Below are 144,179 nucleotides of genomic sequence, written 5' to 3'. Positions count from 1 at the left end.
GCCCCGGTTGGGGAGATAGGGAGGAGGGTACAGGTGCCCATGTGGGGAGGCAGCGTGGGCGCGGGTGCAACGTTGCGGTGCAGCGCGATGCCGGATGGCACTGTTGTACTCACCTGTGTCTGAACACAGAAGGACAGAGTCTCTGGTAAACCAAACGGCTGGATGGACGGGGCCCATAGCCGGCTGCGGTGTTCTCACTCTCCCCGGACGGGTTGATGGTGGCTGTCATTTTCCTGCACCTGTTTATGTGTTTGACTCCTATGGCTTCCCACGGGTAGTCCGCTCCCCGGCGTGTACGTGTCGGGAGAGCCCGCTTTGCCCGCAGGCGCTGGCCCTTGGATCTCTGGCCCTTGGCGGTGGCACTTATCCAGACGGGTTGGGCTGTTGCCTTCTGACGGGACTTGGGTGGGAATGAACCCCTGAGGTCCAGACCGCAATCAGAGAATTTGACCTTTTCGGCGGCTCCTAGCCTAGTCGGGGTCTGAGTACCCTGCCTTGGTGCCTGGCTTTAATCTGCTCCCCGGTTCGGTACCGGCAGGCCACCGCCCGACCCCGGTCCTACAGTTCCGCTGACCTCCACCAACTCCTGCACACGGCCACCACCGTCACCTTGCTGATCGTGCCTGGGCTCCAACCCAGACACACACAGTTCTTACTCCTCACACTTTCACTCTCAACTCCTGAACTCAACAAACTGCTTTTTCCCGCCTCCAGGCCTGTGAACTCCTCGGTGGGTGGGGTCAACCACCTGGCTCCGCCCCACCTGGTGTGGACATCAAGCCTGGAGGGCGGCAACAAGGATTTTGTTTGACTGGTGTTCCTACCCAGGGGAAGGGGGTGTGTGTGTGGTGTTACTGTACTGTGACCCCTGGGGGTCCAGGGCGTCACATTTACATACACTAAAGGCCCCGTCACATGCACAGATAAATCTTTGGCAGATCTGTGGTTGCAGTGAAATCATGGACATATTGTTCCATTTGTACACAGCCACAAACCTGTCACTGATTGTCCACAATTTCACTGCAACCACAGATCTGCCGCAGATTTATCTCTGTGTGTGACAAGGCCTTAAGAGTACTATGCCTTTAAAAATATGGGACAGCCCATATGATAATGTAATGTCTTTGGAAGCTTCTGATAGGTTTATTGGCACATTTGAGTTAATTAGAGACACCTGTAGATGTATTTTAATGCACACCTGAAACACACTGCTTCTTTGTGTAGCATCATAGGAAAGTCAAAGAAAATCAGCCAAGATCTCAGGACGAGAATGTGGACTTGCTCAAGTCTGGATCATCCTTGGGTGCAAGTTCCAGATACCTGAAGGTGCTTCGTTCATCTATACAAACAATTATACGCAAGTACAAACAAGATGGGCATGTCCAGCCATCATACAGCTCAGGAAAGAGACTGGTTCTTTGTACCAGAGATGAATGTGCTTTGGTCAGACATGTGCATATACAGTTGAAACCAGACGTTTTCATACACTATCTAAAAAGATATGTGCATGTTTTTCTCACTATCTGACATGAAATCAGAATAAACCTTTCCCATTTTACGTCAATTAGGATTGCAAAAATATTTATATTTGCCAAATGCCAGAATATTGAGAGAGAGAATATTTTAAAGCATTTTCATTACTTTCTGCAAAGTCAAAAGTTTACATACACTTAAGAGTACTATGCCTTTAAAGGGAATCTGTCACCATTTTGACCTTTTTACACTGTTAATATGCTCATTTACATAAACTGTTAAAAGATATTTCCACAACAAGGCGTCTGATATGAGACATAAAGTTAAGGCTTTTTTTCAGCATTCTATAACCTGTATGCCCATATTAACAGTTTAAAAAGGTCAAAGTGTTGAAAGATTCCCTTTACACATTATGGGACAGCCCATATGATGATGTCATGTCTTTGGAAGCTTTAGGTTTGTTGGCAACATCAGAGTTAATTAAAGACACAGCTGTGGATGTATTTTAATGCACACCTGAAACACATTGCTTCTTTGTGTAGCATCATGGGAAAGTCTAAAGAAACCAGCCAAGATCTCAGGAAGAGAATTGTGGATTTGCAAAAGTCTGGTTCATTCTTTGGTGTAATTTCCACATAACTGAAGGTGCTTCGTTCATTTGTACAAACAATTATATGCAACTACAAACGAGAGGAATGTCCAGATATCATACCACTCAGGAACTAGACGAGTTGTGTGTAGCAGAGATGAACGTGCTTTGGTCAGACGTGCACATTAACCCAATAACAAAAGCAAAAGACATTGTGACGATGCTGGCGTAAGCTGGTACGATTTTGTCATTATGAACATGCGCGGAAATGCCACTCTGCCAGGAAGACGCCATTACTCTAAAACAAACATAAGGCAGATGTCACGATTCCTCTTTGTATTAGACTGCTACACTCATAAAGGCTGTGTTCACAAGCGCAAGGGCTGAACAAAATTAGATGGAAAAATACCCCCTGGAAGTCTTGTAGAGGAGGGCCTCTGACAACATTTTTGACCATTTTTAAGGAGTGGGACTCCTAGACTGGTAAAGTCGATGCACTAAAGGCCACTTTACACACAGAGGTAAATCTGCGGCAGATCTGTGGTTGCAGTGAAATTGTGGACAATAAGTGCTAGGTTTGCAGCTGTGTACAAATAGAACAATATGTCCATGATTTCACTGCAACCACAGATCTGTCAAAGATTTATCTCTGTGTGTAAAGTGGCCTTTAGTGTAAGGGCTGCCAAAAATTAGAGGGAGGAACTGGAATATAACCAGCAAGAGATGTAGAGGAGAGACTCAGATTAAATTTTGGTATAATATTACAAAGATTCTGACTCCAAACAGGCATAGGCTATGCACTTAGTGCAAGGCCTAGCTAGAATTCCAAAGACAGATTGTAATATACGCAGGGCCTGTGACTAGAGATGAGCTGACCCCTGGATGTTCATTTCAGCTGGACTTTAGATTAAGTTCAGTTTGGGATCCAGACTTGGCCTTATCAATAATGGAAGTCACTAATTGGGCAATTCGGGTCTCTGCACATATGCAGCCAACCCTAAACAGAACATTTTCGGGAGAGGCTGGATAGGGTTTTTCCTTTTTATTTTGTGTGTGCACACTACATCCAATAACTCTGTTATGTCGATGCTCGCTCAAGTGGTCAGCATAAGATAAGCACCCAAACTCCAATCCAAAACAATGTTTTTTTTTGTAAAGTCTGTTTCGGTATGAACACCAAACTTCAAGTTCGCTCATCTCTACCTGTGACTACCTTTTGTGTTAATTCTAAAAAGATTTAGACTCCTAACTAGAGTCGAGCGATGTTTGAGTCGAACGGTTCGCCAATTTCATGTTCGAGTGATTTTGGGCGGTGTTCGAGTCGTTCGACAAACTCGAACGATTTGCTTAAAGTTCGGCAGTTCGAGTTACGTTCGAGAACGGTTCGATCACCAAAAGCGTAGCTATTTACTAGCTGGCTTTTCACTGTAATAGTGTGAGTCACTGTGAATCATGATATTATCAAAATTCAGTGTATAATGTGCGGGGGGGACGGGGTTTAGATCAGTGCTGCTGCTGAGTGCAAAAAGAATGTTGATCGTCATTTTTTTTTTTTCCTAACCGCGCATACAGTGGGGCGGGCCAGGGTGTCAGCCAATAACAGACACACACACAGCAAACTGGATTTTTGACAGACAAGAGAGGGCATGTGTCATAGGCTGTGAATGTCACATGTCCTTGCCTTATAAGACCCGGCCATTTTCCCCGTCACCGCATTTATCTGTCTGCTGCGGGTGGGTGACAGTCACCGCTCCCGCTGCTGCTGCTGTGTGCACTATAAACATACAGTGCAATCTACAGATCGCTTTAGGGATTAGGAACTACTTGTAATTTCAGCCCTTTTCAGGGCTGCATTACAGCCGTTCATAGCCATTGTTGCTAGGCAGGTCTGTGCCAACACTGTGCAGAGGTTTATATAACAGCGTCTGGCTACATCAGCTCAGGCAATTCCCTGGGGCATTGTTTCAATGGCAGGGATATACTTACTGGGTGGAATCTGTCGGTACCTCTCTCAGATGGGGATGGTGTCCCCCATTAGGGGCTCATGTTGAATGTCGGTGGTGCACCCAAAGTCATCATCAGGTTGTGCGAACACGGGTTGGTACTGTCTCAACATTTCCTTCACTTGCCTGACTTGTTTGGGGGAAACCTCAGTCAGATCCATCTCCATCTGTTCTAGGAGGGTGCGTTCACTTCCCGCATTACCCCTTATCTCTCTCTGAGCAAGGGCCATGGACAGGGTCCATGGGTCTCCCCTGACGGGAACTGGCTCCACGGCTCCCACTGGTGTGAGAGTCTCAGGCATTGCAGAGATCCGAGCGTCGTCTCTCTTCGAGACGAGCTGCACGCTTTCTCCACTCAAGTTAAGGCACCTCACCAGCACCCGTCCCTGCAGGACCTTCATTAGGGTCCATGCGAACAGCAGCCCTGGGATCTCCTCTGCCTCTTCTGGAGGTTCCACTTGCACCTCGACTCCTTCCACGGACAATCGCGCCCAAACAGATATGGTGAGCACCATCTGCCCTACCAGCAAAGTCAGTGAAGTACGTGGGGGAACCTCAACCTTCCCCAAATAGTGGGAGGCCGCAGGGAGCTTCTGAATCTGGCAAACCTGAATGAGCTGTTGGAGAGTCCTGCTAGTTGGGCATTGCCGGGTCCCCCAAGTCCAACATCTTCCCTGCGGATCTTCAGCTAGGAACTGACCTACTTCCCTCAAGACATTCATTCCCAAGATCACGGTTGGTCCGTCCTGGACAGGACCTTTCACCAACACAATTCTTTGTTGTGTTAGCTCTGTAATGTCAGCTGGCATCAAGCCTAATAATTAAATAATGGAGAGGCATCTATCAGACACCCCCATTAGTAATCCAGTAATCCAATATTCACAGTGGCTGGAGCTGCATTCATGGAACTTGGACTATAATGGATCTTCAAGGGAACAGTTTTGATAAAATGGTGAATGAGGGATAGTCTATATTAAAATAAACTATTTTTTCTGGTTTTTTTATTGGATTACTGGGATGATAATGGGAGTGTTTGATAGACACCTCGCCATTACAAACACCAGGGATTGTTGCCAGCTGACATTACACAGCTAATATGAACCCTCCAAAATATTACCGTTTGCCCCTGCATCAGGGCAATCAGGAAGAGCCGGGTAAAGCGCTAGATTTGTTGCATCTAATGTAATGCACAAATTCTGGGGCAGCTGAGGGCTGATATTCTTAGATTTGGAATGGCTAAATAACCATGGGCCTTCCAAGCATGATAATACCAGCCCCTAGCTGTGTTCTTTACCTTAGGCCTGAAACACACTTCCGTTAAAAACACACACGTGCCGCGAGACACGTATTTACCCTGCGTGATGCGTGTGGTAGGTACGTGTCTCGGGTACGTGCGGTCCACGTATGTTCTACGTGTGCTATCCGCGATAGCACACGTAGAACCGGTAATTTGCATACTCACGTAGTCCGCGTTGCTGTCTGTGGTGCTGATCTTCGGTCTCCAGCCCTGCCATCTCCCCGCTGCTGCTGCCGGCCGCAGTTAAGTGAATATTAAATGAGCATAATGAGCGGCGGTCGGCAGCAAGTGGCAGCAGCGGCAGAGACAGGAGGGCTGGAGAAGGTGAGTTAATGTTTTGTTTTTATTCCCTGACACATGTGTTATCTCCGGCGCGTGTCACACGGGACCGCATCCACACTACATCCGTGTGGTACGGGTGCGGGCCGTGTGACACCCGTGCTGCCGGAGAAAATGTGGACATGTCAGCGTGTAGAAAAAAGCACACACGTACAAACGCACACGGACACATGTTCCATGTGGTTTTACGTGTGTGAGCCTGCTACAATAGGGTAGCATTGCTGAACGTGTCTCCGTGCCGCCGGTACGTGCAAAAAATGGCAAACACGTACCGGCGGCACGGATGTGTGTCGGAGGCCTTTGGTAGTCATAAGTGATGGGCATGCTCGTTACTCGAGTCGAGCAGTTGCTAATGCCGGGTATGCATTAACTTAAGCATATTTCTGGCAGACCCCAATGGGAGATCTGTGCGGGGCCTGAAAAATACCTTAAATGGATGCAAACATCTCTGAAATGGACTGGGAACAGCATGGGGAAGATGCCTGGACACATCTATGACTCCTAGGATGCTGCTGAAAGCGGTGTTGTGGGAGTATTATGACACTTTTACGGACTGACAATAAAACATACAAAGCCATTGATAAAATTGATGTTAATGGACAAAAGTTTAGGAAAAATGTTTTCATATACTGTATAATGACATGTTTCTAGGAAAAATGTAACTAGAGATAATAACCGCCTCATCTACTCCTTTGGTTATATTCACACTTAGCGTTCTTTCAGAAATTCAGCAGTTTTCCATTTCATACAAACAAAAAATGCTCATATAATATACAGTGTGTCCACCCATATTCTGTCCACCGCCATAAACTTGAGAATGGCGGCAGCTATAGGCTTATAAGTGGTGTCTAGGTATAGTAAAAAGTAGCCATGTGCTACGCAATGAAACCACCTATAGCACCACCTGGTGGAAAACAACGGAGTTAGCATTTTTATCTCGAAAACGGAATGAGATAGAGAAAAAAAGTGAATCACAAAGATGTAGGGCATCATCAATTCAATACTAATCGACACCTTGCATACAGAAATGCTATGATATGAAACCCATGACCCCCCAGAACATTGAATGTTCTTCACGCATATGGCGCTCATTTAACTTTGATGCTCAAAGTGGCCACCGTCAGCTGAAATGCGCACTTAGACTCTAGACAGCATACTGTATCTTGCTGCACGTTGTGCAATATGGTAGGTGACACGTTTGCACAAGCATCTGTAATACGTCGTCGTAGATCCTGCAATGTTGGTGGAGGGGTCGCATACACCTGCTGTTTGATGTGACCTCACAGAAAAAAGTCCAATGGGGTCAGGTCAGGTGAGCGTGGAGGCCACTCCATGCAGCCACCATACTCAATGACTTGTAGGAAGGTCTCAATGAGGTATCGCTTCACGTCCGCAGCCTTATGAGTTTTCCATATTCTAATCATAGCATTTCTGTAAGCAAGGTATTGATTCGTATGGAATTGATGATGCCCTACAACTTAGTAATTCACTTTTTTTCTCTACCTCATTCTGTTTTCGAGATAAAAATGCTAACTCTGTTATTTTCCACCAGGTGGCGCTATAGGTGGTTTCATTGCGTAGTGCATAGCTACTTTACTATACCTAGACACCACTTCTATGCCTATAGTTGCCGCTGTTCTCACGTAAATGGCGGTGGACAGGCTATGGGTGGACATACTGTATATAGGGGAAAAGAAATTCCTCCCTATACCTCAAAGCTCCCCAAGCTCAACACTAACACCAATGCTAGATTAGAATAGATCCACACATATATAGGAGCAAAAACAAGGATAAAATTAAAATTGATTTTATTGAAAAATATTAAACTCATTAAAAAAGAGAGAATGTGCAGAAACCACGTATGGGAAACCGTGCATCATACAGGGCAAACATAGATCAAACTACATAAATAGGATAATTATAATTATAACCTAATGCAAAAAAGTCAGTTAGGTGTAAAATATTACATATATCAGTGTAATAAATACATAAATACACTGTTTAAATAGTAAAATAACCAGTTCAAAAATAAAAGGATGGAAAAAGCACCAGAGACTGTATACCATCCAAAAAAATAATATTATATTATGTGAATACAAGTGTATGAAGGATGTAAGTACACCAAAGTGACTAGTGCTTTTGGAAAAAATACCGTGTAAATATCAATAACAATACTATGTAAATAATTATTTGAACCTGTATTCTATATAATGTTCACCAGATGGCACCAAAGTACAATAAGGCATTGTTCCATTGTTGCTTGATTTGTTATACTTTGGTGCCATCTTGTGGACATAATATAGAATACACGTTCCAATAATTATTTACAGTCACTATTGGTATTGATATTTACACAGCGTATTTTTTACAAAAGCAGTAGTCACTTTGGTCTATATACATCCTTTATACACTTGTATTCACTTAATATATTATTATTTATTTATTTGGATGGTATATAGTCTCTGGTGCTTTTTCTATCATATCCTTTTATTTTTTAACTGGTTATTTTTCTATTTAAACAGTGTATTTATGTAATTATTACACTGGTATATGTAATATATTTTACACCAAACTGACTTTTTTGTATCAAGTTATAATTATCCTATGTATGTAGTTTGATTTATGTTTGCCCTGTATGATGCACGGTCCCCCATACGCGCTTTCTGCAATTCTCTCTTTTTTAATGATTTTAATAATTTTCAATAAAATTCATTTTAATGTTATCCTTGTTTTTGCTCCTATATATGTGGCTCTATTCTAGTTTTCCTTTTCAGTCAGGAAATATAAACAATTGTGTGCGATAGCTTTATGAATTGTCATGGCTTTTGCTGGGATTGTAAAATCAGTTTTTAATTTGCATGTGTCACGGCCGGGCGGTCGGGCAGACCCAGGAGGTGGATCCACTGGACCGAACTCTCTGAGATGGTGGTAGGGAGTCCGGCAGCTGAAGCACTGATGGGCAGTAGAACAGTCCGTGCAAGAGAAGGCAGCGGAGGAGTCCCAGGGACCACGGAGTCACAGAAGGTGGTCTTGGTGACGTAGCTCAGGTTCGGAGGCCGAGGTGATATCAGGCGGGGTCCGGAACCTCTGGAGCAAGATGACGGGTCACCGCAGGGATCCGGGATGGTACGGACTGTCAGATGGCAGACGGACAGCGTGCGGGGATCAGGACACGGCAGACTGGATGGCGAGGCAGGTACGGCTCTACAAAGACAGATAGGTGAGTACAGGCACATAAACACCAAGAGACCTGACTCCTAGCTCAGGGAACACGAAGATCAGGCCCCGCCCCCTTGGACAATGACCCCCTATATACCCAGTACCTGTGCAACCTCATTTCCTGTTAATGGACGCTGGCCCTTTAAGAAAGGGTCAGTGACCGCGCGCGCGCCCTAATGCGCATGCGCGCCGCCCGGGTGCCAGAAGCCAGGGAAGGAGGCTGCGAGGAGGACGCAGGGGAGCCGGCCAGGTCCAGGGAAGCTGTCGGGCGCCGGGATCGGGGGCCCGGAGCCCTGGGACGGACGGAATCCGGTGACTGGGGAGCGGAGAGCGTGGCAGGTGAGCCGGGGAACGGGGGTGAGGACCCGGGGAGCGTGACAGTACCCCCCCCCCCCACGCCCCCCTCCCCGCAACCGGGACATGAAGGCACGGATAAGAGGAGTGCCCACGTTCTCCCTGGGCTCCCAAGACCTATCCTCAGGACCATACCCTTCCCAGTCCACCAGGAAGAACTGTCGACCTCGTACGGTCTTCATGGCCACGATATCCCTTACCGCATAGATGTCATCATCGGCAATAGGAGGAGGGGCCGGACTGGCAGCAGCGGAGAAGGGACCAAGGACAACCGGCTTGAGCAGAGAGACGTGGAAGGAGTTGGGTATCCTCATCGTGGCCGGGAGCTGTAGCTTGTAGGATACCTCATTGATCTTGCTGAGGACCTTAAACGGCCCGATGTAGCGAGGACCCAGCTTGTAGGAAGGTATCTTCAATCGGATGTACTGGGAAGCAAGCCAGACCAGGTCACCAGGAGAGAAACACGGAGGATCCAGACGTCTCTTGTCAGCGTGTTTCTTCATCCGCTGGGAAGCGCGCCCAAGGGACGCTTTGACAGAGTCCCAAATGGTAGCAAAGTCACGAACTGCAGTATCAGCAGCCGGGACATCCGATGAAGGGGATATAGGCAATGGGACGGCGGGCTGGAGTCCATAAACAACATGGAAGGGAGATTCGGAGGATGACTCACTGACGTGGTGGTTATGGGAGAATTCAGCCCAAGGCAGAAGCGAGGACCAGTCGTCGTGATGGGCGTTGACATAGTGACGTAGGTATGAGGTCACGATTTGATTGACCCTCTCCACTTGGCCGTTAGACTGAGGATGGTAAGAAGAAGAAAAGTCCAGAGTCACTCCCAGATGTTTGCATAGAGCCCTCCAGAAGCGGGAGGTGAACTGAGTTCCTCTGTCGGACACTATGTGGGATGGAAAGCCATGCAAGCGGAAGATGTGATGTATATAGGCTTCCGCGAGTTCCTGAGCAGAGGGCAGTCCGGCCATAGGAACGAAGTGGGCCATTTTGGAGAATCGATCAACCACGACCCATATGACTGTGTGCCCGGAGGATAATGGCGAGTCCGTAATAAAGTCCATTGCTATGTGTTGCCACGGGACTGAGGGTATCGGTAAAGGCAGAAGACGGCCATGGGGCAAGTGTTTGGGCGTCTTGTTCCTGGCACAGGAGGAGCAGGCAGAGACAAAAGCAGCGACGTCCGTGCGAAGGGATGGCCACCAGTAATGGCGTACAATCGCACCCCATGTTCTCTTCTGACCAGCATGCCCGGCTGTTTTTGAGGCATGACCCCAGTGTAACACTTTTTGCCTGTCGGTATCGGAGACATAGGTCTTCCCGGGCGGTATCTGGGCTAGGGTAACAGGGGCCACCGGAATGATGTTGCTAGGACAGATGATGGGTTGGGTAGTCTCTTCCTCCTGCTCCATGGGCATGAAAGACCTGGACAAGGCATCAGCGCGTACATTCTTGTCCGCGGGTCGGAAGTGAAGCTGAAAGTCGAACCTGGCAAAGAATAAGGACCACCTGGCTTGCCGTGGGTTCAGTCGCTGAGCGGACCGCAGGTATTCTAGGTTCTTGTGGTCCGTGTAGATGATCACGGGATACACTGCACCTTCCAGGAGGTAGCGCCATTCCTCCAGTGCCAGTTTGACTGCCAAGAGCTCTCGGTCCCCGATGGTATAGTTGCGTTCAGGCGCTGAGAAGCCCTTGGAGAAGAATCCGCAAGTCACCATCTTCCCGGAGGAGGACTTCTGCATGAGCACTGCTCCGGCTCCTGAGGAGGAGGCATCCACCTCCAAGGTGAACTGGCGGTTCAACTCCGGACGGTGAAGTACAGGCGAGGAAGCAAAAGCCCGCTTCAAAGAGCCAAACGCGGCGTCGGCCGCAGGCGACCAGTCCTTTGGATTTGCCTCTTTCTTAGTCAAAGCGGAAAGTGGAGCAGTCAGAGCAGAGAAGTGAGGGACGAATTGGCGGTAGTAGTTGGCGAATCCCAGGAAGCGTTGGATTGCCTTCAGTCCAGAAGGGGGAGGCCAGTTGAGAATGGCGGAGACCTTCTTGGGATCCATCTGCAGTCCAGTCTCAGAGATGATGTACCCCAGAAAGGGGAGAGAAGACTGCTCAAAGACACACTTCTCATACTTTGCGTACAGACGGTTCTCTCTTAGTCGTCGTAGAACCAGCTGTACGTGCTCTCTGTGGGTTGGGAGGTCCGGAGAGAAGACAAGGATGTCATCTAGATATACTACCACACAGGTGTAGAGGAGGTCTCGGAACACGTCGTTCACCAGTTCTTGGAAGACGGCAGGGGCGTTACACAGGCCGAAGGGCATCACGCAGTACTCATAATGTCCATCGCGCGTATTAAACGCGGTCTTCCATTCGTCACCAGAGCGGATGCGCACCAGATTGTAAGCACCCCGAAGATCCAGCTTGGTGAACAGACGAGCTCCTCTAAGCCGGTCAAACAATTCGGGGATGAGCGGCAGAGGGTACTTGTTCTTAACAGTGATCTGATTCAGACCCCGGTAGTCGATGCAGGGACGTAAATCGCCCTCTTTTTTCTTGACAAAGAAGAAACCTGCTCCAGCAGGAGAGGAGGATCTCCGAATGAATCCCCTAGCCAGGCTCTCTGAGATGTAAGTCGACATAGCCCTTGTTTCGGCTGGAGATAAAGGATATATCCGTCCTCGTGGTGGCGTTGTTCCAGGGAGCAGGTCGATGGCACAATCGTAGGGGCGATGTGGCGGCAGTACCTCGGATTCTTTTTTATCAAAGACATCAGCAAAGGACCAATAAGCCGAGGGCAGCCCCGGTAGGTTCTCAGGAACCGGAGGTCGTCGGATGGGTTGTGTGGATTTTAGGCATCTCTCATGACACGAAGCACCCCAGCGGGTGATTTCGCCAGTGCCCCAGCTGACTGATGGTTCGTGAGTCCGTAACCATGGAAGGCCCAGCAGGATCTGATGGGACATGTGCGGAAGGACGTAGAAGGCGATGTTCTCGGTGTGAAGAGCACCGATGCGCAGTTCAACCGGCCTGGTGGTCCAGGAGATGGTGTCAGAAAGGGGTCTCCCATCCACAGAGGCAATCACCAGGGGCTTGTTGAGTGGGATAACAGGCACCTGGTATTTGTCCACGGTGGCTTGCTGGATGAAATTGCCTGCTGCCCCGGAATCAAGATAGGCCTCAGCCGTGAACCGCGTCTCTCCCGTTGTCACTTGCACGGTCCATGTGACCGGATCAGAGAGAGTCCCAGCACCTAGGGTGGCCTCTCCTACCAACCCTAGGCTTTGGAGTTTCCCGGCCTTTCCGGACAGGAACGGAGGAGGTGTGTGCCCTCACCGCAGTAAAAGCAGAGACCCTGGGCAAGCCGCTCTGCTCTACGTTGTGCAGACTGACGCACTCGGTCAATCTGCATGGGCTCGTGGACGGGACTCCCAGCTGTTGATGACTGAGGTACGGAGGGCTTCTGAGGAGGAGATGAATGCCGTAACGGGCGTCTCTCACGAGATAGCTCTTTGGAGCGCTCCTGAAAACGTATGTCCACACGAGTTGCTAGGGCAATCAGGGCATCTAGGGTGGAGGGCACGTCCCGACCCGCCACCTCATCCTTGATGCGACTCGAGAGTCCCTCCCAGAAGGCGGCTGTTAGGGCCTCATTATTCCACCCGAGTTCTGAAGCCAAAGTGCGAAAACGGATGGCGTATTGGCCCACCGTCAGTGTTCCTTGACGTAGGCGGAGGAGTGATGAAGCAGAGGCAGAAGCGCGTCCCGGCTCGTCAAAGGTGCTGCGGAATGCCTGCAGGAACTGTTGAAGATCCTTGGTCATGGGGTCCTCCTTCTCCCACAAGGGGTTCATCCACGCCAGCGCCTCGCCCTCTAGGTGGGACATTATAAAGGCGACCTTGGCTTGGTCGGAGGCGAACAGATGTGGCAGCTGCGTGAAATGAAGGGAACATTGATTTATGAAGCCCCTGCAGGTCTTGGGATCTCCAGCATAACGAGGAGGTGACGCCAAACGGAGTCGGGAAGCATCTGACGAGGTTGCCACTGGTGCGGGGGCCGTGGCTTGCCTGGCGGGGGACCTGGGTGCCGCAGGCGTCATTGATGCTTGTAATGTGTACAGGCGGGTGTCCACGGCATGAATTGCAGCATGCGGGTCTGGACTTCACGCTGGCGTTGGAGTTCCTCTTGCAGAGCCATTAGTGCTGCAGCGGGATCCATGGCCTGATCTTACTGTCACGGCCGGGCGGTCGGGCAGACCCAGGAGGTGGATCCACTGGACCGAACTCTCTGAGATGGTGGTAGGGAGTCCGGCAGCTGAAGCACTGATGGGCAGTAGAACAGTCCGTGCAAGAGAAGGCAGCGGAGGAGTCCCAGGGACCACGGAGTCACAGAAGGTGGTCTTGGTGACGTAGCTCAGGTTCGGAGGCCGAGGTGATATCAGGCGGGGTCCGGAACCTCTGGAGCAAGATGACGGGTCACCGCAGGGATCCGGGATGGTACGGACTGTCAGATGGCAGACGGACAGCGTGCGGGGATCAGGACACGGCAGACTGGATGGCGAGGCAGGTACGGCTCTACAAAGACAGATAGGTGAGTACAGGCACATAAACACCAAGAGACCTGACTCCTAGCTCAGGGAACACGAAGATCAGGCCCCGCCCCCTTGGACAATGACCCCCTATATACCCAGTACCTGTGCAACCTCATTTCCTGTTAATGGACGCTGGCCCTTTAAGAAAGGGTCAGTGACCGCGCGCGCGCCCTAATGCGCATGCGCGCCGCCCGGGTGCCAGAAGCCAGGGAAGGAGGCTGCGAGGAGGACGCAGGGGAGCCGGCCAGGTCCAGGGAAGCTGTCGGGCGCCGGGATCGGGGGCCCGGAGCCCTGGGACGGACGGAATCCGGTGACTGGGGAGCGGAGAGCGTGGCAGGTGAGCCGGGGAACGGGGGTGAGGACCCGGGGAGCGTGACAGCATGAAACTCATTATTGTTAAAATGCTGCCAAAATCGCAGCAAAAATGCAACGTGTGAAGCCATCGTTCATCGTATTTCCCATCGCCTATGACTGCAGTAGATGACAGTATAGAGAAGAATAAAACTGCACCCGCCGGTAGTCACCGGAAAAGTGTAATTTTAACATTTTACTACTTTGTCTTGACATGTGGTGTGTAATATAGTCAGGCACATCCTGTTTATTTTATCAAGGAGGGACTCTGAAACTCGCAAAGCCTATGCAGACAATGAAAGAACTGCAAAATTAGAAGGAAGAGGGACTTTAATACACCCTGTATTAGACAAAAGGAGGGTTTTATACACATTCTGAAAAACTGTTAGGTAGTAGGACTGCTACACTCATAAAGGCTGTGTTCACAAGCGCAAGGGCTGAACAAAATTAGATGGAAAAACTGCAATACCTATTATATCAGATTTAACCTGCTTTTTCAATTTATATTAAAATATACCTTTTTATTTATATCTCTTTAAAAATCTTCACACAAAGACAAACAAAAATACATACACAGTGAAACCTTAAAAAGGTTGTCTGAATCACTATACTATAGACTCTTGAGGGATGGAAGGTATAGGAAATATATACACCTCCTTTTGAAATATCAACCAAGACTTGAGGGGAATCAATCAATTAAAGATGTCCTTATTAATACCCTCACAAGGACTATCCCTACCTGTCAATGGAGTACATCCTTATTTATACGATGCCCCCATTCCTCGGCGGCTTACCCTTGTATGTCCCTTCTCTCTCCCTCTCAATTAATACAAAGAATAAGTCTCTATAGTGATACGGACCACCTAAATCTCCGACACCTCAATGCATCTAGTACATGTACAATGACATTAGTACTTATTATGGACTATCCCTTCATCTCATTCCTGCCTGGCCAATGGAGCACACCCTTATTTTTTGAGTGCCCCCACTCCTCGGCGGCTCACCCTAAATTTTGCCCTTCCTATCCTAGTTGAGGAAATAGTATATGGTCATGGAAAAGCTCAAAAAACTTATTTACTTATGCTCATGTTCTTTCAAAGGTCTTAAAGGTGCCTAATGAATATTCAATGTCTTGTATCATTATTTTTAGAGGTCTGGTCTCTACAAATGAAAAAAGACCACCTCACTTATCTGGCACCCAATACACAAAAGTACGTACAATTAGTACCCAATCTAAGCTTTCCCTCCGTCTTTCTCCTTCCTGGCCAATGGAGTACACCCTTAATTTTTCGGTGCCCCCACTCCTCGGCGGCTTGCCCTGAGTTTGGCCCTAATGTCAAATGGTCATATAAATATATTTCATAGTATTCAGCAATGAGATGAATCACTTATCTGAGGATCTCCACGGTGCCTAGAGACTATTCAATTTCTCATGCCATAGTTCTTTTTATGGTCTGATCTCTACGCGTTTCACTCCATACACATCACTGACGGAGCTCATCAGGAGATTTTTCTTTTTCAAAAAAGGCCTAATAGCCTAAAAGCCTTAGATGTTGCAGCCTCCAGACATCAAATGGTATGACCTAGGTCATACCATTTGAAAAATCTCCTGATGAGCTCCGTCAGTGATGTGTATGGAGTGAAACGCGTAGAGATCAGACCATAAAAAGAACTATGACATGAGAAATTGAATAGTATTTATATGACCATTTGACATTAGGGCCAAACTCAGGGCAAGCCGCCGAGGAGTGGGGGCACCGAAAAATTAAGGGTGTACTCCATTGGCCAGGAAGGAGAAAGACGGAGGGAAAGCTTAGATTGGGTACTAATTGTACGTACTTTTGTGTATTGGGTGCTAGATAAGTGAGGTGATCTTTTTTCATTTGTAGAGACCAGACCTCTAAAAATAATGATACAAGACATTGAATATTCATTAGGCACCTTTAAGACCTTTGAAAGAACATGAGCAGAAGTAAATAAGTTTTTTGAGCTTTTCCATGACCATATACTATTTCCTCAACTAGGATAGGAAGGGCAAAATTTAGGGTGAGCCGCCGAGGAGTGGGGGCACTCAAAAAATAAGGGTGTGCTCCATTGGCCAGGCAGGAATGAGATGAAGGGATAGTCCATGATAAGTACTAATGTCATTGTACATGTACCAGATGCATTGAGGTGTCGGAGATTTAGGTGGTCCGTATCACTATAGAGACTTATTCTTTGTATTAATTGAGAGGGAGAGAGAAGGGACATACAAGGGTAAGCCGCCGAGGAATGGGGGCATCGTATAAATAAGGATGTACTCCATTGACAGGTAGGGATAGTCCTTGTGAGGGTATTAATAAGGACATCTTTAATTGATTGATTCCCCTCAAGTCTTGGTTGATATTTCAGAAGGAGGTGTATATATTTCCTATACCTCTCCATCCCTCAAGAGTCTATAGTATAGTGATTCAGACAACCTTTTTAAGGTTTCACTGTGTATGTATTTTTGTTTGTCTTTGTGTGAAGATTTTTAAAGAGATATAAATAAAAGGTATATTTTAATATAAATTGAAAAAGCAGGTTAAATCTGATATAATAAGTGAGTTTGGTACCCGCTAAAGATATTCTTTTCTGAGAATTTGTTTAAAAACTGCAATACCCCCTGGAAGACTTGTAGAGGAGGGCCTCTGACAACATTTTTGACCATTTTTAAGGAATGGGACTCCTAGACTGGTAAAGTCGATGCACTAACGGCCACTTTACACACAGAGGTAAATCTGCGGCAGATCTGTGGTTGCAGTGAAATTGTGGACAATAAGTGCTAGGTTTGCGGCTGTGTACAAATAGAACAATATGTCCATGATTTCACTGCAACCACAGATCTGTCAAAGATTTATCTCTGTGTGTAAAGTGGCCTTTAGTGTAAGGGCTGCCAAAAATTAGAGGGAGGAACTGGAATATAACCAGCAAGAGATGTAGAGGAGAGACTCAGATTAAATTATGGTATAAAATTACAAAGATTCTGACTCCAAACAGGCATAGGCTATGTACTTAGTGCAAGGCCTAGCTAGAATTCCAAAGACAGATTGTAATATACACAGGGCCTGTGACTAGAGATGAGCTGACCCCTGGATGTTCATTTCAGCTGGACTTTAGATTAAGTTCAGTTTGGGATCCAGACTTGGCCTTATCCATAATGGAAGTCACTAATTGTGCAATTCGGGTCTCTGCACATATGCAGCCAACCCTATACAGAACATTTTCGGGAGAGGCTGGATAGGGTTTTTCCTTTTTATTTTGTGTGTGCACACTACATCCAATAACTCTGTTATGTCGATGCTCGCTCAAGTGGTCAGCATAAGATAAGCACCCAAACTCCAATCCAAAACGATGTTTTTTTTGTAAAGTCTGTTTCGGTATGAACACCAAACTTCAAGTTCGCTCATCTCTACTTGTGACTACCTTTTGTGTTAATTCTAAATAGATTTAGACTCCTAACTAGAGTCGAGCGATGTTTGAGTTGAACAGTTCGCCAATTTCATGTTCGAGTGATTTTGGGCGGTGTTCGAGTCGTTCGACGAACTCGAATGATTTGCTTAAAGTTCGGCAGTTCGAGTTACGTTCGAGAACGGTTCGATCACCAAAAGTGTAGCTATTTACTAGCTGGCTTTTCACTGTAATAGTGTGAGTCACTGGGAAGCATGATATTATCAAAATTCAGCGTATAATGTGCGGGGGGGACGGGGTTTAGATCAGTGCTGAAAGAATGTCGATCGTCATTTTTTTTTTTTCCTAAACGCGCGTACAATGGGGCAGGCCAGGCTGTCAGCCAATCACAGACACACACACAGCAAAGTGGATTTTTGCCAGACAAGAGAGGGCATGTGTCATAGGCTGTGAATGTCACATGTCCTTGCCTTATAAGACCCGGCCATTTTCCCCGTCACCGCATTTATCTGTCTGCTGCGGGTGGGTGACAGTCACCGCTCCCGCTGCTGCTGCTGTGTGCACTATAAACATACAGTGCAATCTACAGATCGCTTTAGGGATTAGGAACTACTTGTAATTTCAGCCCTTTTCAGGGCTGCATTACAGCCGTTCATAGCCATTGTTGCTAGGCAGGTCTGTGCCAACACTGTGCAGAGGTTTATATAACAGCGTCTGGCTACATCAGCTCAGGCAATTCCCTGGGGCATTGTTCCAATGGCAGGGATATACTTACTGGGTGGAATCTGTCGGTACCTCTCTCAGATGGGGATGGTGTCCCCCATTAGGGGCTCATGTTGAATGTCGGTGGTGCACCCAAAGTCATCATCAGGTTGTGCGAACACGGATTGGTACTGTCTCAACATTTCCTTAACTTGCCTGACTTGTTTGGGGGAAACCTCAGTCAGATCCATCGCCATCTGTTCTAGGAGGGTGCGTTCACTTCCCGCATTACCCCTTATCTCTCTCTGAGCAAGGGCCATGGACAGGGTCCATGGGTCTCCCCTGACGGGAACCGGCTCCACGGCTCCCACTGGTGTGAGCGTCTCAGGCATTGCAGAGATCCGAGCGTCGTCTCTCTTCGAGACGAGCTGCATGCTTTCTCCACTCAAGTTAAGGCACCTCACCAGCACCCGTCCCTGCAGGACCTTCATTAGGGTCCCTGCGAACAGCAGCCCTGGGATCTCCTCTGCCTCTTCTGGAGGTTCCACTTGCACCTCGACTCCTTCCACGGACAATCGCGCCCAAAGAGATATGGTGAGCACCATCTGCCCTACCGGCAAAGTCAGTAAAGTACGTGGGGGCACCTCAACCTTCCCCAAATAGTGGGAGTCCGCAGGGATCTTCTGAATCTGGCAAACCTGAATGAGCTGTTGGAGAGTCCTACTAGTTGAGCATTGCCGGGTCCCCCAAGTCCAACATCTTCCCTGCGGATCTTCAGCTAGGAACTGACCAACTTCCCTCAAGACATTCATTCCCAAGATCACGGTTGGTCCGTCCCGGACAGGGCCTTTCACCAACACAATTCTTTGTTGTGTTAGCTGTGTAATGTCAGCTGGCATCAAGCCCAATAATTAAATAATGGAGAGGCATCTATCAGACACCCCCATTAGTAATCCAGTAATCCAATATTCACAGTGGCTGGAGCTGCATTCATGGAACTTGGACTATAATGGATCTTCAAGGGAACAGTTTTGATAAATTGGTGAATGAGGGATAGTCTATATTAAAATAAACTATTTTTTCTGTTTTTTTTATTGGATTACTGGGATGATAATGGGAGTGTTTGATAGACACCTCGCCATTACAAACACCAGGAATTGTTGCCAGCTGACATTACACAGCTAATATGAACCCTCCAAAATATTACCGTTTGCCCCTGCATCAGGGCAATCAGGAAGAGCCAGGTAAAGCGCTAGATTTGTTGCATCTAATGTAATGCACAAATTCTGGGGCAGCTGAGGGCTGATATTCTTAGATTTGGAATGGCTAAATAACCATGGGCCTTCCAAGCATGATAATACCAGCCCCTACCTGTGTTCTTTACCTTAGGCCTGAAACACACTTCCGTTAAAAACACGCACGTGCCGCGAGACACGTATTTACCCTGCGTGATGCGTGTGGTAGGTACGTGTCTCGGGTACGTGCGGTCCACGTATGTTCTACGTGTGCTATCCGCGATAGCACACGTAGAACCGGTAATTTGCATACTCACGTAGTCCGCGCTGCTGTCTGTGGTGCTGATCTTTGGTCTCCAGCCCTGCCATCTCCCCGCTGCTGCAGTCGGCCGCAGTTAAGTGAATATTAAATGAGCATAATGAGTGGCGGTCGGCAGCAAGTGGCAGCAGCGGCAGAGACAGGAGGGCTGGAGAAGGTGAGTAAATGTTTTGTTTTTATTCCCTGACACATGTGTTTTCTCCGGCGCGTGTCACACGGGACCGCATCCACACTACATCCGTGTGGTACGGGTCGTGTGACACCCGTGCTGCCGGAGAAAACGTGGATATGTCAGCGTGTAGAAAAAAGCACACACGTACAAACGCACACGGACACATGTTCCGTGTGGTTTTACGTGTGTGAGCCTGCTACAATAGGGTAGCATTGCTGAACGGGTCTCCTTGCCGCCAGTACTTGCAAAAAAGGGCAAACACGTTCCGGCGGCACGGATGTGTGTCGGGGGCCTTTGGTAGTCATAAGTGATGGGCATGCTCGTTACTCGAGTCGAGCAGTTGCTAATGCCGGGTATGCATTAACTTAAGCATATTTCTGGCAGACCCCAATGGGAGATCTGTGGGGGGCCTGAAAAATACCTTAAATGGATGCAAACATCTCTGAAATGGACTGGGAACAGCATGGGGAAGATGCCTGGACACATCTATGACTCCTAGGATGCTGCTGAAAGCGATGTTGTGGGAGTATTATGACACTTTAACGGACTGACAATAAAACATACAAAGCCATTGATAAAATTGATGTTAATGGACAAAAGTTTAGGAAAAATGTTTTCATATACTGTATAATGACATGTTTTTAGGAAAAATGTAACTAGAAATAATAACCGCCTGATCTACTCCTTTGGTTATATTCACACTTAGCGTTCTTTCAGAAATTCAGCAGTTTTCCATTTCATACAAACAAAAAATGCTCATATAATATACAGTGTGTCCACCCATATTCTGTCCACCGCCATGAACTTGAGAATGGCGGAAGCTATAGGCTTATAAGTGGTGTCTAGGTATAGTAAAAAGTAGCCATGTGCTATGCAATGAAACCACCTATAGCACCACCTGGTGGAAAACAACGGAGTTAGCATTTTTATCTCGAAAACGGAATCAGATAGAGAAAAAAAGTGAATCACAAAGATGTAGGGCATCATCAATTCAATATGATTCAACACCTTGCATACAGAAATGCTATGATATGAAACCCATGACCCCCCAGAACATTGAATGCTCTTCACGCATATGGCGCTCATTTAACTTTGATGCTCAAAGTGGCCACCGTCAGCTGAAATGCGCACTTAGACTCTGGACAGCATACTGTATCTTGCTGCACGTTGTGCAATATGGTAGGTGACACGTTTGCACAAGCTTCTGTAATACGTCGTCGTAGATCCTGCAATGTTGGTGGATGGGTCGCATACACCTGCTGTTTGATGTGACCTCACAGAAAGAAGTCCAATGGGGTCAGGTCAGGTGAGCGTGGAGGCCACTCCACGCAGCCACCATACCGAATGACTTGCATGAAGGTCTCCATGAGGTATCGCTTCACGTCCTCAGCCTTGTGAGTTTTACCCATTCTAATCATAGCATTTCTGCATGCAAGCTGTCAATTTGTATTGAATTGATGATGCCCTACAACTTTGTAATTCACTTTTTCTCTATCTCGTTCCGTTTTCGAGATAAAAATGCTAACTCCGTTGTTTTCCACCAGGTGGCGCTATAGGTGGTTTCATTGCATAGCGCATGGATACTTTACTATACCTAGACACCACTTCTATGCCTATAGCTTCCGCCGTTCTCAAGTTAATGGCAGTGGACATGATATGGGTGGACACACTCTCTCTCTATATATATATATATTATTATTATATATATAATATGTATAATATGTATATGTATATTATATTATTATATTATATACATTTCAGGCTTCAAACATAAAGATTAAAAATTAACATTTTATGGTGAAGAATCAACAACAGGTGGGACTCAATTGTGAAGTTGAGCAAAATTTATTGCTTATTTTAAACTTTTGTACAAAAGAATAAACTGAAAATTGGGGTGTGCAATGTTATTCGGCCCCTTTACTTTCAGTGCAGCAAACTCACTCCAGAAGTTCATTGACGATCTCTGAATGATCCAATGTTGTCCTAAATGACTGCTGATGATAAATATAAGCTACCTGTGTGTTTCAAGTCTCCGTATAAATGTACCTGCTCTGTGATAGTCTCAGTGTTCTGTTTCAAGTTCTGTATCAAGTCCTGCGTAGCCACATGCCGCTCTACCAGGGACACTAATTGGTCCAGGGTACTCGGGTCGCCCTGTCCTACCCACCGTTGAATGGTGACGGGTAAAGTGCGCACAAAACGATCAACTACTACCCTTTCCACCATTTGCGCCGGGCTCAGAGTGTCAGGCTGCAACCACTTTTTTACGAGATGCAACAAGTCATAGGCCTGGGAGCGTACGGGTTTGGTTTCCTCATAGAACCACTGATTTACCCGCTGAGCCCGTACATAGGTATTCACCCCCAACCGAGCAAGTATTTAGGCTTTCAAAGTCGCATATTCTATGGCGTCCTCGGTACAGAGGTCCAGGTATGCTTTTTGGGGCTCCCCCGTCAGATAGGGCGACAATACCTCAGCCCACTGGGGGGTCGGCAGCTTTTCCCGCTCGGCCACCCGCTCAAACACCGCCAGGAACGCTTCCACATCATCCCCCGGGGTCATCTTTTGCAACGCTTGTCTCACCGCTTTCCGGACGCTGCCGTCGTCACCCGGTCCCGGGGTTGTTGCTGCCGGTCCGGCACGGATCGACTTGGCCAAGAGAACCATCTGTTCTTGGTGCCTTTGTTCCTGCAATTTCAAAGATTGCTGCTGATGATCCAACGACCGGAGCAGGTGTGCATTGATCTGTTGCTGCTGCTTTAGTATTTCCTCCATGGTGTCGCCGGGTTTGGGCTGTAGTATAGCCGCTTGAATCCAGGACATGTGCTACCGGGTCACCAGAAATGGAAGCTACACCTCACCAGGCTGGCATGCCCGCATTCTCCACCATATGTGAGGTAGCGTGGTCGGCTGCGCAGCAGAAGACACGGGATCCAGGCACCAAGGGTCACAGCACACGGTTTAATATCCAAACAAAAGTCCACAACAGTACACATGTGCCTCTCCGGCAGAGAACTCAGGGAGTTGTGTTCACTCCCTCACACCCGGCACCCCCGCCCTTGTTCCTGTTTCCTTTTAACCCTTCTTTCAGCCTGTAGGGAAACAGCATTAACCCTGGAGTGGAGTTACTTTCTATCATGGAGTGAGCACAACCGGGGCGAGACATACCGGCCGTCATAGATAACCCCGGTCACAGTCTCACACCACATAGAAATATATCCAGCAAAGAAAGCTGATGAAAAGAAGGTATAAATAGCCCCACCCAGGATGTGATAGGACAGAGGCAAAATAAAAGAAAAGCTAAAGGAAAATTACCACGGAGCAAGAAGTTATGGGATTGAGGACCGGGGCATGACAAAATTGTTCGACATATTACAAAAAAACTAAGTTATAATAATAGTTTTAAGTAAACAGCGTTAACATATTCTGCAACACTTTACAATTCAGAAGGGACATGTACAGACAATATGAAACACTAGAAGGTGGCCCAATTCTACGCATCGGGTATTCTAGAATTTACGTATTGTGTAATTAATGTATGATTTTTGTTATATATATATATAGATGTTGTTGTGTGTAGTTACCAAGTGTTTGTGTAGGGCGCTGTACATGTTCTGGGTGTTGTCTGGGTGTGGCGGGGGGTGAGAGCGGTGTTGTTTGTGTGTTGCGTGTGTTGCGTTATTTGTGGAGCGCTGTGTGTCTGTAGCGTTGTCTGTGTGTGTTGCGCGGTTTGTGTGGGTGTGGGGTGTGTGTGTGTTTTAGGGGAGGTATGTTTTGTGAAATGTGTGTGTTGTGCGGTATGTGCGTATATTTGTGTGTGACGCGGTGTTTGAGTGTTGAGTGTTGTGTGTGTGCGGCGTTGTCTGTGTGTGTGGGTGTCTGTGTAGGGAAGTGTTTGTGGTTCCCAGTGTGTGTGTGGTGTGTTGTGCAGTGCGTGTGTGGCGGTGTGTGTGTGTTTTGGGGAGAGGTGTGCACCCCCCATCGTGCTCCATCCCCCATGCTGCGCACCCCCCATCGTGCTCCATTCCCCATGCTGCGCATCCCCCATCGTGCTCCATCCCCCATGCTGCGCACCCCCCATCGTGCTCCATCTCCTATGCTGCGCACCCTCCATCGTGCTCCATCCCCCATGCTGCGCACCCCCCATCGTGCTCCATCCCCCGTGCTGCGCACTCCCCATTGTGCTCCATCCCCCATGCTGCGCACTCCCCATCGTGCTCCATCCCCCATGCTGCGCATTCCCCATCGTGCTCCATCCCCCATGCTGCGCACTCCCAAACGTGCTCCATCCCCCATGCTGCGCACTCCCCATCGTGCTCCATCCCCCATGCTGCGCACCCCCCATCGTGCTCCATCCCCCATGCTGCGCACCCCCCATCATGCTCCATCCCCCATGCTGCGCACTCCCCATTGTGCTCCATCCCCCATGCTGCGCACTCCCCATTGTGCTCCATCCCCCATGCTGCGCACTCCCCATCGTGCTCCATCCCCCATGCTGTGCACTCCCAAACGTGCTCCATCCCCCATGCTGCGCACTCCCCATCGTGCTCCATCCCCCATGCTGCGCACCCCCCATCGTGCTCCATCCCCCATGCTGCGCACTCCCCATCGTGCTCCATTCCCCATGCTGCGCACCCCCCATCGTGCTCCATCCCCCATGCTGCGCACTCCCCATCGTGCTCCATCCCCCATGCTGCGCACTCCCCATCGTGCTCCATCCCCCATGCTGTGCACCCCCCATCGTGCTCCACAGTCACACATCAGACAGTATACATGCACACATCTGATCGCATACACTTACACACACACCCCACTTCTCCCTGTGCCCACCGGTGGGCGGTCCCAGCAGCTGTGCTGCACGCCGTGCTCCTCTGCCAACACTCACAGATCCGATCGCATAGACTCACACACACACTCACACATCAGAACACACTCACACACATCCGATCGCATACACGCACACACATACTGACGATATCGCACATACGCGCTCACACAATCACAACATCCGGAGATACCACATGCTTCCGGCCATGTGATCCTCCGGCAGGTCCTGGAAGGTCACTGCACGCACAGTATTGCCGCCGAGAAGCAAGCGATATCACGGGATGTTGTGAGTGTGTGGATGCGATCTGATGTGTGTGTGAGGTGTGTGTGAGATTGAGTGTGATCTGATGTGTGTGTGTGTGTCTGTTCTTATGTGTGTGCATGTGTGTGTGTTCCGCCGCTGCAGGACCTTGATGCACTCACCTGGGAGCCGGTGTACGCTGGTAACCATGCTACAATATTACTCGATGTGTTCCATGGTTACCAGCGTACCCCGCTCGCACGGGAGCCCACACCAGCGTACGCCGGCAACCCCAGCGTACGCTGATGTGGGCTCCCGGGGGTACAGCACTCACCTGGGAGTCGGTTAGGGGAATGCGTGCGGGGGGCGGGGCCAGAGCGAGCGTGCAATGCGTGAGGGGGGGCGGGGCGTGGCCGAGTTGCCAATGCGTGCAGGGGGCCAGGGCGAGAGGCCAATCCGTGCGAGGGGGCGGAGCCGAGGCAAGGCGAGCGGCCAATCCGTGCGGGGGGCGGGGCCATGGTGAGCCCAGCGGCCAATCCGCTGTTTGTCACCGTAAGGACACAATTTTGGAGCAAGACAGACAGACAGACAGACAGACAGACAGAATAAGGCAATTATATATATAGATTACAGAGTAACACAAGTCAACAGATACTAAGATAAGTGAGGGCCCTGCTCGCAAGCTTACACTCTATGAGGCTATTTATGACAATAATAATAATAATGATAATAAAATAATAATAATAATAATAATCTATATATATAATTGCCTTATTCTGTCTCTCTGTCTGTCTTGCTCCAAAATGACGTCATTACAGTGACAACCGTCGCATTGGCCGCTCGGCTCGGCCCCGCCCCGCCCCCCGCACCCATTGGCCGCTCGGCTCGGCCCCGCCCCTGGCACACGTTGCCCACTCGGCCCCACCCCCTGCACACATTGGGCACCTATACACCTCCCCCAGGGACTACTCCACCTATTAGACACCTCCCCCAAGGACTACTCCACCTATTAGACACCTCCCCACCAGGACTACTCCACCTATTAGACACCTCACCCCCAGGACTACTCCTCCTATTATCCTCCTCTCCCCCCAGGACTACTCCTCCTATTAGACTCCTCTCCCCCCAGGACTACTCCTCCTATTAGATTCCTCTCCCCCCAGGACTACTCCACCTATTAGACTCCTCTCCCCCCAGGACGACTCCTCCGATTAGACTCCTCTCCCCCCAGGACTACTCCTCCTATTATCTTCTTTTCCCCCCAGGACTACTCCACCTATTAGATTCCTCTCCCTCCAGGACTACTCCTATTACATGCCTCTCCCCCCCAGGACTACTCCTATTATACTCCTCTCCCCCCAGGACTACTCCTTCTTTTATACTCCTCTGAGGGGTGCGCAGCATGGGGGGATGAAGCACGATGGGGGGTGCGCAGCATGGGGGGATGAAGCACTATGGGGGGTACGCAGCATAGGGGGATGAAGCACAATCAAAAATGAGGGAGCCAGCACGATTTCTAAACTGTACTATTAATAAATGGAGATTTTTGGCAAAACATTGCAATATTTTGAGCTACCCCGCCACTCCACGGCAAATCTTAAGGGGCAGTCCTACACTAATATTTTATTTTATCTGAAGGGTGCCATGCGGCCTCACACATTTAAAAGCAGAACTATTTAAAACAGCACTTGCCTGATGCTTTTCATTCCCGTACCTGTGACTAAATCACAGATGTGGGCGGGACAGGCCCAGGCAAGTGCTGCTTATATTAAATAGCCTGTGGACAGGGCTGATGCCTGAGTGTGAACAGTCACCAATTGCCAAAATCAGACAGCTAGAACAACCAAAATATCGGTGCACGGCTTGGTGGAGGCTAACCACCTGCCAACAGAAAAATCAAAAATGAGGGAGCCAGCATGATTTCTAAACTGTACTATTAATAAATGGAGATTTTTGGCAAAACATTGCAATATTTTGAGCTACCCCGCCACTCCACGGCAAATCCTCCTATTATACTCCTCTCTCCCCAGAATTACTCCTCCTATTATCCTCCTCTCTCCCCAGGACTACTCCTCCTATTATACTCCTCTTTCCCCAGGACTACTCCTCCTATTATCCTCCTCCCCCCCCAGGACTACTCCTCCTATTATACTCCTCTTTCCCCAGGACTACTCCTCCTATTATACTCCTCTCCCACCCAGGACTACTCCTCCTATTATACTCCTCTTTCCCCAGGACTACTCCTCCTATTATCCTCCTCTCCCCCAGGACTACTCTTCCTATTATACTCCTCTCCCCCCCAGGACTACTCCTCCTATTATACTCCTCTTTCCCCAGGACTACTCCTCCTATTATACTCCTCTCCCCCCCAGGACTACTCCTCCTATTATACTCCTCTTTCCCCAGGACTACTCCTCCTATTATCCTCCTCTCTCCCCAGGACTACTGCTCCTATTATACTCCTCTCCCCCCCAGGACTACTGCCCCTATTATACTCCTCTCCCTCCAGGACTACTCCTCCTATTATACTCCTCTTTCCCCAGGACTACTCCTCCTATTATACTCCTCACCTCCAGGACTACTCCTCCTATTATACTCCTCACCTCCAGGACTACTCCTCCTATTATACTCCTCTTTCCCCAGGACTACTCCTCCTATTATACTCCTCACCTCCAGGACTACTCCTCCTATTATACTCCTCACCTCCAGGACTACTCCTCCTATTATACTCCTCACCTCCAGGACTACTCCTCCTATTATACTCCTCTTTCCCCAGGACTACTCCTCCTATTATACTCCTCACCTCCAGGACTACTCCTCCTATTATACTCCTCACCTCCAGGACTATTCCTCCTATTATACTCCTCACCTCCAGGACTACTCCTCCTATTATACTCCTCACCTCCAGGACAACTTCTCCTATTATACTTCTCTCTCCCCAGGACTACTCCTCCTATTATACTCCTCCTATTATAGTCCTCCTATTATACTCCTCTCTGAGGGGTGCGCTACATGGGGGGATGAAGCACGATGGGGGGTGCGCAGCATAGGGGGATGAAGCACGATGGGGGGTGCGCAACATGGGGGGATGAAGCACGATGGGGAGTGCGCAGCATGGGGGGGATGAAGCACGATGGGGGGTGCGCAACATGGGGGGATGAAGAACGATGGGGGGTGCGCAGCATAGGGGGATGAAGCACAATGGGGGGTGCGCAGCATAGGGGGATGAAGCACAATGGGGGGTGTGCAGCATGAGGGGATGAAGCACGATGGAGGGTGCAGCATGGGGGATGGAGCATGATGGGGGTGCGCAGCATGGAGGATGGAGCACGATGGGGGTGCGCAGCATGGGGTATGGAGCATGACGCGGGTGCGCAACATGGGGGATGGAGCACGATGGGGATGCACACCTCCCCCCAAATCACACACACCGCCACACATGCACCGCACAACACACCACACACACACTGGGAACCACAAACACCGCCCTACACAGACACACACACACACACAGACAACGCCGCACACACTCAACACACAAACAGCGCGGCACACACAAATATACGCACACACCGCGCAACAAACACACACACTGCACAAAACATACCTGCCCCAAAACACTCACACAAACCATGCAATACACACAGCACCACACACAACACTGCAGACACACAGCGCTCCACAAACAACGCAACACACAAACAACATCGCTCTCACACCCTCCCACACCCAGACAACATCCAGAACATTTACAGCGCCCTACACAAACACTTGGCAACTACACACAACAACATCTATATATCTATATATATAATTGCCTTATTCTGTCTGTCTGTCTGTCTGTCTGTCTATCTGTCTGTCTGTCTGTCTGTCATGCTCCGAAATTGTGTCCTTACGGTGACACAAAGCTGATTGGCCGCTGGGCTCGCCATGGCCCCGCCCCCCCACACGGATTGGCCTCTCGCCCCGGCTCTCTGCAGGCCCCGTCCCCCTCACGCAATGCACGCTCGCTCTGGCCCAACTGACACGGAGCCGCGACTCCCAGGTGAGTACACACACACACATCAGATCACACTCACTCTCACACTCACTCTCACACACACCTCACACATCACAACATGCTGGGATATCGCTTGCTTCTACACCGGCTGCATCAGGATCCCGGCAGCGCCAGACATAACCTTGCGATGCTGGGATCTTGACGGAGGCCGTGAAAGCTGGTAACCATTATACACATCGGGTAACTAAGGTCCCTTAGTTACCCGATGTGTATCATAGTTACCAGTGTACACTGGCTCACACTCACTCTCACACACACCTCACACACACATCACATCGCATCCACACATCAAGGTCCTGCAGCGGCGGAAAATACAGACACATAACAGCACACACACATAACAGCACACACATACACACACACAAATCAGATCACACTCACTCACACACACACATCACATCGCATCCACATACTCACAACATCCTGGGATATCGCTTGCTTCTCGGCGGCGGTACTGTGCTGTTAGCTTCCAGGACCTGCGGGAGGATCACATGGCCAGAAGCATGTGATACCTCCGGATGTTGTGAGTATAAGCGCGTATGTGCGATATCGTCAGTGTCTGTGTGTGTGAGTGGATGCGATCGGGTGTGTGTGAGTGGATGCGATCGGGTGTGTGTGAGTGGATGCGATCGGGTGTGTGTGAGTGGATGCGATCGGGTGTGTGTGAGTGGATGCGATCGGGTGTGTGTGAGTGGATGCGATCGGGTGTGTGAGTGTCGGCAGAGGAGCACGGCGTGCTGGAGGAGGCTGGGAGCAGAGAGGCTGATCATGGGGAAGGCTGGGAGGAGAGAGGCTGATGCTGAGGGAGGCTGGGAGGGGGAGGCTGGGACGAGGGAGGCTGATGCTCGTGGAGGCTGATGCTTGGGGAGGATGATGCTGGGGGAGGCTGGAAGGAGAGAGGCTAATGCTGGTGGAGGCTAATGCTGGTGGAGGCTGATGCTTGGGGAGGCTGATGCTGGGGGAGACTGGGAGGGGAAGGCTAATGCTGAGGGAGGCTGGGAGGAAGGAGGCTGGGAGGAGAGAGGCTGATCCTGGGGAAGGCTGGGAACGGGAGGCTGATGCTGAGGGAGGCTGGAAGGAGAGAGGCTGATGCTGGGGGAGGCTGGAAGGAGAGAGGCTGATGCTGGTGGAGGCTGATGCTTGGGGAGGCTGATGCTGGGGGAGACTGGGAGCAGAAGGCTGATGCTGAGGGAGGCTGGGAGGGGGAGGCTGGGAGGAAGGAGGCTGGGAGGAGAGAGGCTGATCCTGGGGAAGGCTGGGAAGGGGAGGCTGATGCTGGAAGGAGAGAGGCTGATGCTGGTGGAGGCTGATGCATGGGGAGGCTGATGCTGGGGGAGACTGGGAGCGGAAGGCTGATGCTGAGGGAGGCTGGGAGGGGGAGGCTGGGAGGAAGGAGGCTGGGAGGAGAGAGGCTGATCCTGGGGAAGGCTGGGAAGGGGAGGCTGATGCTGAGGGAAGCTGGAAGGAGAGAGGCTGATGCTGGGGGAGGCTGGAAGGAGAGAGGCTGAGGCTGGGAGGAGAGAGGCTGATGCTGGGGAAGGCTGATGCTGAGGGAGGCTGGGAGGGGAAAGCTGATGCTGGAGAAGGCTGGGAGGACGGAGGCTGGGAGGAGAGAGGCTGATCCTGGGGAAGGCTGGGAGAGGGAGGCTGATGCTGGAGGAGGCTGGAAGGAGAGAGGCTGATGCTGGGGGAGGCTGGAAGGAGAGAGGCTGATGCTGGTGGAGGCTGATGCTTGGGGAGGCTGGGAGAGGGAGGCTGATGCTGAGGGAGGCTGGGAGGAGGGAGGCTGGGAGAGGTAGGCTGAGAGAAGAGAGGCTGATGCACACACACACACACACACACACACACGCGCGCACTGCACAACACACCACACACACACACACACACACACACTGGGAACCACAAACAACTGCCCTACACAGACACCCACACACACAGACAACGCTGCACACACACAACACCCAACACACAAACACCGCGGCACACACAAATATACGCACATACCGCACAACACACACATTGCACAAAACATACCTCCCCCCAAAACACACCACACACACACAAACCGCGCAACACACACACACAACGCTACAGACACACAGCGCTCCACAAACAACGCAACACACGCAACACACATACAACACCGCTCTCACCCCCCGCCACACCCAGACAACACCCAGAACATGTACAGCGCCTACACAAACACTTGGTAACTACACACAACAACATCTCTCTCTCTCTCTATATATATATATATATATATATATTATATATATAACAAAAATCATACATGAACTACACAATACGTAAATTCTAGAATACCCGATGCGTAGAATCGGGCCACCTTCTAGTATATATATATATATATAACCAAAATCATACATTAACTACACAATAAATTCTAGAATACCCGATGCGTTAGAATCGGGCCACCTTCTGGTAATAATAATATGCAAGAATCAGAGGTGTAGCTAGGGGTTCAGCTCGGGTGGCAAATATCTCAGTGGACCCCTACTCAGGTAACCCTGATTACAGCTATGGTGGCGTAGCCTAACCATAGATATAGGGGAACTTTTGAAGATCACTGGGCTGTTACTGAAAATCACTATACAATGATTAATGCTGATATTAACACCATACGGTGACCATATAATGGTAGATAACAGTCCTGCAGAACATATAATATATTACAGTACAATTATAGATGGTGACTTACAAGTGAAATTCTTTCTGATGGAGTTGTTCACTCTTCCCATCTTTTCCATAGAGCCCAGACTAATATAACATCTCCTTTCTGTTACGACTCATCACAGAGGTTACAACAAAGACACATTTGACTTCTCTCCTTTCCAGCACCGACCCCCATCTATTCCCAATCTACAAAAACTCTTGATTTTGCTGATACCCCAATACGAAGCCGCTTCTGCCATATGTGTCCCTATTACTGATCCTCTTAGTACCCAACATAATATCCATCACTCTGCCTCTTACAAAGTAAAATACCTTGTTTGCGCCCTCTAGATAGTAAAATATCCACATTAATAAAAATTGTAATGTCCTGTGCAGATGTTCCGCCCTGAGAGGGGCCCGGCCGCTTCCTCCGCTTGCTCGGGCCGAGCCGCTCGAGGTCCGGGCTCGGGTTGTCGGTGGCACAAGCGCCTCCGGACCGGGGGCCACGTTGCTCTGTTAGAGGGGAGAGGTAGCGGGGTGGTGGTGTAAGACGAGGCGCGCAGACTGGGAGGGCCGCACGGTCGTCCAACAGGTCGTGACGCCACCCACTGGTCGTGGTGACTGGATGCACCACTGCTGCGGCTGGGGTGAAGGCAGGCTCGTCCGGGATCGGTGTTGCGACCGCAGCCTAGATGTTAGCCCCTCCGTGGGTAGGGGCGGTGTGTCCCGGGGCCCCGGTTGGTGGGGACTGTGAAGCGATGGCCGAGAGGACCACCGCAGTGCAGAGTAGGTTACAGTACACAAGACGAGGTGCGAACAACAAGGGTGTATTTATTAACAGGCGGGGAAAGATGTGGAGAAGGAAGATTCAGGCACGGGGTATACAGTGGCAAAACGTGATTTAACAACGCTTTTGTATTCTCTAGCTGGTCCGCTCAATAGCACGCTGCTCCAGCTATTACAGGTTCAAGAAACAAAAACAGTCAGGTACAATGCTACTCTACACGTAACCTCTCTGGCCTCTGCTAAACGGGCCACACGGATGCCGTGCTCTACCTACTGAAGCCTACTTTAGCCCCTAGTATGTGCACAATATTGAACTCACGGTGATGCTGGGGACGTGGATCCAGTCCCGGGAGCCCCCCAACAACAGTCTCATCCGGAGGTGCGCACTTCTCCTGGGCCGGGTTAAGGAGATCAAAATCTTCTTCTTGCTTCAGATTCCTCGCTTGTTCCCTGTTATCTGCAAGTCTCGCTCTCTCTTCAGAAGACGACTCCAATCCTCCGAGACACACCGGCTGTGTGTTCCTTCACATGCATAAATCAGGAAAACAGAAACTCACTACTCTTCTTACACTCGGGCTGTCCTTTAGCACACTTTTCTGCAGGGGGATCAGAACATTCCATTACCCCTCAACACGGGGAGATTTCTGTCTCTTAAAGTGGCAGCGTGTTTCTTATTGTCCATAGCAGTAGCACCCCCCAATATGCCTCCCCACTTAATGATGGTCGTCCTCGGCCATCACAGCTTCCAGCCCACTGTGTTTTGAAGGAAGGTTCAAACCTGTAGAGGAGACAACAATGGCAGTACAACAGACCTAGTACATTGTTCAACATATCGGATTGGTGGAACCCCTGCAGTAGACCTCTGAGATCTTCTAAGATCTTGACTATCAGGCCCGGCTTGACTAGCTTCCGGAGGAACACTTGCTGCGGGAGCTGCAGTGGAATCTTGGCTGGTCTCTTCTTCCCGTGGCGGTAGAGGCTCATCCATGGGATCTCCGTTTCCGGAAGGCTGAGGATCCCCCCCTGCATCGGGGACTGTCCACCAGTCATCATCGACTTCACACACAGATGACGTAAGTTCAGGGAGTGGGGCAGAGACTGCAGGAGATCTTGGCGTAGAAAGAGCTTCAGACCGGCATGGTCGCAACATATTTCTGTGTAGTACTCTAGGGCCGGACGCTCCATTCTCAATTTGCACCTTGTAGACCGGGCCGTCAGCATACACCTGTTCGATTACTTTGTAGGGTTGAACTTCCCATCTTTCACTCAGTTTACCCTTGGGGCGTTTCTCTCTGACTAACACTCGATCTCCAGGTTGAAGCGGTATCTCTTGAATCGGTTTAGGGCTCATATGTTCTTTCTTCTGTAGCTGTTGACAAGCCAAACGACGTATCGTCTGTAATCGTTGTCGATGTTCTTTCACCCACGAAGTGACAGTTCGTTCCATGAAATCCTCTGGCTGCTCCAAATTCAGCTCGATGATTTCTCGCCCAACTCTTCCAAACAGCAGTAGATATGGGGTGTAACCTGTAGTCGAGTGAACTCGGTTATTGTAGGCCCACACCAGTTCTGCCAGGTAATCCGGCCAACATGCCTTCTTATCTTCCTCTAATGTTCTCAGCATTTGAAGTAGAGTTCGGTTGAAGCGTTCACATGCTCCATTGCCTTGGGGATGGTAAGGTGTAGTCCGAGATCGCTCAATGTCATACATACGACATAATTCCTCCATCACCTTGCCTTGAAAACATGCACCTTGATCGGAGTGGATCCGCTTCGGGCATCCATACACCCGGATGAAGTCTTGGCAGATGGCCCGTGCCGCCGACTCAGCAGTCTGATCTCTAGTCAGGGTGACTACAGCGAACTTGGAGAAATGGTCGGTCATAACCAAACAGTATTGTAGTCCCCGAGTGGAGTGTCCCACGAGGAGATAATCAATCATCAACAGTTCTAGCGGTTCTTTGGTCTGTATGGTCTGAACGGGTGCCCTTTGTTCGGTGCTTTTAACGAGGTCGCATACTCGACATTGCCGGCAAACCTCTTCCACCACAGACTCCAACCTGGGGCAGTACACATACTGCTGTAACCATTGGTAGGTCTTTGCAGGTCCAAAGTGAGCGCCAAACTCGTGAGCTTCCTTAGCTACCTCTTGAGCCATTTTTCCGGGGATGACCACCTGCCATCTTGCTTCTATATCTTTTGGCTGTTGTCTCTTACGATATAACACTGATCCTCGAACTTGCAGTCTATCCCACTGGTGTAAGACACTCTTCATCTCGGCGTCCAGGTTAACCCTTTCTCGTTTGTCTGGCTTCTGCTTCTCAGTTACCCAGTGTTTCATCTGTTGCAGCCCTTCGTCTGCATCTTGAGCATGTCCCCATTCTTCAGTGTGTGCAAGCCTGCCTACTCAACTGGGACGCAACCACCGAGGGCCCAAACTTGCTAAAGTCTGGCGTTTCTTCCTCCTCTAATCGTTCATCGAGATCCCCCACTGGGGTCTCCACCGTCACTCTTGACAGCCCATCCGCATTTGCGTTTTCGGTAGCAGGGCGATAACAGATAGGAAAGTCAAACTTTGCAAGGCGAGACACCCACCGTTGTTCCAAGGCTCCCAATTTGGTATTCTCAAGGTGGGCCAGAGGATTATTGTCTGTCCAGACCTGGATCTTGGTTCCTGTCAGGAAGCCAGCAAATTTCTCTGTCATGACCCACACTAGGGCCAGGAGCTCTAGTCGAAAGGAGCTGTAATTGTGGGGGTTTCTTTCGCTGTCCCGCAGGGACCTACTGGCGTAGCCAATGACTCTCTCATGTCCATTTTGCATCTGAGACAATACGGCACCGAGTCCATGAAGGCTACAATCTGTGTACAGCAGGAATGGTCGGTCGAAGTCCGCATAGGCCAGGATCGGGGCTGAAGTAAGGGCATTCTTCAAAGCCTGAAAAGCCTCATCTTGTCTCTGAGCCCAAGAGATGCCCTGGTTCTTCGACACTCCAGCGGTCCCCCTCAGCAGCTCGTTCAAAGGACCCGCCACCTTTGCGAAGTCTTTGACGAACCGGCGGTAATACCCGGCGAGTCCAAGAAATGCCTTGAGTTCCCTCACCGTTCGAGGGACTGGCCACTTCTGAATGGCCGCCACCTTTTCTGCGGAGGGTAGGACTCCATCTTGTGACACTGTGTGGCCCAGGTACTCGATCTCTCTCTTGAAGAGGTGGCATTTTTTGGGCTTCACCTTCAGGTTATGAGCCTGCAGTCTCCCGAGTACCTGTCCAAGCCGGTCAAGGTGTTCTTTGAACGTGGCCGAGAACACGATGATGTCATCCAGATAGATCAGGGTCGCTTCAAAATTTAGGTCTCCCAAGCACTTTTCCCATCAGCCGTTGAAACGTGCCCGGAGCATTGGAGAGTCCGAAGGGCATCCGGTTAAACTCAAACAATCCCATCGGGTGGATGAACGCGGTCTTGGCTTTGTCTTTTTCCGCCACAGGTACTTGCCAGTACCCGCTTGCTAGATCCAAGGTGGAGAAGTACTTGGCCTTCCCCAAGGCCGTCAAGGATTCTTCGATTCGTGGTAATGGGTACGAGTCGTGAACGGTACAAGCGTTGAGTTTTCTGTAGTCTACACAGAACCGGATGGTTCCATCCTTTTTCTTGACGAGTACCACCGGGGCCGCCCAAGGGCTCTGGCTGCCCTGCACTATTCCTGAATCCAGCATCTGCTTCAGTAACGTCTTTACCTCTTGGTAAATCTTGGGAGGGATCTGTCGGTACCGTTCTCGAATCGGACGAGCTTCCCCGGTCGGTATCTCATGCATGATGGCTTCAGTGCAGCCGAAATCTTCAGCGTGGCGAGCGAATGCGGCCTGGTTCTCCCACAGCATAGCTTCTACTGCTTGCACACGCTCAGGGCCCAGCAAATTCACATCCACTTCCATCTGATCGAGGATGGCCTTTCCACTCCACTCTGGGGATGGCATCTCTTTGGCCCTCGCAGAGACTGCTAGGGTCCACCCCACACCTTCTATCGGCGATAAGGATATCTCTTTATGACTCATTACCTCGCCTTTATGTACGTACACCAGGGCCAGATACGTCCCTCGAGGCAAGGTGGCCTCACCGGGACCCACATTCAAGGCTCTGATAGGGACGCGTCCTTGTTGGACCACAGCTACCGTACGAGCTATCATAACTCCTTGGTCCACTCTTCCGGTTTCTACAGGCTGAACAATCACTTCTATCCCATCGAGATTGCGATAGGTTCCCACTGGGAGGTGTAATATACTTTCTCGGCCGGGAGGCAGGATTATAGGTTCCTTCCCAGGAGCCCTGATGACCCCTACCGTCTGATGAGATGGCACACTCTTCTGCGTCCCACAGACGCGGATCAGCCGTTGAAGTGCTTCCTGTGTAGGCTTATGTGTAGTAGCTTGCTTCCAGTATCCGGGTCCCCGTTTGGTGAACATAATCTGAGCTAATTCACATAGGACATTCATCCCCAATATTACAGGTACATCTTCGTTGATGGGCTCGGGGACTAGTAGGATCCCTTTTTTCCCCACTTCTTGCCCACAGATTCGAACATTCATCCACACAACTCCTGTGACCGGGATCGGTTGTTGATTAGCAGCAATCACCCGGATCAGGGTCTCTTTCTCTGACCTGGCCAGTGTCTGGAAATGTTGATTGAAATATGCTTCTGGCATCGTCGACACTTGTGACCCAGTATCTATCAAGCAATTCACTGGGACACTCTCGAATTCAGCACGTAGGATGGGACAACCAGCGATCAAATGTTCGTTATAATACGGAGCGGCCTCCCTTCTCGCCTCCCCCGCAGAGTGCCGCACTACTGCAGGGGTTGGTAGTTTAACGATGGCTTCCGTTGGCTTTGAGTGTTATTCCGGCACCCCCTGGCAATATGCCCCCGACCTCCACATCCCCAGCAGTGGATGTCTTCTCCTCGCTGTGGAATACCTCGTGCCTCTGGTGGCTGACGAGAGGAAGCCTGCAGCCTCCAGTCCCCCATTGGTAGAGCCGAAGAATTATTGAGTGAGTATGATGGGCCAGGTTGGAAGGAAGAGGATGCAGCTGGGTAGGGATGTTCACCAGACAAGTCCCTCATTCTTTGCTCCATCTGGGTCAGCTTCTCCTGTACATTGAGAACGGATTTCTGTAAATCTTGCACCACCTGGACCAGTCCCACCTGGCAGTTTGGGTCCACTCTGGAGGTGGCGATTTGGACGCGCACCACCCCAGATTCGTAACTTTCTTCTTTACTTCGGGCTACTGCTTCTGCTAGGATTTGACGAAAAGTAAGAGCTGGATTCGCTCGGACCCGTTCTGCCAGGGCTCGCCGCAAGGATACGCTATGCAATCCCAGAATAAACTGTTCCCGGAGTATCCGGTCGGTAGAGCCTATGCCGCCGAGTCCATCTGACTCCTTTCTCTGGACCTCCGCTAACACTTCTTGTAGTGCTGTTGCATACTGAGAGATCCCTTCTTCTTCCCGCTGCAGCCTCGAAAAAAATTTGGCGCGAAGATGTCCCGCGCTAGCAGTCTCGCCATAGATCTCTTCCAAGAATCCAACTAACTCTTTCAGGGTACTACGGGTGGGTTCTGGTTGTAGACAGACATTTCTACGTGCTTCTCCCTCTAGGGCAGTCAAAGCGATGTCCACCTCAAGTTCTGGGCCGATGTTATACACTTTCAGGGTGCTCTGTAGCCGGGACACCCAGTCGCACAGTGCCATGTTATTGCCATCGAATTTTGGTAGCACACTAAATATGGTGCCCATTGGAAGTGTCCTTGCAGGGGTTCCACCATTGCCCACAGCACCCCCATTAATATTAGCGTTCCCGCCGTTGCTGTCTGCTGCCTCCATCTTGGTGACCGTACCCTGCTCGCAGCGCCACTTGAAGCGATGGCCGAGAGGACCACCGCAGTGCAGAGTAGGTTACAGTACACAAGACGAGGTGCGAACAACAAGGGTGTATTTATTAACAGGTGGGGAAAGATGTGGAGAAGGAAGATTCAGGCACGGGGTATACAGTGGCAAAACGTGATTTAACAACACTTTTGTATTCTCTAGCTGGTCCGCTCAATAGCACGGTGCTCCAGCTATTACAGGTTCAAGAAACACAAAAACAGTCAGGTACAATGCTACTCTACACGTAACCTCTCTGGCCTCTGCTAAACGGGCCACATGGATGCCGTGCTCTACCTACTGAAGCCTACTTTAGCCCCTAGTATGTGCACAATATTCAACTCACGGTGATGCTGGGGACGTGGATCCAGTCCTGGGGGCCCCCCAACAACAGTCTCATCCGGAGGTGCGCACTTCTCCTGGGCCGGGTTAAGGAGATCAAAATCTTCTTCTTGCTTCAGATTCCTCGCTTGTTCCCTGTTATCTGCAAGTCTCTCTCTCTCTTCAGAAGACAACTCCAATCCTCCGAGAGACACCGGCTGTGTGTTCCTTCACATGCATAAATCAGGAAAACAGAAACTCACTACTCTTCTTACACTCGGGCTGTCCTTTAGCACACTTTTCTGCAGGGGGATCAGAACATTCCATTACCCCTCAACACGGGGAGGTTTCTGTCTCTTAAAGTGGCAGCGTGTTTCTTATTGTCCATAGCAGTAGCACCCCCCAATAACTGATGTTGTTGTCGGGGTGCAGGGAGCCGGGCCGCAGTGTAGTGTTGTGCCCGGATGGCACTGGTGTACTCACGATTGATTCACACTCAGAGTCACTGGTAAACCAAAGTTCGGATGTGGTCGGTTCCCGCAGCCGGCTGCTGATGTCCCCTGTGGGGTTGATGGTGGCCCCTTTTCCCGTGCACCTCTGGATGTTGTGTTTCGGCTCCCCTGCCTGAGCAGTGGTAGCCCGCTCCCCGGCGTTGAGCTGCCGGAGGAGCCCTCGGTTGCCCGCAGGCGCTGGCCCGTCAGGTGTTTGGCCCTTGGTGGTGGCGCTCACCCGGTCTCGGTGGGCTTTTGCCTTCTTTCGGGACTTTGGGTGTGGATGAACCCGTGAGGTCCGGCCAGCAATCAGTCAATTTGCCTATACTCAGTGGCTTCTAAGCTAGGACGGGGTCTGAGTACCTGGTTTCTGGTGCTCCGGTACACGGTTGACTCCCCGGTTCAGGACCGGCGGGCTCCAACCCAGGCCCGGTCCGTACGGTTCCGCCAGTTGCTGTACCGGTACTCCTGCAGATGGCCACCACCGTCTGCCTGCCTGACGTTTCCAAAGGGGCCCAGGCTCCTACTCGGGTCCCTGACAGCTGCTCCACTACCACACACTGTCAACTCCAAAACTACTCTGTTTGAACTTCCTGCCCCAGGACAGTAGTCTCCTCGGTGGGCGTGCCTTTCCACCTGACTCCGCCCACCTGGTGTGCTCTACTAGCCCTGAGGGAGGCATCAGGTCTCCCTTTCGGGTGACATGTGTGTGACCTCACAGGGGATGGGGGTGTGTTTGTATGTGGTTGATGTAATTACCTGTGACCCCTGGGGTCCAGGGCATCACACAGATGCTCTAGAAAACAGCCCCCACATTTTGCCACCTAGAAAGTAAAAAGTCCCCCAGTGTGCTAATTTCACAATCACAATAAATTGAGTGCACATATAACAATAATGCGTCTTATCTGTCAACTTAACATTTAATAAAATGTCCTGAGTCCCCCATATATAGTTCCCCTCTACATAGCATGACGTTCCCCACAGCTCCAACATACACAATATGATAGATGCACAGCTCCCTTTACATAGCATGATGGGCCCCATAGCATCCCTTTCCCACTGTATCATGGCCCCCAACAGACATCCCTATATGGTGGCAAGCAGTAGCCCGCCCAATGTATGACAGCTCACAGTAATCCACCTCCTCTATGATGGACCTCATTAGCTCTACTTATACTCTGTGATGTCCACAAGTATTTCACAGTGTATTACAGCCTCTAGTATACCCCCCCAAAAAAAACATCTTCTACTCACCAACCCATGGATCCAGAGGTGTCTGCCAGCAGACACGATCAACACAGTGATGTCATCACACTGGGAACGCAGAGCCACAGTGTGATGACATAATTATGCTGTTTCCTGTCCTCACGTCATCAGTGAGTTTCCCTGCTGTTCTGTACACAGCAGGCTTAAATCAACCTGCGGTCTCGAGAATGGAGAGTGGTAATTCGGGGAGATCATGTCTCCTTGCTCTACCACAGAGCTTAACTGTTTTGGTGCAATGCATATGCTGATAGAGTTTACAGTACCGATAGCACTGGGGGCCCCTGTGATCATGGGCCTGGTATGCAGGCATCAAGTTTCTCTGGCAATGGTATGCAGGCTTCAGGTTCCTATGGGCTCATTGCACTTTCAGTTGATTCCCCTGCAGACAACATGGGTCTGCTCTGCTGTGCACACACTCTTGGCTCCAACTCCACCTTCCCGCAGTTGGTCCAGCCTTTTATATTTGGTAACTTTGCTACAGCTTTCACTTGACTTGTGGGCCCCTTCTAACTCACACCTCTAGGAAATACACTCCTTACAGATTTGTTCCTGGTGACACTAACCCTCAGGCAGATCGGGATGTTGGTGCACAAATGCCGTGAATCACTGAATATGAGTATCTTCTTCTGGCCACCTTCCTACATTCTTCCCATCTTTTAATTCACCAATCCTAAGCCAAATAGACACCTTATGCACTAAAATATTCTTCAGGAGGGCTTCTAATGCAGACAACATTAATTCTCACTCCTGCATCTCCTGCACGACCCTTTGCCAGATGAACTCATCCTGTGTGTATCTTGAGGGTGGGATACCAGCAATAGAGGGCTTTGTTCTATGAAGGTCTTCTTGAGGTGGTTCTACAGGGACATTTGAGGCTTCGTGTGGGGACTCAGATCCGGACCCATCTTCCAATTCAGAGGAAGGTGCGGGTTCTTCTCCTCGAGGCTCAATAGGTACTGCAAACCACTCATCCTCCTCTCCGGGAGACCTTCTACATACGGTAGGCCATTGTTCCTTTGGGAGCTCAACTGCGGGAATCTCACCTTCTGATATGCAGGGAGCAGTATGTTGAGATGCAGTACCTGACCTAGTGCCTCCTCCTGCCCCTCAGGTCGGACTCAATAGACTGGGTGGTCGGGGTGAACTCTCCCTGTAAGGAGTCATCTCTCACCAATAGTCCAAATTATTCTTGGGACACTTATCCTGGATCAACACCCGATCTCCTGGTTGAAGAGACTTGGATTGTATCTGGATGGTCCATTTCCCGAAACTTTTGCTCCTCCAACGTTCTTAGTGTTAGTGTTTGGAGTTCTTCAGAGTCGAGTTCTAAGTCAGTGATTTTCTGGCCATTCCGACCAAAAAACAGCATGTAGGGGGTGTATCCAGTGGTGGTGTGGACTCGATTTTTGTATACCCACACTAGCTCTAGAACAAATTCAGGACATCTCATCTTCCAGTCTTCTTCCAGGGTTCTTAACATTTGCATTAGCGTCCTGTTAAAATGCTCACAAGCTCCATTACCCGGGGGTGGTAAGGCATTATTTGGGACTTATCGATGTCATAGAGTTGATGTATTTCCCCAATGACCTTCCTGTGGAAGCAGGTCCTTGGTCAGAGTGGATCCTCTTCTGGCATCTATACATGCGGATAAAGTTCTGGTAGATAAAGCAAGCTGCTGTCTCAACCAACTGTTCTCTGGTCGTAGTCACAACTGCAAACTTAGTGAAGTGGTTGGTCATCACCAAGCCATACTCATAGTTATTATCGGATGATACAATCATTATGTATTCAAAAATCAACACTTCGAGTGGCTCAGACATTCTAATTACTTGAGTGGGGGCCCTTTCTTCAAGCATCAAGCAGATTAGTTAATTTGCTGTCAACATTTTCAGCAGGCCCCTTCCACGCCTTGATATAATTGAGGCAAAGTGTGCACCTCTCTCATGCGCTTGTTATTCCGAATTCTTTGCGCAGCTGTATCCTCTTGTACAATAAGCCATTTTTCAGAAAGAGCCACTCCCACTGGCCAAGTGTAATGCCTTTTATTTGATCCAGCAGCCTCCTGTGCTGTTCCTTTCCCTCTCCATGGAGCCATAGTCAGGTTCAGTAGCTGTCATGGTTCTGAACACTTGGTCACTGTTTGGACAGTTTGTGTGTTTGTTGCCTTTCAGCCAATGAGTGTCCTATGATGTAATTTAGTCTGCCCTATCATCCGGTGGGTGTAACTGTTTAAAACATCCCCGGGCTTCCATTTCCTGCTGGTGACATTTCTGAAGTAGACTTGGTTGGAACTATAGTCTGCTTTTATTGTGTTTCTCCTAGCAGATTACAATTTTTGGTTTACCTTATTTTACTCTGCACTTTCCCTCAGATTCTTTAGGAGGTACGTGGAACCGTTGATGGCTGCAAAGGAAGCAAAGGTCCACGTGGTCATCTGAATAATCCAGTTAGGCTTGTTTCAGTCTGCACAGGGGCTCTTAGAGACTGTACAGCTGAAAGTTCTAGTCTGTACAAAAACTGAGTGAGTCAAGTGTAGTAGTTTTAAGTAAGACCTGTTGTGAATGTCAGTTATGCTTTGGCCGCTGGGAGGCTCCCTCTTGTGGCCAGGAATGGTTTGGACATAGACCAGGTGTGTTTAGCAATGGGCGTTTCCATTGCTAACTCTCTGCTTATTTAAATCTTGGTCTGATAGCAGGCTATGCAGGATGTCAGTTGTTCTTTGTTCACCAGCCTGCTTCATTCTGCTCCACACCACATCTACCCCAGATAAGTGCTTTGCTCTTTATTTGTTGTTTGTTTTTTTTACTCTTATCTGAGTTTGTCATTTGCTGTGGTTGTTTTCAGTTTATTTGCATGCAGGGATTTTCCTATCAGTTGCTTAGCTGGGAAACTCCCTGCAGTTATGTTTGGAGTATTGCTCCTATAAGTCCATGTGTTTGTGGCTTTTTGAATTTGTAATGATTCTTGTTTTCTGTTCATTGGTATGACAAGAGTGCCTGGTATAGGGCGAAGTGCAGATCGTGCGATCTGAGGGCCTTTTTGTACTATCAGGAATTTGGAATTTTGCAGGGTTTTTCTCTGGTCACCATCAGCCCCTTTCCTGTCCTTTCCTATTTTAGTCAGTGGGGGCCTCGCCTTTTGCTAATCCTATCATCTATCTGTGTATTGTGTTTTCCTATATCACCGCAGTCTTTGAATGTGGGGGGGCTTGCTATTCTTTGTCTATTTTCTGAGGCAGAGAGTTATTCATCTTTCCTTCCTTTAGGATAGCTAGTTCTCCGGCTGGGTTCGCGGTGCATAGGATGTTAGTTCACCCCTCGGCTACTTCTAGTGTTGATGGTTAGTAAGAGGATGGCGGCCAGATTAGTTGCCAATGCTCTTGTCACCTTTTACCAATGATTTGTGGTGGTCTTCCATGGTTCCGGATCATAACAGTACATCCGGCCAACAAATTTAAAGGGTACTCTTAAGAAGGAAAGAAAAAAAAAAGAGGTCTGCTGAATTATTTTTTTTTTTTTGGTGTTTTTCCTCTTCTTCTTTGGGTTACGTGGAAGATTTCTTTTTTCTAGCATGGATGAATTGGGTGAGCGTGTTGCTCATGTTGATGCTAAGGTTTGTCATATTGAGTCTTATCTTGCACAGACTCCCCTTGCAGAACCTAAGATTCCCAATCCTGAATTTTTTTCGGGAGATAGGTCGAGATTTTTGAGCTTCAAAAATAATTGTAAATTATTTTTTGACCTGCGCCCTAAGTCCTCAGGGAATCCCGTACAGCAGGTTAAGATTGTCCTCTCCTTACTGCGTGGTGACCCTCAGGACTGGGCCTTCTCTTTAGCGTCTGATGATCCGATTCTCAGTGATGTGGACTCCTTTTTTCAGGCCTTGGGTTTATTATATGACGAACCCAATATTGTGGCCCAAGCAGAAAAGGTCTTGTTGTCCTTAACTCAGGGTTTGGATTCTGCAGAAACGTTTTGTCAGAAATTTCGAAAGTAGGCGGTCCTTACCAAATGGAATGATGATGCGCCTGCGGCTCTTTTTCGGAAGGGTGTTGCTGATACTGTGAAGAATGTAATGGTAGGATTTCCCGTCCCTTCTGGTCTTGATGACTCTATGACCTTGGCCATTCAGATTGATAGGCGGTTACGTGAGCGCAGGAAGATACCTGCTGGTTTTGTGCCTGTGGAACAGCCTTTGGAGCCTATGGAGTGTGATAGGGTCCTTTCTAATGCTAGTCGGCAGGGGTTTAGATGGAAGAATAGACTGTGCTTCTATTGTGGAGACGCTCCTCATAACATCTCTGTCTGCCCTAAACGTGAAAGGAGATTGGCTACTTCTGTTACTGTGGGTTCTTTGCAACCAAAGTTTCTTTTGTCTGTCACATTGATTTGCTCATTATCTTCCTTTTCTGCATTTGCCTTTGTGGACTCAGGGGCAGCGCTCAATTTGATGGATTTTGGGTTTGCTAGGGATTGTGGTTTCCCCATGGTTCCTTTGCAAACTCCTATTCCTTTAAGGGGCATTGATGCTACCCCTTTGGCAGAAAATAAACCCCAATTTTGGACCCAGGTGCCTATGAGAGTTGCACCAGCGCATCAGGAAACTTGTACATTTTTAGTATTGCATAACCTACAGGATACCTTGGTACTGGGATTTCCGTGGTTGCAGACCCATAATCCAGTTCTGGACTGGAGATCCTTGTCGGTAGCTAGTTGGGGTTGTCAAGGTTTGCATCAGGACCTTTCCGTGTCGTCCACGTCTGCTCAGGCAGTTGCCTTCTTGTCTGATTTCTGCGATGTATTTAATGACCAGTAATCTGATTCTCTGCCCCCACACCGGGACTGTGACTGTGCCATTGAGCTGGTGCCAGGTTCTAAATTTACCAAGGGGCAGATTTTCAACTTGTCTGTGCCTGAACATGATGCCATGCAGTCATACATCAGGGAATCATTGGAGAAGGGGCACATTCGGCCCTCATCTTCTCCTTTGGGTGCTGGATTTTTCTTTGTTGCTAAGAAAGATGGGTCGTTGAGGCCTTGTATTGATTACCATCTTCTTAATAAAATTACGGTAAAATATCAGTACCCTTTGCCTCTGATGTCTGATCTTTTCTCTAGAGTGAAAAGCGCCAAATGGTTTACGAAACTCGATCTCAAGGGTGCGTATAATCTCATCCGTATTAAGGAGGGTGATGAATGGAAGATGGCTTTTAATACTCCTGAGGGGCATTTTGAGTACCTAGTGATGCCTTCTGGGCTCACTAATGCACCCTCCATCTTCCAGGCCTTCATGAATGATATTTTTCGGGACCTTATTGGTAAATTTTTGATTGTGTATTTGAATGACATCTTGATATTTTCTGATGATTGGGACTCTCATGTTGGACAAGTACGGGCTGTTTTTCAGATACTTAAGGATCATGCACTGTACGTTAAGGGGTCAAAGTGCCTCTTTGGGGTGCAAAGGATTTCCTTTTTGGGTTTCATCTTGTCTCCCTCCGCTATTGAAATGGACCCGGTTAAGGTTCAGGCTATTTACGACTGGGTGCAACCGACTTCTCTAAAATCCCTGCAGCGGTTTTTGGGGTTTGCTAATTTTTACCGTACATTTATAGGCAATTTTTCTGCCATTGTCAAACCTCTGACAGATTTGACAAAGAAGGGAGCTGATGCAGAGCATTGGACCCCAGAGCCGATTGTGGCCTTTCAGGAGCTTAAAAGACGATTCACTTCTGCCCCAGTCCTGCAGCAACCTGATGTTTCTCTCCCATTTCAAGTTGAGATCGATGCCTCAGAGATCGGAGCTGGAGCTGTTCTGTCTCAACGAGATGCTACTTCGGGTAAACTTAAGCCCTGTGCCTGTGCCTCTCGGAAGTTTGCTCCCTCTGAACGGAATTATGATGTGGGGAACCGGGAATTATTGGCTATGAAGTGGGCATTTGAAGAGTGGAGGCATTGGTTGGAGGGGGCTAGACATCAAGTTGTGGTGCTTACGGACCACAAGAATCTTACCTATCTGGAATCGGCCAAGAGGTTGAATCCTCGGCAGGCCAGGTGGGCTTTGTTTTTTACCCGGTTTAATTTTGTGGTCTCTTTTTTGCAGGGCACCAAGAATGTTAAGGCCGATGTCCTTTCCAGGAGTTTCTGCACTGACTCTTTGGAGGTTGTCGAGCCGTCTACTATCCTGAATGATGGTGTCGTTTTCTCGGCCATTTCGCCTGATCTGCGGTTGGCACTGGTGGAATTTCAGGGGGATAAACCTGAGAGATGTTCTACAGGGAAACAGTTTGTCCCAGACCAATGGAGAGACCGAGTTGTCTCTGAGGTTCGTTGCTCTGTTTTGGCGGGTCATCCTGGCATTTTTGGTACTCGGGATCTTGTGAGACGCTCTTTTTGGTGGCCTTCCCTGTCCCGGGATGTCCGTCATTTTGTGCAGTCATGTGGAGTTTGTTCTCGGTCCAAGCCCTGTTGTTCACGTTCTAGTGGGCTATTATTGCCTTTGCGGTACCTAAGAAACCTTGGACGCACATCTCTATGGATTTTATTTCAGAGCTTCCCGTCTCTCAGAAAATGACTGTGATTTGGGGGATCTGTGATAGATTCTCCAAGATGGTCCACTTGGTTCCCCTATCTAAGTTGCCGTCTTCATCAGAGTTGGTGCCTTGTTTTTCCAACATGTGGTTCATTTGCATGGTATTCCCGAAAACATTGTTTCTAACAGAGGGGTGCAGTTTGTATCCAGGTTTTGGAGGATTTTTTGCTCCAAATTGGGTGTTCAGCTGTCTTTCTCCTCGGCGTTTCATCCTTAGACCAACGGTCAGACTGAAAGGGCTAACCAGACCCTCGAGACCTATTTACGGTGTTTTGTTTCTGCGGATCAGGATGACTGGGTTTCGTTTTTGCCTTTGGCTGAATTTGCCCTTAACAATAGAGCTAGCTCTACCACATTGGTATCCCCCTTTTTCTGCAATGTTGGGTATCACCCCAGGTTCCTCTCGGGGCAGCTTGAGGAGTCGGACTGTCCAGGGGTGGATTCGGTGGTCAACAGAATGCAGCAGATTTGGGGGCAGGTAGTGGATAAATTAGTTCAGTCCCAAGAAACTGCCCAAAAGTTTGCCAACCGGCGTCGGACTGTTGGTCCCCGGTTTAAAGTGGGGGACATGGTGTGGTTGTCTTCTAAAAATATTCCTATGAGAGTTCCATCTCCTAAATTTAAGCCCAGATTTATTGGACCTTATAAGATTTCGGAGATTATCAACCCTGTATCTTTTCGTTTGACTCTGCCTGTGTCATTTAAGATTCACAATGTCTTCCGTAAGTCCTTGTTGAAGAAACATGTGGAGCCAACAGTTCCTGCAGCAGCGCCTCCTGACCCTGTTTTGGTACAAGGCGATCTGGAGTATGAGGTTGAAAAAATTCTGGATTCCCGTCGCAGTAGGCGTCAGCTTCAGTACCTTGTGAAATGGAAGGGTTATGGGCAGGAGGATAACTCTTGGGTTGTGGCTTCTGACATTCATGCGGACAGGTTGGTTCGCGCCTCTCATCATGCTTATCCTGAGCGACCCGGTGATGTTGGTGAGGGTTCGGTGACCCTTCCTCAAGGGGGGGGTACTGTTGTGAATGTCAGTTATGCTTTGGCCGCTGGGAGGCTCCCTCTTGTGGCCAGGAATGGTTTGGACATAGACTAGGTTTGTTTAGCAATGGGCGTTTCCATTGCTAACTCTCTGCTTATTTAAATCCTGGTCTGACAGCAGGCTATGCAGGATGTCAGCTGTTCTTTGTTCACCAGCCTGCTTCATTCTGCTCCACACCACATCTACCCCAGATAAGTGCTTTGCTCTTTATTTGCTGTTTTTTTTTTTTACTCTTATCTGAGTTTGTCATTTGCTGTGGTTGTTTTCAGTTTATTTGCATGCAGGGATTTTCCTATCAATTGCTTAGCTAGGAAACTCCCTGCAGTTATGTTTGGAATATTGCTCCTATAAGTCCATGTGTTTGTGGCTTTTTGAATTTGTAATGATTCTTGTTTTCTGTTCATTGGTATGACAAGAGCGCCTGGTATAGGACGGAGTCCAGATCGTGCGATCTGAGGGCCTTTTTGTACTATCATGAATTTTGCAGGGTTTTTCTCTGGCCACCATCAACCTCATACTCCAGATCGCCTTGTACCAAAACAGGGTCAGGAGGCGCTGCTGCAGGAACTGTTGGCTCCACATGTTTCTTCAACAAGGACTTACGGAAGACATTGTGAATCTTAAATGACACAGGCAGAGTCAAACAAAAAGATACAGGGTTGATAATCTCCGAAATCTTATAAGGTCCAATAAATCTGGGCTTTCCTATTTTAGTCAGTGGGGGCCTCCCCTTTTGCTAATCCTATCTATCTGTGTATTGTGTTTTCCTATATCACAGCAGTCTTTGAATGTGGGGGGGCTTGCTATTCTTTGTCTATTTTCTGAGGCAGAGAGTTATTCATCTTTCCTTCCTTTAGGATAGCTAGTTCTCCGCTGGGTTGGCGGTGATGTTAGTTCACCCCTCGGCTACTTCTAGTGTTGATGGTTAGTAAGGGGATTGCGGCCAGTTTAGTTGCCAATGCTCTTGTCACCTTTTACCAATGATTTGTGGTGGTCATCCATGGTTCCAGATCATAACAAAGACCTTATATTGTTACTTACCACATGTGCATTTTAGTGAGCATAACACCATGTATCTAACGTGCACAGTCTGAGAGGGTATCTTTCTCCTCTTTGGTAGGTCTCTGACCAAGGGTCATCCACTTCAGTTCAGATTCGGGCTGTTGCAACTGTTCCCAGTAGTCTCTGAGATCCTCAAGTACTTTTGAGGGTTACGGTTCCTTTTCTGACTCTTGGGCAGCTACCAGGGCTGTGGCGAAACATCTGAAGTCTATGATCTCATCACTCTACAGCTCTTCGTCCACTTTACTAGTTGGTCGCTATTGAATAACTCTATACAGGGTGTGTACAGGGTGTCTGCATGGGTATTTTCAGCCCTTGACCTGTAGGATATTTTGAAATTTGGACATTTGTGCAACCCACCGCTGCTTAAGGGCCCCCAGCTTTGCATTTTCCAGGTATGCGAGGGGATTATCAGTCCACACATCGACTTCCAACCCCGAGAAGTACTCTGCAAACTTCTTTCATGGCCCACACCAAGGCCAACAGCTCTAGCTTGAAGGAGCTATAACTATCAGGATTCTTATTAGATTTTCTCAATACCCAGCTAACTCAGGTGATCACTCACTCCTGTCCCTCCTCAACCTAGGCCAATACTACCCCCAGACCATAAAGATTTCTTTTTGTACTGCAGACACTTTCTCCTTTGTGGGATACACTTCTTCACTAAAGACGTTATGCCCCAGCTGTTTGATGTCTTTCTGAAAAAGATTACATTTTTGGGGCTTAATCTTTATCCCATACTTCTGAAGCCACTGTAGCATCTCTCCATGTCTGCTGAAGTGCTTCTCGTAGGTGGGCGTAAATGATGATGATATCATCGATGTATATCAAGATTGCCTTTAAATTCAAATCTCCCAGACATCTTTCCATGAGGCTTTGGACCAGAGTCAAAAGGCCACCTAAGTCCAACAGAGCATTAACAGAATGTCTCTCTACAATCAGATTGCAAATTTGTCTTTATTATGAAACGGCAAGGCAAAATAGGTAGGACTAGCAAATAGTGATTTTCTCTGACAACTATCACACTCCATGGGCTCACCAACCTGTGGACATTTGCCAGCCATTAAAGCTAACAGGCCTTAATGATCTGGCTAACAAATCTATATCATTTCCCACTTTATGTTCTGTATCATTTCCCACTTTACGCCCCTTTTAAATTCTGGTTATTTAGTTTGGCTGATAATAGATTAGTCCTGTAGATAGTCATCAGTATTCCAATAAAGTTCCATGGCGTGTCAATTTTTCTTGTGGGTACGCTGAGTTTTCTGTGGTGAAAACGCATGTAATCCACACATAAGAATGTCAATAAAGTTTTGCCAACGCTAACTACCAGGAGGTTTAAAAGACAAATCAGCTTTATTTAGAGCATCACCCAAACAGAGACATGAAAACAGTGTCAAAAACAGGATAAAAATGAGAGCAAAAAATCACACAAGAACGCAATGAAAAAAAAGCAAGTAATCTAATTAACATAATACTATAGGTGCAGAAATGGTGAAGAAATTCTGCAAAATCAAAATGGCACTGAAACCTCATCTTGGGAATGTAGCCTTATATTGTTTAAATGTATCAACCATCGAGTTTGATTGCAAGGGATTTTACTGCTCCAATCAGTCACTAGTGGATTTGAAAACGCACCGCAGGTGAATTTAAGCAGTATGAAAAAGAAGCACTGAGTGAGGGAGATTTTTATAACTCTCATCCACTTTGCTGGAATTGTAAGGCACGAAAACATTCTCCAAAGCTCATCATGGAAAGTAGCATATGACAGGAACCTAGGAGAAATGTACACACCAGCAAAATGTTTTCCTCTTCTCCCATCACACTACATATTACTAACATATACAGTAAAGTAGTGGCTAAATAATATCATCATACTGCTAACTGAGAAAAAAATAACCATATATTCCTATACATGTATGCCTCTTTAAATAAAAAAAAAAATCTCGATAAATTATCTGTCTCTTCTATTAATTAGTACTCATTACAATAGAAAAATGAAGCTATAGGTCAATTACAAGATGAAGTTAAGTTGTGAAATGATGGAACAAAATGCTTCTGCTATGACATGATATTGCAAGAACTGTAGTATTTTTCAGTCATCTTTCAGTAGTGGGTGTAAAAGGATGTCATTTTATTGCACCATCTAAACATACCCAAAGTTATACAGGCGCATCTCAATAAATTAGAAAATCATCAAAAAATGAATTTTTCAGTAATTCAATACAAAAAGAGAAACACATTTATTATATAGAGTCATTACAGAGTGATCTATTTCAAGTATTTATTTCTGTTAATGTTGTTGATTATGGCTTAAAGCCAATGAAAACCCAAAAGTCATTATCTCAGAAAATTAGGATTTAAAATAGTCCCTTAGTTTGGTTTAGTAGGCTACACAATCATGGGGAAGACTGCTGATCTGACAGACGTCCAGAAGGCAGTCATTGACACACTCCACACAGAGGGTAAGCCACAAAAGGTCATTGCTAATGAAGCTGACTGTTCACAGGGTACTGTATTTAAGCATATTAATGGAAAGTTGAGTGGAGGGAAAAAGTGTGGTAGCAAAAGGTGCACAAGCAGCGGAAAACCGCTGCCTTGATAAAATTGCTAAGAAAAGACCATTCAAAAATTTGGGGGAGATTCACAAGGAGTGGACTGCTGCTGGAGTCAGTGCTTCAAGAGCCACCACACACCGACGTATCCAGGACATGGGCTACAACTGTCACACTCCTTGTGTCAAGCCACTTACGACCAATATACAATGCCAGAAGTGTCTTACCTGGGCCAAGGAGAAAAAGAACTGGACTGTTGCTCAGCGGTTCAAGGTGTTGTTTTCAGATGAAAGTAAATTTTGCATTTAATTTTGAAATCAAGGTCCCAGAGTCTGGAGGAAGAGTGGAGAGGCCACAATCCAAGCTGCTTCAGGTCTAGTGTGAAGTTTCCACAATCAGTGATGGTTTGGGGAGCCATGTCATCTCCTGGTGTAGGTCCACTGTGTTTTATCAAGACTAAAGTAAATGCAGCTGTCTACCAGGAAATTTTAGAGCACTTCATGCTTCCCTCTGCCGACAATCTTTTTCGAGATGGAAATTTCACTTTCAGGCAGGACTTGGCACCTATTCACAATGCCAAAACTAGCAATACCTGGTTTAATATCTACAGTATCACTATGCTTGATTGGCCAGCAAACTCTCCTGACCTAAACCCCATAGGGAATGTATGAGGTATTGTCAAAAAAAAGATGAGAGACACCAGACCCAACAATGCAGACAAGCTGTAAGCCATAATCATCAACATTAACAGAAATAAACACTTGAGTAGATCACTCTGTGTGTAATGACTCTATATAATATATGCGTTTTCCTTTTTGTATTAAATTACTGAAATAAAATTAATTTTTTGATGTTATTCTAATTTATTGAAATGCACCTGTATCTATACAATACAATAATTTCATATTATAGGAAAAGTATTGGCCGAACCACACTTGGTGCAAGTCTACTAAAAGTAAATAAAAGTCCAGTACAGCCGGACCAGGATAATGCAAACTTCCTTGTGAATTTTAAATCTCCACAGAGTCATTATGTCATCATGTCACAGTTGATTAGTGGATACCATGATGCTGGCATTCGAGTGCTAGCTGAGGACGCTCACTTTGCCCTGGTTCGGCTGCATCGTAGTACCTACATTTACAATGGACTAAGACATCTGCAGAAATCAATAAAACATCATTTTTATTTTCTCAACTCCGTTGCAGTGATATTAAATTGTATAGTTTAGGTTATAATTTATTATTAGTCCAAGGGGGTGTTACCAGACATTTGTCTCTGGAGACATGTACTTTGTCCCATGCATGACATTGATCAATCATATGCAGGAGCTGTCAGCAGGTAAAGAAAATAATCTTCCCAGAGATGGTCAGACCTTGCTTTCTCCTGTTAGGTGTAATGATAGACAGTTCTGCTCTCAGCCCTAAACTCTGCAGCTACTGTGGAGGGCAGTGTTTTCCATCTCCAATCTTCCAGACCCAACAAGAGATCATGTTTTCAGTATAGTCTCCTTAGTCTTGCACAAGTGATAATTCCATCCCCTGTGCAATAATAAAAAATAATATGAAATTATAATCTGTTAGTAGACTTTTAAGGCTGAAGTTAGGGAACACTAATGTAGAGTGCAGCTCTCCTCTCACAGCACTGTCGACTCTGTCCCTCCACCCCCAGACTGCCTGCTTTGAGATGAAAGCTAGAGGTGGTTGTATTCACACTTGGGTCAGCTGTACTTTGCAGAAAAAGTGCAATGATCAGGGCTGTCTAGGATTACATCTCATAGGAAAAATCATGTTCTTGTGATATTTTGGCAGTGTGTACATTTTACCCTTACATGACGCCCACTGCTTATGATTGGTTAACGCCATGCAGGAAAAAAAGTACTCAGTCCCAGAGACAAATCTCTGGTAATGCCCCCTGGACTAATAAATTGTAACCTAAACTTTACAAGATAATATCTCAGAAACTCATGAGAAGTTAAAAAATAAAAATTATGTTTTACCCAGCTCTGCAGCCACTATTCCATAATGTTACAAGTTAAACTGGTGAAAGATTCTTTTTAAATTCTGCTTTTATTTTAATGTAATTTTTGTTTATTTCAACACTTAAATTTACATTTTTCAGTACTTCCAGATTCCAGCCAACAAGCAACCCAAATGCTTCTAAATTTGCTCAGAAAGCGACACAATCTGATGTTTGCCCACGTTGTTCAAAGACTGTGTATGCTGCTGAGAAAGTTATCGGAGGAGGAAATGTGAGTAAAACTAAAAGTCAGTTGTTGCGTACTAAAACCTTGAAATAAATATCATAGGTAAAAAGCAATACTCTCTCTCTTCTCTCTCTCTCTCTGTATATATGTGTATATATATATATATATATATACAGCTCTGCCAAAAATCAAGAGACCACTGCAAAATTGTCAGTTTTTCTGATTTTTCTCTTTATAGATATATTTTTTAGTAAAATATAAATTGTTCTTTTATTCTATAAACTACTGACAACATGTCTCCGAATTTCCAAGCATTAAATTTTGTATTTATTTTCTGAAAATGAGAAATGGTCAAAATAACAAAAAAATGCATTGCTTTCAGACCTCAAATAATGCAAAGAAAACAAGTTCATAGTCATTTAGAAACAACAATACTAAGAATGTTTTAACTCAGGAAGAGTTCAGAAATCAATATTTTGTGGAATAAGCATGATTTTTAATCACAGCTTTCATGCGTCTTGCAATGCTTTCCATGAGTCTTTCACACAGCTTTTGGGTGACCTTACGCCACTCCTGGTTAAAAAATGTAAGCAGTTCTTCTTTGTTTGATGGCTTGTGATTATCCATCTTCCTCCTGATTACATTCCAGAGGTTTTCAATGGGGTTCAGGTCTGGAGATTGGACTGTCCATGACAGGGTTTTGATGTGGTGGTCCTTCATCCACACATTGATTGACCTAAATGTGTGGCATGGCGCATTGTCCTGCTGGAAAAATCAACCTCAGAGTTTGGGAACATTGTCTGAGCAGAAGGAAGCAACTGTTTTTCAAGGATAACCTTGTATGCAGCTTGATTCATATGTTCTTCGCAAATTTTAATCTGCCCAATTTCTAGAGTAAGTAAATCTTCTCTGATGAGTCTAATTTTCAGCTTTGCCCAACACCTGGTCGTCTAATGGTTAGATGGAGACCTGGAGAGGCGTACAAGTGTCTGGCACTCACTGAAATTTGGTGGAGGATCAGTGATGATCTGGGGATGCTTCAGCAAGGCTGGAATAAGGCAGATAATAGTTACCTGCACAAACAGATATCCTCCTAAGATCTAAAATCTAAAAGCCAAATCTAAAAAAAAACCACTCCAACTTCCAAAAATATTGAGCTTTGATATTTATGAGTCTTGGAATACTACCCTGTGGCCCGATTTTCAAAGGGAGGTGATCATGTTCTGCATCAGTATGTCACAATATATACTGGTATTTATGGCTCCCTCAGAGAAATATAATTCCCCACAACTGGCAGCACCATGCTTGAATGTAGGAAGACACACTTGTCTTTGTACTCCTCTCCTGGTTGCAGCCACACACATTTGACATCATCTGAACCAAAAAAAAATGTATCTTAGTCTCATCAAACCACGGGACATAGTTCCAGTAATTCATATCCTTAGTTTGCTTGTCTTCAGCAAACTGTTTACAAGCTTTCTTGTACATCATCTTTAAAAGAGGTTTCCTTCTGGGATGACAGCCATGCAGAACAATTTTGTTTGCAGTAGGTGGCTGATAGTCTGAGCATTGAGAGGCTCATTCTCCATTCCTTTAACCTCTTCAGCAATGCTGGCAGCACTCATATGTCTAGTTTGAAAAGAAAACTTCTGGATATGATGTTGACCATATGCATTCATATTGAATTGATGATGCCCTAAAACTTTGTAATTCACTTTTTTTCTCTATCTCGTTCCGTTTTCGAGATAAAAATGCTAACTTCGTTGTTTTCCACCAGGTGGTGCTATAGGTGGTTTCATTGCATAGCGCATGGCTACTTTACTATACCTAGACACCACTTCTATGCCTATAGCTGCTGTCGTTCTCAAGTTAATGGCGGTGGACAGGATATGGGTGGACACACTGTATATAAGGTATACAGGTATAACTTTTTTCAGCATTCTATAACCTGTATGCCCATAACAGTTTAGATAGGTCAAATGTGGTGACCGATTCCCTTTAAAAGCTTCTAAGACACACACCTGTGCCTTGGTTTTGAGACTGAGACTTAGGGCGGATTTCCACGTTGCGACATCGCACGTGCGAGGTCGGTGGGGTCAAATCGAAAGTGACGCACATCCGGCGTCACTTTCTACATCGTAGTGTATAAATGCTAGATGATACGATGAACGAGCGCAAAAGCGTCGTTATCGTATCATCGGTGAATTCTCCGACATTTCCATAATGCCGGTGCCGCGACAGGTACGATGCAGTTCCTCATTCCTGCGGCAGCACACATCGCTGTGTATGAAGCCGCAGGAGCGAGGAACATCACCTTACCTGCCGCCGGTGGCTATACGGAAGGAAGGAGGTGGGCGGGATGTTTACATCCTTCTCATCTCCGCCCCTATTGGCCGCCTGCCGTGTGACGTCGCTATGACGCCGCACGACCCGCCCCCCTAGGAAGGAGGCGGTTCGCCGGCCAGAGCGACGGTCGCAGGGCAAGTGAGTGCATGTGAAGCTGCCGTAGCGATAATTTTCGCTACGCCAGCTATCACAAGATATCGCACCTGCGACGGGGGCGGGGACTATTGCGTGCGACATCGCAGCATCGGCTTGCGATGTCGCAACGTGCAAAGCCCGCCTAAGACTTTCAGTAGTTTGTGCTCTGCAACCTGGCTGTGGGCTGCAAGATGTCTCCTGTAGATCAGTGGCTTCTAGTGCTTTTTCTGCAGCTGCTAGTTACTCTGGCGTTCTGTCAGCGATCTGTCCTCACTCTTCTAGTACCTCTTCCCTATCCACCTGTGGTTTTCAGAATTTCTTCCTGGCTGTGTGCGGTTTCTTGGTATTTATTCTTACCTGTTACTCCAGAGTTTTACCTGCTATATGCCTGCGGATTCCAGTTTGCAGTACCTGCCTTTAGTTTCCTGGATGTCTCCTGTCTATCTGCCTGCGGCCTCTAGTAACTGTGCTACCAGTCTGCAGTCTTCAGTAACTGTCCTACCTGTCTGTTTTCTCTTCTGGCCTGCTGCGCATAGTGACTATCCTACCTGTCTGCCAGCGGCCTCCAGTTACTCTGCTACTAATGTGTGGTCTTCAATGACTCTGCTACATCTCTGCAGTCTCCAGGACATCTCCTGTCTGTGTCCTGAGTGCCTCGCCTGTCTGCTGCCCAGACGCACATGGTCTGTGTGACAATTTGGACCTTGGGCTTGGAGGATCTACATCACCTAGCGAGCCTAACAAAAAGGAGCTGTGTTCGGGATCTGTACACTGTTACCAGCTTCCACAGGAACTATGCAAACAATAATTTAATAGATGAAATAATTAAAAAGGATCTATCACTAACTCTTACAATGTAATCTGTATACATCATGAAACGGATCACCTGACTGATGAGAATGATGTACTTACTATGCAAAACTATTCCAAAATGACTGTATAATCCTTTCTGAACACTCAGCATTTTATGAGCCCAGCTATTTACACTGCAGGATTTTATGAGTCAACTATATTCATGCTGTACACTATATCTCCCCCCCACTTAGCTTGATTGACAAGATCTTATCTGTTTATGCTCAGGAGAAGCTGTAATTTCTCTAGCATTGTAGTAAGACATAACATATCTTCCTGCAGCACTTCCAGTGTGCAACAAGTTTCGAAGACCAACTGATGCAGGAAGCACAATTCTGCATATATGTACTGCAGCAAGCCTTTGAGTACTGGGCTAATTTCTAGTACTGCAGGTCTTGATTACATGCATGTGGCTAGCTTTGTCTGAAATCCAGGTCATGTGTCTCTTCCTCTGTTACGGAGATTGAGCAGAATGTAGTGTGTGGAAACTGCTTTTGAGACAAGGCTTTTTAGTGTGAGCTGTGCACAAAGGGAAACAAAATTTGTTTACTGCTGTAAACACAGGACCTCAAGTTGAAGGGGACATCAAGACTGGTGGGACAATACTCCTTGTTTATAAAAAGTTTGTTTCAAGAAAATAGACTGAAAACTGTTCGGGTGAGCCCGCACTAACAATTACACTACTCAGAAAAAGTTAAGGATATTTGGCTTTCGAGTGAAATTTCAGGATGATCCTAAAATGCCCTCTAACTTTTTCAGCTGAACTTAATGTGATCTTCTCTAAACATTTGAAGGCACATGTCCAACTGTTCAGGGTTTCCATACTTTTTCATAACTTGCTATTCTCTAACATGGAGCTTAATGGCAAAATTCACAACAGGTGTTTGATCCTTGACTTGCCCAATAAATTTCGGAGTTCAGTTAGATTTGGTATTTAAACAGTCCTCCTCACCATGCTGTTCACATTTTGACATCATGAGACTAAAGGCCCCTTTACACACTGAGACTTTCTAGCGATCCCACCAGCGATCCCAACCTGGCCGGGATCGCTACAAAGTCTCTGGTGAGCTGTCAAACAGGCAGACCTGGCCAACGACGCAACAGCGATCCGGACCTGCAGAACGACCTAGCTAGTCATTGGGGACGTTGTAAAGCAGCTTTTTGAAAGGGAAGTCGCTGTAAAGTCCCCTTTACACACTGAGACTTTCTAGCGATCATGCTGCACAGCGGGAAACAAAGGACCAAAGAATGGTCCTGAACGATTTGTAGCGATCAGCAACTTCACAGCAGGGGCCAGGTCGCTGATGTGTTTCACACACTGCAATGTCGCTGGGGAGGTCGCTATAACGTCACAAAACCGGTTGCGTTACAGCGATGTCGTTTGCGATGTTGCAGTGTGTAAAGCCACCTTAAGACAACACCTAAAAATTGTTCAACATTGCCTCGCCATTGTGAGACTTCAAGCAGGATATTCTCAGAGGGAAGTGGCCAGTGAGCTTAGTGTCACCGTCTGTCAACAGAGATACAGAGAGACTGGAAGAGGCACTAAAAGGCATATAGGTTGACGAATTTTGGCCACATCCTACACGGATACCACTTCATTTTGAACAATGCCTTTCAGAGCCAGATGATGAATGCCACACAACTCCAGGCAGATTTAAGAGAGGTGAGAGGCACCCAAGTGTCACATCAGACCATTTGAAACCGTTAACATCCGTGTGGTCTACTTGTGGCCTGCAAGGGCACCTGATCGCACCACTAGTCACATACGTCACCATCTTACTGGATGACGGACTAGTGTGCATCAGTGCTGTTCACTGATGAAAGTCGATTCATGCTGAGGAGAAATAAAGGCCACCAATGATGTTGGAGACATCAAGGAGAGCGCTATGCATCCGCCACTCTTGTCACCAGACAACTTTTTGGTGGTGGTGTTACAGTGTAGACCATCTAGTCAATACAGAACTGCCTTACACTTTGTGAATGATACAGTGATAAGCCCCTACTACTTGAATAACATCATTAATCCAGTCACTGTGCCTCTGCATGAGCAACACAGATCAACAGATGCAACAGCTCATTGAGGTTGCATCATTAGGGAATGGCTGCTGGAAACTGGCGTACCTCAAATGGAGTGGCCTGCACTCGCTCCAGATTTGAATCCCATTGAAAACATATGGGATCAGCTGAGTCGCTGTGCAGAGGGCCGTACCTCTGTACCCCAGAACCTCAAAGACCTGAGGGCCACCCTTCAAGAAGAGTTGGATGCCATGCCCCAGCAGACAATACCTCGACTTGTGAACAACATGAGAAGTTAATGTCAATCTGTAATTGATGCTCAAGGCTACATGACAAGTTATTGAGCCTGACATTTTTGAGGGGGGTATTTCCACCACTGTTATTGGCTTTTGTTTCAATAACTTGCTTGAGATGAGGAAATCACCACTGCATGATTCTACTTAGATGCTCTACTTTCATGATAAAATATCACTACAGTGTGAACGTTTTACGTTTTACATATATTTCACCCAATAGTCAACTATCTCTACTTTTTTGTGAGTAGTTGGATGTAACCCCAGCATTTTGTGCACAATGGGTGCATTTCTGGTACTACCAAAAGGACAAGCCTCTTCAGTCCCAGATTTTCTACCTGTTACACCTGATGCAAAAATGGCTGCAGCCTGAGACCTGCTTGCTTGGACAGATGGTGGAGAGAGTGGTTGTGGACCGATTTATCCATGCACTACCGAAAACCATGTAAAACTGGGTTGCCCTGGGAGATCCCTAGGATGCAGATGACTGTGAGTCTCGTGGAAATATATTTAGCTGTGGAGACCTCTTTGAGCAATCAAGGGAGCCTTAAGTCACTTTTTTGAGATACACAAAAAAAGGTCTAAGTCTCAGGAGGGGTTAGAGCCGGGTTCAAAGGGTACATCTCATACCATTGTCTGTTGGCGGTGTTTCTCCCCAAATCAGTTATCAGCCATTTGTCCTTTAACTTCTGAGCCAATGCACTGCTCCATAGGCTGGCACTACTCTTACTTTGCCTGCCCTGACTGACAGTGCTGTTCCTCATCCTGGCAAGGGACATCAGCTGTGACAGGTGACAGTGAATGGTGTAACTGTCATTGGACTCAGGTTTGGTGACCCTGGTAAGGACCACACTCCTGCATTTGCTAGTCCCTAGAGAGGGGGTAGGGGTAAGCTGTATCCATGCTGACACCAAGAACTATTGCATGTCTCAGGTCAACTTACGCAAAAGACTGCGGTTCCGTGATCACTTCCCAGTAGTCTGGTATGCTGCCAGGAGGTGGCTATAGTAATAAGGTCATGTGATGTGAACAGTGAATTTCATTTCACTTTACTAGCTTGAAAGTAAGATTTGTAGGCATCACTTAGAGCCAATATCCATAACCTGGAAGAGTCCCAGGACAACTATGAGACTGCCAAGTTCAGAGACTTATCAGTTAGTGGTACCCTGGAAAATTTAAATATGTTAACTGATGTTCTCTAGGAGCCAGGAGCCTAAAGTCATTGGCCACAAATGGCCAGGCATAATAATGATCTGTTGTGTTGAGGGACCAAAGTGAGAGGCTAGATAAAAGAAGATATCCTCAAGGCACAAGAAGCACAGTCCAGGTCCAGGGAGTATAATTGGTTGGTTCAAGTGAGACAATTTTAACCATGGGATCGAGTACTTGTGTTAGTACCCACAGGGGAGACCAGGTTCCTTACCCAGTGGCTAGGACCCTATACGGTGGTGGAAAAGGTTAGAGGTCAACTATAAAATACATCAACTAGAGAATAGGAAGCCCTTTCCTATATATTATGGCAACCTGCTAAAATCCTGGAAGGATAGGAAACCACTAGAAACCCCTTTGTCACCTTTCCAAAGACAACACAGCTGGAAAATGGTACCCAAAAATCAGGGCAGGTTCTTGGGATTAGTGGATCACCCGCGAGTCATCAAGCATGAGTCTCCTGCTTGGGTCAATTTAAAGAGCCCTATGTCATGATTCGCCTCCCTATCCACATGGCTAGGGGGCGGAGCCTTCTCTCAGGCCTCACTTCCGGCCCCTGGATGCCTTTAAAATCTGACACTTCCAGTGAACCAGCGCCGGCTATAAGCTTAGTGCTGCTTTGCCTGTGATTGCTGGTCCTGTGAGTGATATCCTGATCTGTCTGTTCCTGTGCCCCCGTGCCCTTGTCTGTATTCTGTCCCCTGGTCGTCCCTCCTGTCCTGTGTCCCCCCTCCTATTCCCCACTCTGTTGCTTCCTCCGGTACTGACCTTGGCCTGACTTTGACTCCGCTTTTGCTCGTCCCTCCGGTCCTGCTTCTGCCCGTATGGTGTTTGACCCAGCCTGTCTGACTATTCCTTGCATGCTCTGCTTCTCAGCTGTGCTGATTAGGCAGTGCATGAGAACGCTGTGTATTTCCTTCCTGGTTCTCATTGCTCTGTGTAGTGTCGTCTGCTGCAGAGCCATGGCTCCCCCTGGTGGCAGCATTACAGTATAGCCGGCCTCAATAGGCTTTATCTCCCATAGGAAGGTAAAAAAAAAGCCATTTAATTCTTGGTAGTGGGATCCAACTTTGCAGGATAACAGACTGTAATGGATCCACTCAGTACTTTGTGCGAGCAAGTAGCCAACCTTACGCAGCTGGTGCAGGATTTGGCTGCAGAGCATCGCACCCTAGTAGCTTCACACAACATTCTGCAGAGTGAGGTTTCTGCTTCTGCGAGGGCCACCTCGGTGGCAGTTACCTCACAAACCGTAGGACAGCATAGTCCCACTGATGTCCAACTGACCTCCCCCGAACCCACGGTGATGCTCCCCGATAAATTCTCGGGGGAGAAAAACCTATTTCGGACATTTAGGGAGAGTTGCAGGCTTCTCTTCACTCTCCGGCCTCGGTCCTCGGGGAATGAGACCCAGCGGGTGGGGATCATCATGTCGTTACTTAGAGGGGGTCCCCAGACCTGGGCGTTTTCCCTACCCCTTCGGCCCCGGAACGGCATTCGGTTGACCTCTTCTTTGACTCTCTCGGGGTGATATATGACGAACCAGACCGTGTACGGGTGGCTGAGGACAGGATCATGTGTCTCACTCAGGGAAACCACACTGCTGAGCTATATTGTTCTGAGTTTCGGCAGTGGTCCACTGAGGTACGATGGAATGATTCTGCACTCAGGTGCCAATTCCGGAGAGGTCTTTCAGACTCCCTGAAAGACGCTTTGGCTCTGCACCCTCCTCCCAGCACCTTGGATGATGCGATGACGGAGGCAGTTCGTATGGACCGCAGATTACGGGAAAGAAGGGGAACCATGTGTGAGATTCTGCCCCCTCTACCTAGGGCACCTTCTTTGCCGGCTATGGAACAGATGGAAGTTGGAGCCATCAGTCCAGATGAGAAGGAGAGGAGAAGACGCCGGGATCTCAAGCTGTGCTTCTATTGTGGACACCATGGACACTGGAGGAAAGACTGCCCGGCTTGCCCCTCCGCTAAACAGTCGTTGGGAAACTTCTAAGTCTGGGTAACGGTCGACGAGGTTGCCCAAACTATCAGGTACCTTTCCTCTCCTCCAATAAGATACTTCTGAATGTCAACCTCCGGGTCAAGGAGTCGGTCTGGTCTGCTACTGCCTTTGTTGACTGTGGGTCCGCTATGAACTTCATTGACTCTGAGTTGGTCCAAAGATTAGAGTTAGGGACAGTGAGGTTAGAAGGACCCATTCAACTCCTGGCAATTGATAAAACACCGCTGCCTCAAAACCTCATTCGGTTTGCTACAGAAAAATTTACTCTGGTGATCGGGTCTCTGCATTCTGAAACTATTTCTTGTTTTGTAATGGCCAATCTCCCTGCTGGATTAGTGTTGGGGTATCCATGGCTAAGGTTACATAATCCCGTTATTGATTGGGAGTGTCATACCATAGTCAAATGGAGTCCTGCTTGTCATAAAAGGTGTTCTCCGTAAGTCCTGAGGGTCTTCCGGAATACCTGAGGGACTACGGAGACGTATTCTCGGAAACAGAGGCCGAGGTTTTGCCGCCTCATCGCCCATATGACTGTGCCATTGATTTACTTCCCAATACCAAATTGCCCAAGGCCCGTTTATATCACCTCTCGGGTCCAGAAAGGGCTGCTATGAAATCATACATATCTGATAGTATACGTAAAGGGCATATCCGTCCTTCTTCTTCCCCTGTGGCTGCTGGGTTCTTTTTTGTAAAGAAGAAGGACGGAGGTTTAAGGCTATGTCTCGATTTCCGAGAATTAAACAAAATTACTGTGAAAAACACGTATCCGCTTCCACTCATCCCTGATCTCTACAACCAACTCTCTGAAGCCCGGTAGTTTACCAAACTAGATCTCAGGGGGGCCTATAATCTTATCCGTATTAGAGAAGGGGATGAGTGGAAAACGGCCTTTCTGACGTCAGAGGGGTTATTCGAGAATTTGGTGATGCCTTTTGGTCTAACAAATGCCCCTGCGGTGTTTCAAAATTTCATCAACGATATCTTCTCTGATTTTCTTGGTCATTTTGTGGTCATCTATCTCGATGACATTTTGATTTATTCTGCTGATAGAGATACGCATATTATGCATGTTCGCTCAGTATTACAGAGATTACGTGATAACCATCTCTTTGCCAAGCTTGAAAAATGTGTTTTCTCTGTTCAGGAAATAGCCTTTCTTGGGTTACTCCTTTCTCGTGATGGGTTTAAAATGGACCCAGGAAAGGTGCAGGCTATCGTGGATTGGGTGCAACCCAGGGATATCAAGGCGCTACAACACTTTTTGGGTTTCGCTAATTATTATCGAAGGTTCATTAAGGGGTTTTCTCAAATTGCCAAGCCATTGACTGACCTTACACGGAAAGGGGCGGATCTGCAGAACTGGTCGCAAACGGCTGTCCAGGCCTTTCTTGAGTTAAAAAACCGGTTCATGTCCGCCCCAGTCCTGGTACAGCCTGACCTCGAGGCGCCGTTTGTTGCTGAGGTGGATGCCTCAGAGGTGTGAGCTGTTCTCTCTCAGGGCCCTGCTGCTCTGACTAATCTGCGACCATGTGCGTTCTTCTCCAAGAAATTCACTCCAGCTGAGAAGAACTATGATGTGGGTAACCGTGAATTATTGGCGGTAAAGTTGGCATTCAAAGAATGGAGGCATTTTTTGGAGGGTGCTGTTCACCGTATTACTGTCATCACTGATCATAAAAACCTCGCGTATATCGAGTCCGCCAAGAGATTGACGCCTCGACAAGCGAGGTGGGCTCTTTTCTTTTCTAGATTTCATTTTTGTATTACTTTTCAGCCGGGGTCTAAAAACGTGAGGGCAGATGCACTGTCTTGTAGTTTGGACCCGGTGTCACCTCCGGAGCCTCCTTCCTCCATTCTTCCACGAGGGGTGGTGGTCGCTGCCTTGTCGTCCGAGTTAGAGGCTGAGGTCAGGGAGGCTCAGTCCTCAGCGCCATCTTCCGCTCCAGACACTAAACTGTTTGTCCCTTTGCACCTCCGGTTACGAGTACTTCAAGAGTTCCATGAGTCCGTACTTAGTGGCCATCCTGGAGTTACAGCCACTCGCAGGGCTGTTGCTCGACTGTTTTGGTGGCCGTCTCTTCACTCAGATGTTGCTCGGTTTGTGTCTGACTGTGCTACATGTGCCCGTGCTAAGGTATGTCGTAACCGGCCGGCCGGGGAACTGGTTCCATTACCTGTTCCTGAAAGACCATGGACCCACGTGTCCATGGATTTTATTACGGACCTCCCTGTCTCAAATGGTATGACTGTGATCTGGGTGGTGGTGGATCGTTTTAGTAAACAGGCACATTTTGTTCCCCTCTCCGGTCTACCTTCTGCTGCGACCCTTGCCAACCACTTTATTGACCAGGTGGTTCGGTTACATGGGTTGCCCCTGAATATTGTGTCTGACAGGGGGGTACAATTCATTTCTCGGTTTTGGAGGGTCTTGTGCAGGAGGTTGGGAATTGAGTTGTCCTTCTCGTCCGCCTATCATCCCGAATCTAATGGGCAGACGGAAAGGACGAATCAGACCCTTGAGCAAATCCTGCGGTGCTTGGTTTCTGCTCAGCAGGAGGATTGGTGTACGTTTTTGCCCCTTGCGGAGTTTGCATTCAATAGCAGAGTCCATCAGTCTACGGGAACTTCTCCCTTCTTCTGTAATTATGGGTTTCACCCTCACTTCGGGACCTTCTCTAGAGTGGATTCGGGGTGTCCAGGGGCCGACTCCATCGTTCAGCATCTGGGGGAGGTGTGGAAGGAGGTACGGCGGTGCATCGTGACGGCTCAACAGTCCCAGAAACGCCAACGGACAAATGCCGTTCTCTGGGACCCCCCTTTCAGGTGGGGGACAAAGTGTAGCTGTCCACTCGGAATATCAGGCTCAGAGTTCCGTCTGCTAAGTTGGGTCCTAAGTTTATAGGGCCCTATGAGATCCTCGAAGTGATCAACCCGGTGGCCTTTCGGTTGCAACTGCCCCAGACCTTGCGTATTCCCAATGTATTTCATACCTCCTTGCTTAAGCCATTTGTCCCTTCGGTGGTGGATTCTCAGACCCCTCCGGCTCCGATACTGGTGGACGGTGAGGAGGAGTACGAAGTTCAGCGTATTATCGACTCTCGTTGGGTTCGTAGTTCTCTCCAGTATCTGATTCATTGGAAGGGTTACGGTCCGGAGGACCGGTCCTGGGTGCCGGCTCGCTCCGTGCGGGCCGATCGGTTAATTGCGGCTTTCCACCGGAAGTATCCTGGGAAGCCTGGGGTTCCAGTGGCCCCCCCTTGAGGAGGGGGTACTGTCATGATTCGCCTCCCTATACACATGGCTAGGGGGCGGAGCCTTCTCTTAGGCCTCACTTCCGGCCCCTGGATGCCTTTAAAAGCTGACACTTCCAGTGAACCATCGCCGGCTATAAGCTTAGCGCTGCTTTGCCTGTGATTGCTGGTCCTGTGAGTGATATCCTGATCTGTCTGTTCCTGTGCCCCCGTGCCCTTGTCTGTGTTCTGTCCCCTGGTCGTCCCTCCTGTCCTGTGTCCCCCCTCCTATTCCCCACTCTGTTGCTTCCTCCGGTACTGACCTTGGCCTGACTTTGACTCCGCTTTTGCTCGTCCCTCCGGTCCTGCTTCTGCCCGTACGGTGTTTGACCCAGCCTGTCTGACTATTCCTTGCATGCTCTGCAGCTCTGCTTCTAAGCTGTGCTGATTAGGCAGTGCATGAGAATGCTGTGCATTTCCTTCCTGGTTCTCATTGCTCTGTGTAGTGTCGTCTGCTGCAGAGCCCTGGCTCCCGCTGGTGGCAGCATTACACCTATAGGTCTTGTGTGTTTGCAGTTCATGCCCAGCCCTTGGTTTTAGGCAGAGGGAGGTGGGGGGGGGGGGTTGTAGAAAATTCTAGCACTGCAGGTCTTGATTACATGAACGTGGCTAGCTTTGACTAAGTTCCAGGTCATGTGTTCCTTTGAGACTCTCACTCTGCTAGGGAGATTGAGCAGAGTGCAGTGTATGGAAACTGCAGAGACACAAGGCTGTTTAATGTTAGCTTTGCAGTGGCATAAATCTGTTTGGTGTTGGAAGCTACAGGACCACAGGCTGAAGGGAACACTGAGACTGGTAGGACCGTACCCCTTGTTTATGGAAAGTTTGCTCCAGGAAAATGGACTGTAAATTGTTCAACTGTGGGAGGCACGGGGCAGGCAGTAGTAGTTGTGCTTGCAGGAATCAGCACGACGCAGCGCAGCCGCTCGCTAACCCCATGCCTCCCCATCGCCACACACAGGATCACTCCCAACTCGTCCGCTCCACACTTCAGTTATTTTCAGAGAACATAAATGAGATGCCATAGCATTTGATTTCAACAACTTGTCTTTACTTTCTTTCTTTAGTTACAATTCCTTTCCGCTTTCCTCCACTTCTTTCCTTCACAACATCTGTTAACGTCTTGGTTACACGGTCACCGTATTCAGACCCACAGGAGTTCCTTCCAGACTCCATTTCGTAAATAAATTTAGTGGCCGACCGTCTTCCTGGCACCTGGGTTCTGCAAGATACCGCTAGGCCCCTCATTTCCCCGTTTAATGTCACTCTGGCGTTGACCGGATCATACAGTCTCCTAAGCTTTCCGTTCCCACCCACAGGGATGCTTGCGCTAGGAATAGCTTATAGCATTTTAACTCCTCGATTGCTGGCTAGGTCAATAAAAAGCGTGTCCTTCTCCTTGAGGGCGCCACCGACCTTCGGTCTCACTGGGGAATTCGTAGGGAAATACGCTTCCAGGAACACAGCCGCTGCCCCGACTACCAGACTATACCCCAAGCACAGGGGACGTGAATAGTCCGTCCTCCAACTTGCCAGACTCACATATCCGTGATCAAGGGATGACTCTTAGAGTTGGAAATCAGTCTCGATCTGGGCTTTGCCTATTTTACTTCTCCTCTGGGACTCTCCTCCCTTTCTCTCTCTAACTGCCCTATTTATAGTGTCCTGTCCTCCTCCTCTATTAACCCCCTCTCTCTCTCTCTCTCAACACAGGTGCAAATAACATGATATTTGGGCCAGACTGCCACCTGGTGGCGACCCACACACAATACTATGCATTAGAACACAATATACTCAACCCTTCAGTGTGCTGCAGTTGTGCAGGGGTGGGCTATCCCCAACCCTCCCTACACAACACTGACGTGTGTGCCAGCTGAATGAACTGGTAATTTACTGTTATAACTTTGTGATCAGAAGAGGCTGTTTCTGATTGTTGAATCCCTGAGAGTTGTATAAAATCAATAGATCTGCAGGTTTGAACCAAACCATTTTGCCTTCATGAACGCTGCCTAATACCCATCCGACTGCATGAATCCGTACAGTATATATCTACTTTACAACATATTTACCCAGACTTCATGAAGGTCTTGGCTGTCAATCAACTTTGCTGGGGGAAAGAGGAGGTAAACTGAAACTGAATATTGCTGAAGTATAATATGACATTCATATTTACTGGGAAAACAGGATTAAACAAAGTACAGATGGCATCGAGAAACTTTCCAATAAGCACTGTAAGGAGTGTTTAAAAAGGAATATGTCACCAGGTTTTTGCTATGTGATTTGAAAGAAGCATGATGTAGGGACAAAGACCCTGATTCCAGAAATGTATCACTTACTAGGGCTTCTTGCTGTCATTTTGCTAAAATTACTGTTTCTCTCTGCTGCAGATCTACCAGTCCTCTGAATGCTGAACTCTGTATAACCCAGCCAACATCACTGATTGGTAGATTGTCAATGTACACAGAAAGTTGCCAATCAGTGGTGGGGGCATGGTTAAAATGAAGGATGATATAGCACGAGACAACTAGTCATCTAGTGATAATATCTTGCTGATAAAATATTAATTTTATTGAAAAACAGCCTAGTAAGTGATGCATAACTGAAATCAGGGTTTCTGTGCCTACATCATGCTTTTTTCAGATCGCATAGCAAAAACCTTCTAAAAGATTCCCTTCAAAGACCCTGACACTGTAATGGCCATGTGAAAAGATACCTGGTGCAGTTAGCAACTAAACCAACAGGTGTCGCTTAAGTAAAACCAAACAGAATATACTAGCAGAAACCCTTCGAGGAACAGAACCCAGGGGAGAGTAATCAAAACAGGCTGAGGTCAATGCACAGAGAGGTAGCGTCAGGACAAAATGGGTAACCTAGACAGTCAGACTAAGCCGAGGTCAGTAAACCAAGGGAGTCAGTCACAGGATAGGGAAGAGAATGGACAACAGAGATGGGAAAGAAAGGAGAAAGAGGCTAATATAGCAGGTGGTCTATGGAGGAAGTTGGGCAATACACCGGGACGGGTAGAGACAAGGAGGGGAGATGGAGGGGGTCACAGGGAGGTCAGAGAAAGCAGACACGGGCAGAGGAAGGCAGTCAGGAGGACTGGAGGAGGGGAGCGATAGTGGGACAAGATCAGGGAAGACACAAGCAGGCAGATCACTAGCCGAGCACTAACCGAAGCCGGTAATATCACTGACAGCGAGGCAGCAGGGTCGGGTCTGCTATAAAGTGGAAGAAGGTCCAAATCGAGGTTAGAAGGACCCCTCCCACATGGTCAGGGAGAGGCTAAAAACCCAGAGGGGATGGCACGGGGTAAGCCAGCTCTGCATGGGGCCGGCCAGCAGAGCAATGAGAGAAACTGACTCCGCAGGACGACAGGCCTGCAGAGCATGGTCATGACAGGTCATGGCTGTTTTAGTGACAGATCTTCTTTAAAAGTTCACTTGAGTTATCTATATTATTTCTCTTTCAGTCATGGCATAAGGCCTGTTTCCGTTGTGCTAAGTGTGGGAAAGGATTGGAGTCTACAACATTGGCAGATAAAGATGGGGAGATCTACTGCAAAGGTAAGTAGCTACTACATTTTGCTACATTTATTATAGAACTCAGTAAGAGCACAAGATACGCAGCACAGGCTACAATTGTCCTGCTTTTGCATGTTAGTGGGAAGGAAGTGTACCATACTATCAATATACGACATGTCACTCATCTCAGTGACAGCAGCATGCTGTTACCTTTGACAGTGACACAGTCAGTTTGAATGACTGTTCTGCACATTTCTCTTCTGCCATTGTAACAGTTAATATCTTTTCAACTGTGGACTTTAAATTCCATCAGTGTCGACTTTTTTTTTCTTTGCTGCCTAATTTCCTAAGTCGCAGTGTACCGCCCCAGGGCTCGGCCGCAGCCGAGCCACTCGGATCCAGGCTCATCGGTGGGTGGCTCGAGCACCTCCGGGGGTCACGTCGCTCTCAAGGGAAGCTGGCGCTACTTGAGGGGTTTCGGTGGGGAGGTTCACGGCCGGAGCCGCAGTTTTGGGTTTAAGTTCGTGACGCCACCCACGGGTCGTGGTGAGTGTTGACACCACCGCTGCCGTTGACTAGGCTCCCGGGGACGGTGTTGCGCAGCCAGGTGTTAACCCCTCCGTGGGTAGGGGGTTGATGGTCCCGTGGCCCGGTTGTTGGGGTTAGGGTGCGGGCGTGTTGGCGTGATGCGGGGCGGTGCGCAGCCCGAGGGCACTGTTGTACTCACTATGACACATACACTGGAGTCTCTGGTAAACCAAAAAGATGGGGGTCGGTTCCCGCAGCCGGCTACGTCTGGTCCCCCACCCGGTTTGGTGGCTCCCGCCTTTCTCCTGCACCTCGTTTTGTAGACTTTGACTGCCTGCGCTTCCCCGGCTTTGTGTGTGTGTTGGGAGAGCCCATTTGCCCGCAGACGCTGGCCCGTGGGATCTCTCTACCTGAGCGGTGGCTTTCTATCCCCCTCGTTGGGCTGTTGTCTTCAGTCGGGACTTGGGTGGGAAAGAACCTAAGGTCCAGACACCAATCAGTGAATTTGACTCGGTCCAGTGGTTTCTGGGCCTCGTTCTGGGTCTGAGTACCCCTCCTGGTGCTCCGGTTTCCAGTTGGTTCCCCGATTCGGTACCGGCGGGCCACTACCCTGTCCCGGTCCCTTACGGATCCACCAGCCGTTTTCCCGGCTCCTGCAGGCGGCAACCACCGTCTGCCACCTGGCTACGACCCAGATCCCCGACAGACGTTTTCTTCTTTTCTACTACTCTCCTCTCCTCCCTAACTTCATCTGCATGCTTTTCCCACCTCAGGCTATCCGAACTCCTCGGTGGGCGTGGTCAACAGCCTGGCTCCGCCCCCAGGTGTGAACGTCAAAGCCTGAGAGGGGAGACTCAGGGTTTTTAGGTTGGCTGCTGTTACCTTTTTCGGGGACTGGTGTTTGTGCAAGGGCCTGTCTGTGACTACCTGGCTAGTTCAGGGCGTCACAGCAGCACTTTGTGGGTTAAGAAAGACATTTTACCACAAACGACTCCCTGGGCCCCCCATATACCGTATTTTTCGGACTATAAGACGCACCCTGGTTTTAGAGGAGGAAAATGGGAAAATAAAACTTTAAGCAAAAAATGTGGTCATGACACATTGTTATGGGGCGAGGATCTGCTGCTGACACTGTTATGGGGGTAATGTCCCCAAATTCTCTACTAAGGTACCCCATCCTGGTAATGATCCTCCTGCCTTGTATATGATCCTGCTATAAACCCCCATCCTGCTCCTATACCAGCATCCTGCTCATATTCCCCCATCCTGCTCATATACTCCCATCCTGTTCATATACCCCATCCTGTTCATATACCCCGATCCTATTGATATACCCCCATCCTATTGGTATACCCCCATCCATCCTGCTCATATTCCCCCATCCATCCTGTTCATATACTCCCATCCTGTTCATATACCCCATCCTGCCTGCTCATATACTCCCATCCTGTTCATATACTCCCATCCTGTTTATATACTCCCATCCTGTTCATATGCTCCCATCCTGTTCATATACCCCCATCCTGTTCATATACCCCCCCATCCTGTTCATATACCCCCCATCCTGTTCATATACCCCCATCCTGCCTGCTCATATACCCCCCCATCCTGTTCATATACCCCCCATCCTGTTCATATACCCCCATCCTGCCTGCTCATATACCCCCCCATCCTGTTCATATACCCCCCCATCCTGTTCATATACCCCCCATCCTGTTCATATACCCCCCCATCCTGTTCATATACCCCCCCATCCTGTTCATATACCCCCCCATCCTGTTCATATACCCCCCCATCCTGTTCACATACCCCCCCATCCTGTTCACATACCCCCCCATCCTGTTCACATACCCCCCCATCCTGTTCACATACCCCCCCATCCTGCCTGCTCATATACTCCCATCCTGCTATATGCCCCCATCGTGCTCATATACCATCCTGGTATATGGCCTGTATCCTATAGCACAGAGAAAAAAATAAACGTTTATACTCACCTGTTCCTCACTCCCTGCAGCACCGATCATATCTTCCTCTCTGCACCACTGACCTGCGTGTGTGGAGCCGTTCCCCTGCTGCATCGCGATGTCTTCCTGTCTGTGCCGATCAGCTGACCAGCTCAGCACAGATCAGCTGACCGGCACAGACAGGAAGACATCGCGTGCTGCCCACTGCTCCACTCACGGGGACGGGTGAGTGTACTGATTCACTGCACCACGCGCTGGTAATGACACGCGGGGAGCAGTGAATACAGCCGCACATGATCACTCCAGGCTGTAATTGCCAGGGGTGATCATGTGGACCGGCTCTTTGCTATGCGTGCGTCCCCGCTCGTCCTCCCGCCCACCTGTCAGTGCCGGCTTCAGCGCTGAGAGATGGGCGGGAGGATGGGCGTGCATATGTAATGAGCGGGCCCACGTGGTCACGGCAGGCGCTGCTGCTGCCTGCTCGTGCCCCCGATGACCCGCAGCACCCTCATTCCCAGCCGCAGCCCTATAGTCAGACCATAAGACGCACCCCCAACTTTCCCCCAACATTTGGGGGGAAAAAAGTGCGTCTTATGGTCCGAAAAATACGGTAATAGATGATTTGTTACCTGTGCCTTAGGCTAAGGACACATGGCGAATAAAACGGAGCTAGTGGAAAGCGATAAAAAAAATCACATTGCACTCGAACCAATGTTACTCTATGGGGCAGCTCCCATGAGCAATTTTTTTTCTCAACCCTAATCAAACTGAAAAAACAATTGCAGCATGCTGCAGGTGGAATTCGATTAGTTTTCTCTCACACCCATGCAAGTCTATGTTGCTGTGAATATTGCATTAGACTCCGCCATTTTGTTTTCCCACGTGCGTAAAACACTGTTGCCATAAGCAACAAACACAAAATTTTGAAAACATATATTAGACATAAATGGCTTTCATGTGGTGTAACAATCATTACCATAGAAACAAAAAAAGATCACAAAGCCAAAGACTTATTAGCAGGCCCTCGTACTATTGAGCAATGTCGGCTAGTGTTTTTTTTCTCATGCCGATTAAGCATGAGAACAAAAATGTAGCTTTGTGCGTTTGGCAGCATACCCTAGCTGACTGGCACCCATACAACTCTATGGGTGCATTTGAAACATTGGACTACACTCGCATGACATCTGAGTGCAGTCTGAAATATGCAGACGAGAATGGAGAAAATGGAAAATATTAATCTCTCCATCTTCTCCACACCTGTCACATGAAAGAGAATCAGATATCAGTGAATGACACTTGGCTCATGTTCGCAGCAGAGATTGAGCCAAGCGTTGTTAGCGTATCGTATGCGATTCTCTTGTATTGGAAGTCGTACTCTAATGTGACCACGGCCTAATGCTGTTCCTTTTTCACTGGTTGTTGGAAGACGCTATGAAACCCCATTAGTTTGTTTTTGGATACACGAAAAACTAATAGAACAATGATTGAAAAAACTGACACACGGATCAAACTGTGGAAATTCGCATTCAAAACAGTGATGAAAATCAGTCAATTTTTATGACTTTGAGAGAGAAACAAATCTGAATGGGGTGTTAATGGCTTATAGCAAAAAAGAATCTAATTGTTTGAGGGGGGGGGTAGGTTTTTTTTTTTTGTTTTCTTCTTTTTTTTTTGCTGACTTGAAGGTCCAACCACTGGAAACGCCAACGGTTCTGAAAACAGCTTTGTGAATGGATTGGAGATGCACATGCTCTGCGTTGGCTCCATTCATTTTTTATGACAGTGTTGCCCAACTCCCATCATCAAGGCCCACCAACAGTGCATGTTTTCAGGATTTCCTTAGCATGTGTTGGAATCACCACCTGTACAGTTGATTAAATTATCACCAGTGCAATACTATGGAAATCCTGAAAACATGCACTGTTAAGGATTGGAGTAAAGCGAGCTTTACACACAGCGACATCGCTAGTGATGTCGCCTGTGAAAGCACCTGCCCCCGTCGGTTGTGCGTTACGGGCAAATCGCTGCCCGTGGCGCACAACATCGCTAGGAACGGTCACACGTACTTACCTGCCTAGCGACGTCGCTGTGGCCGGCGAACCGCCTCCTTTCTAAGGGGTCAGTTTGTGCGGCGTCACAGCGACGTCACTAAGCGTCCGCCCAATAGAAGCGGAGGGGCGGAGATGAGCGAGCGGAACATCCCGCCCACGACCTTCCTTCCTCATTGCCGGCGGCCTCAGGTACGGTGATGTTCATCGTTCCTGCGGTGTCACACATAGCGATGTGTGCTGCCGCAGGAACGACGAACAACCTGCGTCCTGCAACAGCAACGATAATTGGGATTAGAACGACGCATCAACGATTAGGTGAGTAATTTTGATCGTTAACGGTCATTCTTGCGTTTCACACGTAACAACGTCACTAACGAGGCTGGATATGCGTCACGAATTCCGTGACCCCAACGGCATCTCGTTAATGATGTCGTTGCGTATAAAGCCCGCTTTAGTCAACACTGGTTTATGGGTCTGCTGAGTACAGCTCTCAATGATCTACAGTCCTATAGACAATTAATAGAAGAGAGGTCAAGCATCCACCCCTCCGATTGATTCACGATGGGGCTGCAGGTTTCTGTTCTCAGGATCTCTGGGGATTGCCTCTGTTGGACACCTAGTTATTTCCAAATATCAAGGTTTCTTGGCAACAAAGCTTAAATTGTATTTCTTTTTATTTTAGGATGTTATGCCAAGAACTTTGGTCCAAAAGGCTTTGGATTTGGTCAAGGTGCTGGAGCTCTAGCTCACACAGGATGAACATTCCATGAATACTTGTATGTCATCACTATTATAAGCATGCAATGGGCTTATTGCTGTTATTTCTTACATGCTGCAACTGAGAAGATTATATTTTACATTTTTCTGCTTTCACCTGATACCTGTAGTGGGTTGATTTTACTTAGCTGTAAACACTCCAAATGCACATAGTGTAGCACATGCCGAAACGTTGAGAAAATTAATAGAGGACCTTCAAATAAATTGATCACTAAAAAGATGTTTCCCACCCTGGGCTGAGAAAAGATGATTACGGGGTTGACAGCTGCTGAACTGTACCTTTTTGTTACTGAGTACAGTATCAACCCTACAGGAGGAATAGAAATCATGTCAAACGTTGCGTCCGCTATAGTAAAAGGAATAGTGAGTAATACCATTTAATAACTAGCACTACAAGGAAAAACAAAATGCATTTTTACATTAACTAGTGATATATAATATAGAATTTAGTAGAAATATATTTAGGTGGAGAATCACTAACTAAATTGCATAGTTTGGATTACTGTCTGTTTCTTTCCACTCTAGTAAAATGTTGTTGCTAAATATAATAAAGGCATATGAACATCCAAGTGTGATTATTGTGTTTAATTTAATTGTGGTTATGCACAACCATTGAAAAGCAAAGGTACATCATGTTATCCAGTTACTGTATCAATATTCTAGGAGTCATGGCAGCTTTTAGGCAGGTTTGGAGTGAAAATAAAAATAAAAAAAACTAAACTCATTTCCTATATACTTCAATTTCATTTTCTATCTTTTTGGCCGAGTGTGGAACCGAGAGGTTACTTCCAGGATACAGCAGGCCACGACAGAGGAACGAGACCAGACTAGGTTTAAACGCAAACTCTTTATAACCTGGTAAGGGAATCGTGAGTGAAACAAATGTGGTACGCAAATATCGACACAAAGAAAAGTACTTAATGAACCAAGATCAGGGTGCTGAGCCAGGGACCGATTCCAGTAGGAACAAGAACCACCGGGAACAATTTACCTAACCGGGAACTTCTGGAAGCAGTAGAAGGTATAAATCACTGTGTATTAAGGGCCTGTCCCTGGACACCAATTAAAAATCTTAACCCCTTCACCCCCGGCCACTAAAACACCCTATTGACCGGGCCATTTTTTGCAATTCTGACCAGTGTCACTTTGACAGGTTATAACTCTGGAACGCTTCAACGGATCCTGGCGATTCTGAGATTGTTTTTTCGTGACATATTGTACTTCAAGTCAGTGGTAAATTTAGGCCGATATTTTGTGTGTTTGTGAAAATTTTGCAAAAATTTTGAAAATTTCGCACTTTTCAAATTTTGAAAATGTATGCCTATAAATCTGAGAAATATGTCACACAAAATAGTTACTAAATAACATTTCCCACATGTCTACTTTAAATCAGCGCAATTTTCGAAACAAAATTTTTTCCGTTAGAAGGGGTCAAAGTTAAATCAGCAATTTCTCATTTTTCCAACAAAATTTACAAAAGAATTTTTTTTAGGGACCACATCACATTTGAGGTGACTTTGAGAAGCCGAGGTGACAGAAAATACCCAAAAGTGACCCATTCTAAAATCTACACCCCTCACTGCTCAAAACCACATCCAAGAAGTTTATTAACCCTTTAGTTGCTTCACAGCAACTAAAGCAATGTGGAAGGAAAAAAATTAAAATTTTACTTTTTAAAACACAAAAATGTTACTTTAGCCATAAAATTTTAAATTTTCACAAGGGAGAAAAGACAAAGTGCACCATACAATTTATTGTGCATTTTCTCCTGAGTACGCTGATATCCCATATGTGGTAAAAATCAATTGTTTGGGCGTACGGCAGAGTTCGAAAGGGAAGGAGCGCCATTTGAATTTTTGAACACAAAATTAGCTGCACTCATTAGCAGACACCATGTCGGGTTTGAAGACCCCCTGAGGTGCATGTCGGGTTTGAAGACCCCCTGAGATGCCTAAACAATTGAGCTACCCCACAAGTGACCCCATTTTGGAAACAAGAGCCCTCAAATAATTTTTCTAGATGTTTGGTGTGCACTTTGAACACCTGGGGGCTTCACAGAAGTTTGTAACGTTGAGCCGTGAAAAGAAAAAAATAAAATTGTTATCACTAAACTGTTGCTTCAACTAGGTAGCTTTTTTCACAAGGGTATGAGGAAAAAAATGCACCATGAAATTTATAGTGCATTTTTTTCCTGAGTACGACGATACCTCATATGTGGTGGAAAGTAATTGTTTGGGTGCATTGCGGGGCTCAGAAGAGAAAGAGCACCATTTGACAGCAAAATTGGTTGGAATCATTAGCTGACGTAATGTTGCATTTGGAGACCCCCTGAGGTGCCTAAACAATGGAGCTCCCCCACAAGTGACCCAATTTTGGAAACTAGACCCCTCAAGGAATTTATCTAGATGTTTAGCGAGCCCCAAGGGACTCCACACAAGTTGATAATGTTGAGCCATGAATACAATTTTTTTTTTCACCACAAAACTGTTACTTGAACCACGTAGCTTTTTTTGCACAAGGGTATCAGGAAAAAATGTACCATAAAACATATTGTGCAATTTCTCCTGAGTACGACGATACCTCATATGTGGTGGAAAGTAATTGTTTGGGCGCATGGCAGGGCTCAGAAGAGAAAGCGCACCATTTGACAGCAAAATTGGTTGGAATCATTAGCAGACGCCATGTCATGTTTGGAGACCCCCTATGGTGACTAAACAGTGGAGCTCCCTCACAAGTGACCCCATCCCCTCAAGCAAATTATCTAGATGTGTGGTGAGCCCCTTGCACCCCCAGAGACTCCACAGAAGTTGATAACGTTGAACCGTGAAATTTTTTATTTTTTTTTTTACCACAAAATTTTTGCATCAACCAGGTAGCTTTTTTTTTTTTTTACAACGGTATCAGGAAAAACGGCACCATAAAACGTATTGTGCAATTTTTCCTGAGTACGCAGATACCTCATATGTGATGGAAATAAATTGTTTGGGCGCATGGTGGGGCTCAGAAGAGAAGGAATGCCATTTGACTTTTCAAACGCACAGACGCGGTGCACTGATCGACCGCTGCAGGACGCACATTCGGATGAGATACAAAAAGCGTCGGTGATACGGAAAAAAAGAAAAAAGTCACGCCAAAAATTGAGCAGGGATGCAGATCCGTTATCTGCATCCGTGATCAGTGCTTGGCGGGACGCACTGACAGATGAGGTGTAAAAATGGACAGGATACAGGGAAAAAAAAAAAAGTTATACTCACAGTACCTAGAGGAGTAGCAGGAGGAACAGAAGGCAAGCGAGATAGACATCTGTACCGAAGCAGCAGGCAGGACGTTGGACAGATCAGCAGAAGACCCAGGAAGAAGGACCCAGAGATGGAGGCAGATGTGATCGGGCCAGTGAAGAAATCGGACGACCCGGTGAAGGCAGGTAAGTGGACGTCAAGGGGAGGGGGAGAGCAGAGGGGGGCGCGGGAGAGCAGAGGGGGATACCAGAGAAGCAAAGAAGGAAGCAGAATAGAGATGACAGAGGAGGCAGGCAGATCGCAGGTGGAGATCGGGACCGCGGGGGGCAGATCGGGGCGTGGGGGGGCAGACCGCGGGGGGCAGGGGCCATCACGGGAGCGCGCAGGGGCCATAACGGGATCGCGCACGGGCTGCAAGGGGAGTGGAATACTCACGTGGAGCAGGCGCAGAAGCGGTGACAAAAGCGGCGGCAGCGGTGGCGTGGTACCACAAGTACCAGCCACTCCACGCTGCAGACATGTTGGGAGAGGCTCCCCAGACCAGCACAGGCCTGTGGAGGACGGCCACCTGCAGATCAGACCGCCCCACTGCACACTGATTGGAGCGATTGCGCGTCATAGCACGATCGCTCCAATCAGTGGTGCAGGGGCTGGGGGCGGCATGTTTGAGATCCACCTATGATCTGCTGTACCTGCTACGGCATCTCATAGCAGGATCTCATAGTATCGCACTAATTCAGGCATTATTTTTGCCGAAATCAGTGCGAATGTTGTGGTTGGCGGTTCAGATTTGAACAGCCAATCACATCGATCGTCGATGGGGGTTGGCGATGCCACCCCCCCTGGGGTCAAGCAAAGGTCCCCTGCTGTAAGAAACAGCAGGGGACATCATTTGAAAGCCGTTGCTATGGCCACGGCAATCAAATGAAGTTTAGGCCGTAAAATTACGTCCCTGGTCGTTAAGTCACGTTAAAATAGGACGTCATTTTACTGCCCGCGGTCGTGAAGGGGTTAACTAACTCTCTAATTCCCGCCCTTCCCCAACACATAAGCAACACCGGAAAGTACCCCGGGGTTAATCACCGGCTAGCAGGGATACACAAAAAGTTAGATTCAGTACTGTAGTAGTGACTGCTGCGTATTATGTATAAGACCTGGTTTAGCTTCAAAACCACTACTGAGTCAGTGTGCACACTTGTCCGCAAAAACAAAAAGATGTAGGCCGGGACTGAGCTCAGGAATTACTGTATCACCATATTTATCCAGAAAGTTCTCTGGTGCTATGGGGGGGTATCCGCTCCATTTACGGCTCCACAGCAGTTCCCTTTAGTACAGACACTCACGGGAACAATCCCTTCCGGCCTTGGCTCTGCAGCAGTACTCTGTGACATCCATTTAGGTCCAGTCACACGCAGCTGAGTTGACTTGGCTTGGACAGCAGTCAACAGGCTCTCCTTCGCACTCAAAGTCTGCTCGCACGACCGTCCGCAGGCAGTCTCCAACACTTCCGATCTTCAGCTCCGACCATGAAACAGGCAGCCACTTCTCTCTACCATCTCCTAGCTCTGATTTTTTGTCTCTTTCCTCCTCCCAGACTGCGCAGATCTCTCTCCGGTGGCTGGGAGGAGGCATTTCAGGAGAGGGCATGGCAGCTGGATCATCAGTAAGAGGTATTGCGGCTGGCTCACCAGGAGACACTGCCGCTGGCCCATCAGTCCTTTCAAGTGAGCTTCATAAAACTGCATCAAAATCTTGTGTATGAAGCATATTAAAGCTTCAGGATTTTTCCTGCCTTTTTTTCCCCCAAGCAAAAAAAAACATTTTACTGTCCCAGAAAATTGAATAAGATTTCTGAAATCTGATGTACTTATTTTTTTTCTTGCAGATTTTAAGCTTTTCCAAATCTGCAGCATGTCAATTCTTTCAGCATGTTTGCATTTTCTAACGAATGGGGAAAAGTGCATCAAATCTTTAACCTGTTTATATTGGATACATTTAGGGTATGTGAACAGTTTTTTTCTTTTTTAGTAAGTGGCTGTGCTATTATTTGAGATTCAAATCACATATTAAAATTTACAAAATATATTGAATATTACGGTAATCTTTTTGGAAACTGCTTAAACCTGCCATTAATTAATGCCAGTCAGTCATTTCACAATACTACGTTTTAATATTTACATCCCAGCATTGCCAATGTGCAGAGAGAGATTCCAGCCATGCCCTGCACCCCCAGGTGACTTCATTTTCCTCCAATTCATGATGACATGTGAAGAATGAGGGAGGTGACACAGGAAGTCAGCGTTACCATGAGCATGCAGGCGGCCCAGCAAGAGCAGGAGGAGACTTGCAGCTTTCTTAGGCCCCCTTCACACGTCCATTGAAAAAAAAAAAAATAATTATGTGTTGCACGGTCCGTTTTGCCCATCCGTGCGGCCAGTCATCTGTACTTGTATCATCCATGTGCAATCTGTGTGACATCTGTGTGACACATGCAGGAAAAAACTCGACACTGAAACGAATGGTTTTTAATGATGGATAGATACAAAGCTCGTAAAACTATTTAGCCAAATAAATAAAATAATAAAATAACAAGCACAGGTAAAGCAGACAGGTGAACAGATTAATGCCAAATTGGGGGGTATAATATAGTGTGTAAAAACAACTATCACTATATATCAATATATTAAATACACCCCAACTTTAATAAATAGGCCATTTATATATAAATATTCAACCAACAAAGAAAAACAGCCAAAATCCAATAAAATATATTCCTTTATTAATAATATAATTAAAAACAGCAATTTCTAAGCAAGGTAAATGATGACAGGAGGGTCCCACAACACAGTCCAATAATAATTAAATATAGAAAGTGTAATTACATAAAATGGCCACCAGATGGCAGCAAGGGCTCAAAACAGGCGAACACACATGGAGAAACTGCCACAGAAATTATGAATAAATAAATATACATATATAAAGTGCAAATGCTATAGATTATACATAAAGTGCACAGCAATAGTAATAAAGTGTATAATAGTGATAAAGTGCACTATGATAAATAATACATACTATGGCAGACAATTCCATGTAGGATCACATGCAGAGGCACCAAACCAACCACCCGGGGTGAATCCAGAGTTGCTTAGTCAAAATGGACTACATAAAAGTACAATGTGCAAACAAATGTAAATACATTCAATCAAATGGATATACCTGAAGCCATATAGACCGTGTATAGGGAGCCTCCAACCCACCCTACACGTGTTTCGGCGTACCTTCGTCAGGGAAATGTGTATTAAGACAGCTGGTATAGTCTCCTTTTAAACAATAGGCAGCCTATCAGCTGTTTAGGGCAGTCCCCACCGCAATCATTATAGGGCGCATGCGTGGGTAAGGAGAAGAGACCGCCACGTAACCGAAGACGTCATCCAGAGGCGGGGAGGATGACGCGAGCGGCAATCACCACGTGATATATCACGTGGCAAAACACTGATCACGTGATCCAACCCGCGTCAGATAAAGACGCGCACAGCCATGACGCGTTCCCACCCGATCCACGCATGCGCACAATTGCGGAGCACAGAGATATGAAAAAAGGGTAGATGGATAAAAAAAAGTGGCATATTATTACAGAAATATATTTATAAGCCCCGAAAAAACAATGAAATTACTGATAAAACATACAGATATACAGATCAATGATCAACATTAAATACATACCAAATAAATAAATATCATATTGAATAAATTAAACATATATAGGTGTACTAAAAAATGCAAAATATGTATAAAATAATATGTACACATATTAAACTATATTAATTTATGCAAAAGTGTATATAAATTGACACAAATATAGAAATATAGAAAATATGCACATAAATATACACATACATGTACATATGCATATACACTAGTGCATAAAAATACAACACGTGTAAAAATGTGAAAAAGTGTATACATATATGTGAAAATATAATAAAAATTATATATATCTCTATCTCTATATATAGATATATATATATAGGATATATCCACATGTATGTATCAAAATAGTGAGATAATAATTTAAGTGAAAAATTGTAAAAAAAAAAAATCAAAAAACATAAAAACCTGTGCAAAAGTTACATATCAATATGAGTGAAAAGGTGATCAATCCAATATAATACACATAATATAACATCACGTAAAATCAGCATGTATAAAAAACATTCAATATATCCAAATTTTGTCTGTATATAAATAGATGTTAGTATCCATTGTTCGTCAGGGAAAAATCCAAAATGCTCCAAAATAAATAGATCCAATATGGAAAAAGCGGAATCCATCAATAAATAATAAACTACAATAAAATAAAAAAATAATAAATGTTAGAAAAATACACAAATATAGAAAAGTAAATAAAAACATCAAAAGACCATACCAAGTTAATCCACAAAAAACACTTTAATATATAGTTATACTAAAAAATAATTTAAAAAAATTAAAATTATTAAAAATAGCGATCAGGATAAAATTCTATTACCACAGAGGAGTATCAAAAAAATGTTTTTCTCTTATTGATTAGAATGCAAAAAGGGTCCAAAACTAATCGTCTCATTTAAACCCTTAGGGTGTATAGTATCCAATAACCATATCCACCGACATTCTTGTTGGGCAAGTCTCCTCATAACATTACCACCACGTATCCCCGTAATAATGTGATCTATACCCCTTACTTTGAACAACGAGGAATCCCCTTGGTGGCATTCCAAAAAATGTCGAGGAATTGTTTTTAAAGGTACTGGTATCTAGAGCTGTATTAGCGGCATTAATATCACGGACATGCTCACGCACCCTGCCTTTTAGTTCCCTAGTTGTGAGGCCTACATAAATAAGTGGGCATGGGCATGTGGCGTAGTATGTTACAGCCCTAGTCGTACAAGTGATGCTATGAGTAATCTTATACTTCTTATTACCGGATGAATCAATAAAGTCCGTGGCAGTTTCCACATTCGGGCACGCCACACACTTGCCACATGGTTTACAACCCCATTTTGGTCCTGGTAAGGATGAAAAAGGCTTCTTGACTATTGGAACATAATGACTGGATGTAAGAAGGTCCCCAATATTACAACTCTTCCTTGCTGTTACACTCATTTGTGGCATAATATATTGCTTCACAATAGGGTCCGTCATGAGAATAGGCCAAAAGTTTTCAATACACTGTAAAAAAGTGTTTAAAAGAACCAAAGTCCTCAGTGGTTGATACCTTTTAATGGCTAACTGAAAAGATGGTGATAATTGCAAGCTTTCGAGACTACTCAGGTCTCTTCATCAGGCATGGTATAACACAAAATCTGAAGAGTCACATATTTATACACAACAGGACATAGAATAGTGCAGCAAAGAAAAAAAAAAACAAGTTACATGAAACATAACTATCACTATGGCAGGGGGGCAAGCTGTTGTGGCCATAAATATTGCTGCACTTCAGTGTGAAAGAGGACAATAAAACTTTCACACTGAACTGCAGCAATATTTATGGCAACAACAGCTTGCCCCCCTGCCATAGTGATAGTTCTGTTTCATGTAACTTGGTTTTTTTTTCTTTGCTGCACTATTCTATGTCCTGTTGTGTATAAATATGTGACTCTTCAGATTTTGTGTTATACCATGCCTGATGAAGAGACCTGAGTAATTTCGAAAGCTTGCTATCACCATCTTTTCAGTTAGCCATTAAAAGGTATCAACCACTGAGGACGTCGGTTCTTTTAAACAATTTTTTATCTATACTGGCTAACACGGTACAAAGATATATTTTACCTGTATCAATACACTGTTGCATTAAACGCCAATGTGAATGGTAATCCATGACTAGCCTAACAGGACCAGAATCACTCTGCTTTCTAGGATTATACAAGAGATCATGCCGATTAGAATTCTTAGCTCTCTTATATGCATGATCAATAATTCGTTGTTTATACCCACGTTCCTTAAACCTTTTTTAATCACCAGCCTGGGTTTCAAAATCCACATCACTAGAGCATATTCTTCTAATTCTTAAGAATTGTCCAGTGGGTATCCCCTTTTTTATGTGTGAAGGGTGTGAGGATCCAGCATGGAGAAAGGAATTCACTGATGTTTTCTTGCGGTATACATCTGTTTGCAGAAAATTCCTTCTGTCACGTTTGATAATGACATCTAAAAACTCAATATTAGTAGCACTATACTGAAATGTCAGATGAATATTAAGATTATTCTCATTAAGTGCCCGAATAAAACCTTCCAACTCAACAGATGACCCATTGCAAATGAAAAAAATGTCATCAATGAAGCGGGTCCAAAATATGACCCGCTCCATTGACACCAAGGATTCATCGGAAAACAGCTCTCTCTCCTACAGCCCCAGGAACAAATTTGCGTAGGCCGGCGTCAGGCATCATTATTTAAGCACCACCTGCCTGAGCCTGTTCCACCCTCATCCATGTTTGCTGGTCTGGCACTGTGAGGGCCAGTTCTGACATTGTGCTGGTGTTTGTGGTTCTGCCACACACACTGGCACCAGGACTGCCCTTTTACTCGCAGTTGTCAGTCCTTGCAGCATGGGAGCGGTTCAGACATGTATCATGTAGGTGGTGGTTCTTATATAGTCCTGCTCATTATATGACACCTTAAGGTACGATAATTTATAACAGTGTAGGGACCCCCCTATAGAAATTTGCCGTGACGGGGCAGGGGGGCTCAAATCATTGATCATTTGCAAAAAATCTCATTGAATTGTTACAGTAGCAATGAATTTGTGAATATTACACTTTTTATTTTCTCATTGTTGCATGCCATTCATGAGCAGTGCTGGCTCCCCTCCTCTTTTCGTGTCTGCTACATTAAGGATGATTCAGACCTACAGTACAGACCAAAAGTTTGGACACACCTCCTCATTCAAAGAGTTTTCTTTATTTTCATGACTAAAAATTGTAGATTCACATTGAAGGCATCACAACTATGAATTAAAACATGTGGAATGAAATACTTAAAAAAAAAAAAAAAAGTGTGAAACAACTGAAAATATATCTTATATACTAGGTTCTTCAAAGTAGCCACCTTTTGCTTTCATTAATACTTTGCACACTCTTGGCATTCTCTTGATGAGCTTCAAGAGGTAGTCACCGGAAATGGTTTTCCAACAGTCTTGAAGGAGTTCCCAGAGATGCTTAGCACTTGTTGGCCCTTTTGCCTTCACTCTGCGGTCCAGCTCACCCCAAACCATCTCGATTGGGTTCAGGTCTGGTGACTGGAGACCAGGTCATCTGACGTAGCACCCCATCACTCTCCTTCTTAGTCAAATAGCCCTTACACAGCCTTGAGGCGTGTTTGGGGTTAAGGTCCTGTTGAAAAATAAATTATGGTCCAACTAAACGCAAACCGGATGGAATAGCACACCGCTACTAGATGCTGTGATAGGCATGCTGGTTCTGCATGCCTTCAATTTTAAATAAATTCCCAACAGTGTCAGCAGCAAAGCACCATCACACCTCCTCCTCCATATGTGACGCCCTGGACCCCAGGAGTCACAGGTCACTACACAAACACCTTACACCCCCTTCCCTGTACAGGTCACACCAGTCAAACATTAAACCCTTGTTGCCACCCTCCAGGGTTGATGTCCACACCAGGTGGGGCGGAGCCAGGCAGTTGGCTCCACCCACCGAGGAGTTCACAGGCTGGAGGCGGGAAAACACAGTAGCCAGTCCAGTGGTGGTCAAGGAGTCCAGTTCTGGGCAGGAGTGAGTGAGGAGTGAAAACTGTTTGTGTCTGGGTCACACCCCAGGCACTTCCAGCAAGGTCGGCAGACAGTGGTGGCAGCCTGCAGGAGTTGGCGAAGGTCAGCGGAACCATAGGACCGGGATCGGGCGGTACCGAACAGGGGAGCCGATTGATGCCAAGCACAAGGCAGGGTACTCAGACCCCGACTAGGCTTAAAGCCAACCTCTAGTCAAATTCTCTGATTGCGGTCTGGACCTCAGGGATTCATTCCCAACCAAGTACCGATTGAAAGCAACAGCCCAACCGTTCCGGATAAGTGCCACCGCCAAGGGCCAGAGATCCAAAGGACCAGCATCTGCGGGCAAAGGGGCTCCTCCGGCACGTATACGTCAGGGAGCGGACTACCGGTGCCCAGGCATTGGAGTCAACATACAAAACACAGGTGCAGGGAAACGACAGCCACCATCAACCCATCCAGGGAAAACACCGCAGCCGGCTGCGGGCCCCGTCCATCCAGCCGTTTGGTTTACCAGAAACTCTGTCCATCTGTGTGAGTGCACCAGTGCCATCCGCACCGCGCTGCGCCGCACCGCAACCCTGCGAACCCCATCCTATGGGAACCCAACTAGTCACCGGGCCCCAGGACCAACAGCCCCTACCCACGGAGGGGTCAACACCTAGCTGCTCCCCGCCATCGCTCCCCGGAACCCCGTCACCAGCAGCGGTGGTGCCCACCATCACCACAACCCGTGGGTGGCGTCACGAACTCTATCCATCCCAGAGCAAATCCAATTCCTCCCCTTTTCACTCGTGGGTGAGGAGCGCTGCTCGAGCCCCGGGTCCGGCCCACTCGAGCCACTGAGGAGAAGGCACCGGACCCGAGCGCGATCTCCCAGAGCAGCCCCCGCGACGGGGAACTGGCCCCCGCCCTCGACACATGCATCATGGTGGGAACCAGGCATGTAGAGTCCATCCGTTCACCTTTTCTACAAACACACGGTGGTTGGATCCAAAGATCTCAAATTTGGACTCATCAGACCAAAGTACAGATTTCCACTGGTCTACTGTCCATTCCTTGTGTTCTTTAGCCCAAACAAGTCTCTTCTGCTTGTTGTCTGCCCTTAGCAGTGGTTTCCTAGCAGCTATTTTACCATGAAGGCCTGCTGCACAAAGTCTCCTCTTAATAGTTGTTCTAGAGAGGAGACTGTGTCCAAACTTTTGGTCTGTACTATATATATATATATATATATATATATATATATATATATATATATATATATATATATATATATATATATATACACACATATATACACACATACACATACACATACACATACACACACACACACACACACACACACACACAGAGAGAGAGAGTAAGAACCCATCCGATCCAAATAGGCAAAGAAATAAAACCATAAATGTCCATAAATTACAAAACTTGAGACGTCAGAAGTGGCAAAGTGAAAAAGTATTTTACACACTGACATTTAGGCTATGTGCCCACGCTGCGGATTTTGCGCGGATTTTGCCGCGGATTTTCCGAAAATCTGCAGCAGCGGCACTTCCAAGCCATTTCAATGGCATTTTGGAAATGCTGTGTCCATGCTGCGGATTTTTCCGCGGCGGATTTGCCGCGGATTTTGATCCGGAAAAATCTGCAGCATGTTAATTATTGTTGCGGATTTTGGTGCGGATTTTGGGTATAGAATGGGGAAAAAAAAAAAAAAAATCCGCATCAAAATCCGCGGTAAAAATAAGGTGCGGATTTGCAGCGAAAGTCGCAGATTTTCATGCAGAAAAATCCGCAGGTACATTCTACCGTGGACACATAGCCTTAATGCTTCATACGAAAGCCTTTGTGTTAACAGCTTCAAGTTGCCTCCCATATGGAGAAACTAGGGGCATACATTGCTCAGGTGTGATTTGGCCCATTCTCCTGCACAAAAACTGTTCAAAGTCTGAAGGTCATGTGGGCTCCTATGAACTATGAGCTTTAGTTTGTTCTATAAATTTTCGATTGGATTCAGGTCCAGTCATTGGCTGTGCAATTGTAGCAGCTTTTTTTTTCTTTTCCTTTGAAAAAAAAATTGAGAGTTTCATGTCTGTGTTTTTGGAATCATTGTCTTGAAATATCCACCCTTGTTTTACCTTCATCATCCTGGTAGATGGCAGCAGATTCTTATCAAGAATGTGTCGCTACATTTGTCAATTCATCCTTCCTTGAACTATTTGAAGTTTGCCAGTGCCATATGCTAAAGAACAGCCCCACATCATAATGTTCCCACCTTCAGACTTCACTGTTGGTATGGTGTTTTGGGGTGATATGCAGTGCCTTTTGGCCTCCAAACATAGTGTGTATTATGGCATCCAAAGAGTTCAATTCTCCCTTGACAGGCTAGTCTAAATATTGTTGAGCAAACTTTAAGGCTGTGTGCTCATGTTGTGTTTTTATTTTAATGCATTTGTTAGTGCAGATTTGTCACAAAACTTGAAGGGAATCCTGATGCCAGCAATATCAATGAGAATCTTCAAGTGTCATACACACACTGCTAATTTGTAGCTTGCAGGTTTGGTACAAAAAAACCCCCCAAAACTGTAGCATGTGAATTCTTTCAGCATTTTTACAGCGTTTGATCACCCACTGACTTCAATGAAGACATTAAAAAAAAAAAAAAAATAACACTATAAAAACGTGGATTTGCTGCATTTTTGTACAGTTTTTTCCATGGTTTTTAGACATATAAAAAAGCAAAAAAGAAAATATCATTACTTACAGCAAGATGGAATTGCAGCTGTATATTGCTCAGGCCAAAAGACTACTACTACTCCAGCAGGATACAGCTAAACCCCCACTAGGTGGAGGCAACACAGGTGCAGGTGGAGCCATTCACACTCACTTCCAAATATGGAGGAGGTGATGGCTGGATGGTAAAACTGCACACTGGTGGCTTGCATAGAGCACTGTTCACACTAGCAGACGCACAGTCACAAACCCGCAGTTTATTAGGTGACGCCCATACTATTAGATCAGGCGGGCTGCCAAGCCGTACCCCCACTGCGCGCTACGTAGGGACAGAAACTCTGATAGCAAGGCCTAACAAAAAGGGGCCTGGCTGTATCCTGTGCAAAAACGTTTTTGAGGTTTTTGCTTGGCTTGGCAGCCCGCCTGATCTAATAGTATGGGCGTCACCTAATAGGCTGCGGGTTTGTGACTGTGCGTCTGCTAGTGTGAACAGTGCTCTATGCAAGCCACCAGTGTGCAGTTTTACCATCCAGCCATCACCTCCTCCATATTTGGAAGGGAGTGTGAATGGCTCCACCTGCACCTGTGTTGCCTCCACCTAGTGGGGGTTTAGCTGTATCCTGCTGGAGTAGTAGTAGTCTTTTGGCCTGAGCAATATACAGCTGCAATTCCATCTTGCTGTAAGTAATGGTTTTTAGACAGCAGCGAATGCTATAGATATGGATAATAAAAACCTATTTGGCCTCCGTTTCAATATGAGTGTCAAATTGCCCCTGGGCGTCCCCGGGGCACATTCCTGTGGTAACTTTTGTCCTGCACTGGTTACAGTTGTATTAAACATATTATAATGGTTGTGTGGTTATTACTTGATTATGCACCTTGGTCTGCTCATTTGTTTGCACTGGCTAAGTTCTCCCTTTGTGAGACTCCAATACTTTCACACTTAAGAGCAATTATTCACACACACACCCTGTTGACTTTCTTTTCGCTTTATATTGCTATTATATTGCGTTAAATATTATTTATACAACCACTGTGATGGTGTGATTCAGAAAATAATGATTTTTACATTGTGCCCTGGGTCTGTTTTTGGCATGCTACACATTCACCCATTTTCCATTTTTAAATGGATTTAATATGTATAAGCCATTAAATTGATGTACAAATAAAGGAATTTTACATCAATCGTTGGAGAAGTGAGTATCTTTATCTGTCAGATCTACAATTAATAGATGGAGAGAGTGGACCGTTTTTGATGCATGAATGAATGAATGAATGAATGAATTAAAAAAAAAAATCAAAGTGGAGTTCCCCCACCCTTTTTCTGATTACTAGCAAAGGTAAAGCAGACAGCTGCAGGCTGATATTATCAGGGTGAGAAGGTCCATGGTTATTGGGCCCTTCCCAGCCTAAAAATGCCAACTCGCAGGTGCCCCAGAAGTGGCACATCACAATAGAAGTGCCAATTCTGGCGCTTCGCCTCAGCTCTTTCCGATTGCAATCGAGGTAATGTTAGTGGGGGTTGATGTCAGCTGTGTAGTGTCAGCTGTCATCAAGCCCTGGTGTTAGTAATTGAGAGCTGTCTATTAGACCAGTGATTCCGATGTAGTCCACAAATGGAAATCTAAAAGACCTAAGAGAGAAATTAAAGCAAGACCCTGTCACTCATTCACAAATTTATTAGAAAGCAAAGTTCCATGCTTCCATGTAGTCTAGTGTTCCCACAATATTTCTCTAATTACCTGGATCAAAGGTAATGAAACCTGAGAATGAGGCGCCATAGGCTTTGAGCAGCAGCCAGTCCCAGCTCATGCTACGCATCAGGAGACCCAGGACACTGATTATGTCAGGAATATCAACGCTCATCACAGTGATTAACGGTGATGATCCTGATGTCACCGGTCATCAGTGTCCTGGATCTCATGGTATGTTGCTTAACCTGGATTAGCTGCTGCTCAAAGCGCATGGAGCCTTGTTCTGCGGCTCCAGGTAATCTGTGGTAATCTGAGGTCCCAGGCCTTTGATCCACGTAATCAAGCAAAGTCGTGGGAACCGCTGGACTAGGTCAGAGCAGGCAACTTTGCTTGCTAATAAATTGATAAAGGAGGGATAGTGTCTTATTTATGTTTCTCTTTTATGTATCCTTCCCTGGACCATTTCGGACCTGCATGGATTTTTTTTTTTTAAATAAAATGGTGAACCAGGGAAAGTGTAGGGGGAAGTGTATTTAAAAAAAAAAAAAAAAGTATATATGTGTGTGTTTATTTTCACTTACTGGGTTAGTACTGGGGATGTCTCAGACACCTCTCGTTTACTAACACCAGGGCTTGGTACCAGCTAACACTACACAGCTGACACCATCCAAAACTACCATCAACCCAAATGCCACCACACAAGGGCAATAAGAAAAAGCTGAGGCAAAGCGTCAGAATTGGCCCTGAGCAGGGCAGATCAAAATATTGTAGTGCGCCTGCGGAGGACCGCAGTGCCGGATAGCGTGCATGACGTAGGATGCGTCATGCACCCAGGTTTCAGAAGAATGAGTACAAAGATGGCCAAAAGAGGCGGCGCCAGACACAGAGAATGGAGACATCCATCCAACCGGTCTGCACCGCACCGCCCGTTAGGTATTATAAAGTGACTTTTACATTCTATACAGCAGCCTGATCTCTTATATACAGACTATTAGAATGCTGAATATAAGAGCGTGGTGGTGGCCACAGCTTATAGTTACTAAATCCGGTGACAAGTTCCCTTTAAAATGTAACGTTCCCATAAACTACACCATAGAGACACAAAAGACAGCATAAAAATTGCTGTCCGCTCCAGCTGCATTCTGACCTTCAAAAAGGTGTGAAAAATTCCTTTTAATAATTACTGTAACATGAAACCTGGATTATTTTGTCTCCATTATAAAAAAATACTGTATATTAAAAGATAATATTTACAGATATATGTTCATACTCTGGAAAGACCTTGGGCAAACACTTGGATCCTGCAAGGGTCACATCTGCATACGTAACGCCACTACAGGCTGGCACTATTAAAGGGAGTCTGTGTCTGCTTATTAACAGCTCAAAAACATTGAGTGAAGGTGAAATATATAGAAAATATTCCCATTCCATACCTTATGAAGCAGCTCTGCCAGCTCTACACACAGAGCAATAACATCCCGACTAGCGGAGTAGTCATTCAGGCGTGTGAACAGATACCTGGAGATAGAATACACAATGTAATTATACACAAAGTATACAATAACACACTGTGCAGAATTATTGGACTAGTGAGGATTTTGACCATATCATTTTTATACACATTTTCCAACTTTAAGCTGAATATAGTTGAATGCCAATTGCATGAAGCGGATCCGGTGATGTGTATTTGTGTAATGAGGGAGAATATGGCCTAAGGATATATACACCCTTTATACAAAATGGGCCAAAGAGCTGTAACTGACTCGAAAAAGTTCAAAATTGTCAAAAGTCTTAAAGGATGCAGCAGTCTTGACATTGCTATGATATTGAAGCGTGATTACAGATCCTTAAAAAGGTGGATCAGAAAAAGCAACACACATTAAAAGGGTTGTCAGATCCAAATCCACAACTCTTCATCAATTGTGCACTGGCAGGATTCTCCAGTGTCAGAGCCGAAAACGGAGGTCACATGGCCGCGACTACGCGATCTGCAAGAATCCAACTAGATGGGCGCAGCCTCACTAAATGCAAGCGTATTGAGTGAGGCTGCACTCATATAGTCAGATTCTGGCCGGGAGTATACATCGCATACTTGGAATCACTAACCGTGGTTCCCGACACTGACACCGGAGAATCCTCACAGCAACTGCCGACTTGTGGATTTGGATGGGAAAATCCCTTTAAACTGCTAAACATTTGGGAAAAATCAAACTAAGTTACCAGGAACCCATTATCCTCCAGTGCGGTCATATTCCAAAACTGCGTAGTAGGAGGCAGCACTTAAAGGGATATGCAAATGTAGCGCCCCTAACTATATCAGAGAACTGCATCCTGTCCTCCAGAGTGCAGGACCCAACCCCCGTTGTTACAGGTTCCCAATAACCAGTGTCACCCCATCAGCATTACAAATCCCAACCACACCTCACATCAAACCTGTCAGACACACCAGTGGGTTGGTCAAGCTGGAGTAGGGCCACCCACCTAGGGGTCAGGCAGACTGGTGGGAGAGAGGAAGGCAGTTGAGTGAGAGCCCTCAAAGAGTGAGGAGCTGGGAGTAGTAGCTCCCAGGGAGCGAGACCAAGGTTGGGTCGCAGACTGTGGAGCGGGACCACAGGAGTCGGGGACCGGTAGCAGGGACATTGGAAAGGGGTGTGACGGACATAGTCTTGGAGGACTATCGGCATCAGAACCCCAAAAGAACTTACCGGTACAGAGCACGGCGGAGTACAGGACCCTAGGTCAGGGGCAGGTTCCGCCGCCCTGATAATTAACCTGGGAGGGAGAGTATCTTCACAAACTTCCCTAAGAGCTCAGAGATTGAAGGCATCAGCATAACGCGGGGAATAGGGTTCTCCATAAAAGGCAACCCAACTGAAATCCCAAGTGCCAGCCATCAAGAGCACAGCTGCCCTACACACAGGTAGCGGGGCCCCAACAGCTTCATGCCAAGGGGCCACTAAAATTGTGCACGGAGGCAGAGTCCGGACTATCAAGTGACACCGGTGGGAGCGGACACCTGGACGGGCTCCCTGTAGTGACTGTGATGCACAGAGACTTCGGTTTATCTCCAGTGTGAGTGTCTCCTTTATAATCCTCATCCTGCACCACGACTACCCACAGTGAGTACTCTGTTCCCCTGCACCCTGCGCTCCCCAGTATCCACCAAAAACCCCAGAGCCCAGGGCCTTCCCTACTTGTGGAGGGACTGACACCTTGCTGCCCCAACACCATCTGCCCCGGTACTCCTTCCAGCAGTGGCGGTACTCCCATTACCGCAACCCGCAGGTGGCATCAAAAACTTCTCCCCTGTAAATAATCCCCCTTTCAAGGATTGGAGTGTTAGCCGAGCCCGGGTCCGGACCCTTCGAGGCAGCACCACCCCGAATCCGAGCACCCCGGTCTGCGCCGGGGCAGTACACGAACATGATTTTTCTTACAATCCAAGACACCCATGGCGGTTAAGACCCACCTGGAGCTTCATCAGAACAGGATGAACTGTGTCTGCAGGAAGGATTGTGGTGAGAGCGCTGGACTAATGTAATGGCGACTCTATTCGGAATTGGCGCCAATTCAGACATGTGACCAGGATGGGCAGCAGTTTGAGTTATATCATGGACACCATTTCATCTCATCCATGGAGAGTTCCTTTAAACGATTAAAAAAATAATGACCTGGTCCCTTCCTCACCTGACCTAAACCCTATTGAGAACTTTTGGGCCCTTCTTAAATGAGATATTTACGATGAAGGGAAACAGTCACCCATTTGTACAGAGTTTGGGAGGCCTTGATTGGCGCCTTTTAAATGTCAGAAATGTATTTTTGTACATTAAGTTGCATAATAATTCTGCACAGTAATAATTGGCCAATAATTCTACACACATTCTCCTAAGATAAATCTTCATTATTACTTTCTTAAATATTCAGGTTTATTAACCGTTTTGTTATGTCTGACAGCACTGTAGTTCTATAATAAAATGATTCATCAACCATGCATACTGCCAAATTATTGTGCACAGAGTATATATCAAGTGAAGTGATAGTCTCCATACGACACTGCTGTTTTGCTTTCTTCCCCATCACCACATTTTGAAAAATATAACCTTTTAGTTTTCCTATTTACGGTATATCAAAGTGAGTACACCCCTCACATTTGTGAATATTTCATTATAACTTATGGGATAACACTGAAGATAGGACACTTTGATACAATGTAAAGTAGTCAGTGTACAGCTTGTATAACAGTGTAAATTTGGGGTGCCCTCTAAATAACCAACACAGCCATTAATGTAAAAACCACTAGCAACAAAAGTGATTACACCCCTAAGTGAAAATGGCCACATTGTGCCCAAAGTGTAAATATTTTATGTGGCCACAATTATTTTCAAGCACTTCACTCTCTTGGGCATGGAGTTACTAGAGCTTCACAGGAGCCGCTGGAATCCTCTTCTGTCCTCCATGACGACATCATGGAGCTGGTGGATGTTAGGGACCTTGTGCTCCTCCACCTTCCATTTGAGGATGCCCCACAGATGCTCAATAGGGTTTAAGTCTGAGGACATGATGGCCAGTCCAGCCCCGCTACCCTCAATTACTTTAGCAAGGCACTGGTCATCTTGGAGAATTGTTTGGGGTCATTATGTTGGAATAGTGCCCTAGGGCCCAGTTTCTGAAGGGAGGGGGGGATCAGGCTCTGCTTCAGTGTGTCACAGTACATGTTGGCATTTATGGTTCCCTCAATGAACTATCGATCCCCATAGCCAGCAGCCCCCCAAACCATGACACTCTCACCACCATGCTTGACTGTAGGAAGACACACTCCCCATTCACACAGATCTTGTAACACTAATGAGTCACATGACACCAGGGAGGAAACATGGTCAATTGGGCACAATTTGGCCATTTTCTTTTAGGGGTGTGCTCACATTTGTTGCCAGGGTTTAAGCATTAATGGCTGTGTTGAGTTATTCAGAGGACACAGCATATTTACACTGTTATACAAGCTGTATACTACTTTACATTGTATCAAAGTGTCAGATCTTCAGTGTTGTCCCATGAAAAGATATACACAATATTTAGAAAACAGAGGTGTAATCACTTGATATACTGTAGATAACCATATTATTTGATTTTGGCTAGAGGTGCATTTTTTTTTTTTTTAATAATCAGGTCTAGTGATGGGCGAATAGTATCTATTCAAGTTCAGATAATAGTTACTGAATTCAGAGTCTATTCCAGTATTCTTCACGACAAAAAAGAAAATGCTCAGGTTCCCCACTGACTTACATTAGGTTCATTATTCGTGACGAATACCGCCATAGTAGTTAGGGATTAGTTACGAATAATCCAAACATGAATAGTGACTATTCGCCCATTACTTCCCTTTTGGGATATATAATTTGATAATACACAATAATTTTTAATGGGAAAATTGATTAAGAGCACTTCTGCCGTTGCTTAGTAAAGGGGTTCTCCAGTCTAAAGAGCCAATTCTGCAATGTCTGTGGATGCAGAAGTGCGAGAGTAAGATGCACACAGCGTCATGATACCTCTACATTCCCTGTGCCATTGGGCAGTCATGTATACGATTCATATAGCTGCGGTCACATGCCAACTAGTCGTATTTGGCATCTCACAATTTTCTTCTACTGAGAGAAGCTCAATAACACAAGTTGGCATGTGAGCATAAGCATGCAAACATATTTGTTATCATGTTCAGTAAGAAATTAATAAAATAATTTGAACTGTTCCTTAAATTCTAAGTTTATTCCTAGAGGTTTTACATTTACCACTAAAATTTATATAATGAAAAAAAAAAAAACCTTAATTTGGTATGGCTGTAACCACACTGACCTACAGAATCATTTGTGGGTAGAGATGAGCGAGTACCGTAATATTCGTATTTGCGATACTCGTACGGAGTACTTTGTAACACTCGCATATTCGTTTCGAATAGCGAGTACAATGCAAGTCAATGGGAAATGTGAGTCATTTCTACTGGAGTCCAGCAGCAAATTACTCGCATTTCCCATTGACTTGCATTGTACTCACTATTTGAAACAAATACGTTAGTATTACAAAGTACTCGTTACGAGTAAAGCAAATACGAATATTAGAAAAACTCGCTTATCTCTACTTGAGGGTTATTCTTACAGCAAAATGAATACTGTAAAATCAAAATGTAAACAATGGCACAATTGTGTTTTTTCACCATTACATTATATGGTAAAATTAATATGGCATTTCCCAGCCCACATTCAGCAATATCCGCATTTCTTCCTGTTTATTGCGATCAGCAGGAAGTTTGGAAATGTTACTATAAGCACTATTTGCACTGGGGGTGAGTAATGTTGATTGTAACTACGGTATGTACACAAATGTGGCAATATGAAACGTGTGCTTTGGAGCCTCAATTCAATGTTGGTTTCTAGAATACGCAGGAAATAAGAATTATTCTTACCGTTAATTCGGTTTCTAGGACCTTCCACGACAGCATAGGAGGTTGTCTCTCCACGCCCTAATTGGGACAGGAAGCACAGAGAGGTTAAAAGGACCCTCCCACCTCCCATAGCCAGTGTCTTACAAAGAACCCATAGCATATGAGAAGTACAAACACATCCAGGAACATCGAGGATAAGGGAGGGAATTACGTGCTGTCGTGGAAGGTCCTAGAAACCGAATTAACGGTAAGAATAATTCTTATTTCTCTAGTCCCTTCCACGACAGCATAGGAGGAATACCAACGAATTGATACCTAGGGGGGGACCACATCCTGCAGGACCTTCCTGCCAAAAGCCAAATCCCTGTTGGAATCCAGATCCAAACGATAATGCTTTGTGAAAGTATGGAGGGAAGACCACGTAGCCGCCTTGCAGATCTGCTCAGGAGAAGCCCCTGCCCGTTCAGCCCAGGAGACAGAGGTAGCCCTGGTGGAGTGCGCCGTAAATCCAGTAGGCGGAGACAGATGCTGAGCGAGGTAGGCGTCTCTAATAGCCCGCACAATCCAGTTGGCGACGGTACTTTTAGCCACCTTCTTGCCCTTATTTCGACCAAAGGGCTGTATGAATAGGTTATGATCAATACGCCAAGGTGCAGTAATAGCTAGGTAGTGCAACACCGTCCGACGAACGTCCAAAGAATGGAACACTTCCTCCCCCGGAGTCCTAGGATGCTGACAGAAGGAAGGCAGGACGATGGACTGAGAACGGTGAAAATCCGAAACCACTTTGGGAAGGAAGGAAGGATTCAGCTGGAAAACAAATGCTGTCATCTCTGACGGTCAGGTAAGGCTCCCGAATAGACAATGCTTGAAGTTCCCCGACTCTCCGAGCGGACGTAATAGCCACGAGAAAGGCAGTCTTGTGAGAGAGAGAACGGATGCTACAGGAGGACAGAGGCTCAAAGGGTGACTGAGATAGTCCGGTAAGTACCACATTGAGATCCCAGCGAGGTGTCAGGACCCTCTGACGCGGACAGTCTACTAGCGGACACGAAGAAACGGCGGATCCAGCGATGATCTGCCAGAGCCATGTCAAAGACTGCACTGAGTGCTGAGACCTGCACCTTCAGGGTGCTGGGCCGAAGGCCTAAGTCCAATCCACTCTGGAGGAAGTCGAGAATCTGCGCAATGTTAGGCCGGAGCGGGTCAGGAGGCCGGGAACCACACCAGGAGGAAAATCTCATCCAGATTTTATTGTAAATACTATTAGTCCCCGGTTTACGGTTGCTCTGTAGAGTAGCCACGACCTTGTCAGAAAGTCCTTGGGCCTTCAGTGCCCGGGCCTCAGAAGCCAGGCAGCCAACTAGAGTTTCTGGGGGTCCGGATGGAATATCGGACCCTGAGACAGTGGGGTCCGAACCCAGGAGGACCGGTCCGTCGATCCCGAGAGTCAGGATCAGGCTGTACCAACTCTGCCCTGGCCACAGAGGAGCTACCAGGATAGTTGCGGCTCCGTCGCCTCTGATCTTCCTCAGGGTTCGTGCTAGAAGAGGAATTGGGGGGGGGAAGGCGTAGGCGAGGCAAAAGGACCAAGTGTGGCAGAAGGCATCCACCCCCAACGCATTGTCCTGAGGGTTCAGGGAGAAAAATGTTGCGACTTTGCGATTTCTTGCTGAAGCAAAGAGGTCCACCTCTGGAGTACCCCATCTTGCCACCAGAGAGCAGAACACCGCTTGGTCCAGACTCCACTCCCCTGGGTGAACATCCCGACGACTCAGGAAATCTGCCTGAAGGTTTAGGGATCCCTTTAGATGGACTGCAGAAAGGGATAGCAGGGACCGTTCTGCCCAGTGGAAGATCCGGGAGGACACAGACTTCAGGGCGCCCAATCGTGTACTGCCCTGACGGCGGAGATGTGCTACCGTGGTGACATTGTCTGAGTAGACCAGGACGTGAGTGTCCCGGACGAGATCCTGAGCCGCAAGGAGGGCTTCCCTGACTGCCCTGAGCTCCCGGTAGTTGGAGGATTGGGAGCTGACATAAGGACTCCAGACCCCCTGAAATGGGGAGTTTGCCACCATAGCACCCCATCCCCGCAGGCTGGCATCGGTTGTTAGTGTAACCAGGGGCGTCTGAGTCCAGGCAACCCCCACCTTTAGGTTGTTGGGATGCAGCCACCAGAGAAGGGATGAGGAGACGGTCCCTGAGAGGCGAAACAGTTTGTTCAGGGAGGACGGGAGTCTGGCCCAATGCGCCAGGATATGATCCTGTAGACAACGAGAGTGGGCCTGAGCCCACATGACTGAGGGAATGCAGGACGTCATAGAACCTAGAGCCGACATAGCTGCTCGAAGGGTCGGGCGAGCCGGTCGGCGAAGCTTTGATATTTTGGTTAGCAGGGTCAACCGGTGGCTCCCCGGGAGAAAGGATGCCTGTCTGTCGGAGTCCAGCAGCACCGCGAGAAACTGCAAAGTGGAGGAGGGTTGCAACTGTGATTTCTTGAGATTGGGGATCCAGCCCAAGGAACGAAGAATGCTTAAGGACTTCTCCACATGGCTCCGGAGGATCTGAGCGGAGGGAGCCACGAGAAGAAAGTCGTCCAAATATGGAACCAGACAGATACCTTGCAATCGTATGAAGGCGAACCACCTCTGCCATGATCTTTGAAAAGATCCTTGGAGCCGAGGAGATCCCGAAGGGAAGTACGTTGAATTGGAAATGAAGCACCTCCACCCCGTGCAGAACCGCAAACTTGAGGTATTGCCTGTGACACGGATGGATGGGTACATGGAAGTAGGCGTCTTTCAGGTCTATTGAGGCCATCTGGTGGTGCAGACCTATCAGTGGGATAGCCGATCTCACAGACTCCATCTTGAAACGCCGGTATCTGACCTGCCGGTTGAGACGCCTCAGATTGATGATAATCCGGACATCGCCAGACGGCTTTTTGACAAGGAAGAGACGGGAGTAGTGGCCTACTCCTCCTTCCTGACTCGGGACTGGGGAAACGACCCCCGAATGCATTAGCTCCTGAATCTTCGAGTACAGGAGGGCCTGTGAACCCTGCGCCAGAGCCGTGACTCGGAGGCCTGGTAGAGGGGGGGAGATGAATTCTATTAATAGACCCTCTGAGACGATCTTCAGGACCCATTGGCAGGAGGTGATGGACCGCCACTGGGGAAGAAGAGCCGAGAGTCGTCCCCCTACCCGATCCGAGTCATGGTTTGTCTTGCTGAGGACGTTGTTGATGGGAAGGGATGAGAATGTTTCTCCCTCTTCCCTTAGGGTAGCTCCACCGGCCCGACTTCCCTTTCCCCCTGGGCTGGGAGGACTGAGGCATCGAGGGGCGAAAGGACCGCTTCCTGGAGGGCTTAGGATCCGGCAAGGCCTTACAATCATTCGCCTTGTCCAGAATGTCATCCAGGGCAGGCCCAAACACCAAATCCCCTTTAAACGGAAGGGAGCAAAGTCTCATTTTAGAGGTGGAGTCTCCACTCCATGCCTTAAGCCAGAGGGCACGTCTGGCAGAGTTAGACAAGACCGAGGTCCTGGCAGCCAGGCGGACAGACTCCACCGAGGTATCCGCCAAAAAACTGGTAGCTTTCCTAAGTAAGGGAAGGGATTCTAGCAACTCCTCCCGAGGGGTACCCTGGGAAATATGAGCCTCCAACTGGTCGAGCCACCTAAGTAGGGACCGGGAGACACAAGTGGAGGCAATATTGGCCTGAATGGTAGAAGACAAGGCCTCCCAGGATCGCTTCATGAGGCCCTCGACCTTCCTATCCATCGGATCTCTAAGCTGGGAAGTATCTTCAAAGGGGAGCGCCGTTTGTTTAGCAACCCTGGCCACCTGCACATCCACTTTGGGAACCTCCCAATGCAACCCAGAAGCCTCCAGGGAAAATCGGCGCCTGGGGTCACCCCGGAAACGCTTCTCAGGAAATTCCCATTCCTGAGAGACAATATCCAGAATATTGGCATGAACAGGAAACCCTAATTGTTTGACGGTTTTCAGTCCAGCGAACATTTCATCCTGGACCGAGGGAAAAACCTGCACTTCCTCTAACCCCATAGTGCTCCTAACCGCCCCAATAAGATCCCCCAAATCTTCTGAGGGGAAAAGGAAGGACTGGGCAGACCTCCCGGAGGAAGAACCCTCGTCGGGACCCTCCGAGGCGGAATCAGCATCCTCATGATCAGACGGGGCTGACTGGAGTTTCCTTTTCTTTGGGGTAGAAGGGCCAGGAGCAGGGAGGGAGGCTAGTGAGGCCTGAATCTCCTGTTTCATCATGGACCGAAGCTCGTCTACCAGGGACGGTTGTTCAGCCCTAACAATCTGGTCCGTACACTGTTGGCAAAGCTTCTTATCCCAAACTGCAGGGAGCTTTTTTATACAGACTGGACACTTTTTAATCTTTTCAGTCTTTTCATAGCGGTCAGGCTTGGCAGGCTTATCAGATTTCTCAGACTTCTCTAATGTGTCACCTTTGTCAGATTTTTTAGCAGGCTTGTCCTCCTGGAAAACACAGACCAGAAGGAGCCATAAACACCAGCCTGAGACTATGCATAAGGGACCACCCCCCTCCTTACTTACTGCGGCATGGGGAACACTGGGCTCTGCAGACGCAGGGGAAGACATGTCAGTGAGCACAGTAGAATTCCTTACCATGATTCTGAAGTCTTCAGGGCGGCCTTTATGCAGAAAGGCCTGCCCTCCCCAGTGACAGGGAACGTTCCCCGCCTCTCGTATCAGGTCCCTGACAGGCCGTGGAAGCGACGGCGAGTCCGTCACGCTGCCTCCGTGACCGGAAGTGCCCGGACCGGAAGGTCGCGAGACCGGAAGTCCCGCCCGCGGCAGCACTTCCGGGTCGTACTGCAGCGTGCACACAGGAGGCGGTCGGCGGCTCAGGGAGGACGCCGGCCGGGGAGCTACACAGCCCGCATCACCCCAGAGGAGATCCGGAGGGCTGGAGCAGCGGTCCCTCACAGCGTGAGGGAACAGTATGGGAGGAGCGGCGAAGGCCCGTCCGATACTGCCCGGCTAAGGTAGGGGAAAAAAAAAAAAAAATATATATATATATATATATATATATATATATATATATATAATTGCCTTATTCTGTCTGTCTGTCTGTCTGTCTGTCTGTCTGTCTGTCTGTCTGTCTGTCTGTCTGTCTGTCTGTCTGTCTGTCTGTCTGTCTGTCTGTCTGTCTGTCTGTCTGTCTGTCTCCAAAATTGTGTCCGTACGGTGACACAAAGCTGATTGGCCGCTGGGCTCACCATGGCTCCTCCCCCCGCACGCATTGGCCGCTCGCCTCGCCTCGGCTCGTCCCCCCGCACGGATTGGCCGCTCGCCTCGCCTCGGGTCCGCCCCCCCGCACGGATTGGCCGCGACTCAGACACACACTCAGACGCACACTCAGACGCACACGCACGATGGGGAGTGCTCAGCATGGGGGATGGAGCACGATGGGGAATGCACAGCATGGGGGATGGCGCACGATGGGGAATGCACAGCATGGGGGATGGAGCACAATGGGGAGTGGGGATTGAGCACGATGGGGGGTGCGCAGCATGGGGGATGGAGCAAGATGGGGGGTGGACCACGATGGGGGGTGCACACCTCCCCCCAAAACACACACACACACTGCCACACACGCACTGCACAATACACCACACACACACTGGGAACCACAAACACCGCCCTACACAGACACCCACACAACGCCGCAGACACACAACACCCAAACACCGCGGCACACACAAATATACGCACATACCGCACAACACACACATTGCACAAAACATACCTCCCCCAAAACACACACACACATACACAAACCGCGCAACACACATACACACAACGATACAGACACACAGCGCTCCACAAATAACGACACACAACGCAACACACAAACAACACCGCTCTCACCCCCCGCTACACCCAGACAACGCCCAGAACATGTACAGCCCCTACACAAACACTTGGTAACTACACAAAACAATATCATATATATATATATATATATATATATATATATATATATATACACACACACACACACACTGCAGTCCGCCGGCCACCACAGCATAGGAGAAAAACAAAACCTCTCCATGCCCCATGGGGACAGGAAAGACACTGGCTATGGGAGGTGGGAAGGTCCTTTTAACCTCTCTGTGTTTCCTCCTCCTATGCTGTTGTGGAAGGGACTAGAGAAATCTACAGTACATCAGCGTATTAACCCCTTCACAGCAGATGACGTAAGGCTATGTGCGCACTAGGCGTTTTTGCCGCGTTTTTAGCGGCGTTTTTTACCGCGTTTTTGTGCTGAAAACGCAGTGACATTGCTTCCCCAGCAATGTCAATGGGTTTTCATAAGTGCTGTCCCCACACAGCGTTTTTTTTTAGCTGCGTTTTTGTGGTGACCACAAAAACGCAGCATGTCAATTATTTCTGCGTTTTTCACTGCGTTTTTCACTCATTGAATTCAATGAGATGTTAAAAACGCAATGAAAAACGCATATAGCCGCGTTTCTATGACTAAAAACGCAGCTATACACGCAAGGGGTGGGCACTACAGTGACGTGTACAGGAAGAGGATTCCTTCTGTTGGTAAACACAGAAGCATGAATCCTCCCGGTACCGTCACCGCTGCGTCCACCTCCCGTCCTGTGCATGTCAGCTCCGTGCGGCGCCATGTCTGGGCGGGAGGTGGAGGCAGCGGCGAAAACCAAAGTGAACAGTAGAAAAATAAAAAAATGTCATATATACTCACCTGTCTGCAGGGTCCGGTGCAATGCCCGCTCCCATCTCCTCCCGGTCCCGCCGCTCTGGCTGTGTGCAGTCTCCCCGGCCGGCAGGACCTTGCTTGCAGGACCTGGCGAGGGATCACCTGATGCAGTCACCTGACGCATCAGCTGATCGTAGTCTCGCCGGCTTTTTCCTGCCCGGCCGGCTATCAGCTGATCCTGCCGTCAGGGGACTTCATCAGCTGGATCAGCTGATTACCGGCAGCTGCTGCAGCGATCGGACGGGATCATACTCCTGTCCAATCGATCGCTCCAGGAGCTGCCGGTCATCAGCAGAGCACATAAGTGAGTATTATTATTTTTTTTTTCTACTGATGCATCAGCTGATTGTATAACCGGCTTTTATACAATCAGCTGATGTGTGATGTGATTCAGGCTTTTGAACCTGACACATCATCTGATCGCTTTGCCTTCCAGCAAACCGATCAGATGATATTGGATCCAGATTGGACGGCGCGGGACCCTGACCCAGGATTACTGCAGAGGGGGGTTAATTTCAATAAAGATGGAGTCACTAATTGTGTTGTGTTTTATTTCTAATAAAAATATTTTTCTGTGTGTTGTGTTTTTTTTTTTATCATTACTAGAAATTCATGGTGGCCATGTCTAATATTGGCGTGACACCATGAATTTCGGGCTTAGGGCTAGCTGATAATATACAGCTAGCCCTAACTCCATTATTACCTAGCTAGCCACCCGGCATCAGGGCAGCTAGAAGAGTTGGATACAGCGCCAGAAGATGGCGCTTCTATGAAAGCGCCATTTTCTGGGGTGGCTGCGGACTGCAATTCGCAGTGGGGGTGCCCAGAAAGCATGGGCACCCTGCACTGTGGATTCCAATCCCCAGCTGCCTAGTTGTACCCGGCTGGACTCAAAAATTAGGCGAAGCCCACGTCATTTTTTTTTTTAATTATTTCATGAAATAATTAAAAAAAAAGGGCTTCTCTATATTTTTGGTTCCCAGCCGGGTACAAATAGGCAGCTGGGGGTTGGGGGCAGCCCGTATCTGCCTGCTGTACCCGGCTAGCATAGAAAAATATGGCGAAGCCCATGTCATTTTTTTTTCTTTTTGGGCAAAAAACTGCATACAGTCCTGGATGGAGGCTGCTGAGCCTTGTAGTTCTGCAGCTGCTGCCTGCTCTCCTGCATACACTAGTGAATGGAGGATGCTGAGACTTGTAGTTCTGCAGCTGCTGTCTGCTCTCCTGCATACACTAGTGAATGGAGGATGCTGAGACTTGTAGTCCTGCAGCTGCTGTCTGCTCTCCTGCATTCACTAGTGAATGGAGGATGCTGAGACTTGTAGTCCTGCAGCTGCTGTCTGCTCTCCTGCATACACTAGTGAATGGAGGATGCTGAGACTTGTAGTCCTGCAGCTGCTGTCTGCTCTCCTGCATACACTAATGAATGGAGGATGCTGAGACTTGTAGTTCTGCAGCTGCTGTCTGCTCTCCTGCATACACTAGTGAATGGAGGATGCTGAGACTTGTAGTTCTGCAGCTGCTGTCTGCTCTCCTGCATACAATGAACATTTTGAAGAAGGAAATGACATCAGACCTTTTTTTTTTTTTTTTTTCATTAACAATCTTTAATGGCATTGTGCACTGATTAAAAACGCAGTGAGCAAAAACGCAGCAAAAAACGCACCAAATCGCAGCAAAAACGCATGCGTTTTTGCCGCGTTTTTTTAGCCGCGGGTGCGTTTTTTAGACAAAAACGCACATAAAAACGCAGCATGAAAAAAACGCCTAGTGCGCACATAGCCTAACTGTACGGTATCTGGAGAGAGGGGAGCTTGCTCAGATTAACAGAGGCGACTAAACTGCAGCTATCACTGATAACTGCCACTGATTTGATCTGGAATGACTCAAATCTACAATTCATTCTATAATACACGAGCCCTCACAAAGCTAAAGTAGATATTTTTGAAGAAAGGAAACAAACAGGCAGGAATGGGTGAAAAATATTCCCTTACATGTGTTTTCTTAACCTACGTCTGCCCTGGCCAACTCCAGCAGCAGTGTACTAGGCTCTGTCCTAGGTGTTGGCTGTATCATACAGCCAGGACCCACAATTAATGCTAGGAGAGAGGAAAGTCCAGCGCAGTCCAATATATCCAGTTAAAAATCACATTTATTTGGTAAATCCATTAAAAATAGGAATACAAAGCGGTCAGCAGGATAATACAGGGATATTGTACAGACCCCACAGAGATTGTGATTTTTAATTGGATATATTGGACTGCGCTGGACTTTCCTCGCTCCTGATCGTTTATCTGGCAGCCTAGCCCTCCGTGCGCGGGTCCTAACAGACAGCGGATTACAGCAACTCGGTGAGCTGAATTTCTCTCTCTTTTTTCCACAATTAATGCTAGTGGCATCGCTCCTGTCCCGCAGTGCTACGGTGTTGTAGGAGTTGGGCAGCTAATTGAACACGGCCATTGCCAAACCAAGAAATTAAAAACAAAAAAACATTTCAGAAGCAACGGAATAGAATAAAAATCAGCAGTGTGTATACATAGCCTGTATATGGCTGCAGTACTTTGTGTATAGATGAAAAGGAACAGTTTATTTGAATATAAGGCTATGTTCAGATGAATGGAGTTTCGCTCCAGACCTGCAATCAATGTACTATGGTAGCACCGGGCAGTAAGGAGTTGTTAAACTGTCAGGGTCCCGTCAGCACCCGATAATGTAGGACAGTCCATACTACCTTGCATTGGCTATGGATGACAAAATCTAGCTGTGCCTGAAATTTCTAGTGCTGAGATAATCTGTGCAGGAATGCAGCCGAGCATTACAATCTGGCAGGTTACCACGGTGACCTCTGGGATGCCAAACTCTCCGGACTCCGGTAACCAATCTGGTAAATTAGCAGGAGTAAAGCCTGCTTTACACGTTATGATTAAGCATACGATATCATATGCGATTTGCAACGCCCCCATCGTATGTGCAGCACGTTCAATTTGTTGAACGTGCCGCACATACGATTAACCCCCGTCACACATACTTACCTTCCATACGACCTCGATGTGGGCGGCGAACGTCCACTTCCTGGAGTGGGAGGGACGTTTGCTGCAGGCGACCAATAGAAGTGGAGGGGCGGAGCTGCGCGGGACGTTAACATCCCGCCCACCTCCTTCCTTCCGCATTGTGGGCCGGGAGCCGCAGGAGGCAGGTGAGATCTGTTCATCGTTCCCGGGGTGTCACACACTGCAATGTGCGCTACCCCGGGTACGATGAACAACCTGACGTTCAATTCGTCAGGAATGAACGACGTGCATGCGATGAACGGTTTTTCATTCAATCGCAATTGCACGTCGCTATCACACGCTACAACATACCTTACGATGCCGGATGTGCATCACTTAAGACGTGACCCCGCCGACACATCATAAGATATCTTGTAGCGTGTAAAGCGGGCTTTACTAATGAAGCAAAAAAGATTCTATAACACATCAGTATGATAGAGCACAATGGGGGACTAACAACAGGGAGGAAAAGATGGCAGACACTGGCATATGACAGGTCGAGGCTTTTATTCTAGATGACTTTTTTTTTTTTTTAGTTTTATGCCACTCTCACCAGCAACCCAAAATTAGAAGGGGGTTGTACGAGTAGTGGACAACCGCTTTATAACTGGTAGATGAAAAGCCAGCCCCCTCCCCAGAAATAGAAGATCAGGTTGATTTTATGGGCATGGTTTTTCCTTTCTGCTTAGCATATGGATTGTTTTAGGCCACGCATAACATTGATTTCATTTCTATAGCACCAACATATTCTGCAGAACCTTACAAATATTTTAGATAATAATATCACATTAGGTCCTCATTATATATATAGTGTAGTATGGTATCACTGAGTGACCTCTTAAAGCGCAGGTATATGGGAAGTAATGTATAAAATCCTCCACAGTTCTGTGCCATGGCTTTCTAATCAGCGGTAGCCAAGGACCACGGCAGAGCAGGGAGAGCAGTGCGGAGCCAGTGCAGCCCCCTCATTCTTAGGATTCCTCACCCCCCAAATACCTGTTAAGCCAGGAGAAGAGGCCTCGTGCTGCAGAGACGATGTCTATGATACAAGCCAGCTGCTTCTGGGTGGGAGACAGAGCCAGGGCCTGGGACAGTGAAGAAGCCTTCCTGAGGAGGAGGATGTGCGAGGACAAGGACTGCGAGACTCCATACAGCTTGTCAGTGAGGGACCTCAGCGTCTCACTGTGCAGCTCATAGTGCTAGAAAAGAAAGAAACAACTACAGTCATGGCCAAAAGTTTTGAGAATGCTACAAATATTAATTTTTACAAAGTCTACTGCTTAAGTTTTTCTAATGGCAATTTGCATATACTCCAGAATGTCAAAGAGTGATCAGCTTAACAGCAAAACATCAGGGACAATGCCTTTTCCAGCATGATGGAGCACCTTGCCATAAAGCAAAGGTGATCACTAAATGGCTCATGGAACAAAACAGAGATTTTGGGTCCATGGCCTGGAAACTCCCCAGATCTTAATCCCATTGAGAACTTGTGGGCAATCATCAAGAGACGGGTGGACAAACAAAACCAACAAATTCTGGCAAAATGCAAGCATTGCTTATGCAAGAATGGACAGCTATCAGTCAGGATTTGATCCAGAAGTTGATTGAGAGCATGCCAGGGAGAATTGCAGAGGTACTGAAGAAGAAGGGTCAACACTGCAAATATTGACTTGCTGCATTAACTCATTCTGTCAATATAACCTTTTGGTACTCATAATATGATTGCAATTATATTTCTGTATGTGATGTAAACATCAGACAAACACAAATAAACACCAGAGGGCAACAGATCATGTGAAAATATAATTTTGGTGTCATTCTCAAAACTTCTGGCCATGACTGTAGATAGAAAGGGGAAATAAGACTATCAGTGTGCATAGGCACCAGCAATGAATAATACACACCAGAGTCTATACTCATTGTGTGCACCACAGCGTCCGAGTGGATAGAAGCACCTGCCGTCACACCTGGGCCCCGGTGTCCGAGTGGGTACAAGCACCTGCCGTCACACCTGGGCCCCGGTGTCCGAGTGGGTAGAAGCACCTGCCGTCACACCTGGGTCCCGGTGTCCGATTGGGTAGAAGCACCTGCCGTCACACCTGGGCCCCGGTGTCCGAGTGGGTAGAAGCACCTGCCGTCACACCTGGGCCCCGGTGTCCGAGTGGGTAGAAGCACCTGCCACCGGGGCCCAGGTGTGACGGCAGGTGCTCCTACCCACTCAGACACCAGGTGTGACGGCAGGTGCTCCTACCCACTCAGACACCAGGCGTGACGGTAGGTGCTCCTAGCCACTCGGACACCAGGTCCCAGGCGTGACGGTAGGTGCTCCTAGCCACTCGGACACCAGGTCCCAGGCGTGACGGTAGGTGCTCCTAGCCACTCGGACACCAGGTCCCAGGCGTGACGGTAGGGGCTCCTAGCCACTCGGACACCAGGTCCCAGGCGTGACGGTAGGGGCTCCTAGCCACTCGGACACCAGGTCCCAGGCGTGACGGTAGGGGCTCCTAGCCACTCGGACACCAGGTCCCAGGCGTGACGGTAGGGGCTCCTAGCCACTCGGACACCAGGTCCCAGGCGTGACGGTAGGGGCTCCTAGCCACTCGGACACCAGGTCCCAGGCGTGACGGTAGGGGCTCCTAGCCACTCGGACACCAGGTCCCAGGCGTGACGGTAGGGGCTCCTAGCCACTCGGACACCAGGTCCCAGGCGTGACGGTAGGGGCTCCTAGCCACTCGGACACCAGGTCCCAGGCGTGACGGTAGGGGCTCCTAGCCACTCGGACACCAGGTCCCAGGCGTGACGGTAGGGGCTCCTAGCCACTCGGACACCAGGTCCCAGGCGTGACGGTAGGGGCTCCTAGCCACTCGGACACCAGGTCCCAGGCGTGACGGTAGGGGCTCCTAGCCACTCGGACACCAGGTCCCAGGCGTGACGGTAGGGGCTCCTAGCCACTCGGACACCAGGTCCCAGGCGTGACGGTAGGGGCTCCTAGCCACTCGGACACCAGGTCCCAGGCGTGACGGTAGGGGCTCCTAGCCACTCGGACACCAGGTCCCAGGCGTGACGGTAGGGGCTCCTAGCCACTCGGACACCAGGTCCCAGGCGTGACGGTAGGGGCTCCTCGCCACTCGGACACCAGGTCCCAGGCGTGACGGTAGGGGCTCCTCGCCACTCGGACACCAGGTCCCAGGCGTGACGGTAGGGGCTCCTCGCCACTCGGACACCAGGTCCCAGGCGTGACGGTAGGGGCTCCTCGCCACTCGGACACCAGGTCCCAGGCGTGAGGGTAGGTGCTCCTAGCCACTCGGACACCAGGTCCCAGGCGTGAGGGTAGGTGCTCCTAGCCACTCGGACACCAGGTCCCAGGCGTGAGGGTAGGTGCTCCTAGCCACTCGGACACCAGGTCCCAGGCGTGAGGGTAGGTGCTCCTAGCCACTCGGACACCAGGTCCCAGGCGTGACGGTAGGTGCTCCTAGCCACTCGGACACCAGGTCCCAGGCGTGACGGTAGGTGCTCCTAGCCACTCGGACACCAGGTCCCAGGCGTGACGGTAGGTGCTCCTAGCCACTCGGACACCAGGTCCCAGGCGTGACGGTAGGTGCTCCTAGCCACTCGGACACCAGGTCCCAGGCGTGACGGTAGGTGCTCCTAGCCACTCGGACACCAGGTCCCAGGCGTGACGGTAGGTGCTCCTAGCCACTCGGACACCAGGTCCCAGGCGTGACGGTAGGTGCTCCTAGCCACTCGGACACCAGGTCCCAGGCGTGAGGGTAGGTGCTCCTAGCCACTCGGACACCAGGTCCCAGGCGTGAGGGTAGGTGCTCCTAGCCACTCGGACACCAGGTCCCAGGCGTGAGGGTAGGTGCTCCTAGCCACTCGGACACCAGGTCCCAGGCGTGAGGGTAGGTGCTCCTAGCCACTCGGACACCAGGTCCCAGGCGTGAGGGTAGGTGCTCCTAGCCACTCGGACACCAGGTCCCAGGCGTGAGGGTAGGTGCTCCTAGCCACTCGGACACCAGGTCCCAGGCGTGAGGGTAGGTGCTCCTAGCCACTCGGACACCAGGTCCCAGGCGTGAGGGTAGGTGCTCCTAGCCACTCGGACACCAGGTCCCAGGCGTGAGGGTAGGTGCTCCTAGCCACTCGGACACCAGGTCCCAGGCGTGAGGGTAGGTGCTCCTAGCCACTCGGACACCAGGTCCCAGGCGTGAGGGTAGGTGCTCCTAGCCACTCGGACACCAGGTCCCAGGCGTGAGGGTAGGTGCTCCTAGCCACTCGGACACCAGGTCCCAGGCGTGAGGGTAGGTGCTCCTAGCCACTCGGACACCAGGTCCCAGGCGTGAGGGTAGGTGCTCCTAGCCACTCGGACACCAGGTCCCAGGCGTGAGGGTAGGTGCTCCTAGCCACTCGGACACCAGGTCCCAGGCGTGAGGGTAGGTGCTCCTAGCCACTCGGACACCAGGTCCCAGGCGTGAGGGTAGGTGCTCCTAGCCACTCGGACACCAGGTCCCAGGCGTGAGGGTAGGTGCTCCTAGCCACTCGGACACCAGGTCCCAGGCGTGAGGGTAGGTGCTCCTAGCCACTCGGACACCAGGTCCCAGGCGTGAGGGTAGGTGCTCCTAGCCACTCGGACACCAGGTCCCAGGCGTGAGGGTAGGTGCTCCTAGCCACTCGGACACCAGGTCCCAGGCGTGAGGGTAGGTGCTCCTAGCCACTCGGACACCAGGTCCCAGGCGTGAGGGTAGGTGCTCCTAGCCACTCGGACACCAGGTCCCAGGCGTGAGGGTAGGTGCTCCTAGCCACTCGGACACCAGGTCCCAGGCGTGAGGGTAGGTGCTCCTAGCCACTCGGACACCAGGTCCCAGGCGTGAGGGTAGGTGCTCCTAGCCACTCGGACACCAGGTCCCAGGCGTGAGGGTAGGTGCTCCTAGCCACTCGGACACCAGGTCCCAGGCGTGAGGGTAGGTGCTCCTAGCCACTCGGACACCAGGTCCCAGGCGTGAGGGTAGGTGCTCCTAGCCACTCGGACACCAGGTCCCAGGCGTGAGGGTAGGTGCTCCTAGCCACTCGGACACCAGGTCCCAGGCGTGAGGGTAGGTGCTCCTAGCCACTCGGACACCAGGTCCCAGGCGTGAGGGTAGGTGCTCCTAGCCACTCGGGACACCAGGTCCCAGGCGTGAGGGTAGGTGCTCCTAGCCACTCGGGACACCAGGTCCCAGGCGTGAGGGTAGGTGCTCCTAGCCACTCGGGACACCAGGTCCCAGGCGTGAGGGTAGGTGCTCCTAGCCACTCGGGACACCAGGTCCCAGGCGTGAGGGTAGGTGCTCCTAGCCACTCGGGACACCAGGTCCCAGGCGTGAGGGTAGGTGCTCCTAGCCACTCGGGACACCAGGTCCCAGGCGTGAGGGTAGGTGCTCCTAGCCACTCGGACACCAGGTCCCAGGCGTGAGGGTAGGTGCTCCTAGCCACTCGGACACCAGGTCCCAGGCGTGAGGGTAGGTGCTCCTAGCCACTCGGACACCAGGTCCCAGGCGTGAGGGTAGGTGCTCCTAGCCACTCGGACACCAGGTCCCAGGCGTGAGGGTAGGTGCTCCTAGCCACTCGGACACCAGGTCCCAGGCGTGAGGGTAGGTGCTCCTAGCCACTCGGACACCAGGTCCCAGGCGTGAGGGTAGGTGCTCCTAGCCACTCGGACACCAGGTCCCAGGCGTGAGGGTAGGTGCTCCTAGCCACTCGGACACCAGGTCCCAGGCGTGAGGGTAGGTGCTCCTAGCCACTCGGACACCAGGTCCCAGGCGTGAGGGTAGGTGCTCCTAGCCACTCGGACACCAGGTCCCAGGCGTGAGGGTAGGTGCTCCTAGCCACTCGGACACCAGGTCCCAGGCGTGAGGGTAGGTGCTCCTAGCCACTCGGACACCAGGTCCCAGGCGTGAGGGTAGGTGCTCCTAGCCACTCGGACACCAGGTCCCAGGCGTGAGGGTAGGTGCTCCTAGCCACTCGGACACCAGGTCCCAGGCGTGAGGGTAGGTGCTCCTAGCCACTCGGACACCAGGTCCCAGGCGTGAGGGTAGGTGCTCCTAGCCACTCGGACACCAGGTCCCAGGCGTGAGGGTAGGTGCTCCTAGCCACTCGGACACCAGGTCCCAGGCGTGAGGGTAGGTGCTCCTAGCCACTCGGACACCAGGTCCCAGGCGTGAGGGTAGGTGCTCCTAGCCACTCGGACACCAGGTCCCAGGCGTGAGGGTAGGTGCTCCTAGCCACTCGGACACCAGGTCCCAGGCGTGAGGGTAGGTGCTCCTAGCCACTCGGACACCAGGTCCCAGGCGTGAGGGTAGGTGCTCCTAGCCACTCGGACACCAGGTCCCAGGCGTGAGGGTAGGTGCTCCTAGCCACTCGGACACCAGGTCCCAGGCGTGAGGGTAGGTGCTCCTAGCCACTCGGACACCAGGTCCCAGGCGTGAGGGTAGGTGCTCCTAGCCACTCGGACACCAGGTCCCAGGCGTGAGGGTAGGTGCTCCTAGCCACTCGGACACCAGGTCCCAGGCGTGAGGGTAGGTGCTCCTAGCCACTCGGACACCAGGTCCCAGGCGTGAGGGTAGGTGCTCCTAGCCACTCGGACACCAGGTCCCAGGCGTGAGGGTAGGTGCTCCTAGCCACTCGGACACCAGGTCCCAGGCGTGAGGGTAGGTGCTCCTAGCCACTCGGACACCAGGTCCCAGGCGTGAGGGTAGGTGCTCCTAGCCACTCGGACACCAGGTCCCAGGCGTGAGGGTAGGTGCTCCTAGCCACTCGGACACCAGGTCCCAGGCGTGAGGGTAGGTGCTCCTAGCCACTCGGACACCAGGTCCCAGGCGTGAGGGTAGGTGCTCCTAGCCACTCGGACACCAGGTCCCAGGCGTGAGGGTAGGTGCTCCTAGCCACTCGGACACCAGGTCCCAGGCGTGAGGGTAGGTGCTCCTAGCCACTCGGACACCAGGTCCCAGGCGTGAGGGTAGGTGCTCCTAGCCACTCGGACACCAGGTCCCAGGCGTGAGGGTAGGTGCTCCTAGCCACTCGGACACCAGGTCCCAGGCGTGAGGGTAGGTGCTCCTAGCCACTCGGACACCAGGTCCCAGGCGTGAGGGTAGGTGCTCCTAGCCACTCGGACACCAGGTCCCAGGCGTGAGGGTAGGTGCTCCTAGCCACTCGGACACCAGGTCCCAGGCGTGAGGGTAGGTGCTCCTAGCCACTCGGACACCAGGTCCCAGGCGTGAGGGTAGGTGCTCCTAGCCACTCGGACACCAGGTCCCAGGCGTGAGGGTAGGTGCTCCTAGCCACTCGGACACCAGGTCCCAGGCGTGAGGGTAGGTGCTCCTAGCCACTCGGACACCAGGTCCCAGGCGTGAGGGTAGGTGCTCCTAGCCACTCGGACACCAGGTCCCAGGCGTGAGGGTAGGTGCTCCTAGCCACTCGGACACCAGGTCCCAGGCGTGAGGGTAGGTGCTCCTAGCCACTCGGACACCAGGTCCCAGGCGTGAGGGTAGGTGCTCCTAGCCACTCGGACACCAGGTCCCAGGCGTGAGGGTAGGTGCTCCTAGCCACTCGGACACCAGGTCCCAGGCGTGAGGGTAGGTGCTCCTAGCCACTCGGACACCAGGTCCCAGGCGTGAGGGTAGGTGCTCCTAGCCACTCGGACACCAGGTCCCAGGCGTGAGGGTAGGTGCTCCTAGCCACTCGGACACCAGGTCCCAGGCGTGAGGGTAGGTGCTCCTAGCCACTCGGACACCAGGTCCCAGGCGTGAGGGTAGGTGCTCCTAGCCACTCGGACACCAGGTCCCAGGCGTGAGGGTAGGTGCTCCTAGCCACTCGGACACCAGGTCCCAGGCGTGAGGGTAGGTGCTCCTAGCCACTCGGACACCAGGTCCCAGGCGTGAGGGTAGGTGCTCCTAGCCACTCGGACACCAGGTCCCAGGCGTGAGGGTAGGTGCTCCTAGCCACTCGGACACCAGGTCCCAGGCGTGAGGGTAGGTGCTCCTAGCCACTCGGACACCAGGTCCCAGGCGTGAGGGTAGGTGCTCCTAGCCACTCGGACACCAGGTCCCAGGCGTGAGGGTAGGTGCTCCTAGCCACTCGGACACCAGGTCCCAGGCGTGAGGGTAGGTGCTCCTAGCCACTCGGACACCAGGTCCCAGGCGTGAGGGTAGGTGCTCCTAGCCACTCGGACACCAGGTCCCAGGCGTGAGGGTAGGTGCTCCTAGCCACTCGGACACCAGGTCCAAGTTTGACGGTAGGTGCTCCTACCCACTCGGACACCAGGGCCCAGGTGTGACGGTAGGTGCTCCTAGCCACTCGGACACTAGGTCCCAGGTGTGACGGTAGGTGCTCCTACCCACTCGGACACCAGGGCCCCGGTGTGGCGGATACCGCTGCACCCCATCGGCTGGGCGGATACGTCCATGCACCCTTCAGCATTATTACCTCCTTACCAAGGCGCACAGCTGTTCCACAGCTTCCAGAAATATCTCCTGGTGTCCAATGCTCCTGACTCCGAGGGCATCCAGATGCTGAGGGGACAGGTCCAGCAGGTTCTGCCCAGAGATACTCCAGCCCTGGAAGGGGTAATGCTGTACTGTGGGGTCCAGACCTGCGGATAACACACATACTGCAGCGATCAGTCACCTCCCGACCACCAGGGCTTTCCTAGCACTCCAATACCAGGCACACCCTCCCTGCTCTTACCCAGGACACCGTCCACACACGCCTTCCACAGCACTGTATACAGTGTCACCTCCTGCTGTACTCACCCTCTAAGTAGCCGCTGACCGTGTCCGGAGACCACGAGGAAATCAGCTCCATACTGTCTCCCGCACTTCCTGGCGGACCACCCTGCTGACGTCACGCAGGTGAGGCGAGAGGCGGCGCCTGTGACCACGCCCCCCGTGACTGGGGACGGGACTATTTTCTGTACGGGGGACTAGTACGGTCCTGCAGCATTCCTCCGCGGCGGCGGCGGCACGTACCGGAGCCCCAGGAATGTGTCACCCCAATGTCCTGGGAAGGTGGGAAGAATAAAGGTCTTAAAATGTTGTATTTTACTTTTGGTTTCCATTGCCCCAACCTCACCATAAAAGTAATGCAGAAAAAATAGCATAGGGGGGCACCAGTGGTTGGCACAGTTAGGGGGGTACCAGTGGTTGGCACAGTTAGGGGGCAAGGGTGGTTGGCACAGTTAGGGGGGCACCAGTGGTTGGCACAGTTATGGGGACACCAGTGGTTGGCACAGTTAGGGGGGCACCAGTGGTTGGCACAGTTAGGGGGGCACCAGTGGTGGGCACAGTTAGGGGGGCACCAGTGGTTGGCACAGTTAGGGGGGCACCAGTGGTTGGCACAGTTAGGGGGCAAGGGTGGTTGGCACAGTTATGGGGACACCAGTGGTTGGCACAGTTAGGGGGGCACCAGTGGTTGGCACCGTTATGGGGCACTAGTGGCTGGAACGGTTATGGGGGCATCAGTGGCTGGCACGGTTATGGGGGCACTAGACGTCTGGCACGGTTATGGGGGCACTAGACGTCTGGCACGGTTATGGGAGCACTAGTAGCTGGCACAGTTCTGAGGGCATTACCTGGGAGGCCAACCACCCAGAAATTCCAGGACAGTCCGTAAAAATATGGCACTTTTTTGCCCCGTATGTAAAAAAAATGAGATTTTTTTTTTTAAGCTGAAGAAGCTTGCAGATTATTCTGAATGTAATTGTGACGCCCTGGAGCCCAGGGGTCACAGGTCACTACACAACACCAGACACCCCCCTCCCTGGACAGGTCACACCAGTCAAACATTAAACCCTTGTTGCCACCCTCCAGGGTTGATGTCCACACCAGGTGGGGCGGAGCCAGGTGGTTGGCCCCGCCCACCGAGGAGATCACAGCCTGGAGGCGGGAAAATGCAGTAGTCAGTCCAGTTGTGGTCTGTAGTGAGTGAGGAGTGAAACTGTTGGTGTCTGGGAACCCAGGCACATTCAGCATGGTCGGCAGACGGTGGTGGCCGTCTGCAGGAGTTGGCGAAGGTCAGCTGAACCGTAGGACCAGAGGTGGGATTCAGCCGGTTCTGTCCGGTTCTGGAGAACCGGTTGTTAAAATAGCAGCTGGTTCCCAGAACCGGCAAGAAACAGCTCTGGCGACCCGGTTCCCTGTATTCATTTGTGTTAAGCCCACTTTACACGTTGCAATTAGTTGTACAATCGCATTTGCGATGTGACACGCCCAGGTTGCATACGGGATCTATGAGATTTCACGTTGGTCGTTCATTTGCTGTCACACGTGCGTTAGTAGTCTATGTTAAATTGATCAATTGTGTGTGCGATCCTTTAGATCACGTGTTCTGTGACGTATGCATTGAGCACCTTTTTTTTTTTTTTATTTATTGACTTGCCAAGCGTGTGTAATGTGTAGGGATGCGTTTTTACTATGTCATCTGCCATTCAGCTCTGCTACATGGCCGCTAACAGCAGCCACAGACAGCCATGTAGCAGAGCTGAATGGCAGATGACAGCAGACACAGACAGAGCCGCACTGTCAGAATGAACTCGGGTGAACTTCACCCGACTTCATTGTCATGCTGCGGCTCTGTCTGTGTCGCGCCCTGATTAGCGGTCACCTGTGAAGGACTCACCGGTGACCGCTAATCTCCTGAGTGACTGAAGTGACCAGCCCTCTCTCATACTCACCAATCCCCGATCCCCGGCGCTGCACGGCTTTCTCACTGCTCCGGCGGCTTTTACTGTTTTGAAAAAGCCGGCCGCCCATTAAACAATTTCGTATTCCCTGCTTTCCCTGCCCACCAGCGCCTATGATTGGTTACAGTGAGACACACCCCCACTCTGAGTGACAGGTGTCACACTGCACCCAATCACAGCAGCCGGTGGGCGTGTCTATACTGTGTAGTGAAATAAATAATTAAATAATTAAAAAAAACGGCGTGCGGTTCCCCCCATTTTTAAAACCAGCCAGATAAAGCCATACGGCTGAAGGCTGGTATTCTCAGGATGGGGAGCTCCACGTTATGGGGAGCCCCCCACCCTAACAATATCAGCCAACAGCCGCCCAGAATTGCCGCATACATTATATGCGACAGTTCTGGGACTGTACCCGGCTCTTGCCGATTTGCCCTGGTGCGTTGGCAAATCGGGGTAATAAGGAGTTATTGGCAGCCCATAGCTGCCAATAAGTCCTAGATTAATCATGTCAGGCGTCTATGAGACACCTTCCATGATTAATCTGTAAGTGACAGTAAATAAACACACACACCCGAAAAAATCATTTATTGGAAATAAAAAACACAAACATATACCCTGGTTCACCACTTTAATCAGCCCCAAAAAGCCCTCCATGTCCGGCGTAATCCAGAATGGTCCAGCGTCGCATCCAGCGCTGCTGCATGGAGGTGACCGGAGCTGCAGAATACACCGCCGCTCCGGTCACCTCCACACAGCAACTGAAGACAGCCGCGCGATCAGCTGAGATGTCACTGAGGCTACCCGCTGTCACTGGATCCAGCGGTGGCCGCGGGTAACCTCAGTGACAGCAGCTGATCGCGCGGCTGTCTTCATTTGCTGTGTGGAGGTGACCGGAGCGGCTGTGTCTGCTGCGGCTCCGGTCACCTCCATGCAGCTGCGGTGGAAGCGACGCTGCATCATCCTGGAGTACGCCGGACATGGAGGGCTTTTTGGGGCTGATTAAAGTGGTGAACCAGGGTATATGTGTGTGTTTTTATTTCTAATAAAGGATTTTTTCTGGTGTGTGTGTGTTTATTTACTGTAACTTACAGATTAATCATGGAAGGTGTCTCATAGACGCCTGACATGATTAATCTAGGACTTATTGGCAGCTATGGGCTGCCAATAACTCCTTATTACCCCGATTTGCCAACGCACCAGGGCAAATCGGGAAGAGCCGGGTACAGTCCCAGAACTGTCGCATATAATGTATGCGGCAATTCTGGGCGGCTGTTGGCTGATATTGTTAGGGTGGGGGGCTCCCCATAACGTGGAGCTCCCCATCCTGAGAATACCAGCCTTCAGCCGTATGGCTTTATCTGGCTGGTTTTAAAAATGGGGGGAACCGCACGCCGTTTTTTTTAATTATTTAATTATTTATTTCACTACACAGTATAGACACGCCCACCGGCTGCTGTGATTGGGTGCAGTGTGACACCTGTCACTCAGAGTGGGGGCGTGTCTCACTGTAACCAATCATAGGCGCTGGTGGGCGGGGAAAGCAGGGAATACGAAATTGTTTAATGGGCGGCCGGCTTTTTCAAAACAGTAAAAGCCGCCGGAGCAGTGTGAATGCCGTGCAGCGCCGGGGATCGGGGATTGGTGAGTATATGAGAGAGGGGGATAGACTGACATGGACAGAGAGTGAGGGACAGAGATAGTGACGGACTGACAGAGATTAGTGCATGACAGACATTGTGAGGCGCTTCAGAACGCAGCTTTTCAGCTGCGCTCTGAAGCAGACCTTTTTTAAGCTGCGGTGCAGAGCGCACACCTGCGCACATAGCATCAGACAACAAAATCGTATGAGGGATGTCACACGTTACAATTGACTAGGTTCGTGCAACAAAACGCTCAATTCTAGAGAATGATACGATGTGTTTGCGATCAACGGTTTTGCGTTCAATCCTGATCGCATGTAGCTGTCACACGCAGATACCTCACAAACGATGCCGGATGTGCGTCACTTACAACTTGACCCCAACGACGGATTGTGAGATATATTGAAGCGTGTGTAGCGGGCTTTAGTGTCTCTTTAAGACACTAATACAAATGAATGCCCGCCCCTCCGTGCCGCACTTCCTGGTTCAGTGCAGCCTGTCGGCTCCCTGATCCAGCGTGCAGCGACGTGCTGACGCTGCAGAGAGGAGCTCCTCCTCCTGCCGTCTGACAGCGTCAGAGTGCCGCGAAGGAGGACGGGAGACACAGGAGCAGCCGCCGCTGCTTGGATCAGGTAAGCCGCTCAGGCTACTTTCACACATCCGGCTTGAGCTCTGCGGCTCAATCCGGCTGTGGAAGCTATGCAACGGATGCGGTGAAAACACCGCATCCTTTGCATAAGTTTTTCCCATGCGGCCCACCCGGTTTTTGCCGCTTGCGGCATGCTACTGAGCATGCGCAGTGGCAAAAACCGCATGCGGCGGCCGGATGCGGTATTTGCCGCATCACGCCGCCATAGGCATGCATTGAGAGATGCACCGCATCGGCCGAATGCGGCGCGATGCGGTTTTTTTTGCCGCACGAAAAAACGTGCTAGGCAACGTTCCATCCGGCCGCCGCATCGGCTAAATCTGCCGCATGCGGCAAAAACCAGATGGAGCGCAAGGCCATGCGGCACTAATTAAAGTCTATGCAGGAAAATCGCAACCGGCAGCAAAAAAAACCGGTTGCGATTTTCCTGCAAAGTGCCGGATTGTGCCGCAGAAGAAAAACCGGATGTGTGAAAGCAGCCTTAGTAGCCGCTGACCGTGTCCGGAGACCACGAGGAAATCAGCTCCATACTGTCTCCCGCACTTCCTGGCGGAGCACCCTGCTGACGTCACGCAGGTGAGGCGAGAGGCGGCGCCTGTGACCACGCCCCCCGTGACTGGGGACGGGACTATTTTCTGTACGGGGGACTAGTACGGTCCTGCAGCATTCCTGCGCGGCGGAGGCACGTACCGGAGCCCCAGGAATGTGTCACCCCAATGTCCTGGGAAGGTGGGAAGAATAAAGGTCTTAAAATGTTGTATTTTACTTTTGGTTTCCATTGCCCCAACCTCACCATAAAAGTAATGCAGAAAAAATAGCATGGAACATTAGTAAGGTACAATGCACAGTTATGGGGGCACTAGTGGTTGGCACAGTTAGGGGGGGCACCCATGGTTGGCACAGTTAGGGGGCAAGGGTGGTTGGCACAGTTATGGGGACACCAGTGGTTGGCACAGTTAGGGGGGCACCAGTGGTTGGCACAGTTAGGGGGGAACCAGTGGTTGGCACAGTTAGGGGGGTACCAGTGGTGGGCACAGGGGGGCACCAGTGGTTGGCACCGTTATGGGGCACTAGTGGCTGGAACGGTTATGGGGCATCAGTGGCTGGCACGGTTATGGGGGCACTAGACGTCTGGCACGGTTATGGGAGCACTAGTAGCTGGCACAGTTCTGAGGGCATTACCTGGGAGGCCAACCACCCAGAAATTCCAGGACAGTCCGTAAAAATATGGCACTTTTTTGCCCCGTATGTAAAAAAAATGAGATTTTTTTTTTTAAGCTGAAGAAGCTTGCAGATTATTCTGAATGTAATTGTGACAGGTCACTACACAACACCAGACACCCCCCTCCCTGGACAGGTCACACCAGTCAAACATTAAACCCTTGTTGCCACCCTCCAGGGTTGATGTCCACACCAGGTGGGGCGGAGCCAGGCGGGTGGCCCCTACCACCAAGGAGTTCACAGCCTGGAGGCGGGAAAAACACAGTAGTCAGTCCAGTTGTGGTCTGTAGTGAGTGAGGAGTGAAACTGTTGGTGTCTGGGTCGGAACCCAGGCACATTCAGCAAGGTCGGCAGACAGTGGTGGCCGTCTGCAGGAGTTGGCGAAGGTCAGCGGAACCGTAGGACTGAGGTCGGGCGGTGGCCCGCCGGTACCGAACCGGGGAGCAGATTGGAGCCAAGCACCAGGCAGGGTACTCAGACCCCGACTAGTAGGCTTAAAGCCAACCTTTAGTCAAATTCTCTGATTGCGGTCTGGACCTCAGGGGTTCATTCCCACCCAAGTCCCGATTGAAGGCAACAGACCAACCGTTCCGGATAAGTGCCACCGCCAAGGGCCAGAGATCCAAAGGGCCAGCATCTGCGGGCAAACAGGCTCCTCTGGCACATATACGTCGGGGAGCGGACTCCCGGTGCCTATGGAGTCAAAACACAAAACACAGGTGCATGGAACGACAGCCACCATCAACCCGTCCAGGGAGAACACCGCAGCCGACTGCGGGCCCCGTCCATCCAGCCGTTTGGTTTACCAGAGACTCTGTCCATCTGTGTCTGAGTGAGTACACCAGTGCCATCCGGCACCGCGCTGCGCTGCACTGCGACCTTGCACCCTGCCAAAACCCATCCCGAGGAATCCAGCCTCCTACCGGGCCCCGGGACCAACCGCCACTACCCACGGAGGGCTAACAACTAGCTGCTCTCCGCCATCGCTCCCGGGAACCCCGTCACCAGCAGCGGTGGTGCCCACCGTCACCACAACCCGTGGGTGGCGTCACGAACACTCCATCCATCCCAAAAATCCAACTCCCCTCCCTTTTCACTCGTGGGCGAGGAGCGCTGCTCGAGTCCCGGGTCCGGCCCGCTCGAGCCACCGAGGAGAAGGCACCGGATCCGAGCGCGATCTCCCCGAGCAGCCACCGCGACGGGGAAAGCTGGCCCCCGCCCTCGACATAATTATCATCTCGTACTGTCTCCAGTGAGTGCAGCTGGTGTCTTCATATCAGAATTATGGGCTGTAGACATCGATTACTTATAATCATAAAGATTTATCATAGTTTTCCATTGTGTCTATAAAAATCATTGTCCGTGATTTTTTTGATAAACGGTCCAGAAAAATTCGTCAGATTGTAAACCCTGGGCAGTACAAAGGCTGGCACTGATGGAGAGCAATGCCCTGGGCACTATAAAGGCTGGCACTGATGGAGAGCAATGCCCTGGGCACTATAAAGGCTGGCACTGATGAAGAGCAATACCCTGGGCCAGGGCCGGCGTCAGCACCCGGCAAACCCGGGCAAATGCCGGGGCCCTGGAGAGCCTCGTCAGTTCTGTCCCTTGGCCGGGGCCCACTCGCCTTTACAGTTCTGCTGCCCCCGGCCGAGTTCCGGGGACCGCAGTCCTCGGCAGCAATCTGCGGCGCCGTCACTTTAAGGCGCGCAGACATCCTGGTTTGAACTTCATCTGTGGGCGGAGCTACCGCCTTCTCAGTCCCACAGATGAAGGAGGCGAGCTTCTGTCCGGCGCTGTGTGGGCCCCCTCTCCACCGTGACCTAATCGGGTAAGTGCCCTCCCCGCCTCCCCATTATGGGCCCCTGTGAGCTGCTTCTACCCCCCCAGATGTATGCCCTGCCAATCCCCCCCCGCCGATGCCACGGGTGCTGTCCCCACCGATGCCGCGGGTGCTGTCCCCGCCGATGCCGCGGGTGCTGTCCCCGCCGATGCCGCGGGTGCTGTCCCAGCCGATGCCGCGGGTGCTGTCCCCGCCGATGACGCGGGTGCTGTCCCCGCCGATGACGCGGGTGCTGTCCCCGCCGATGCCGCGGGTGCGGGCCCCACAGAGCAGCAGAGTTGTGTGTGTTTGTCTTTATGTAGCAGAGTTGTGTGTGTGTGTGTGTGTTTGTCTGTCTGTATGTAGCAGAGTTGTGTGTGTTTGTCTGTCTGTATGTAGCAGAGTTGTGTGTGCTTGCCTGTCTGTATGTAGCAGAGCTGTGTGTGTTTGTCTGCCTGTATGTAGCAGAGTTGTGTGTGTTTGTCTGCCTGTAGCAGAGTTGTGTGTGTTTGTCTGCCTGTAGCAGAGTTGTGTGTGTTTGTCTGTCTGTATGTAGGAGAGTTGTGTGTGTGTGTGTGTGTGTGTGTCTGTAAGTGTATATGACTGTATAGATTTGTCTGTTTATATGTATTTTTGTGAGTTTGTCTTTAAATATGTATATGTACGTGTTCGTATTGGTGTCTGTGTGTGGATGGGGCCCACTGGGACTCTTCCGCCCGGGGCCCACAAAAACCTGGAGCCGGCCCTGCCCTGGGCACTGTAAAAGCTGGCACTGATGGAGAGCAATGCCCTGGGCACTATAAAGACTGGCACTGATGGAGACCAATGCCCTGGGCACTATAAAGACTGGCACTGATGGATAGCAATGCCCTGGGCATTATAAAGGCTGGCACTGATGGAGACCAATGCCCTGGTCACGATAAAGACTGGCACTGATGGAGAGCAATGCCCTGGGCACTATAAAGACTGGCACTGATGGAGAGCAATGCCCTGGGCACAATAAAGGCTGGCACTGATGGAGAGCAATGCCCTGGGCACTATAAAGGCTGGCACTGATGGAGAGCAATGCCCTGGGCACTATAAAGGCTGGCACTGATGGAGACCAATGCCCTGGGCACTATAAAGACTGGCACTGATGGATAGCAATGCCCTGGGCATTATAAAGGCTGGCAATGAGGGAGAGTAATGCCCTGGGCACTGTAAAAGCTGGTACTGATGGAGAGCAATGCCCTGGGCACTATAAAGGCTGGCACTGATGGAGAGCAATGCCCTGGGCACTATAAAGGCTGGCACTGATGGAGAACAATGCCCTGGGCACTATAAAGGCTGGCACTGATGGAGAGCAATGCCCTGGGCACTATAAAGACTGGCAATGATGGAGAGCAATGCCCTGGGCACTATAAAGACTGGCACTGATGGAGAGCAATGCCCTGGGCACTATAAAGGCTGGCACTGATGGAGAGCCATGCATGACTCGAACACAGGGTTGCCAGTTTCATTTTTTTTCTTTTTTCCCCACTGTTTTTCCAAATATTCTCTGCCAGAAAATATTTTTTTGGACTCCATTGGAGGTAAATTGAGCTGAAACGCATTTGTACTGGATCTGGCCTGCGGAAAAATACCGCTGATGTGGATATGTTAGAGACCTCTAATAAATGGTGAGGATTTCTGCTGATTTATGTCTGCAGCCCATAATTTTGCTATGGAGACTCCGATGTATTCATTGTCTGCTATGAAAGGATAATCCTAGATAATTGTACAAGATCCTTCACATTCAAAAATAATGTACATTATTTTCTTTGAACGAGAAAAAATGTTTCATATTTTTATGGACTGTTCATGAATTACTGGATAGTTGACAACCCCAATTTTGTGGCAGTGGCTGCACCTTCATTTTTCGAGCACAGGTAGTAACTTGGAGCTTGTGGTCACCTGTAACGTCCTGGAGGTGGATTCACGGGACCGTGCACCGGACTCCCCCAGAGAGACAACCAAGAGCTAACCCCTATACAGGGACTGTCTGGTCACCCCACCAGAGGGCCTAAATGCACGGCAGCCGGAACACAGGGAGTACGGGGTACGGGTCCTTCAGAGATCGGCACGGGAGATGACTAATAGTCCAACGGGAACCGGAGGCAGGACAGATGACGGGAACTGGGTACAGGTGCCGAGTAGTCACAGCCGACGGGGTCCGGATCCAGCGGGACGTGCAGGCTGGAGATTCCAGGTAAAGTCCAGGTGACGGAGTCAGGCTGACGGGAGTTGGCAGGATCCTCAGCAAACTTTCACCGGGACACCTTCTGGGTAATCGGCACTCTGGGACCAGGTCAGGACGGCAGACGGGCTCTGCAGAAGAGACAGGGTTAATCTGGGTACAAAACACAGAGGGACCTGAACACCTAGCTATGGGAACACGTTGATCAGGCACCGCCCACATGGTAAGGAAGTCCTAATATACCCTGTACCTGTAATTGACCATATCCTGTTTCCGGGACGCTGGCACTTTAAGAAGAGGTGAGTGAACGCGCACGCGCCCTAATGCGCATGTGCGAGGCTCGTGTGCCGGAGACCAGAGCAGGAAGAGGTGCAGGAGATGCAGGGGGACCAGACAGAGTGTCCTGGGTCGCAGGGAGACGCTGGGACCGGCAGGCAGGAGGCACGGAGGACACAGAGGAGGGAGAGTGAGGGGGGCAGCCGCGGGCAGAAGGACCAGGAACCGGAGCGGTGAGAGACAGACGGCGCCGGGACCCAGGGAGCGTGACAGTACCCCCTCCCTCACGCCCCCTCCCCGCAACCAGGACAAGAAGTCACGTATAAGAGGAGTGCCAACGTTCTCCCGGGGTACCCAGGACCGGTCCTCGGGGCCGTAGCTCTCCCAATTAACAAGGAAGAACTGCTTACCCCGCACGGTCTTCATGGCCACTATATCTATTACCGCGTACACATCGCCGTCAGCAATAGGAGGAGGAGGAGTACCGGCATCAGAGGAGAAGGGGCCAAGGACGACTGGCTTGAGCACGGAGACGTGGAAGGAGTTCAGGATCCGCATTGTGGCTGGGAGCTGCAGTTTGTATGAGACCTCGTTGATCCGCTTGACGACCTTGAAAGGACCGATGTACCGCGGACCCAACTTGTAAGATGGAATCTTCAACAGGATGTATTTGGAGGAAAGCCATACCAAATCCCCAGGAGAGAAGTAAGGAGGGTCAAGGTGTCTCTTGTCCGCCTGTTTTTTCATCTGGGCGGAAGCACGTTCAAGGGAGGTTTTAACGGTACTCCATATATTGGAGAAGTCTTTGGACAGGGCATCCGCAGCGGGAACATCAGAAGTTGAGGATACCGGTATGGAAGGCTGAAGACCATAGACAACATAGAAGTGAGAGCTGGAGGAGGATTCACTGACGTGATGATTATGGGAGAACTCAGCCCAAGGGAGAAGCGTGGACCAGTCGTCATGATGGACGTTGACGTTGTGTCGAAGGAAGTCAGGACCTGGTTGACACATTCCACTTGGCCATTCGACTGGGGATGGTAGGCCGAGGAAAAGTCCAGAGATACTCCCAGATGTTCACAGAGCGCCCTCCAGAAGCACAAGGTGAACTGAGTTCCCCTGTTGGACACTATATGCAAGGGAAAGCCGTGCAGCCGGAAGATATGCTGAATGAAGGCATCAGCGAGCTCCTGGGCAGAGGGCAGTCCGACCATGGGGACGAAATGAGCCATCTTTGAGAAACGATCCACCACGACCCAGATGACCGTATGTCCGGAGGACAAAGGCAAGTCCGTGATAAAATCTATGGCAATGTGTTGCCATGGAACGGAGGGAATCGGCAGAGGCAGGAGACGGCCATAGGGCAAGTGCTTGGGCGTCTTGTTCCGGGCACAGGATGGACAAGCGGAGACAAAAGAGATGACATCCTTACGGAGAGACGGCCACCAATAGTGAAGGACAATAGCGCTCCATATTTTCTTCTGACCGGCATGTCCGGCCACTTTCGAAGAATCCCCCAATGAAGGACTTTTAGTCTGTCGTTCTCCGTGACGAAAGTCTTCCCAGGGGGTAACTGTGCCAGAGTGACGGGAGCCACCGGGATGACCTTACTAGGACAAATGATGGACTGGTTTGTCTCATCCTCTTGCTCTACCGGAACAAAGGACCGGGACGAGGCATCAGCCCGCATGTTCTTGTCCGTGGGCCGGCGGAGGACCTCCCTCTAATATCTCTATTCTGCCCTGTACTGTTTAGATTAGATTACTGACTGCAGGCGGAGGACCTCCCTGTAATAACTCTATCCTGCCCTGTACTGTATAGATTAGATTACTGACTGCAGGTGGAGGACCTCCGTCTAATATCTCTATCCTGCCCTGTACTGTATAGATTAGATTAGTGACTGCAGGCGGAGGACCTCCCTGTAATAACTCTATCCTGCCCTGAACTGTATAGATTAGATTACTGACTGCAGGCGGAGGACCTCCCTGTAATTTCTCTATCCTGCCCTGTACTGTATAGATTAGATTACTGACTGCAGGCGGAGGACCTCCCTGTAATAACTCTATCCTGCCCTGTACTGTATGAATTAGATTACTGACTGCAGGCAGAGGACCTCCCTGTAATAATTCTATCCTGCCCTGTACTGTATAGATTAGATTACTGACTGGAGGCGGAGGACCTCCCTGTAATAACTCTATCCTGCCCTGTACTGTATGAATTAGATTACTGACTGCAGGCAGAGGACCTCCCTGTAATAACTCTATCCTGCCCTGTACTGTATAGATTAGATTAGTGACTGCAGGCGGAGGACCTCCCTGTAATATCTCTATCCTGCCCTGTACTGTATAGATTAGATTACTGACTGCAGGCGGAGGACCTCCCTGTAATAACTCTATCCTGCCCTGTACTGTATAGATTAGATTACTGACTGCAGGCGGAGGACCTCCCTGTAATATCTCTATCCTGCCCTGTACTGTATAGATTAGATTACTGACTGCAGGCGGAGGACCTCCCTCTAATATCTCTATCCTGCCCTGTACTGTTTAGATTAGATTACTGACTGCAGGCGGAGGACCTCCCTGTAATATCTCTATCCTGCCCTGTACTGTATAGATTAGATTACTGACTGCAGGCGGAGGACCTCCCTCTAATATCTCTATCCTGCCCTGTACTGTATAGATTAGATTAGTGACTGCAGGCAGAGGACCTCCCTGTAATATCTCTATCCTGCCCTGTACTGTATAGATTAGATTACTGACTGCAGGCGGAGGACCTCCCTTTAATAACTCTATCCTGCCCTGTACTGTATAGATTAGATTACTCACTGCAGGCGGAGGACCTCCCTCTAATATCTCTATCCTGCCCTGTACTGTATAGATTAGATTAGTGACTGCAGGCAGAGGACCTCCCTGTAATATCTCTATCCTGCCCTGTACTGTATAGATTAGATTACTGAATGCAGGCGGAGGACCTCCCTCTAATATCTCTATCCTGCCCTGTACTGTATAGATTAGATTACTGACTGCAGGCGGAGGACCTCCCTGTAATAACTCTATCCTGCCCTGTACTGTATAGATTAGATTAGTGACTGCAGGCGGAGGACCTCCCTGTAATAACTCTATCCTGCCCTGTACTGTATAGATTAGATTAGTGACTGCAGGCGGAGGACCTCCCTGTAATTTCTCTATCCTGCTCTGTACTGTATAGATTAGATTACTGATTGCATGCGGAGGACCTCCCTGTAATAACTCTATCCTGCCCTGTACTGTATAGATTAGTTAGTGACTGCAGGCGGAGGACCTCCCTGTAATATCTCTATCCTGCCCTGTACTGTAAAGATTAGATTACTGACTGCAGGCGGAGGACCTCCCTGTAATAACTCTATCCTGCCCTGTACTGTATAGATTAGATTACTGACTGCAGGCGGAGGACCTCCCTGTAATATCTCTATCCTGCCCTGTACTGTATAGATTAGACTACTGACTGCAGGCGGAGGACCTCCCTCTAATATCTCTATCCTGCCCTGTACTGTATAGATTAGATTAGTGACTGCAGTCAGAGGACCTCCCTGTAATATCTATATCCTGCCCTGTACTGTATAGATTAGATTACTGACTGCAGGCGGAGGACCTCCCTCTAATAACTCTATCCTGCCCTGTACTGTATAGATTAGATTACTGACTGCAGGCGGAGGACCTCCCTTTAATAACTCTATCCTGCCCTGTACTGTATAGATTAGATTAGTGACTGCAGGCGGAGGACCTCCCTGTAATAACTCTATCCTGCCCTGTACTGTATAGATTAGATTACTGACTGCAGGCGGAGGACCTCCCTTTAATAACTCTATCCTGCCCTGTACTGTTTAGATTAGATTACTGACTGCAGGCGGAGGACCTCCCTGTAATAACTCTATCCTGCCCTGTACTGTATAGATTAGATTACTGACTGCAGGTGGAGGACCTCCCTCTAATATCTCTATCCTGCCCTGTACTGTATAGATTAGATTAGTGACTGCAGGCGGAGGACCTCCCTCTAATATCTCTATCCTGCCCTGTACTGTATAGATTAGATTACTGACTGCAAGCGGAGGACCTCTCTCTAATAACTCTATCCTGCCCTGCCCTGCCCTGTACTGTATAGATTAGATTACTGACTGCAGGCGGAGGACCTCCCTGTAATAACTCTATCCTGCCCTGTACTGTATAGATTAGATTAGTGACTGCAGGCGGAGGACCTCCCTGTAATAACTCTATCCTGCCCTGTACTGTATAGATTAGATTACTGACTGCAGGCGGAGGACCTCCCTGTAATTTCTCTATCCTGCCCTGTACTGTATAGATTAGATTACTGACTGCAGGCGGAGGACCTCCCTGTAATAACTCTATCCTGCCCTGTACTGTATGAATTAGATTACTGACTGCAGGCAGAGAACCTCCCTGTAATAATTCTATCCTGCCCTGTACTGTATAGATTAGATTAGTGACTGCAGGCGGAGGACCTCCCTGTAATAACTCTATCCTGCCCTGTACTGTATAGATTAGATTACTGACTGCAGGCGGAGGACCTCCCTGTAATATCTCTATCCTGCCCTGTACTGTATGAATTAGATTACTGACTGCAGGCAGAGGACCTCCCTGTAATAACTCTATCCTGCCCTGTACTGTATAGATTAGATTAGTGACTGCAGGCGGAGGACCTCCCTGTACTATCTCTATCCTGCCCTGTACTGTATAGATTAGATTACTGATTGCAAGCGGAGGACCTCCCTCTAATATCTCTATCCTGCCCTGTACTGTATAGATTAGATTACTGACTGCAGGCGGAGGACCTCCCTGTAATAACTCTATCCTGCCCTGTACTGTATAGATTAGATTAGTGACTGCAGGCGGAGGACCTCCCTGTAATAACTCTATCCTGCCCTGTACTGTATAGATTAGATTACTGACTGCAGGCGGAGGACCTCCCTGTAATATCTCTATCCTGCCCTGTACTGTATAGATTAGATTACTGACTGCAGGCGGAGGACCTCCCTGTAATAACTCTTTCCTGCCCTATACTGTATGAATTAGATTACTGACTGCAGGCGGAGGACCTCCCTCTAATATCTCTATCCTGCCCTGTACTGTATAGATTAGATTACTGACTGCAGGCGGAGGACCTCCCTGTAATAACTCTATCCTGCCCTGTACTGTATAGATTAGATTACTGACTGCAGGCGGAGGACCTCCCTTTAATAACTCTATCCTGCCCTGTACTGTATAGATTAGATTAGTGACTTCAGGCGGAAGACCTCCCTGTAATAACTCTATCCTGCCCTGTACTGTATAGATTAGATTACTGACTGCAGGTGGAGGACCTCCGTCTAATATCTCTATCCTGCCCTGTACTGTATAGATTAGATTACTGACTGCAAGCGGAGGACCTCCCTCTAATAACTCTATCCTGCCCTGCCCTGCCCTGTACTGTATAGATTAGATTACTGACTGCAGGCGGAGGACCTCCCTGTAATAACTTTATCCTGCCCTGTACTGTATAGATTAGATTAGTGACTGCAGGCGGAGGATCTGTGGCGCCCCTGACCTGGTCAGGCACCACTGAGTACTGCACCCATGCTGGGGACAGTACAATACAGGTAATCCAGAAGGCTGACCGAGGTGTGACTACACAGGCGCATAGTGATCAGGTCTCACACATGTACCTTTGAGAGGACCCCTGGGGATCCCAGGAGGGGGAAAAGCCTTCACCTCCACTGGAATAGTGGAGGGGGCCAAAAGCCTCCATCTCCTCTCAAGGGGTGTGGTAAGAGAGCCTGGTTGCTAGGTGGCGTAGGCAAGAACAGGAGAGGAGGAGCAGTGAGCCGGTTCAGTGCAGGAGTCCAGGGAGCTCAGAGAGGAGCAGACCCCTGGTGCTGCTGTAGTCTGACAGCGTCCGCGCAGTGGCTACCGACGGGGGAGAACGGTCACCTAGGAGTGCTACCCGAAACCCATCTCCAGCTAGAGAGAGAGCACAGAGTGGGAAGTAAGGAGACTGCTAGGGAGAACCAGGCCCAAACGGGCGGCAGATCCCGGAGCGGGGATAGATCCACCTTTCCTTGCTAAACCTGCCGGTGTGGGGCCCTCAAAGCCCACACCACAACAACTAAAAGCCGCAGCCACGTAGCCACAGTTAGGGCCCATAGTTCACAGGAGGCAAGCAGCTGGAGTGATCTGGCCCAGGCAACAAGCAAACGGACGAAACGAAGGGGAGAGAGGCTTGAGCATCTTCCCTGGGTGACCCCCATAGGGACTAAAAGTCGGCGTTACCCCAAACCACCAAGGGCTAAGGAAGGCGAGTCGGTAGTCACCATCAGAAGTCAGCCTGAAGGATACCTGGTTCCAGCCTGGTTCATCCCAGCTACGCCCGGGTTACTCACCCTGCCATCTGAAGTGAGTAAAACCCCTGAAAGACATTCTGCTTGTGTGGAGTTATTCTGCGCCTTGTGGTACTACGCACCTACACAGGGCCCTGGGGCTTGCCTCACTCTCAGGAGGCTATTCCAACTAACTGCACTCACCATCAGCCCCAGGCGTCCCTCAACCTGCAGTGGCGGTCCCCACTGACCGCAATACTGAGAGTGGCGTCACGACAAATAGAAGATTCCCTACCAGTGACGAGATCCAGCCGAGTGGAGTCCCTGAAGGTAATGCACCGACACAACACCTGTGGGGCTTCACATCTGGCGTCACGAACAGGATAAGGACTAGACCTGTTCAGACAGGTGACCATGTGCCTGGGCGGTCCGCTTTGAAAATTGGAAGCGCCGCCATATTGCCACCATGAAAAGCGCGCTGAAAAACAACAGCAGCCCGCGCTGGGAGAAGTTACCGCCCACGAAGAGGTGTGGCTACCCAGAGATCCCCTGCAGAGTTCTGACCTCGCTTGTGAAGAGAGCGGAAGCGTCCAGAGACGGCGGAACGGAAAAGAAGCCAGCAGCTTGTTGTTAGCGAAAATGGCGTCTGAATGCAGAGACCCAGAGCCAGGCTCCGCTGCCTGGTGGTGTCGGGAGCTCGCCGAGTTCTGCGATCAACTGGAGGCCAGGGTCGGAAGGCTGATCAGAGAGGGACGGACGGAGTTTCTGTGGATGACCGCGGCGGTTCAGGCCTATGAGGGGAGAGCTGCGCGCCGAGTGCCAGACCGGGCGGTGACGACTCAGACCCCGATGCTGCCACCGATGGGTGAGTCCAGTGATGCCCCTGCCAGCGCGAGTGCCCCGACCCCTGCTGCCACGTCCGCAGTCCCTGAGGAGGCGCCCGGCGCGGCGACGCTGAGCCAGGCCGCAGCCACGCCAGGTGCGGCCCGCCAAGCCCAGGCCGCCGCAGCGATGCCCTGCTCGGCCCACCAAGACCCGGTCCCTGCAGTAACGCCAAGTCCGGCCCGCAAAGAACCGGCTGCCACCGCGACCCTCATCCGCGCCGCAGGTGTGACGCTGACCCAGGCCGCCGCCTTGCTAGGCCCGGCCCGCCGAGACCCCACCGCAGCAGCAACGCTCGTCCGCGCCGCAAGTGAGGTGCTGAACCAGGCCGCAGCCCCGCCAGGTGCGGCCCGCCAAGCTCCGATCGCTGCAGAGACGCCCAGCCCAGCCTGCACCGATCCCATCGCGACAGCGACGCCGATCCAGGCCGCCGCCATGCAGGGCGCGGCCCGCCAAGACCAGGCCGCCGCCATGTCAGGCGCGGCCCGCCAAGACAAGATCGCATCATCATTTACCCCGGCCTGCAAGGCCAGAGCAGACACCGCTCCCCAGTCCAAGGAGGTCCCTGCTAGGAAGCCCACGCTGGGGGAGGACCCTGCATACTGGCAGCTGAAGGCTGACATGGAGGCCAAGTTCCCACAGGAGATGGTGGATCAGTACATGCTCCCTCCGCACACCCCCAAGAGGATTCCGGCAACCCCTGCAGCAACCACGCCAAAGAGTCCCCCGCCTGGGCCTGCTGATGAAAGTCCATCCCCAGCACTGCCACCAAAGGAGTGCTCAGAAGAACTAAGGGGGAGGGGAGGCCAGGAAGCTGAGGAGCTGACTCAGGAGCCACCAGCAGTGGATCCATGCCCAGAGCCGGAGATGTTGCCATATTCCCGCTGGGATGAGGAAGACCTAACACCGTCTGCTGAAGAAGATCTACCCAAAAGCCTCACCTGGGAGCTTGTAAGCTGTACCTCGCAGAATCCAGTCCGCAAGACACTGCGCCGTAGCAGAACCCAGTTTTCCCCTGCACCGCCATCCCCAGAGCAGAGAGAAGTCACGGCCAGAGACCTAGAAGAAAAACGGTTCCTGAGAAGAGCCAAAGCACAGATCAGAGGACCCCTTTGTAGAGGAGTTGTGGAGGACTTTAACTTGAAGAGCGGATATGGCTTTATAGTGGCACCAGGTATGAAAGAGGGCATTTTTGTCAATAGAAGAGACGTCAGAGCCCATCTGCCCAGAGGACATCCAGGAAGAAACCTGAGGATGGGAGACTCCGTACAATTTACCATGCATCAAGGAGAAAGAGGCTGGTATGCGCTAGATGTAGCACCATGTCCTAAAGAAGAAGAAAGGAAAGACAGCGATAAAGAAAGAAAAGACAAAGGACCTACTGACGAGACTACCACAGATGAAGAAAAAGGTCAAGGAAGCAACAGGTGCCGCAGCCCTACAGGCCCAAGCCCTGGTGAGGAGGAGTCTGCATAAAGTTCATGTAAAGTAAAGCAAGTTACCAGTTTGAAAAAGTTTGTTTTGCAACGTTTTACAAGTTTAAGAATGTGCCCACATAAACTCATGTGAGAAATGAACCTTAAGGCTATGAACTGGCTATAGCCACAAACTCTCGCAGTGTAAATAGTTACACCAGAGGGCACCACCACCACCAGAGCCAGCCTGTTTAGGGGCTTGGCTCGTCTGCAACCAGGGAGCACGTCCGTATATAGGGCCTTGGCTCACCTGCAACCAGAGAGCATGCCTGTTTATGGGGCTTGGCTCTCCACCACAAAGAGGGTACCTGGTCAGCACCAACTGTGGAGGCCGCCTCTACATCCTGCCAGAAGAGGCTGAAGGCGCGGATCCACCAGGCCAGGTATACCCTGAAACCACCAGCCCATGAAAGCCGCCTCTACATCCTGCCAGAAGTGGCTGAAGGCGCGGCCGACGTGAGAGGGTTTTGGGTGGGTTAACGGACTTGTGGGTGGAGGGTGGTGATGTATGGTACCTGGTGGTTTTAAAATGTTTTACCATGTTTTAATGTTTTATGCATTTTAAAATGTTGTCTTGCAGCCCGAGGACGTGCTGGTGATAACTAAGGGGGAATGTGGCGCCCCTGACCTGGTCAGGCACCACTGAGTACTGCACCCATGCTGGGGACAGTACAATACAGGTAATCCAGAAGGCTGACCGAGGTGTGACTACACAGGCGCATAGTGATCAGGTCTCACACATGTACCTTTGAGAGGACCCCTGGGGATCCCAGGAGGGGGAAAAGCCTTCACCTCCACTGGAATAGTGGAGGGGGCCAAAAGCCTCCATCTCCTCTCAAGGGGTGTGGTAAGAGAGCCTGGTTGCTAGGTGGCGTAGGCAAGAACAGGAGAGGAGGAGCAGTGAGCCGGTTCAGTGCAGGAGTCCAGGGAGCTCAGAGAGGAGCAGACCCCTGGTGCTGCTGTAGTCTGACAGCGTCCGCGCAGTGGCTACCAACGGGGGAGAACGGTCACCTAGGAGTGCTACCCGAAACCCATCTCCAGCTAGAGAGAGAGCACAGAGTGGGAAGTAAGGAGACTGCTAGGGAGAACCAGGCCCAAACGGGTGGCAGATCCCGGAGCGGGGATAGATCCACCTTTCCTTGCTAAACCTGCCGGTGTGGGGCCCTCAAAGCCCACACCACAACAACTAAAAGCCGCAGCCACGTAGCCACAGTTAGGGCCCATAGTTCACAGGAGGCAAGCAGCTGGAGTGATCTGGCCCAGGCAACAAGCAAACGGACGAAACGAAGGGGAGAGAGGCTTGAGCATCTTCCCTGGGTGACCCCCATAGGGACTAAAAGTCGGGGTTACCCCAAACCACCAAGGGCTAAGGAAGGCGAGTCGGTAGTCACCATCAGAAGTCAGCCTGAAGGATACCTGGTTCCAGCCTGGTTCATCCCAGCTACGCCCGGGTTACTCACCCTGCCATCTGAAGTGAGTAAAACCCCTGAAAGACATTCTGCTTGTGTGGAGTTATTCTGCGCCTTGTGGTACTACGCACCTACACAGGGCCCTGGGGCTTGCCTCACTCTCAGGAGGCTATTCCAACTAACTGCACTCACCATCAGCCCCAGGCGTCCCTCAACCTGCAGTGGCGGTCCCCACTGACCGCAATACTGAGAGTGGCGTCACGACAAATAGAAGATTCCCTACCAGTGACGAGATCCAGCCGAGTGGAGTCCCTGAAGGTAATGCACCGACACAACACCTGTGGGGCTTCACAGATCTCCCTGTAATAACTCTATCCTGCCCTGTACTGTATAGATTAGATTACTGACTGCAGGCGGAGGACCTCCCTGTAATTTCTCTATCCTGCCCTGTACTGTATAGATTAGATTACTGACTGCAGGCGGAGAACCTCCCTGTAATAACTCTATCCTGCCCTATACTGTATGAATTAGATTACTGACTGCAGGCAGAGGACCTCCCTGTAATAATTCTATCCTGCCCTGTACTGTATAGATTAGATTAGTGACTGCAGGCGGAGGACCTCCCTCTAATAACTCTATCCTGCCTTGTACTGTATAGATTAGATTACTGACTGCAGGCGGAGGACCTCCCTGTAATAACTCTATCCTGCTCTGTATAGACACTAGATTACTGACTGCAGGCGGAGGACCTCCCTCCAATATCTCTATCCTGCTCTGTACTGTCTAGATTAGATTACTGACTGCAGGCGGAGGACCTCCCTCTAATATCTCTATCCTGCCCTGTACTGTATAGATTAGATTACTGACTGCAGGCGGAGAACCTCCCTGTAATATTGTGAAGCCCCACGGGTGTTGTATCAGTGCATACCTTCAGGGACTCCACGTAGCTGGTGCTGGTCACAGGTAGGGAATCTTCAGTTTTGATCGTGACGCCACTCTCAGATTTGCGGTCAGAGGGGACCGCCACTGCAGATTAGGAGGCACCTGGGGCTGATGGTGGGTGCAGTCAGGTGTAGTAGCCTCCTGAGAGTGAGGCAAGCCCCAGGGCCCTTTGTAAAGCTGTAGTACCACAAGTCGCAGAATGACCACACACAGGCAGAGTGTCTTTCAGGGTTTTTACTCACTTCAGGTGGCAGGGTGAGTAACCCGGGCGTAGCTGGGATGAACCAGGTGGGAACCAGGTATCCTTCCGGCTGACTGTATGAGGGTGACTACAAACTCGCCTTCCTTAGCCCTTGGTGGTTTGGGGTGACCCCGACTTTGAGTCCCTATGGGGGTCACCCAGGGAAGATGCTCCAAGCCTCTCTCCCCTTCTTGTTTTGCCGTGTGCTTGTTCCCCGGGCCAGGCCACTCCAGCCTCTTGCCTCCTGTGACCTATGGGCCCTACTTGCGGTTACGTGGCTGCGGCTTTTGGTTGTTGTGATGTGGGCTGTAAGAGCCCCACACCGGCAGGTTTAGCAGGGAAAGGTGAATCTATCCTCGCTTCGGGAACTGCCGCCCGGTTGGGCCTGGTGCTCTCTAGAAGTCTCCTTACTTCCCACTCCGTGCACTCTCTAGCTGAAGCTGGCTTTCAGGCAGCACTTCTAGTTGACCGTTCTCCCCCGTCTGTAGTCACTGCGCGGGCGCTGTTAGACAGCAACAGCCCCACAGGTCTGCTCCTCACTGAGCCCTCTGGAGTTCTGCTCTAACCGACTCACTGGTGGGTTTTTTCATCTCTGCTCTTTCTGCTGACATCTCCTCAGTCCGAGCTCCCAGCTCTAACTAACTCCTCCTATCTCTCTTTCCTTCCCCACTTGTGTCTGCCTACGCCACCTAGCAACCAGACTCTCCACCACACCCCTTGAGAGGAGATGGAGGCTTTTTAACCCCCTGCCACTATTCCAGTGGAGGTATAGGCTTTGCCCCCTCCTGGGATCCCCAGGGGTCCTCTCTTAGGTACATGCGTGAGACCTGATCACTATGCGCCTGTGTTCCACACCCCTGTCAGCCTTCTGGATTACCTGTATTGTACTGTCCCCAGCATGGGTGCAGTACTCAGTGGTGCCTGACCAGGTCAGGGGCGCCACATTCCCCCTTAGTTATCACCAGCACGTCCTCGGGCTGCAAGACAACATTTTAAAATGCATAAAACATTAAAACATGTAAAACATTTAAAAGCACCAGGTATTAGACATCACCACCCTCCACCCACAAGTCCGTTAACCCACCCAAAACCCTCTCAGGAGGCAGGTCACCGGTCCTGTTGGTAACCAGGTCTGGGCCATCCGTTTCCCCAGACCTTTCCTCCAATCTTCCTCTCCCGTTGGCCGCGACTTCAGCCACTTCTGGCAGGATGTAGAGGCGGCTTTCATGGGCTGGTGGTTTCAGGGTATACCTGGCCTGGTGGATCCGCGCCGTCAGCCTCTTCTGGCAGGATTCAGAGGCGGCCTCCACAGTTGGTGCTGACCAGGTACCCTCTTTGTGGTGGTGAGCCAAGGCCCCATAAACAGGCGTGCTCTCTGGTCGCAGGTGAGCCAAGGCCCTTTTCTACGGACGGGCCCCCCTGGTTGCAGACGAGCCAAGCCCCTAAACAGGCTGGCCCTGGTGGTGGTGCCACTGGTGTAACTATTTACACTGCGAGAGTTTGTGGCTATAGCAAGTTCATAGCCTTAAGTTTGTTTCTCACAATAGTTTTTGTGGGCGCATTTCTTTAACGTTGCAAAACAAAACTTTTCAAACTTTAACTGGTCAAAACTTCTTTTCTGTACTTTACTTTACTCCTCTTTTTCACTAGGGCGAGGGCACGTAGGGCACTGGCACCTGTGACTTTCTTGCTCTTTGTCTCTTTCTTCATCTGTAGGATCTTTATCTTTCCGTTCTTGGTCTTCATCTGTTTCTACATCTGGTTCTTTATCTCTATCTTGTCTTTCTTGTCTTTCTTGTCTTTCTTGTCTTTCTTGTCTTTCTTGTCTTTCTTGTCTTTCTTGTCTTTCTTGTCTTTCTTGTCTTTCTTGTCTTTCTTGTCTTTCTTGTGGCATGGGATGACTGTAAGGTTTGTTGGGACATAAGGTTACATCAAGTGCGTACAATCCCCTTTCACCTTGGTGCATGGTAAACTGTACCGAATCTCCCATTTTCAGATTTCTGCAAGGGTGTCCTCTTGGCAGATGAGCGTTCACATCTCTGCGGTTTACAAATATCCCTTCTTTTATTCCTGGTGCTACGATAAATCCATAGCCACTTCTCAGATTAAAGTCTTCCACTATGCCATAACACAGGGGTCCTCTAGCCTGGGCTTTGGACTCTCTCAACATACGCTTCTCCTTTAGGTCTCTGGCGGTGACTGCTCTCTGTTCAGGAGACTGTGGTGCTGGAGCAAACTGTGTTCTTCTGCGCCGTGTCTTGCGGGCTGGATCCATGCCTGTGGGCTCCCAGGTGAAGCTCTTAGGCAGCTCTTCTTCTGCAGAGGGGGTCAGGTCCTCCTCGTCCCAGCGGGAGTAGGGCAGCATCTCCGGCTCTGAGTAGGAGTCTGCTGCGGCTGGCGTCGGAGTTAGCCCTTCTGCCTCCTGGCCTCCTCTCCCCCTTAGTTCTTCCTGGCACTCCTCTGATGGCAGGACTGGGGATGGACTTTCTCTTGCTGGCCCAGGCGGGGGACTCTCTGGTGTAGCTGCAGGGGTTATCTGAATCTCCTCAGGGGTGCATGGGGGGCGCAGGTACAGATCCACCAACCACTGGGGAAACTTGGCCTCCATGTCGGCCCTCATCTGCCAGTATTCTTCCTCCAGCGTGGGCTTCCTATCAGAGACCTCCGGGGCCTGGGGAGCAGTGTCAGCTCTGGCCTTACAGGCCGGGGTAAATGCTGAGGTAGTCTTTCCTTGGCGGGCCGCGCCTGGCATGGCGGCGGCCTGGTCTTGGCGGGCCGCGCCCTGTATGGCGGCGGCCTGGTCTTGGCGGGCCGCGCCTATCATGGCGGCGGCCTGGTCTGTGCGGGCCGGGCAGGGCATCGCTGCGGCGGCCTGGTCTTGGCGGGCCGAGCAGGGCATCGCTGCGGCGGCCTGGTCTTGGCGGGCCGCGCCTATCATGGCGGCGGCCTGGTCTGTGCGGGCCGGGCAGGGCATCGCTGCGGCGGCCTGGTCTTGGCGGGCCGAGCAGGGCATCGCTGCGGCGGCCTGGTCTTGGCGGGCCGCGCCTATCATGGCGGCGGCCTGGTCTGTGCGGGCCGGGCAGGGCATCGCTGCGGCGGCCTGGTCTTGGCGGGCCGAGCAGGGCATCGCTACGGCGGCCTGGTCTTGGCGGGCCGCGCCTATCATGGCGGCGGCCTGGTCTGTGCGGGCCGGGCAGGGCATCGCTGCGGCGGCCTGGTCTTGGCGGGCCGAGCAGGGCATCGCTGCGGCGGCCGGGGCTTGGCGGGCCGCGCCTATCATGGCGGCGGCCTGGTCTGTGCGGGCCGGGCAGGGCATCGCTGCGGCGGCCGGGGCTTGGCGGGCCGCACCTGGCGTGGCTGCGGCCTGCTTCAGCGTCGCCGCACCGGACGCCTCTTCAGGGACCGCGGACGTGGCAGCAGGGGTCGGGGCACTTGCGCGGGCCGGGGCATCATTCGACTCACCCGTTGTTGGTAGCACTGGGGTCTGCGTCGTCGCCGTCCCGCCTGGCACCCGGCATGCAGCTCTCCCTTCATAGGCCCGAACCGCCGCGGTCAGCTCCTGCAGTTCCATCCGTTCCTCCCGAATCTGCTCCACGACCCGGGTCTCCAGCCGGTTGCAAAACTGGGCCAGCTCTCGGTACCACCAGGCAGCGGAGCCTGGTTCTGGGTTCCTGCGGTCAGACGCCATTTCTTCCGCGCCGTCTTCTGCACGGTCTCCCAGCAGTGGACTCTTCGCTGCCTCCTGTAACAAGCTGTCCAGTTTCTGCTCTGCCTCTTTCAGCAGCTCCTCTCCCAGCAGCAGGCTTGTGGCTCTCCTTCCTTCCCGCCGTCTCTCGACGCTTCCACGCTCATAGCTGGCAAGGTCAGAACTCTGCAGGGGATCTCTGGGTAGCCACACCTCTTCGTGGGCGGTAACTTCTTCCAGCGCGGGCTGCTGTTGTTTTTCAGCGCGCTTTTCATGGTGGCAATATGGCGGCGCTTCCAATTTTTCAAGCGGACCGCCCAGGCACATGGTCACCTGTCTGAACAGGTCTAGTCCTTATCCTGTTCGTGACGCCAGATGTGAAGCCCCACGGGTGTTGTATCAGTGCATACCTTCAGGGACTCCACGTAGCTGGTGCTGGTCACAGGTAGGGAATCTTCAGTTTTGATCGTGACGCCACTCTCAGATTTGCGGTCAGAGGGGACCGCCACTGCAGATTAGGAGGCACCTGGGGCTGATGGTGGGTGCAGTCAGGTGTAGTAGCCTCCTGAGAGTGAGGCAAGCCCCAGGGCCCTTTGTAAAGCTGTAGTACCACAAGTCGCAGAATGACCACACACAGGCAGAGTGTCTTTCAGGGTTTTTACTCACTTCAGGTGGCAGGGTGAGTAACCCGGGCGTAGCTGGGATGAACCAGGTGGGAACCAGGTATCCTTCCGGCTGACTGTATGAGGGTGACTACAAACTCGCCTTCCTTAGCCCTTGGTGGTTTGGGGTGACCCCGACTTTGAGTCCCTATGGGGGTCACCCAGGGAAGATGCTCCAAGCCTCTCTCCCCTTCTTGTTTTGCCGTGTGCTTGTTCCCCGGGCCAGGCCACTCCAGCCTCTTGCCTCCTGTGACCTATGGGCCCTACTTGCGGTTACGTGGCTGCGGCTTTTGGTTGTTGTGATGTGGGCTGTAAGAGCCCCACACCGGCAGGTTTAGCAGGGAAAGGTGAATCTATCCTCGCTTCGGGAACTGCCGCCCGGTTGGGCCTGGTGCTCTCTAGAAGTCTCCTTACTTCCCACTCCGTGCACTCTCTAGCTGAAGCTGGCTTTCAGGCAGCACTTCTAGTTGACCGTTCTCCCCCGTCTGTAGTCACTGCGCGGGCGCTGTTAGACAGCAACAGCCCCACAGGTCTGCTCCTCACTGAGCCCTCTGGAGTTCTGCTCTAACCGACTCACTGGTGGGTTTTTTCATCTCTGCTCTTTCTGCTGACATCTCCTCAGTCCGAGCTCCCAGCTCTAACTAACTCCTCCTATCTCTCTTTCCTTCCCCACTTGTGTCTGCCTACGCCACCTAGCAACCAGACTCTCCACCACACCCCTTGAGAGGAGATGGAGGCTTTTTAACCCCCTGCCACTATTCCAGTGGAGGTATAGGCTTTGCCCCCTCCTGGGATCCCCAGGGGTCCTCTCTTAGGTACATGCGTGAGACCTGATCACTATGCGCCTGTGTTCCACACCCCTGTCAGCCTTCTGGATTACCTGTATTGTACTGTCCCCAGCATGGGTGCAGTACTCAGTGGTGCCTGACCAGGTCAGGGGCGCCACAATATCTCTATCCTGCCCTGTACTGTATAGATTAGATTACTGACTGCAGGCGGAGGACCTCCCTGTAATAACTCTTTCCTGCCCTGTACTGTATGAATTAGATTACTGACTGCAGGTGGAGGACCTCCCTGTAATATCTCTATCCTGCCTTGTACTGTATAGATTAGATTACTGACTGCAGGCGGAGGACCTCCCTGTAATAACTCTTTCCTGCCCTGTACTGTATGAATTAGATTAGTGACTGCAGGCGGAGGACCTCCCTGTAATATCTCTATCCTGCCCTGTACTGTATAGATTAGATTACTGATTGCAAGCGGAGGACCTCCCTCTAATATCTCTATCCTGCCCTGTACTGTATAGATTAGATTACTGACTGCAGGCGGAGGACTTCCCTGTAATAACTCTATCCTGCCCTGTACTGTATAGATTAGATTAGTGACTGCAGGCGGAGGACCTCCCTGTAATAACTCTATCCTGCCCTGTACTGTATAGATTAGATTACTGACTGCAGGCGGAGGACCTCCCTGTAATATCTCTATCCTGCCCTGTACTGTATAGATTAGATTAGTGACTGCAGGCGGAGGACCTCCCTGTAATAACTCTATCCTGCCCTGTACTGTATAGATTAGATTACTGACTGCAGGCGGAGGACCTCCCTGTAATATCTCTATCCTGCCCTGTACTGTATAGATTAAATTACTGACTGCAGGTGGAGGACCTCCCTGTAATAACTCTATCCTGCCCTGCCCTGTACTGTATAGATTAGATTAGTGACTGCAGGCGGAGGACCTCCCTGTAATAACTCTATCCTGCTCTGTATAGACACTAGATTACTGACTGCAGGCGGAGGACCTCCCTCTAATATCTCTATCCTGCCCTGTACTGTATAGATTAGATTACTGACTGCAGGCGGAGGACCTCCCTGTAATAACTCTATCCTGCCCTGTACTGTATAGATTAGATTACTGACTGCAGGCGGAGGACCTCCCTTTAATAACTCTATCCTGCCCTGTACTGTATAGATTAGATTAGTGACTTCAGGCGGAGGACCTCCCTGTAATAAGTCTATCCTGCCCTGTACTGTATAGATTAGATTACTGACTGCAGGTGGAGGACCTCCGTCTAATATCTCTATCCTGCCCTGTACTGTATAGATTAGATTAGTGACTGCAGGCGGAGGACCTCCCTCTAATATCTCTATCCTGCCCTGTACTGTATAGATTAGATTACTGACTGCAAGCGGAGGACCTCCCTCTAATAACTCTATCCTGCCCTGCCCTGCCCTGTACTGTATGAATTAGATTACTGACTGCAGGCAGAGGACCTCCCTGTAATAATTCTATCCTGCCCTGTACTGTATAGATTAGATTAGTGACTGCAGGCGGAGGACCTCCCTGTAATAACTCTATCCTGCCCTGTACTGTATAGATTAGATTACTGACTGCAGGCGGAGGGCCTCCCTGTAATATCTCTATCCTGCCCTGTACTGTATGAATTAGATTACTGACTGCAGGCAGAGGACCTCCCTGTAATAACTCTATCCTGCCCTGTACTGTATAGATTAGATTAGTGACTGCAGGCGGAGGACCTCCCTGTAATATCTCTATCCTGCCCTGTACTGTATAGATTAGATTACTGATTGCAAGCGGAGGACCTCCCTCTAATATCTCTATCCTGCCCTGTACTGTATAGATTAGATTACTGACTGCAGGCGGAGGACCTCCCTGTAATAACTCTATCCTGCCCTGTACTGTATAGATTAGATTAGTGACTGCAGGCAGAGGACCTCCCTGTAATAACTCTATCCTACCCTGTACTGTATAGATTAGATTAGTGACTGCAGGCGGAGGACCTCCCTGTAATAACTCTATCCTGCCCTGTACTGTATAGATTAGATTACTGACTGCAGGCGGAGGACCTCCCTGTAATATCTCTATCCTGCCCTGTACTGTATAGATTAGATTACTGACTGCAGGCGGAGGACCTCCCTGTAATAACTCTTTCCTGCCCTGTACTGTATGAATTAGATTACTGACTGCAGGCAGAGGACCTCCCTGTAATAACTCTATCCTGCCCTGTACTGTATAGATTAGATTACTGACTGCAGGTGGAGGACCTCCCTGTAATAACTCTATCCTGCCCTGCCCTGTACTGTATAGATTAGATTAGTGACTGCAGGCGGAGGACCTCCCTCTAATAACTCTATCCTGCCTTGTACTGTATAGATTAGATT

At 49.4% G+C, this 144,179-nt stretch overlaps 2 protein-coding genes across 3 annotated transcripts; one reads left to right on the top strand and one right to left on the bottom strand.

The window, feature by feature from the left end:
- The first annotated feature begins 53,766 nt into the window (after positions 1 to 53,766).
- Positions 53,767 to 75,685, top strand: LOC142289694 (cysteine and glycine-rich protein 1-like). Its single transcript, XM_075333622.1, has 4 exons — positions 53,767 to 53,807; positions 54,025 to 54,154; positions 69,745 to 69,838; positions 75,022 to 75,685. The coding sequence occupies exons 1-4, from the start codon at positions 53,767 to 53,769 to the stop codon at positions 75,096 to 75,098; spliced, it is 342 nt and encodes a 113-aa protein (XP_075189737.1). The 3' UTR covers positions 75,099 to 75,685.
- Positions 75,686 to 82,398: 6,713 nt separating this feature from the next.
- Positions 82,399 to 115,802, bottom strand: LOC142291354 (connector enhancer of kinase suppressor of ras 1-like). 2 transcript variants are annotated; one of them, XM_075335823.1, is made up of 5 exons: positions 115,605 to 115,794; positions 115,287 to 115,444; positions 107,821 to 108,023; positions 91,981 to 92,065; positions 82,399 to 82,700 (listed from the first exon to the last, which is right to left on the bottom strand). In XM_075335823.1, the coding sequence occupies exons 1-5, from the start codon at positions 115,654 to 115,656 to the stop codon at positions 82,686 to 82,688; spliced, it is 513 nt and encodes a 170-aa protein (XP_075191938.1). In that variant the 5' UTR covers positions 115,657 to 115,794; the 3' UTR covers positions 82,399 to 82,685. The 2 variants fall into 2 exon arrangements, with proteins under 2 accessions (XP_075191938.1, XP_075191939.1); XM_075335824.1 differs by lacking the exon at positions 82,399 to 82,700 and adding an exon at positions 97,005 to 97,061 and having other exon boundaries at positions 91,980 to 92,065; positions 115,605 to 115,802.
- Between the last annotated feature and the right edge of the window lie 28,377 nt (positions 115,803 to 144,179).

Source organism: Anomaloglossus baeobatrachus, chromosome 2 (assembly GCF_048569485.1).
Source record: "Anomaloglossus baeobatrachus isolate aAnoBae1 chromosome 2, aAnoBae1.hap1, whole genome shotgun sequence".
Taxonomy (NCBI): Eukaryota; Metazoa; Chordata; class Amphibia; order Anura; family Aromobatidae; genus Anomaloglossus; species Anomaloglossus baeobatrachus.
The sequence above is the reverse complement of the archived record's forward strand: the minus strand, read 5'-3'. Positions and strand labels throughout refer to the sequence as shown.

Bases quoted from the DNA above. Each gene is read 5' to 3' on its own strand.
- LOC142289694 (XM_075333622.1), top strand. From the start codon at position 53,767: ATGCAGGAAAAAAAGTACTCAGTCCCAGAGACAAATCTCTG. The intron at 54,155-69,744 runs GTGAGTAAAACT...TTTCTCTTTCAG, and splicing joins AAGTTATCGGAGGAGGAAAT to TCATGGCATAAGGCCTGTTT. The intron at 69,839-75,021 runs GTAAGTAGCTAC...TTTTTATTTTAG, and splicing joins TGGGGAGATCTACTGCAAAG to GATGTTATGCCAAGAACTTT.
- LOC142291354 (XM_075335823.1), bottom strand. From the start codon at position 115,656: ATGGAGCTGATTTCCTCGTGGTCTCCGGACACGGTCAGCGGCTACTTA. The intron at 108,024-115,286 runs GTAAGGAGGTAA...TTTCTTTTCTAG, and splicing joins TGGAACAGCTGTGCGCCTTG to CACTATGAGCTGCACAGTGA. The intron at 92,066-107,820 runs GTATTTGGGGGG...TTCTATCTCCAG, and splicing joins CTCTTCTCCTGGCTTAACAG to GTATCTGTTCACACGCCTGA.